This window comes from Pseudonaja textilis, chromosome 5 (genome assembly GCF_049901715.1).
Source record: "Pseudonaja textilis isolate UNSWEBS1 chromosome 5, rPseTex1.2, whole genome shotgun sequence".
Lineage (NCBI taxonomy): Eukaryota > Metazoa > Chordata > Lepidosauria > Squamata > Elapidae > Pseudonaja > Pseudonaja textilis.
Window position 1 is genome coordinate 40423528 of NC_141994.1, and position 144179 is coordinate 40567706.

Sequence of the window (144179 nt, forward strand, 5' to 3'; positions counted from 1 at the left end):
CATTGAATAATAAGAATTACTGCCAAGCAGATGTACTTTGCAACTGCTCAGATTTCAAACCCAGATTCTTTATAATCCATACAAATAAAAATCCCCATTTAGGAAGGCTGGTAGGTATCAAATTGATGTTCCATTTTAACATGGGTGTACATTTGCATAACAATCACACTAATTCTATACACATGTTATACAAAATTGAAAAAGGTCACAAAGATGAGATTGAATTTGAATGAATGAATGAATAACTAAATAAATCTGGGCTGGTTTAATGCAAAATCCAGGACTGCATACAAATAACCATTTCAATTATTTTCTCTGAGTTTAAGAGTTTAAAAATGAAGAGGTGGAATTTCACAGGCTTCTGCAAGAGTGGGAAATTGTCTGACTGCTTATTCTTGGAAGTAGGGCTCTCTCTTAAAGGCAGGGACAGCACAATTGGTTTTCTTTTTCAGAAACATTCTTGGCTATTTGGCCAAATCCGGTTTGCATTATGCACCATGTCAAGAATCTGTTTTCCAAAAATAATGGTGGATATTTGGGCCCAAAATAATTCTGTTAAGGTGATATCAATATTCAGGGCAGGGGGAATAAGGGGAAACATTTTAGACATATTAGGTCTTCATTAGTTGAAATGTTTCAGGTCAACTTGAAACACATTCTAAACATTTTAATGTTTTGGAATGTAACTTTTTTTTTTTACAGAGTGAGATTCAGGTTAGCACTGTTTATTTCAGAGTTTGAGAGGCAAACTCAGAAAACAGAAAAGAGCAGGATCAGAAAGCAGAAAGAACCAAATAAATAATCACTAATGAGGCATCTGCCATTTAATCAAAACATCATTGCATTGTCATTGTGCAATGCCTTACTAAATTAGTTTTCCCATATGGCATCAGGCTTATCTCACTCTATTATCACTGTTGCTTAGTGACTGGAAAGCAAAACTATGAAAAGCTGATTATCTGTAAGGATAATCAATGCATATAAAGCAGCACTCTTTTTTTGTGAGAATATGACAGCACTCTTCAAATACTAGAAAAGATGTTATACAGATGAAGGTCAAGACCTGTTACCCCTGTTCCAGAGTGCAAGGTACAGAACAACAGGCTTGCTGTTTTTGTTCTTGATTTCATTTTATGTTTTGTCAGCCATTTTGTAAACTGTTGAAAGTTGAATCTGATATCAGTGGTATATAATGCTCTAAATAAATATATAAAAATAAACTTACACAAAGACAAATTTCAAATGAATAATAGAAGTAACTACATAGCATTTAGAACACAACTGCTATGGAATCAATTCCTAGAAAGATGAGAGGCTTTCCTTTATATACAGACAGACATCTGTCAGGGTTTTGGGGTTTTTAAATCTTGATTCCTGCATTAAGCATGACTTTGATAGCCTAAATGGCTACTTTCTCCTTTTTAATTCCAGGCATCTGTGATTGTTAACATCCTCCCTAACCCATTTAATTATGTTGTTAATAACGTTTGCAATCTCACTAATTGAAGGACATGGACAAAACTTCTACTTCTAATATCTTGCCAAATCTAGAAACTCAGAGAGGTTGAAAGAGGCTTGTACAGATAGTTGAGTTCCTTCTTTGTCTGGAATCATAGGTCAAGAAGGCAGAGATTATTGCCTCATTCTTTTACCCAATTAACTCTTTAATGCCAGAAGTATTGGAAAGTGATTGTGGCATATGTTGACTTTTCTTTTTCTTTGAATAGTCCAACTACTTTTAAGTTTTATTGTTTCAATAAAACAACAACTTTTATTCCTGAATATTAGTAGATTTTTTTTTTTAAAGGGGGAAACAATGGGAGAGTACACCCAAAGGATAATTCCTCCACAACATATTCTGAATATATTTAAAATCATCCACTTTCTCTTGTTTTCTTCCTTGTGTTCTTGCTAGGCTGAACTAGATGCATTAATTGCTTCTTTTATCAATTAACTGTCCAGATAACCTAATTCAGCCATCTGCCAGGATTTTAAATCTCAATTTCCTAAATGATATAAATCTCTTAATGGGTCATCTTTCTTTGTAACCAGAAAACAGCCTCAAGATGAGCTTCAAAAGGCTGAACGCTTATGATTAAGGTTGGGCTGCAGTTTACAAATACTGATATTATTCTGATTATTTCAAAATTTATATTATAGTAGTGTTTAGGCATTAAACTTAGCATATCTTAAACAAATTCTATCTCAGATTTTTTTTGTTCCCATGTATATATTTAAAATGTGTGATTTTTTTCAAAATGTTGACTTCCAATTTATTTGCCTGTACAGTTAACTATATATAAAAAATTGAAGTTTAGAGAAGATTTTTTTCACAAAATTCTAGTCCATTGCTAACAACTTTGCTGCTGCTTCTTCTATCAGACAATACTGTAATCAAAAAATATTCTCTATTCTTGGAATAGAGAATTCCTCTTTGAGCTTCTTTGGCGACAGACCGAAACCTCGTCTCGCCAAGGCTTTGATCCGTGCTCACCGCTGGAGCGCCCCGAGCTGACTGGTTTCGGGGCTAAGCCACCCCGTAGAGGTGGTGAAGAAGGGGGAGACTGCCTGCAGGGTTGAGGAGAGCCGCATCTCTCCTTCCCAGCTGGCCATTACTCCCTTTCCTGAAGGCGATTGTAGTGGTGGTCAGAAATGGCAACAACAAAAAAGAACTCAACTGGAAAAGAATGTACAGGAGGAAGATAAGAAAAGAAAGTTTTGGTTGACCGGGTCAAACAGCAAAAACAACAAACAAGGTACCCTGGAATTTAAACTTTACAACATTGTTCCCAAAGAAGATTTTGAAGCCACGAAGGAGAGAGAGAGAAGGGAAAGGATTAGGTTTTTTTTCTTCCCTTCCTTATACTGACAGCTAAGAGACTTAAGCAAGAAACTGAAAAAAAATTCACTTTGACATTAATAGGCATCTAAGCTGAAAATAAAAGTCAAAGGGATAAATAAAGATTTCTGATCATTTAAAAGTTTTTAAAAGCTGGAAAGGAGAAAAAAAAGAATAGAAGGGCAGGATCTGGAAAAATGGAGGAGACTGCCTGGAATTAAGGAATGGAACTGTAATAAAAAGGAACTTACAGTGAAATTTTAACAAGATTCCTCAAAGATACATTTTAATGGAAACTTGGTAACAAAATAATAGAACCCCAGGAAGAGAAAGTGGAAAAAAGAAGCAAGTAGAAACAGCCTTGGATTATTTGGATTACTTGGTGATTTTTGGTTTTTGCATCTAGATGACTAAAATTAACTGGGTGGTTGTTTAAAAGTTTTTAAAATGGTATGACTCTTAGCAGAACTGAAAACAGAACTTTAAAAATGGAAAGAAGACGCACAAGAAGGTAGAAGTTCTTTTGGCTTCATGTTTCAATTCTTAGAAATGGAGAACTGGAACTATGAGAAGCAACAAGAAACGCTTGCAGAACAAGAAGATTGGGACAAAGAAGAAGCCATCTTTAATGATCAAATAATTTTAAGTGGGGGGAAAAAAGAAAAGGGGGGAAAGAGAGTGAAAGGTTTAAAATTAGAAAAAAACAACCAAAAAGAACAATTTGAACGATTAGTATAATATTAGAAAGCAACAGAAGAGGGGATTACAGATGAGAGAGTTAGAAGTACAGAGATGAGGAGGTAAAAAGGGGAGGGAGAAGAAGAGGGGGAAGAAGGCAAGGAAAAGAAGTTGTAAAAGACAGAAACAAGAAATGGAGAAACAGGGAAAAGATATAAGGATTGTAACCATGAGTTTGTTTAGAGATAATGGTGAAAATTTAATTGTAAAAGGGATTCTGCAAAAGTACATAAGATAGCTTTGTTATATTACAAATAGAAATAACTTTAGAAAATATGATGATGGATAAAATATTTATTGTAATGCAGTAGGGTGTTTGTTAATAAATAAATGAATTAAAATGATTGAGAGAATTAAAAGGGAACATTTTTAATTATTAGTAATGATTTATAAAAATGTAAGTGAGAAATATGGGGAAAAAAAGAATTAACTATGGAAAGTTTATAAGTGTTCCCAAGGAAGTATGATATTCAATTGAAAAGAAATGTTAAAGATGTTAAGATTTTAATGCATATTAATGATAGAATTGAATTGGAATGGAATGTGTTTTATTTACATATATATATAATTTTTTCTTTTTAAGAATACAGTGTCTATTTTAAGAATGTACCAAGCAGAATTCGATTGGAAGTTATGTATTATATTGAATGCTATAATCTTAAAGCTATACATTGAAGCTTAAATAAGAGCTTGAATAGATAAAATTAAAGGATATAAAGGTGTCATACTCTAATTGGTAACTACAGGGAAAAAGTGTTTAATAAGAAAAGATAATGTGAAATTGTAACAGGACAGACAAAAGTATAAATATAATGATTTGAATTGAGATCATCAAAACAAAGTTGAGAAAATTAGAAGAGGGGAACAACTATGTAGAAAATATAAAATGGTAATAAGATATGGAATAGAATATAAAAATGAGCATGAAATTGAGTTTTGTGTCTGTATGAAGAAGTGATAACCTGAGACCATGCTATTTTCAAAAAAGATGTTTTATTTGTATTTTGTTTTTGTGAAAACCCAAATAAAATTTTCAAAAAAAAAATATATTCTCTATTCTTATTGGGCTTGTTGATTTTGTTCTTACAAAATCTGGGGAAGAGGGTTTGCTGAAATTGCTGATATCTCCTACTTGTGCATACAAGTTGTTGTTTTAGTTTCCTGTAAGAAGGTAGAGCAGGTGAATAAGTCCATTATCCACATGATTTCAAATGCTACCGTGTTTCTCACAAAATAAGGCTGGGCCTTATTTTTTTTTTGACCCCTGAAAAAACGGCTAGGCCCTCTTTTCAGGGCTGACTTAATTTCCTCCCCCACCTAGAACGGCCCATATGCATGTACCTCTCCGGGAGCCGCTTCTATCGGCCGATGAAAGCTCCCCAAAGGCAGAGTCTCCAGCTGCTTCAGGGCATGGCGTGGCTGCCTGTTTCCCCTCGCCTTTAGGCAGTCTCTTTTGGGCGATGGAAGCTCCCCAAATGCAGTCACCAGCCACTTCGATCGGCCGGTAGAAGCGGCCTCAGGGCGAGCATGCACGCACACACACACTGCCCTAAAGGCAAGGGGACATGGGTAGCCATGCCATGCCCTGAAGCGGCTGGGGACTTTGCCTTCAAGGAAGCTTTTGTCTGCCAATAGAAGTGGTCTCGTGGCGAGGGGGTGTGTGTGTGTGTGTGTGTGTGTGCTCACCTTGAAGCTGCTTCTACCGGCTGATCGAAGTGGCTGGTGACTGCACTTGGGTATCTTCCATCGCCTGAAAGAGACTGCCCTAAAGGCGAGGGGGCACGAGTAGCCATGCCACGCCCTGAAGCGGCTGGGGACTCTGCCTTCAGGGAGCTTCTATCAGCTATCAGGGTATTCTAGCCTAGGCTACCTGCAGGGCACTCCTAAAGGCAAGTTTTCCCCCCATTCCCCCTGCCCTTCCCCGGGCTATTTCTCTTCACCTTATGTAGTTCTAACGAACGATGTGAGAAATGGCGGGGAAACGCATGATTTAAATAGGCCTAAATTTTGGGGGCGGGGCTTAATTTTACCTCATGCCTAGAAATCATGCTGGGCCTTCCTATTGGTGGAGGCCATATTGTTGGAGAAACATGGTATATTGAGAACAAAGTCAGTGTGGTGTAATGGTTAAGTTATGGGAGTGAGACTAAAAAGGATTGCATAAGTTTATCCACTGAATATGCCAGAACCAAGCCAAGCTTTTATACTTTTGAGTATAAAATAAAGGCTGTTCACAAGTTCAGCTCCGAGAGAAAAATGGGATGAAATTATAGCAATAGAGACAATTAAGTAAACCAATTTGCAAACTTCAGCAAGAATCTGCAAGAATATTGGGGCAGCATGCCTCCAAATAGGGCAATAACAACAAGACCCATGGCTCCACAGCAAACTATAACTATGCCAAATTTAAAACATGCACATGTTTACTTCAGCCCACAAATGCTACCATTAAACACACATGATGCCACTTTTTGAGTGCTGACATTCCCATGATGTCATTGCACATTTTGTCTTCCCCCATCTTGTCTTCCACTCTAGACAGAAGATAAAGAGAGAAAAGTTGTCAGAATGGATCAGATCACAGATTTTTACTTTTTAAATATTTTATTTGGTTTTCCCTCCCCGCACCATATGTATATTTTCTCATAATCCATACACAGCAATACAAATTCATCACATTATTCCATGTTAAATTGAACAACATCATGCATACCATAGGAAGGGAGCAAGCAATAGTAAACCAAGGAAACTGAAGAGATGGGATAGAAAGGGAAGGGAAGGGAAGGAAAGGAAAGGAAAGGAAAGGAAAGGAAAGGAAAGGAAAGGAAAGGAAAGGAAAGGAAAGGAAAGGAAAGGAAGGGAAATTATAATGCATGACTTTGAGAGGCTCAAAATATAATCTATCTAACATACGACTGCAAATCATTTGGGTTTGAATTAGGTCAGTCTACAGCATAACATTGCCATATTTCCAGTCAACATACCTCTCTAGCATAAACATAGCATTCCTTACACATGTATCCATAAATACATTAAAACACCAAGGAGATATCATTCATCTTTATTTTATTTCCTGTTCGGTGACGGTTCAAACACAATGCATTTTTCCTTCGATTTTATTCCATTCTTATGCCATTCAACAACCACCTTTCAGCTCCATACAAAACATTCCATAGTTCAACCCTTCAACCCATCCACTTTATTGTGTGCTTTCATTACATTAACAAACACACAAGAAAGGACCTACTGGAGAGCACTCCTGTACACTCCTGACTAACATACTGTACTTTACAAATTGTGTTCTTTTTGTATCCTTTCAATGATGGGCATCTATTTTAGTGTTATGAAGCTATCTGCAGATCCTGTGCTTTCAATGAGAGCTCTGCTAAAACATCAGACACACTAAACAAACAAATTTATCATAACTTTTGGTATTTTTCTTTTTCAATATGGGAACAAAAATGACAAGTGTCAGATCAGATGCAGTCTTCGTACACATACAGTATTAAACAAGCAAACCTTATCCAAATGATGAAAAATGGAAAGATTTCTCCAGTTATCCCATTACACCAGCAATCTTTCCATTTTTCATCATTCTTACAACATTTATGACTTATTTTTCCCCATCATATTTTATTGCATACTGACATTTATTGGATTCATTTCAACTCTACTCCTTAACAATTTACAATAATTTGCATATATATTTCTAAAATAGCTCTCCCAGTAGTCTCTCCTTTATCATTCTTAGTTCATTTTGTTGGAAGTGTTTTGTTTAGCCCTCTTTGTCCACTTTCAAAATAATTCCAATTTCCATGTTTTAAAGGACTGAAATGTATAATAACTGTGGACAAAGGTGGGATCACATAGGATAAAGAGAAAGATATATAGAATTATTGTATGGAGCCAGAAACAGAATTAGGTGATAATAAAAGTATGTTTTTATGCCTACACTGAACTGTTCTACTACAGGAAATAGTAAATATTATTTTGATAATAGACTGGATATGCCTTAATGCCAATTGCTGGGGAGCAAAATAAAAAGATTGATTGATTGATTGATTGATTGATTGATGTGCCCGCAGCTTTCTTCTGGATTTTCTGGAGACCTCTGGTTGATCACTTTGAGAACATAATGCTTGAGCAGATAATCCTTTGACCTAATCCAGTGATCTGTATGTTCTGTATGCTCATATATTCATATGAAAAAGAGAAAATATATCTCCTAAAATTAAAACTATATGGTGAAATATATCCTTCAGTTTTTTTATAAGGTTTCTTGTTCTCCTCTTTTCTCTTCTGTTCTCATGGTTCTTTTAATTTCTGTTTGTGCTGTGTTCATTCTTACATTATTATACTTCTGGAAGCTATAACTATTTTCACTTTGTATTACAGTGTTCTCATTGTGATGCAGATTCCTAGTTGTTTACTGGTACAATCGGCAAAGGTCCCATGGGGTGTCTGATGATGCCTCTTCTTGGAGTTTCATTAAATTGCATAATCCACAGCAGCCTCATATTACTGAAGAGATCACACACACACACACACAAAACACACACACACACACACACAAACCACTTTGCAACTGGATAAGAACTATGAATAGTTCAGGAACATCCCACCTATGAAAATTGTAATAGCTTATAAGGAGAAAAAGAAAGAAATCTAAGAAGAAATATTGGAGTCAACACTCCCTGGAGTTTAAGATATCCTAGCTATGTAGATGTGTACAAGAAACTGTATTTAGACTTGAAAAACCTTGCTTTTCAAAAAAATTGACCAGCATATTAGCTTGCATTGCTGAATGGCAGTATCAACAGGGATGAGACAATGTCAGCCTTTCCTGAGAACACTTTCTAACCTCCGGAACAAAAAAAATATGGCTGCACTTTTCTCATGCCCACAAGGACAAAGCCTCATCAATCTTAAATAAGGAGCATTATTCAGATGCATCTCTCAGTCCCATCTCCTTTGCTGCTGCTGAATGGAATTTCGATAATAATATTTCTCCTGCTCTAAAATAAATTATGTGAATGTGTGTTTTTGCATCTTCAATTTGTGCCTAATTCATCATTCTGGGACTGTAAGTTCTAGGAGCAGCAACATCAACTAAAAGCAAAGCACATTTCTTATGCTTAACCACTTAAATTATAAAAGGGGCACGTTTACAGCTCAGTGGGAATTTGTGTGTGCTATGTTTGCAAGTTAAGTGCATTCCTGATTGACTGAGAAAGAGTCTTATGTTCTTTAAAGGGAAACAGGTTTTTGCTGCTGAATCATCCACATAAAAAAGAAGCTAATTAAGCTTTTGACCTGATGTACCATTGTGTACTTGGAATAAGCAAGTTGCTTCATTCTTGCTGGAAACATTAAAGTGCAGCTTCTGTTTTAAATCAGATAGACTTTTTAAAATAGAGTAATGAAACACATTTAGAGTAAAATAAAACAACCCTTGGTTACCCCAAGTTGTATGAATTAAAGAGACAGGCTCTAACTTATAGAACAAAATGGTGGCCAAATAGTTATTGAATAAAAATGAATATCAAGGAATGTGCAGGAAATGGTGAAAAAAATGGACATATTTAAGAACAGGTCACTTTTTTTTCTCACTATCATGGCTGTCATCTTGACATATTTTAACCTGCAAATATTCCTTTTCCATATAAGCAAACTCATGCCCGTAAATTTTTAAAAATCAAGTTTTCTATACAAGAATGACATAAAAATGGTTGTACTGTCTTGTAACTGAAAGATCAGCCAACTCTGTGTCTCCTGAATACACCTACATATATAGTTGAAAATCCAGTCCACACAGTACTGCTGATATGTACATACCATCAGTCATCATTTTAACTCTTGTCTACAAAGGCCTCTTCTGCATGTTTCTAACCAATACAAGTCCAATTGAGACTTAATTATGTCATCAGTCCACCTTGTTTTAGGTCCCTTTCATGGATGCTTCTTACCAAGTGGGATCCATTCTATGACTGCCTTGGTCCCCCAGCCATCAATTTTTCTTGCTATGTGACCAGCCCATTTCCATTTCAAGTCTTTTACTGTCTTGATGATATCCTTCGCTTCCATTTGTTCTCTAATCCATGTGCAGGTCTTTTTATCTTGTCTCATAATGTTGAGCATGTATCTTTCCATGGATCTTTGTGTGTGTGTGTGTGTGTGTGTGTGTGTGTGTGTGTGCATCGTGTGTGCATCGTGTGTGTGTGTATTTTTTATTTTTTTCCAATAGACATTCATATTGTGTGTGAACAGAATTGATTCTAGGTATAATTAATCCAATTCATCATAACAATATTAGTAGTCTCTATCACATTTGTCGAATTTAAGTAACCCTCATTATATTAAGCATACATTAGCTAAAAACAAAAACCTGATTACTCATCTTTATCTCTATCTTCATCTATGTCTTTCTTGTTCAATCTAAACATTTCTTTATATGTATAAACAAAATTAATTCTAAGTATCATTCATATTGATCCAATTCACACTAACAATATTAGTAATTTTCCATGGCTCTTTGTGCCATTCTTAGCTTTTGTATTGATTGTGAGGTTAGTGTCCATATGTTAGAGCAGGTAGCACATACTGATCAAAAACTTTTCTCTTCAGCCATAGGGGAGGTTACATATACCTTGACCAACAGATCTCAATGGAAGGTGATACAATAAAGGAAATTGAATGGTGTGTTAAATGTGGTTAGCAGGCATTCAGCAAGCTAAGCATAATTTTCAAGAATATGAACATACCATTCTGTATTTTATATATATATTTCTTTTAGCTACGGGTAGGTGTTAAAAAAACTGCCTGGAGATGATATATGATTTTCTTCTCAACTTTACCTTTTATGGATATTTTGTACTGTATATAATTATCCCCAATTTATACTATGAAAATAGTTTGCCCAGAAAAGGTTTTTGAAAAACGTTTTCCATTTCCAAATATGTCCTGTGTTTCACCAAAAAATATGACCCACCCTGAAAAGAAGCCCTATCATGTTTTTGAACATATGCATTAAAATTAAGCCCTAACCCCCAAATTAGCCCTAATTGAGACACCATCCACCCCAGGGTGCAGGGGGTGGAGCAAGGTGCAAAGGTAAAAATTAAGCTAGGATGGGGATGGGGAGGTGGAGCTACCCTACTTACCAGGCCTCACACACCCCAACATCTGCCTCGCATTGCAGGACAACTTCTCCTGTAATTGCTCATTTATCATCTACAGAGGGCTTTCTGGAAGGCATCTGAAAGTGAAATGGAGGCTAGGAGGTGATGTGTGCATCAGTCTGGACCATCAGTTTCTTGGCTGCAGAGACTTTTCCAGAAGGCTCTGATGGAGAAATGGAGGCTGGGGGCAACATATGCAAGCAGCAGCAAGTGGCTGCAGAAGTGGGCCAGCAGTGGGTTTCTTCTGGGTGGGGCTGTTGGCACTGCCACCACAAGGTGAGTCAATAATTACACCCACCCAAAAAGAAGCCCTAGCCGTTTTTGGGGGGGTCAAAAGAAAATAAGGCCTGGTCATATTTTCAGGGAAACACAGGTATATATGTATATATACAGTATAGATATATAAATTGATCACAACTTTTAACACATGCCTTTCTGTGGAAATTATTAAGCAGATGCTAACAGATTTTGGCAGAAGTTACATAAGCAGTTATTCATTATGTACTTCCCTAGAAATCCAAATAGATATTTATGTTTCTATTCCTGAATGTGTATGTATTTAATCAAAGCCTTTATTAAAAATCTGCATTTTAATTGAAAAGATAAAGCCTTAGTGCACTTAAGTGCTCTGCTGATGTATAGTCCATGTTAAATTTTATTTTCAATGAAGATATACTAATTCAGATATCTACATGACACCATGATCTTCTTGGTGAGCATAAAAACAGAAACAAATTTACACATCTTGTAAGTAAACCTGGCATTGAATCTGGTAAAAAGAAAATAACATAAAATGAGTCAAATACACCTGGGAATTTACTAAAAAGATGTGTCAATACCAGCAATCCTTATAAAAAGAGCAATATAATAAAACATGTGACACTGACTTGACAAACCTTGGGAGTCAAAGACATAGTCCTTCTGAAGAGGAGGCATCTGAAAATGCAGTAGGTAGAATCTTTACTCTGGCTACTAAGAATACATGGCAATGCCTTGGAATGAAGATATCAAAAAGGTAAAGGAACAGAGCAGTGATAGAGTTTTGATAGAGTTTTCAGTTGCACAGCTTTGGCCATTACTAATACTATTTTTTTCATGTCCCAAATTTGCTGTTTCGTGGCTTCTTTGACCCAAATGCCACAGGAGATAGTTAGAAGCCATATTCCCTTGGATTCCTTCCAGAGGGCTTATCCAGTGTGATGTTGATCATATAATGTTAAACCTGCTGGGCACAATAAAAACCTCAAAAGTGCAGAAGTCAATTTTGCCAAAACCAGGTTTCTAGAGAAATAAACTTTAACAGATAGAACAATGTCTCAACCTGAGCAAGTTTAAAATATGTGGACATCAACTTCCCTTGAGGAATTCTGACTGTTGAAGTTCACATATCATAAAGTTGCTGAGATTGACAACCGCTGGCACTGAGTAATGTTTAGGGCATAATGAAGAGTTTGCAATCCCCCCTCTCCCTGTTTGGATTTTGTTTTCCTAAAATAATATAAATATTCAAATAGAAAGTCTGTAAAAAAATTGTGTGTTATTTTGCCTTGAAATACTTCAGAGGCTGAGGGTATAAACTGATCTCCCATTCATTATTTTTTTAAAAAAGCTTAGTATGGCATATCATGATCCCTGGATAATTTAAGTAGCTCAAGCAGTTGGGCTTCCCATAAGTTTGTATATAGTTTAATGAACAGAAGCTTAATGAAAAGAAGTACAAAGAGTGACATGATAACAGTATTCCAATATCTAAGGCACAGTGGTTAGAGTGCAGTGTTGCAGACTAATTCTGCCAACTACCATTCTCACCAGCTCAAGGTTAACACAGCCTTCCATTCTTCCCAGGTCAATAAAATGAGGACTGTTTATTATTATTACACTTATTAATAAATCCCAATTTATTTGGAACAATGGCTCCTGGAAGACACAATAATAGAGAGTGTTTGTTCTGGCCCAGAATGAAATGGTAAATAAATAGTGGAATCTTTTACACAGAGAGATTACCTATCTGTATTCAATTCCTTGAGTGCTGAGGAAGACAATGTGTGCACAGCAGCAGTGGCCTCTGGATTGCAACAACAATCTGACCTCATTAAAGCTGATATTGTTTAGTGGCAATGATGACAGAAGCTGCCTTCCAGATGAATGAATTTTTGTCGGTCAGTTCTATTCAAATTAGGTTTCTTCCTTGAGGATTATTATCCTAATTTGCAGCTGATACCACCACCATCGCCAACTCCTAAACCATATTTCTAATCCATTACTAATATACTTATTGTAAAAGGTGAAGTATTCCAGAAATTACAATCTGAGACAGAAAATACATTAAATATTATATCTTTTCCTGCTCAGATGTTCTCATATAAATGCTTTTAATATTTATACTATTCTTTTATTTGTAAGAGCAATCCCTTCACTTTTCAGTGTAATGGTAAATGGCTTTGTTTAGGTTACAAAATATATTTGATAAAACTGTGTTCGGTTATAGTGACTTGTCTTTGGAAATACAGGAGTGATTTACTAAAGCCATCACAGAAATACTAGTCCTTCAATTGGCCCAAGATTGCTATAACAAATTGTTTAAACCTAGTGCCTAGTTGTGTGTGTGTGTACACATGTGTGTGCACACTGAATCAGCACACTAGTAAAATCTTATGTTGAAAATCATAATGCCATTCACACCATTTCATGCCATTTGAAACTGGGATTTTATTCTCTAATGTAGGCCACATCCAATATTCAATATCTTTGGAACAAAAGGTCCTATTGGGTGAGTAAATGATAATTCTTTGCTAGAATAATTATTAGTAATTTTTGAAATTTGAACATTTTGAAAAAGTTATAGTCATAATTTTCACTTTTGCATAGACAGAACATTTTTATTCTAATTTCTAGTATTTAGGCACTTCTCGCTACAATGGAAATTCATATTATCAAATAACAGACTTAGAAACACAAAGTAAGGTTCTCCAAAAATGGCATTTTGAGCCACAGGCAGTCTTTTTCTCCTGCCAACAAACAGCTGTTTTTGCCACCAAAGCCAGTTTGGCAGTGTACGTTGAACAGGAACAACTAGGAATGATCCAGATGACTCAATAAAAGGGATTATAGGGTCATTAAAAATAGAAATACATTTATACATATACATATTTGTAATATAATATAACCCTGCCTCATATATGGCAATATACAATATCTATTCCCAATTGCTATAATTTTTTATGTTTGTGCTGGGCTGCTAAGTGACACTTTTTACACTAACACATTTGATTCAAACGTATTTTCAAAAATATAAAAAAAGTGAAACAATGCTCATACATCTTGTAGTACATTGTGCGTAACAACTGTATAATATTTAAAAGCAGATCTTTACAAAAGCCTAGCACTTTGCATATGTTTGAAATGCTCTATAGACAAGTTATAAACATCAAAAGACTTCTTCAGTCACTCAATCATCGAGAAAAAGTTCAAACATACACAGCAATGAGATCAGGCATTTTCTCCTAATAATTATCTCAGTACAAATGATCAAATGTGGCAAATGTATACATTTACATTCCTTTTCATTTTAAATTTGAATCAATGTCTGATCTCCATCCACAATAATAAAAGCATCCTACTTTCCAACAAAAGGAAAGTACAGTGCTCTAATACATGCATGTATAGGGACAAAGATGAAATTCAATAAGTGTTTTTTTCAGACTGGTCTTGAAAAACATTCTGTTAAAGGCCTCAAACTGAATTTGGGAGAATGCTCCACTCGAACCCTACTCTTTATGCTTTACATAAATTGCTTCAGTATAATTCTGCCCTAGATCTGGCAATTCTATTTTGGAAATGGGTGAGTTATTTTTTTCAGTTCTGAATTGCTTAGGAAAGAATTTGTTTTGGGCCAGAATCTGCGGCTGAGGCAGAATGCTCATGTGTTTCATGTCATTACTTCAAAAGCAGGCAGTCCTGTATTGAAGAATCCCTTAGAAAATTTGTACAGCCCTACTCACCTCTTCATTGACCTAACCATACTCAGTGGTAAGAACGATAAAATGGAAACACTACATTGGGTTCCTTGAAAGGAAAACATACATTACATAATATAAATTTAAAATGTTCCTTCTCCCTTGTAAAGAGCTGATAAAAATAATTTATTTTCCATTATATAGAATGGGCAAATTGTAGCTCTAGGATTTCATAAGATCCGAGTCTACTTTTTTATATTTTTGTTGAAGTTCAAAAACAAATCAATTTATTTATACCCACACCCACAGATTATGTTGTGATTGTCTATGCACACACACACTTTGCTAGGATTGTCTATACCTGTTTCATGGCATTTGTATGGGAGTTGGAGAGATTCAGCTAACCAAATACTCAGTTAAATATTCTTTGACTCAAGAAAATCAGAGAAGAGAGAACTGACAATATTATTTATTTTCATGTTAAAGTTCTCATTTGTTTATTCTACTAATATAGTTCTTTTATAGTTCTTATAGCTGAACATAGTTTCAAATTGTATCCTAAATGGCACTGAGGGGGAAAATAGTATTATTCCCCTCCCCTTTTTTTCAGACAGCTTTTCAAGACAGGTTTGTGTCTGCACATAAATGCATAGACATGCAATGGCATTTCAACACTTTTGAGACACCCAGAAAGAAACTTCATGTATAATTCAGCATTCTGATTTTTGCATATATTATGTAGCAATTCCAAGTTAAGGGAATAGGAGAAAAATCCAATTATGGTACTGTAGGGCTTCAATACGTCTTGGTATCCTGATGTCCTACAGTTGCTCATTTCCTGCAGCAAATCAACAATTCCTAGTCTCACATACTATTTCTTAGTTTCACACACTATTTAGCACAGAGCTGTTCTTCTGTTACCATGATATTAGATTGCAGCTATCATCCCAAAGCAACATATTCAATCACTTTGGTAATGATTAGAATTTTCAACCACAATATCTGTAAGGCAACAGATTGAACAAAGTTGTCATATATATCATTTGATGCAGGGGTGCAGTTAGTATTCTTTGGCAACATATGCATAGTGTGCCATATGCCCACTATGTCAATCCAGCACAATTTCCCTACCAGGTGAGCCTTAAACCTATGCCACTGAACTATAACTACAAGCATACATATATTTCTATACCAACAGTTCTTGAATATGGTTTCCTAACAAGAGGATAAACATATTCTTTATGGTATTATCCTTTTCAATCAGTGGTACAATTTAAGTTTTAAAAGAGCAAGGATTATAGAATCTGGTAAAAAAAAAATGATTCAATGACATTGGAAACAAAGTCTTCGGGGCTTCCTTGCCTACCGACACATTTCCACATTCCTTAAGCCCCACCTCTGTTACTGCCATGTGGCAACCAACATAAGCTGATCAAAGAGTATGAAGGAAGCACTTTTCCAAGACTCCAATAAAGTCTTGGAAGAGAGGATGTTGTCTGTGAGTCTTATGCTGCCTAAGAAGCTTCTACTGTAATTTTTCCTGAACACTTTTTCATAAGTAAGGAAAGTTGCCTACCAGATGTGACTGCTATGTTTTGAATTTTCCATCATGGTTCATGAAAAATCTTTAAAACATAGGTTGCAATATAAATAAGATATGTATAAAGAGGATATAGCCAGTGGTGGTATTCAACCAATTCGCAACAGTTCAGACAAACAGTTAGCTAACTTTCTGAGCAGTTCAGCAAACTGGCTGTTTGAAGAAACAGCCTTTCCCCCCCATCTTATATAGTTAATCCTGTTGGGAAGGTAGCGAGGAGACATTCTGGTGTGCCTGTGTATGTTGTTTTTAGTCTAATCCTTATCTTTATTGCCCTGCTTAAGTGTTTTCAGAAACTGTCTCTGTAGTTAAGCCTTGTTACATTGTAACAGCTAATGATTCTTGGCAGTATACCCAGACTTTCTGTAGCCTGAGTTTCTCCTGAGTTTATTTTTTTAATAGGGGCTTGACTTTCTTAAAGGGGAAGGTTTGTTTTTTACACTGCTTTACTGGTTCCTGGAACTGTCCTTTCGGGTGTACTTCCAAGAGGCAGGATGCAAGCCTGGTACCAATTCTTTTACTGCCTTTCTGGGGGCATTTGATCTTTCCTTAAATCTGGATGGTTTCCTTAGGATATCTTGTAAGGTGAGTGAAACCAACTGGTATCTTTAAGTGGTGCAAATGGATCTAAGGATTGCTTCTCTTGGATGGGAAAGGGTGCTTTGTCAGTTCACTGAGCACTGGATTCTCTTGTGTATGGGGATTCTTCAGTCATCCAGATCATGGTTGTCCCAAAGGTGCTTTTTTCAAGAGGAAACTGGATTTTCTTAGTTTCCAGAAAGTCCAGTTTCCTCTTGAAAAAAACCCCTTTGGGACAGGAGTCTCTTGCATTGCTTCAGAGTAGCCATGTTACATGATTGCTCACTGATAGTAAGATTTTTAAAAAATAGGATGTAGGGGTATGGATCCTCCCTCCCCCCCAATTCATTTCCATTTTCTCCCATGATAATAAGGCTTAGTAACATGGCTTTAAGTTTATTTAGATATCTGTGGCATGTCCTAATTTTATTGTGATTCTGACAAGCTTGGGAGGTCAGAGTTTTGAACCTGGGTCCCCTATATACTTCATTCGTTTCTTTAGATTGGCATTTTGTAGCCTATGTATGCCCACCCACTTTCTAGAGAGTTTAAATGAACTCTCTGCTAAAGGGTTTCATTTTATGAGCAAGAGTTGGCTGCTGATAGTTATCATTGCATTTTAACTATTTTAATACCTCAAGGTGCTCTGTCACTCTGCCTGATTTGTAACTCTGGGTTGCAAGCATTGCTGATGAAAAGGAAGGTATTCAGACAGAAAGGTTTAGGTTTCCATGATGGCTGTGACTCATTGATCTTCAGTATGTATTCCCCCATTTCTAATCTAATGATTAGTATTTAAGACAGCTTTTTGCAAGCAAAGAAGCTTTTTGTTTTTTATACAGGTAATCCTTGACTTACAATAGTTCATTTAGTGACCATTCAAAGTTACAACGGCACAGAAAAAAGTGACTTATGACTGTTTTTCACCCTTATGACCGTTGCAGCATCCCCATGGCCATGGCAGGCTGGGCAAGGCAAAGCATCCCTCGATGTGAGTGACATTGAATTGGCCATGCCTACTCAGTCACATGACCACTCAACCATGCCTACCCAGCCAGTCATTAGGGCAGAGAAAGAGTTGTTAAATTATTTGAATCCCATCACTGGATATAGCCATCTATGTTTGAATTCACACCCAACACAACTGATGGCAATGATGGCCTGGAAGCCTTTTGGTTGTATTTATTCTCAATGTTCCTTAACAGAAACAGAAACAAACTGTACATCTACTTGCTTTTTTTTGTCCTAAACCATTGGATAAGTGAGTTCATTAAAAGCCATCACTTTTACTAGGCAAGGAAACAACTCTGTAGGATTTTATAGTCCTGCTCTTTGAATCAATATAGTTTGCTTTATTAAGAGACTATAAAAGATAAACTTTGTAAACTAGTCCCTATCCATGACATGAAGAATACATTTGTACTCCTTATCTTCTAGATTAAAATGATTTATGGTTTACCATAAAATGAAATTCTATTTCATACAGGATTCTCTAATTTAATTTACTCCACTGGTTGCACATAACCTCATTGTTAAAGCAAATATAAATCTATCAAAGTGGTTTTTTTTTATTTCCATTTTAAAAATGTCAACCTGGACTTCTTGCCCACTTGTATTTGAACCATCGTTCCCAATTTGAAAATAATATGAATCACAATTAACTTAATAGAAACAACTCTTTGCAAAATGCATATTAGTATGATTTTGGATTGATGACAAAGTTGTTAATAGAACTTAGTTGTCTCCTGAAAGTAACCCAGAGTTTGTATTTGTGTTATCTTTCTGCTCTACAAATTGTCACTATTACTTACAGAATACATTTTTAAGTAGGAGATTAAAACTCAGTTTGCAAACTATTTTGGTTTAATGTTTAAGACACCTGGACAGAAACTGGGAGACTGTGAATTGTAGTCTTGCCTTTAGCCTGAAGTCAGCTGGGTGATTTTGGGCCAGTCACTTTTTTCTCTCAGGCCTATGGAAAACCACTTTTGGAAAGCCCCTTCTAAAATCTTTCCTGGAAAAGTGCAAGGACTTCTTCAGGTATTTGCCAGAAGTTAACACTGACTCAAGAAATTGTCACAGATTCACAAAAGGCAGTAAATGAAACAAATCTATAAATATGGTGAGTATTCTGGATATAAAATCAATATTCAGAAAACAAGTATAATTACAAGATTTTTAACACAAGAAAAACCTGTTTCTCAGCCCTTTCAGGAAAAATATCCTAATTTGTACCTAATTAGGAAATAATCAAGAAGTACAGCATATCAAAATAGCTGTGTCAAATAATGTTAGAGGCCTTAAAAGGTGGAAGAACTTCAAGTTATCTGGTTTTGGATCAATTGTATTTATTAAAACAAATGTGTTATCCAAGATAAATTATTTATTTCAAATAGCACTAATCAAAATTTCAGAGACAGCCTTACAAGAATGGGAAAAAGCTGTCAGTAAAATGTGAACAGAACAAAAAATTCTACAAGGTTCCAAAGATAGAAATGACCCCACCCTTAATTTTTATAAAATTTTAAACTATTTTATAAAACAAACTGCCTGTCAGGGATAACAGAGTAGATCAAATCATTGAACAGAAGACTGGCAATTCTGGAAGGAGTGGCTTAGGCAATGGACTTCAAAGATTTTTATGGTGCAGAGATACAAAGGAGGATAAAAACTTAAAAGGACACATTATCAAAGTTTGATAAAAGTATAGAATACTACAAAGGGAATAATAAATCCAACAATTTCATCTCTAGCTTCTTTCTCAATTGCTTTTCATATTGGAGATCATTATAGCAAGAAAAATGTAATAACATATGCTGATCTGGTTTATTCACAGATTCTGTGAATGCACTAGAACAGAGCTCAGCAGTGGAGGCTGAAATATACCATGGTTACTATGTTTACAAATAGCCTGAAGACTGTCAAGAAAGAAGAAGGTCCTTAGGATGAAGGGATCAAGCAAAGAGTTAACCTGGAGTTAGGAACAATTCCCCTTCCCAATTTCATCCCTAGCTTATCTAATTGTTATCTGATCGGAGACTTATCTAATTGTTCCCAGGAGTGGCTACCAGACTGGAGAGATTCCTGTATTATAGGCAGAACATAATAAAGTAGTAAGCTTGAATTCTGCAATGTGAGTCTTGTTGTTCATACCTAACAAATGCACACGATGGCAGACACAAACACATACTAGTTGGTTTTTAAGGCTCCTGAATGTCCATAAATATAGCAAATAAGCAAATGCATGAAAAGGGAGGAATTAGGAAAAAATAATTCTTATAGTTGTCATTATTTTCATCATTCCTTTTCCTTTTTTTCAGATATTTAACTTTTATCAAATTTGCTTCATTTATCTTTTTTTCTTTTATTAACATATAAACATATAGTACAGTGAAAATTATTAAGTAATTTGCTTAATATCAAAACCATTATATAATCAATATTTTGATATTGTAGTGTTGAAATCTTAATTTGCAATTAATATTGGTTGAATGTTTTTTCCTTTCTATGTTGTCAATATTTTATCTAAATGCTATCTAAATAATACATAATAATGTGAATAATATCTAATCATATCATATAAACATCACTGTATTGAAGCAATAAAATGTACTATAATAAAAGGAAACTAAACAAAAAAAACAAAATAAAAAACCCCACTTCAATTGAGATCTATACTCACTTCCACAATTGAAAACTAAATAAATGAACCCCAATAGCTTGTTTTAGTAGTTAAAATTGGAGAAATTAAATTAGTAAATTCTGAATTAGTTCTGATTTCTGGATTAATTCTGAATTCTATTTGCAATCCATTTCTTTAATCTATACCTCATTGAAGTCCAAAAGTAATTTGTCCGGGGTCTTAAAGGTTACACTTTGTAAGTGCTCAAAATCTTAGGAAAGCTGCCTGATAAGAACTAAATATATATTAAAGAAAACATTCAAACTTTCAGCAAGAAAATGGCTTCTATTACAAGCTGGATCTGTCTAATCACCTGGCAAAGATAAATGAGGGTAGGGAATATCTACAAGAGCATTTGCAGGGAGGTCGACAGTGTCAAAATGATGGGTATGATCAGGCAATTGAAGTCCCAGCCCTACTTTACATGTATTACAAGCACAATAAAAAGATTGTGCAACTTTGACCTCCTGATAGCACCTGCCATTCTGACATTGTTTTCTCTCTCTGGATGCCCCTGAATATAGAAAACTGGGTGGCACATTGTCTCTTTTACTTGTGCTATAGTATTCTTTGTCTGCATGATCTCTTTTTTGCTTAAAAATCTGGCACAAAAATTTGCTCTATTACTATAAGACCCCCTACTCTGAATTTTGATTCCTAGGCATATAAGGATCTTAGAGTCTAGACAACTTCTTCAGACCTATGTGTCTGTTTTGTGCACCCCAGTAGGTTGAGTGGCAAAATGTGAAGCTTCTTGTTTCTCATTCATGCAGAATGAATGCTAACATCCCTCTCGTTCTGGTTTTCAGCTTTTCACAGTAATGACTAAAGCAAACTTGTGTGGCATGTTGAGAAATACACAATGTACTTGCAGATGTGGCTATAAACAGACAGAAAGGCCATTGCTCAAATTAACATTTTTCCATCCTTGATGTTATTTCCTCAGGTTTTGCAGTTGTTCATATGGTTATTTGGAGGTAGATTTCTGTTATTTACAGCTTTACGGAACTGTCTGGCCTATTATGTTTTTCTTGCTTGATATCTGCTGCTTAATAGCAAACTCAGATACCTGAAAATAATCCACCTACTGTAAGGATCTGTACTACAAAAATCCAGAGTTTTTGTAGTAACTTTCTATACATCTCTGCTTCCACCTCATGGTCATCCAGAATTTTGCAATACAGACAGAGTAACCCTAACATACAGAAGAGTCTAAAAAACCATTTGCACCCATAGAAATAATGATGTCATATTTACCAAGACATCAGAAACAAATGGTGCCCACACAGCTCATTGCACCCTCCTGACTTTTGTTCCCAAACCTGTCAATTAAAATATAAACAAGAAGTTGGCATGCTGTAAAGCAAAGCTGTGGTCTGTTTAGAAAAATGTTTCTGACCTTTGCTTTCTTTTAATATTTTCAGCATAGTACTTTATTTAGAAGTATGTTCACCTCCTCTGAAAAATAAACATCCTAAGCTAAGCAAGGGCAGCAGAGCATAAAGTGAGTGTTTCAAAGTCAGTTTCTGACACATTCTTCAAAATGTTATTGCTTTAGACCTGGAACTACAGGAACTGTTCAAATTAATATGAAATGATTGGCCATCATATGCCTGTAGATTGTATCTTTAGGGTACATATAGTTTGTGGTATCTGGAGCGCACAAGAAAGGTTGTCTTATAGTCTCAAAGTCATTAATTCCAAATCATAGCAGCTTTACTATACAAGGAGATTTTCTGGGAAAAATAACCACAAAGGCCATTTAGTCTACATATGATCTACATTTAGTAATGTTTTATCTGATTAATGGTCTCTCTTGAATCAAAGCTCTAAAATATCAATAGCAGGCTGTGATTTTTGCCAGAAAAATTCCAGTGAACTAGAAGAGACCCAGAGCTCTTATTTGTGTATTTTAAATTGTAAATATTTAATCTTAGAGAAGAGTTTTTTTCCATCTATCTAAAGATTGCAACCATGCTGATCTTACTAAAATGATTTCCATTAATTGCTTAAAAGTAAAATGGCTACATTTATACATACACTTAGGAAATGTATGCACCCATTATAATTAAGCAAATTACTCTGTGTGGCTCACAATATGGAACAATAGAAACAACATCAGTACAAATGCACACAAGATAATATATGTAAAGTGGAAAAAAATTAAAAATGAACATCTGGTGCATCATGTTCAGTCACAAATTCACCAATGTCAGGCTCCACTAGCCACTCAGTCCTAATGCCTGCAGGAAAAGTCAAGTTTTTATAGCCTTTTGGAAGGTTAAAAGGGTTTGGGAAATGCCCGCTCCAGGGCAGGCACCCCAACATATCTCCTGGGATTTCGGAGATCCTGATGAACTCATAATATTCATTAATCACGCTGAGCGATTTACATTTTTCCAGAGGAATTTAGTTTTACCCATATTCCAATGAATCCTCACTACTGATTATCAATTGAAAAAGAAAAAGAGAAGTCAATTTTTGAAAGATAAATTCTTAGTTTCAGTAAACTGTAGAGCATTACCAATTTGTACCAGAAGGCATAGTTCAGCAGAATTCATCATGCATCTTACTAAAAATCTCAGTTCTACGCTGGAAACAAACTTCACTGACCTGAATCTTAAGATATCTTTTTTAAAAACCTCTAAATTTTACTTTATAACCATCATGATATATTTGCCAATATTGAATAATGATTTCCAAGTGTGCTTATCAGAACTAGCACTGAAATACTTTGATACTATATTGTTAACAGCAATAAAGTCATAATCAGGTGGAACAGATGATGGTGGTAGCTACTTTCAGAAAAGCAATAATCATAATATAAAGGAAATTCAGAAACAGGGTCAAATAAGGAAAGTTTGTCAACAGACCTGAGACTAAACTGCTACATCTAAACATTAGAACATGAAATCCCATTTGTGTTCCTCATCATGAAGCCTATGGTTTCTACAGGGATCCAAAAGCCTACATAAGATGAAAGGAAATTTGTATAAGTAGAGATAGTTATTGAGCCAGACTATTTCCCAAGTAAGTGTTAATCTTCAATTTCATAATGCTGTGATGGGCATTTTAATGTAAAATTTAAACAATATTTAAGGTTTATTTAATGTCTTGTTTATTTTTAAAGTATGTTAAAATAAAGAAACTGAGAAAAATATATTGCTGCATGAGAAATGACGGGGACAATAACTTATCTAACTAGGTAAACTCCAGAAAGAAATAAGAAATAGAAAATGGTACTATACGTGTACCAGGTTATATATTTAGTTATTGCAAATAAACCAAGTTATTGAAACTTGCTGGATAATTTAGGAAAAACAATGTCCACCAAAGAAATTGATTTATATTTGAGATTTGAGCAAATAATCCCAATTCACAGGAAATTCAGTAATAGGGTCAAGCACATGTTTAATGAGGGTGCCCACAATATTGTCAAAAAGTTCCAAATGTGCTTACTAATCTCCAAATGATTGCCTATCCATATAATGGATTCCCCATATTTCTTATTGTTATGACTCTTGAGAATACAAAAAATGTGTTACACAGCAAGCATAAGAATTAATTCTTGTTTCTACTCATGGCCTACTTTACATTCTCAGACCCTAGTTGTGTTATAACATGAAAGCATTACATACATTATGTAAATACCATAAACATATTCATGTCAAAGTAGCCTAAAATGAATTTTGAGGGAAATAATAAATACATCTTATATACTGCTTTCTACTTATAGGGAGGGAAGGAAGGAAGGAAAAGAAAGAAAAAGAAAGGAAAGGAGAGTGAAGGAGAAAGAAAGAAAGAAAGAAAGAAAGAAAGAAAGAAAGAAAGAAAGAAAGAAAGAAAGAAAGAAAGAAAGAAAGAAAGAAAGAAAGAAAGAAAGAAAGAAAGAAAGAAAGAACCAACCCACCCTAGGAGATAAGCTATCATTTCTTTTATAGCCTCCCAGGTCTCCATATAGCAGCTGCTCTAGAGCAGGGGTTGCCAATCTTTTGGACCTCAGGGACCACCAAACTCATAATTTTAGATCCCAGGGACCACTAACAGGTTCTGTGGGCATAGCCTAATTTGTGAGTGTGGCTTAGTGGTCATGTGACTGGCTGGGAATGGCTTGTATGTAAATATTATAAATATTTATATAAATATTGATTTTTTTTATTAAAAAAGAGCAACTTTTACCCAAAATCAGACAAAGCAGGCAGATTGAGTTGCTCACAGAATCACAGATTCATTCTGAGATCTATCTATCTGCCATTGGCTAGCTCAGTCTGTCACATAAAATTTGCTTGCAAGCAAACTCACAAAATTAACTCACAACACACCATGCATGTAAATATTGAATTTTTTATTTAAAAAAGAGCAACTTTTACCCAAAATCAGGCAAAGCAGGCAGGCAGATTGAGTTGCTCCCACAATCATTCAATGATCTATCTGCCATTGGCTAGCTCAGTCTCTCAAATCTGCTTGCTGTGAGTCTGCACTGAATTTGCTTGCAAGCAAAACTTCAGTCCTAAGGGAGGTTCAGCTGTGTTTAAAACCAGAGCTGAAGATCTAAAGACTAGCTAGAAAGCAAGAAATCCAACCATTTCCTGCTTCCTAGCTAATCTAAATCTCCCAGCGCAGCAGAACAGATGATGGTTGGAAAAGGGAAAAATAGAAATTTAGCAGGCAAGTTTACCAGGTAAGGAGTAAGTGGGCAGGGAGGGTTCATGCGGGCCATGTGGGCAGCACAGACTTGTGTTTCTGCGCAGCCTGGATTAATTGCTTTGGAGGTGTGCTCTGAGGTGAGATTTCTCTGTGGCCCACCAAAATTTTCTCACGGCCCACTGGTTGGTGACCACTGCTCTAGAGTACTTAGGGAACTATCTGGAATAGTAAAACAGGTGATATTGGAGGCTTCAGGGAAAGCTTATATGGAACTGTCACTTTTTGTGAGCCAAAATTTTGAAGCAATCCTCTATAAAAACAGTTTTATAATGAATGATTCAAAGTCCACAGTCACTGAAAAAGTGATAACAAATAGCTTTCTGGAATATGAAAAGTTTGTTCATTTTTCATTATAAATGGAAATCTTCACACAATTACTAAGCATACTCTTTTGTTTCCAGTTATTGTACAACACATTTGCATGCAACTGTTCCAATGCATTATGTGACTTGAATGAGATCCAAATGTAAGTTTCTCTGATTTCCTTGACAAATTTGATTGTTTTTATAGTCATCAAATCCTTTGTAATTATTAACCCAAACCTGACAGCTATATTGAATTAAGTCCAAAGTAACGTTCAGCAATTCAGTCTTTTCCCCCAAGATTTCTCCACATAGGGATTAATGGGAACTGTCTACTAACATACTGAGCAGGCTCAATAGATTCCACTACTACAACCACCACAACTGTTCCTTGTTTAGGAGAAGCTTGAGAGAAAAAAGTCTGCTAGTATTAGGAAACCACTGATTAGATCAATCAACACAGTTTGCAACTAAGGATGTGCAAGCTTAGTGAAGCGATATAAGACTGATTTTTCTCTTTTTTCTTTCGACTACATTTTCTCTTTTATTTTGGCCTGAATTCTATAGATAATTTCTGATTAGAGCAGTGGTGTCAAACTCAAGGCCCCGTGGGCCAGAACTGACCCATGGGGTGCTTAGACCTGGCCCACAGAGCTGCCCCAGAATTAGCAAAGGACCTGCCCGTGGTGCCTCTGCCAGCAAAAATGGAGCTCATGAGGGTTGCACGTGGCCCTCCTGAGCTCTATTTTCACTGGCAGAGGTGTTGTGACTGGAAGGATCGATCCTGCTGGGAGTTTTGACTCTGATGACTCTGAAGATGGAAGGTTGGAGCCTGCTGTGAATGTGGAGTCTGAATTATCAGAGGACACAGATGTGAGCCAGGAGGATGAGAGATTGTTGCAGAGACAATCCTCCCCAGAAGCTTCGACTTCGTTCATGCCAGCAAATAATCCACAAAATGAGACAGAAGTTTCCAGCGAGGAAACTGACAGATCTTGGATTGATGCCAGAACTAGGAGAACCAGGAAACGTCAATCTGAAGGGAGGCGTCAGGCCAGACATTGATTGGAGAGACTGACACGCCCATCCAGGTGATTTAAGGAGGCATGCTGACTCTCAAACTTTGCTTGGAAGCAAAGTGTTTGATGAGTCGAAAGAATACATTTGAAGTGGCCTTTGTGATTTATGGACAATTCTGAATAGCCTGACAGATTCTGGGAAGTCTGCCAAGGACTGGGAAACAGTGCTATTAACCCTTTTGAATCTGGTTTTGTTCTTGTTTGAATATTTTGAATTCTGAAACCTTGTCTTCTCATCTATGAATATAGGTGAGACATAACACGTGGCCCTCCTGAGCTCTATTTTCACTGGCAGAGGGCTGCAGGATGCTTTCTCAGCTGAAAAGGGAGCTTGCAAAGGCCGCATGTGGCCACCCCAAGCTCCAATTTTTGCTGGCAGAGGGTTGCAGGAGGCCGTCACAGCTGAAAACGGAGCTTGGGAGCCCATTTTCTCTGGCAGAGAATGCAGGCCACCACAAGTGCTCTCCAATACAAGTGATATCATACTGGCCATGCCCACCCTGGCAATGCCCACTCCAGCCCCTCGAGGTCAAACCCAACCTTGATGTGGCCCTCAATGAAATTGAGTTTGACACCCCTGGATTACAGCATAAACTAGATAAGCTAGATAGGACGTTAAATGTGAGGCAGAACTAGGCGTTAGATCAGGGGTGTCAAGCTCATTGCATCGCGGTGTCAACACGTGACATATCGGGACTTTTTTCCCCTTCACTAAACCGAGCATGGCATGGCCAGCACCACGACACATTTGGCCTGCGGGCCAGGAGTTTGACGGCCCTATGTTAGAGGGAAAGAATTAATACCTCTTTGCATCTTTATTTCTTTTGCTCCAAACTGCATTCTCCAGCAGCTGCTTTTCATTTTAAAAAATGTCAAGAGAAAATTAAACTGAACCCTCTGTAATATTCAGTTTAGCCTTTAGATTTGCCACACTGAAGCTTCTTAATTGCAAGTTCTTCATGAAGTGAAATACATATTCGTGTTAATACATATTCTAACATATTTATATGGCAGTTACTTAGTTGACATTTTTAAAAGGCAGCTAGACACAATAGACAAAGCTGCACATAAAACTTATTGATAAAGGGATTTGTTCTATTTCCAATAATGAGAAATGATTAGCACTACAGAGGAAAATCTTTTATAATGAACACATTGTTAAATTGGTTAAAGATCACTTTGATTTCAAAGAGTTGAACTGAACATCACCTGGTTATGCAGATACATGTTGAATTATTTTCAATTATTTTTTTCTGTTGCTGTGAGTGAGTAACAATATTCTTCTTTTATATATAATCTCTAAGTGACTATAACCTTTGTATATTTAACTGTACTTTTGAACATCTACTTTCAGTAACCTTTACTCTTCCAAGCAGTTTTTTCAGAAGTAGTGATATCAATTCTGGGCTTATATGAATTATAAGAATAAGAAAGAATAGTTTGTAAAGCACTAATAGGTCATTTTCCCCATTCATGAGGAGATACATAGATATATTAGTATGCATTACAGTTTTAGTTCTGTGATGGTTCTGAGCTGACCCAAAACATTTAGCATAACCAAGTTAATTACTGGGTAATAAATATACAGTTATTCCTTGATTTACAACAGTTTACTTAGTGACCATTTGAAGTTAAAACAGCAGTGAAAAAAATGACTTATGACCATTCTTCACACTTATGACTGTTGTAGCATCCTTATGGTCACATGATTTACATTCAGATGCTTGATAATCGACTCATATTTAGGACAGTTGCAGTGTCCCAGGGTCACATGATCTCCTTTTGTGACCTCTAACAAGCAAAGTCAGTGGAGAAACCAAATTCACTTAACAATCGTGTTACTAATTTAACAACTGCCATGATTCACTTAACAAATTTGGCAAGAAAAGTCGTAAAATGGGGCAAAATTCATTAAACAAATTTCTCATTTAGCAACCTAAATTTTGGGCTCAATTGTGGTCGAGGACTACCTGTAGCTATGCTGACTAATCTAAAATGTGTTGGTTATTTTTATTTCGAATCAAGACAGAATTGGGAAAAGAAAAGGGGTGGGGGGAGGAAAAGTTTGCAGCTTTCTGAAGTTAAAGGTAACTTCCTTAAATCTTTTGTAAATAAGGCAATTTGTTAGTTTACAGCAGGTAAAAAAGGGAAAAGTCCTTTTGGTACTTGAAATAACAGCACATTTATTGTTATTTATTATTATCCATTTTCCTGGACTAGAATACAATCAGTTGCGCAAAACATTATTCTTAGTATGTAAATGGGAAAAAGATCAGCAATGAAATGACTAGAAATGAAATGCATAACTAAAACATCTAATAATTAAAAAGACACTATGGTAAAGTATAAATGTATGCAAAGCAAGGGCTAAACTGAAAAAGAAGACACAAAAAAACTATTAAGAGCTAAATTGCATGATAATGGTATATAAATAATACATTTTCCTGTTCACGTTTCCTATTCTACTTTAAAATAGAGTATCTAGAACTGAAATCAGTGCACTATGATGGGATGAGGGAAGATCGCTTTCAACTTTTGAAAAACTACTTCCTTATTTATATGAGCTTTTTAATCTCCACTGGAACAAATGAAGTTGATTTTTTTAAAAACAAAATCTAGATATACTTTTTTGTCTTTGAATCTAAGCACTGCATATCCTTCATTGAATAAACTATTTTATGAGTGTTCATGATGAATCCATAGGATTTCTAATGAATTGCAATCCTTAACATCATGTGCTGACTAAATATATGTATTCATTGTTTTAATTTTGTTAACAGGTATTGTCACATTTTAACATCATTTACTATTATCAATAAATGATGGATCTACAGCTGCAGCAACAGGAAATGCCAGAGAACATTGTGTTCCTGCAGCTGCTTCAATGTAATATGTTCTTGCTAAAGTCTCAGTATACTTATAGTTTATAAAGAAATTGAAAGTTGCCCTCTTCATACCAACATTTAAGCCAGGAGAATCTAGAAAGTCTACCACTTAAAAAGCTATCACAACCGTAATTTTCTTACACGTAGTAAGGTAAAACAAGTATCTACTGTACAGTACTCCGTGACGCAGATTATTGTTGTGTTTTTTAAATAAGGTGATTGATATTATTCATGAAAACACAGTAGATGGCACTGTAGATAGCATTAAGGCTATCTGTTCCTTGATGTTCCTCTTATTCTCTGCCATTCTTTCCTGTGGAAAAAAGATGCAATCCATTGGCCTGGCCTGGTCTGGCCTTTTGTCATTTGCCCTTTCCTTTCCTTTCTTTATTTGCTTGTATGAAACCAGTTTTCACCTCTGACTGATCACCATTTTGGAGATGCTGTGGTGCCTTCTATTCACCTACTTCATCAGCTTTGAAAGTCATGAAAACAGAAATCCTTGAAGATAGCATCTACTTTTAAAATCTGCTAAACCTTACCTCTTTCTATATCTTGTGTTATATACTATTTCAATTTATCTTTGAGTAGCCATTGAGTAACATACATAGAAGTCCCTTTCATTCTTCATTTCAGTTCTTGATGTCCATATTATGTTTTTCCAGTCTTAAATCCCCTCATTCAAATATGCATTTATTCAACGGTCAGAATTCCTAGTTTTCCTCCCAAATTAATTGGCTTGATATGATAACTATATTTTTATATATTTCTTAAACTTTCTTAAATCTCAAGTTCTCATATTTGTGCCTACTTTCTTCATAGTGTTTTACTGAGATAAACTGAGACGTTCATATCATTATCATGCCACAAATGAGTTTTTGTACATATGGAGATTATTAGAGACAAAGTGCTTTTTAAATGAGGTCCAGGGGACTACATATGGGGGAGGGAATGGAGTTCTAATGTTGCCATTTTGATGTTGCTGTCCATTATTGCAGATGTCTTTGCCTATAAATTATCCATTACAATCACTAGGTAAATAAAGCATATAACACTTCTGCACCTTTGCTAAATAGATGGAGTGCAGAAAATATTTTATGGGATCATTACAATTTCCTTGTTAATTTAGAGGAATATGGAGATAGTCTTGAAGAAAGTCAACAGCAGCTATTATAAAAATGCATCTAAACCTATGTGGGAAGCCACCCACCCACCCACCCAAGAATGGAAAAATTTGGGGAATATTTAAAGAGGCGGAATATTATATTTCCCCAAAGGAAAAATGGAGAAAAATCTTAACAAAGGCAGAAAGCAGTCCCAACAGCCTCCAGTAGATGCCTGAAATCTTTAGAGATGGATATTTTGTGCCCATTAAGAAATCCAGGCCAATCTATTCATACACAAAATATCTTCAGCTCCAGTTGATGAGATTAAGAAGAACAGGACATGATCTTTAGGACACAATAGGATTAACCCCCCACCACCACCAATCAAATAATAAAAGCACTCAAAGCAACCCTCAAAATTACAAAATACCGTAAAATGTATAAAAATCCTTGCACTCATCAAGCCAATTTGTCAGCTGTCCCAGAACTGCATGCTGTTGTTGGTTCTGTTCATCAATAAACAAAGTCCTTCTTTCCAATCAGCCTCCATTTTATTTCCAGCACCTTTCTCCTGGCTTGGAACTGGACCAGATTTTTCTTCCAATGGAAAAACAAGAAGGACTGAAGAAAAAACTCAATCCTCCTATAAAACTCTGCCTCATGCCTAAGAAAGTTTATCAGGCTGTAAAGATTCTGTTATTATAATTTATTTATTACAATTGAGTTTTAGTAATTCTTGAGAAGTTTGATGTATCTCAAAGGATTAACACAGTTTCTTAAGCAATATATTTCTTGCTAACATTATTAGAGACATACCATTGTATGGTTATTTTTCTTTGTTATTGTTTATTTTTGTTATACACTGTCCAGAGTCACAGTGTTGAATTGGGTAGCTCTATGAATCCATGGAATAATCTTATATAATCATCATATACAGCAGAATTATATTTATTTATTTTATTTTGTCAAGCGATTATAAGATAACAGTTATAAGTATAAACATAGTTATGATTACATGAAATGGATACATATAAGAAAAATAAAAAGAAACAGTAGAACATTATATATAATTATATATAATTATATTATATAATTATATTATATAATTATATATAATTAAGACATTATATATATTGAAATTGGATAAAGTAAAAAACATTGATTTGTAAAGAGCCATTTAAGCATGTAAATAGAGAGTAAATAGAATGATTAAAAGGAGCAAGACTAAAAAAAAAGATAAAAATATACAAAAACAACAGATGTGCACAACAGCAGAACTAAGTTAATGGATGGACAGAGATAGGGCAAGATGATCATGGCCAGACAAATATCGTCAACAAAACTAGAAAAGTAATTGGAAGAAATGTCAACAATATATTTTCTCAGCACATTCAGCAGTTGTAGCTTGTGTTACTGTGACAAAACAATGACAAAGAGTATTCTCATCAAAAAGTAAGGATTTTTAACAAGAAAAAGACAGTAAGCTCAAATTAACTAAGATAAAAAGAGATGCTACGCAAGGATAGTGAAATAAATACTATAACAACTTCCTGGAAATATACTAAATAGTTCAGCAATCCCACCAACAAACATAATTTGGTTTGCTTGACAGAGCATAAATATTGTCATATTCACAAAGGGAGGCAACTTCAAAAAATGATTCTAGAAGGTAACGAACCTCCAGCCTCATAAACAAGTGTGAGAGATGACTCATTTGTAGGTTATGCACAAACTTAATTTCTATGCCTTGTCTCATACTCACTTTAGACTAAGTGTAATTGTGTGAATATAAATTCATTGATTGATAAGTATTAAAGAATATAAGAAACTTTTAAAATGTTCCCTATTTTGTGCCATCTGTTTTATTTGTGCTTCTGAATACAATTTATATGTCATGCAACAAAAAATGCATAATAGATCAGTGGCTTGGTGTCCAAATTTTCACAATAATACATCATGTTCCTCAATTCAGACTTGCTGTGTGTTTTGATATAAGTAAAATAAGGTGAAATTATATGTAACAGTTTTGTCAAACTCAGCATAGGGAAGAACTGCTTCTCCTTTCTAGTTTAATCAAAGAAAAACCATGGACCAATATCTGAATCAGAAGTACAGATAGTGCTGGACTTAAAACAGTTCATTTAGTGACCTTTCAAAGTTAGAACAGCACTGAAAAAAGTGATTTGTGGCCATTTTTCACACTTACAACCTTTGCAGTATCCCCATGATCAGGTGATCAAAATTCAGATGCTTGGCAACTGACTCATACTTATGACCTTTGCTTTGTCCCAAGGTCACATGACCAACTTTTGCAACCTTTTGACAAAGAAAATCAATGGGGAAGCAGATTCACCTAACAACCGTGTTACTAACTTATCAACTGTGGTGATTCATTTAAACAACTCTGGCAAGAAAGGTCATAAAATGGGGCAAAATTCACTTAACAAATGTCTCGTTTAACAACAGAAATGTGCTCAATTATGGTCATAAGTTGAGAACTACCTCTAACCCTCTAAAGAAAATAGTTCAATGAAATTTTATTTCCAGGAAAAGAAAGAAGTGTCTATGTTCCTAATGTTTTGCCTAAACAATGCAGTTGGCTTGGTGTACTCGGCAATTTCATTTTGTGAGGTAGGTGCCATTTTATTTTAGCTTTAGCAGGGAACAACATATATCCAGTTTTGCTTAATCAAGACACCAGTACTAGTAAGCAGAGATAGGAATCTCTAGTATTTGAACACAAGAACACTTAGGAATTCCAGGGCTGCTGACTTGATTGGAAAGTTGAAAAAAATGCTTCAGAACATGTAATGCAAAAGATTTTTATAATACGGCCAAGGAGGCTGTGGATACAGTTAATAAGAACTGAGCTGTGTTCTAATTTAGATTCTAATGCTAATATTAATGCTGATGTTAATCTTTACCCTAACCCTTTTCACCTTCAGGCAATAAAATGACTGGGTCTCTGGTAGGACTACTACATGCAATAATAAGACTGTTAGATGTAGTTGCATGTATTCCAATGTCCAGTCCTTTCTCACTTTTGATTCCTAAAATGTATGTTCCTGGATTTTTTGCTATTATCACTTTACAAACAATAGTCTTAATCTTGAATATTTGTTATTTTACCTGTTTAGGGTTCATTCATGTTACCAGACCCTGCACTGAAATTATACTTGAAGAATTAATAATCTACTTGAAGGAGTTAACTATGTTTACATGCTCTTTAGCATATTCTGTTAGCATACAATATCATTCTAATTTTAGCAAGTAAAATACATATATCTATATCCAGGCTAGAAATTGAAAATGAATTGAACATGAATAAAGGCTGCATCTTTCTCTTATTAGCAGTCACTGTTTACATCATAGGTTTAAAAAAAAGAGGAATATTGTGTTCTGTTGACATCCCTACATAATTTAAAAGCTGGAGGAAATGTTTCATCCCAAATGTTAACAAAGCAAAAGGGAGGGGGGAGACAGAGAAACACAAAGAACATCTCTTGAAAATAATTTTAGAGGTTTTAAACGTTAGACACTAATTATGCAGAACAGGCAAGCTCTGGCGGTGGTGATAATTATAAGATGCAAGCAGTTTAAAATGCTGAATCCTGAAGGATGTAGTTTTGTGATACAGCATAATTATACTTCTTCCTTCACATGAAAATGTAGTGTTCATTTCCCAGAGCACTCAGCCAAACATAAATATCTGTACAAGATTTAATGTAGCATAGAGAGAAATACGCAGATTTATATCTATAAGACCTAGAATAAGCTGCAAAATTACTCCCACCTCTTCCATTCTGCAAAGAAAGTTAAAGATATAAGTTAAGAACATATAGGTTTAAATAACTTAATCATAGCATTGTGCAAAATATTATGCAATTTCATAAGAACTTCAGCTAAATGTCTCAGGAGCAAGCAAGCTAAGCAAGAAAATCATAGGCCCTACAGCAAGGTACTGTAGTCCAGGGGTGGGATTCAAATTTCTTAACAACCAGTTCTGTGAGTGTGGCCTAATTTGTAGGTGTGGCTTGGTGGTCATGTGAGTGGGTGGGCATGGCTTGTATGTAAATATTATAAATATTTATGTAAATATTGATTTTTTTATTTAAAAAGAGCAACTTTTACCCAAAAGCAGGCAAAGCAGGCAAAGCAGGCAAGCAGATTGAGTTGCTCACAGAATCACAGATTAACTTACAGATCTATCTATCTTTAGTTGGCTACCTGAGTCTGTCACATAAAATTAGAATGTATCTTCAAGATTTTCATTGTGCCCATCTACAGCAAGGCATGGCAAGAGCCACTTTAACCATCAAGAGCTCTGCAAAGAATGTGAGACTGTGTCAGTTATATTTTATTCTTTTAAAGATATTTATTTGTTAGGATTTAATGCTGGAAGCCACCCAGAATCTCTTGTTACAAGATAAATAAAATAATAAAATAAAATAATATAATCAAATCAAAATTTGATAGGATTATAGGTGGTAAATGCTATAGGATTTAGGTATTTTAAAGTGTTTCTTGGATTTTTAACAATTGTGATACCATTTACTATAAAACATTTATTATGTGTTTCCCATCTAAGAATGGCAAGGAATTCTTGACAAACATGATAAAGATAGGCTCATTGGGCTATAATAAAAGGAATTGAGGCATATCTCTCTAGGGATGCAGGATGCTTATTCCTGATCTAATTATATCATTGTTTTCACACTTTTAACTATAATGATAAAATATCATTTTATTTTCCTAAAGAGTACATTAAAATATGCCTTACTTCATCCTGCGACAGTTTCCCTACAAAATTATGACCTTATTATAAGTGCACATACTGCACACAAGAAGAATATTATAAGGTATCAACCCCATGACTGTTCCCTTCCTCAGTAAGCAGTGGCCAAAACAAAGTCTGAAATAAGACCTTGTTACAAAGAAAGATCATTTCAGATTCCTAGCTGGTTCATATTTATCTGGAGGTAAGCCCCACTGAATAAACATAGATAGACTATCCATTAATCATTTGTAGAACTATGTACAACAGCCCATGATGGTGAAAACAGGAAAAAGAATTGAAAAATTGAATGAACTAGATTTTCCAAAACTGGTTCTACCAGAAGTGTTGACCCTACAACTTTTAGAATGCCAAGATAGCATGATCAGTGCAACATAATTGGACAGCAATTTGGCAATTAAGAGAAGAAAAACATTTAGCTTGACCAGTATGGCTTAGATACTGTTATGTGGAAAAGGCTGTGCAGAAGTAGAACACAAACAGCTTGGGTGCTGCCATTTTTTAAAAAAGTTTTGAGTTAAGAACAAGCAGAACTTTTACTAACTTCTGTTTGTGATTCAGAAAGAGCATATGGTATAATTAGTCTGCTCTAAATTTCTGAAAGAAATTATTTTCTAAATACCAGTGGTTAGACACTAACATTTTCAATTAACTGTCTTTAAGGATTCTAAAATGATTATTAGAGTGAGTGATCTGATAAACTCATATTCAACTTCAAGATTTTCTCCTTTCTTTAAGTTCTTCTTGGAAACTATCACATCAATATTTTCAAGATGAATTGAAATATAATTTTCTTTTGCCTTATTATTTATAATTTTGGTCCTAAAAAACATATTGAAATACTCAGTGCTGACAAATGCGTAATGCAAAATATAAACATATAAGACAAAGATTACAATTCAATGCTGAAATTAGCAACTATTTAAAAATAGAGCCCTAGAAAAAGATATGTGTTTTATTGCTCTTTGAAAGAAAGTAAGGCTGAACACCATTCCTAGACAAACCTTCTCTCACCTGCTTGATAAATTAGACTTTGAAAGTAGAAGTTTTATCAGATGGACCTCACTTACAAATCTAAAAACAGGCAAGTGAAGTGGTTATGGTACTACGGTTGAAAAACGTAGGTTCTAAGCCTTCTTTAAGCTTCGAAGTTAGCTGGGTGATTTTGATCAATCACTTTCTCTCAGTTCAATCTAGATCACAGAATTGTTGCTCATGGGAAAATAGAAGGCAGGTATTAACTCATAAAGCATTCCTGTCCTGCTTTGTACAACTGCTCTGAGTTATAAAATAAAATATCAAAAGCGATTGATGACACTACAAAACCATAAAGATTACTGAAATAATTTATCAAAGTTCTCAGACAGCAATCTTTGTGCCAAATAAATTTCACATCACCACAAACATTATACAATTATCGACAATTTTAATCTAATCTCAAGGAATGCTAATTTCGGTCCAATATACTGTACACACAAATGTCATGCTTGTATGTACAGTGGGATGAAAGATAACTTTGTAAATATGGTTCATTTGTCATAAGTGGGAATGGCACAAAGTTCACATTTAACCATAATAATATTTTATTGGATTTATTGATACTACATTTCGATATTTCTTTTTTATTGCCCACTCCTAACATCAAGTAAAATAAAGCTATAATGAAAAAATAGGTGGAGGAAATTTTTAAGGAGAAATAAGAAAAACACTAACTGAAGACTCAAATAGGTTGGTTTTGGTGTGATTGCTTTATTTTGGCTAGGAATCCAGATTCCCAACTGAACAAAGTATATGCAAACAGGGTGTTCCTGGCAATCTGCCATTTTTATCTAAATACATCTATTTTCAGAACTGGAAAAGCCATTGTTCTGATGCTATAATCAGCAGTTCAGCTTAAACAATGCACCTCACAAGTAGGATAGAAAACAGAGTCAAATACTAATTACTGTCATTTTCAATTTCACAGTGAGTTGGTAACATTTTCTTTTCTGATTTTACTGCAAACCGACATTTAGGGGAAAAAAATAGAAATGTTCATTTTTTAACATCATGAACCTTCCTTTTACCCATTTTACATTTTGGATTTGGCATTATGCATACAATCTCTATTTCTGAAATGTTTATATGTGGTGAAGAACCCCTAAAGAGCAATCTGCTGAATTCCGCCTCCATTGTTCAGTGAAGCTGCTGACTCATGATAGAGAAGCCAAAGAATTCTAGGACATCCCTATGTAGCAAAGTTATGCCACGCACTTGAGAGTAATGGGGGAGAAAGTAAGGTTTACAGTAAAAGTCTGGTTTTGTCACTATCTATGTCTTTTATGCAACTAACATTATATGGAACATTTATAGGACTGTGGATGCCAGCTTGGCTCCATGGTATCCATAGGCTGCCAGCATTTTTAGAATTATATCCTGGAGGCATAGAAAACAGGTGAGAGGTGAGTGATGGGTAGCTCACCAATTATATCGTCCAAACAACCATCTGATGAATAGGCAATTTTCCTCTATGGCAACAACTCCTTGCAATTCCAAATAAATCCACCTGTCCACAAATGTTGACTGTTTACCTCTAGATACTATGGTCAGCATTGAATTTAAAAATAGGAAAGGAAGGAAGATGTGACAGTAAGGAAGAGTAATAAGTGTGTGGCCTGCTTTAGTGTGTTCCACAATTAATTATGTAAACAAATTCAGATGTCAATGGATTCAATTCAACCACAAATTGAGAAAAATATAACTTACTTCAGAACTCAAATTTTTATTTTTTACAGGCCATAATACTATAATGTTTATAGCTTAACTATATAAAAATATTTTTGTTGGCTGTGTCATTAAAATGATGAATGTGTAAAATAAATAAATCCAATTCACATGCTTTTCTAAGAGTTTAATGAAATGTTAATGTAATATTTATAAATACATGGGATTATATATGACATACCTCAGATAATAGTTTCCAAATGCTACACACTGTCACATAAGCTTTGATGAAGCACCTTAATAATGAGACTGCCAGACTATTAGATTATAAAGACCCCTTTATGCCTTATGTCCTTTCTTTTCTTTCCTTACCTACCAATGCAAACAGATGCATTTTACAAATTTACAAATACAATGCATTTGAGACCCACTGGCACATGGATATTATTGAATTAAAAGAAAATACAGCATATCTTAATAAGTTAAATGTACATAATATAATCTCTCCCAAAATAGTCTGAGTATTTCATTTATCAGATATTCATCTCAAGAAATATCTACCTGAGCAAACTCTATGTTGGCCTTGGTCACCTTATGCTATCAAAAAACCAGTAAACGAAAGCCTCATTGTTTAGGTTATTTGTTTAATTCCCCTGTTTAAACTTCAACTCAAATGCAAATCCACAAGCAGGCAGAACAGAAGAAAATGGTGGAACAGATAATCTTTAATGGTCAAGAGCTATTATCAAAATGTTGATTAGAAAAAGAGAGTCACTGCAAGCAGACAATGACTATAAAGCATAAAGGGCTATTTTACATGTCAGCTGTGCCAATTCCCCCATTTTTCCTTGTTTTATAGGGAGATTTTTAATTGGGTTGGGGTTTTTTTGCCTTTATGTTATGTCTCTTTAATTATTTTTGGGTGTGTCCTGACCAAAGACAGTGTGAAACTGTTGTCAATTTTTAACAGAGACAGGAGGGCTCCTTCACGGCAAAAAGGTGGCTTAGGGCCAGATCATGTCCTAAGCCTGCAAATGTTCTTTTTGTTGAGTGAATCATGTACAGTATTATCTATATTTTTAGCTCTTTTAGCTCTAAAATACAATCCAACTGACCTCATAAGGAGACCCGTTTCTTCATTTGCACCTAAAGGCTGCTACTTTACCTGCCCTCTGACACTAAGAAAAAATAGACAGCAAGAGACCATTGTCCTTTCACTGAAAAGATGAAATTTAATGGTGAGATTTATTATTTAAAAAGGAGGCTTCAGGCCATCCTTTTTTAGAGTATAATACAGAAGGGACTCCATGTTAATGCCCTTGTTAAGACCAAACCCAACAACTATAAAAGGATATCTCTTCCTTGCAGGAAGCCATATGTTTGGTGCAAATGCTTACAAGAGAAAAGTTTTGGAGAGAACTAGGATTCTGACTGTACAAGATTTATTTATTTATTTATTTGGTTTGTCAATTGCAAGACAATAGGTATAATAGGTGTTGTGATTGGAAGGATCGGGACCTGTTAGGAGTTTTGAATCTGATGACTGTTAAATCGTGGATTGACGTCAGAACCAGGAAACGTTAATCTGAAGGGCAAGCCAGTTAATTAGCACGTTGCCTTAATGGGTATAAAAGGACACAGCTGAGCTGGTGCCTTTTGCCAGAAACAAAATGTCTATTTTGAATGAGGACATTACTGCAAAGAGATCTCTGTTTGTTTGAATTTTGAATGGGAGTCCTAACAGTTTTTTGCCAGCCGTTATCTTGTTATTTTCCTTCAGTTTGATTTGATTGTGAAACGGCTGCTTTGAGTTTGTTCATTTGAATTTCCAGGAGGAGACATAACATTATTGTTTCTGGCCTAAACAAACCATCTTTCAAGCAAGATGGATTTAAATCAACTGCAGCGTTTGGTCGAGCAGCAGCAACAGCAAATAAATCAGCTACTGCAAAGCAATGTGATGCTTCAGAATCAGGTAACACAATTGCTGAATTATGTTTCCAGCTTACCAAGCCCTGCTGCTGTTCCCCCTGCCCCTCCTGTGAGGAAAAGCCCAGTATCCATGCCGGAGAAATTTTCTGGGCAGATGGACATGTTTCCGGCATTTCTGGGGCAGTGTCAATTATTTATGTCCTTGAGGCCTGAAAACTTTCCAAATGATCGGGCCAAGACAGGATTCATTCTTAGCCTTTTATCTGGGCAGGCTGCTAATTGGGCTACTCCTTTGTTAGTTCAAGATAGCCCGTTGTTGAATGATTTCCAGGGTTTTCTTCAGCAAATGAAAGTGATGTTTGAGAACCCAATTAAGATACAAACTGTGGACAGACGTTTGTGGGATATAAATCAGGGAAACGTTCCTCCAAGATTGCGTTGCAGAATTTTGTTTGCTGTGTTTGGACTCCAATTGGAATGAACGGCTCATATGGCTGCATTCCAGGAAGGTTTGTCTGATGCCATCAAAGATGAGCTGGTCCATGCAGAGAGGGCTTTAACTTTGGATGCATTGATAGTTCAGTGCTTACGAATTGAAGCTCGTTTACAGCAACGTGGACGCAAACGGCTCGGTATGGAATCATCTTCATTTTCTCATGCACATCCCACGCCACCGAGAGTTTTCCAACCCACGGTTAATGTTGAGGAGCCGATGGAGTTAGGCGCACTCCGCCCTCACTTAACGGCACGAGAACGATCAAGAAGGTTCCAGGAAGGCTTGTGCCTTTATTGCGGGGGTCTGGGACATTTTGTTAATTCCTGCAAACGGAGAGGGACCCGCAGATCCGTACCTGAAACCACTCTTGTCTCGTCAAGAAAACAGGGTAGACCTGATCTCAAGGAAACCCTAGGTCGGACACATTTCACATCCCCACCTCAAATTGCTGAAGTAAATCCTGGCCCTCCTCGGCATTTACTTTTGGACACTCGAATTTTTCTACAGTCACAGAAGGAGGGAATTCCTGCTGTTGCGTTGGTGGACTCAGGGGCTACAACCAGCTTTATGGACCGAGCTTTTGCTACGCACTTTGGGATCCCATTGGTTGCTGTACATCCACCCATTAAGGTGGAAACCGTGGATGGGCGTGAGCTCAAGTCTGGGCCCATTCGTTTCGCCACGCAGCCAGTGCGTATGATCATTGGGGATCATGAGGAGGCGATAAGTTTTTACATCACCTCGAACCTTCATCTCCCTTTGGTGCTCGGAATGTCCTGGTTGCGGTTGCACAATCCGTTGGTGGCTTGGTCGCAGAACAGTATTTCTTTTCCAAGTCTCCAATGTGTAGACCACCTGAGACAATTGGAACGAGCTATGCCTCCATTGGCTGTGGGAGACAGAGTGGGGTTGTCAATGAAACATCGTCAAGTTAATCATCAGACTTGGGGGAAGGGCCCTGCGGTGGGGGATAGTGTTGTGATTGGAAGGATCGGGACCTGTTAGGAGTTTTGAATCTGATGACTGTTAAATCGTGGATTGACGTCAGAACCAGGAAACGTTAATCTGAAGGGCAAGCCAGTTAATTAGCACATTGCCTTAATGGGTATAAAAGGACACAGCTGAGCTGGTGCCTTTTGCCAGAAACAAAAGGCAATGTCTATTTTGAATGAGGACGTTACTGCAAAGAGATCTCTGTTTGTTTGAATTTTGAATGGGAGTCCTAACAGTTTTTTGCCAGCCGTTATCTTGTTATTTTCCTTCAGTTTGATTTGATTGTGAAACGGCTGCTTTGAGTTTGTTCGTTTGAATTTCCAGGAGGAGACATAACAAATAGGTATAAGCAAAAACATAGTTATGAATACATGGATATATATAAGAAAAAGAAAGACAGAAACAATAGAACAGGGAGAGTAAGCACGTTGGTGCACTTATGCATGCCCCCTACAGACCTCTTAGGAAAGGGGTGAGGTCAATAGTAGACAGTCTAAGGTTAAAGTTTTGGGGGTTTGGGGAAGAAACCACAGAGTCAGGTAGAGTATTCCAGACATTGACCACTCTGTTGCTGAAGTGGTATTTCCTGCAATCCAGTTTGGTGCGATTAACCTTGAGTTTGTATCTATTGTTTGCTCTTGTATTGTTATGGTTGAAGCTGAAGTATTCATTGACAGGTAGGACATTGCAATGTATGATTTTATATACCATACTTAGATCAGACTGAAGGCAGCATAGTTCTAGGTCTAGAATTTCAAGTCTGGTGGCATAAGGTATTCTACAACAAGTAGAGGAGTGGAGAACTCTTCTTGTGAAATATTTCTGGACTTTCTCAACTGTGTTAATATCAGATACGTAATGTGGGTTCCAGACTGATGAGTTGTATTCGAGTATTGGTCTAGCAAATGTTTTGTATGCTCTAGTTAGTAGTGTAATATTAACAGAGAAAAAGCTACATAAGATTAGGTTAACAACTCTTAACGCCTTTTTGGCTATGTAGTTACAGTGGCCTCTAGCACTTACATCATTAGAAATGAGTACTCCAAGATCCTTGACAGAGTTTGGATCATCAACAAGGTCTTGACTATTCAACCTGTATTTTATTTTCTGATTATTATTATTTTTGCCAATATGTAAGACAAAGCAATATGTAAGACAGAACAACAAAGATGTTGTTGCATGTAGAAGTGAGAAAGCTTATAGCTTCATATACTGTGTTTAAGCTTTCTAGTTACTGAATTTGCATTTATTTATAGTAGCCCAATGACATTTTATTGACAACAATGGAGAGATAAGGTTTTCTAGTGCATCAAGGCAGTTGCAATATGAGTCACCAATTTCTCCTTTCAGCTCCCTGGGTTTTTACAACATAGTAACCTTTCAGGTTTATGATTCCCATTTTCCTGTAGTGATAAAGTCTTCCTAAATTCACTTTGGAAGGCTGTCCCTTTTAGCAAGGTCAAAAATAAAATCTCAATTTAAAAATTGAATAAAACAATGGTATTAAAAAAAAACACAAGGAAATAGATTACCTTCCCACTTCTTCCTCGTATGAAAAAAGTAAGTTGTAATGTGGTATAAGGTTATCCTGAATAACCTCTGTCACAAACTAAAATAGATTAAAATTGTTTTCCAAATATATTTTTGCACATCTTTCTCTGTGTCTGTGTCTTTGTTTGAGTAGTATACTACCCTTTATTAAAATATTAATTATAAACAAAATAATGGATTAAAATTTTAAATACATATTTATTTTGCAAATTTTAATAAGAAAAGATGGACTAAATAATCAAAATATAATTTAAATTACTGAAAGAAATATTAACACTGTAGATATGCTGATGACAGTGAAAGACCAGAGTTCAGATCCTTGTTTAATACTTGATTTTTTAAAAAAATGCAATACAATGTAAAAGAGAAATATGATCAGATTTTATCTTCCTATCTTCAAAAAACAATAAGAATGACTAATGTAACCATCAGGGTAGTGTGGCTTATGAGGTTAGCACATTGGGCTGACAATCGGCAGGCTCCCGTTCGAGACCTGGTTGCTGCTAAGGGATGGAGTGAGCTCCCATCACATGCTCCAGCTCCTGCCCACCCAGAAGTTCAAAAGCAGGTGGCCATGACTGGATAGAAGGGTATCACTCATTAAGCAATTTAATAGGGACTTGAAAGGAGCCTCCAGCTGAGTCCCATCTGAGCAGTGGTGATGTCATCCACCCTTGCAATCTGGAAATACATTTTACTCACTGTTTTCGTGCTGTCCATTTGTTTTTTGTGGGGGATATTTCTTTTTATGGACATAAAGAAATCTTTTCATTTCAGACTTGGGCCCATTGCAGGAAGTCAGAAGGTATCCAATCCTTTCAAAAAAAAATTAAGGCTGCAACTCTATAGGAAATAGCCAGCCATTCTCAGTCCATTCATTCTGCACACAACTTTCATCTGTGTAAGACATCAGAACTTGGAACTCAAGGGTCACTAGTTATAGTAGTCAGTAAAAACAAAAACAAAACTGTTATGTCTGTGGAACTGGTTGGAGCTCCCAACCAGGTCCACTGTTTGAGCGGGAGCATCAGCAGCTCCCATTGGTTGGCTCCGTTTGACAGCCGGCTATGTAAGCCGGCTGTCGAGCAGAGCCAGCCCGTTGTCGCCCGCTGGTCTGCGAGTTAGCTAGCAGACGCGACAACCCTTTATTCATAGCAATAAAGCCTGTTACTTGTACGCTCTGGTCTCATGCCTCGTCCTTACCATCGCTCTACAACACTGGCGACGAGGATGGGATGGTCGAAGGCTAGCCAGACACGTTTTTACAAAGAGCTGTAGTCACAGAGAGAGAAAGCAAGGGCGCTGTAACCGCAGCCGCCCCACGCTCGCAAAGAGCACGAAATTCAAACCTGATACGGTGAGAGCTGATTCGCTGAAACGAGCCACAGGCACAGCAGCCGAGGCCACCCACGCTCACCAAGAGCACGTTTTTCAAAAAGAGCTAAGCAGCCCAGAGAGACAACCGGCACATGTTCTTTTAAGAGCGCGATTTCGAATAACATTTTGAAACAGACGAACCTGTTCCTTCTCCACGATGAGCGCGAATCAAGCATTCCCTCCATTCAAACCTAACGAGGAGACGTGGGACTCCTACAGAAATCGATTCAGCCATTTTCTTGACGCCATCGGTCTAGCCAACGCTGCGGAGCATAGGAAGAAGTCCTATTTTCTGAGTTACTGCGGAGCCACCGTCTTCGACACAGCCACAGCACTAGTCGCGCCCCGCGCCATCAGAAGCGTCCCATGGGACGAGCTACAGGAAATACTTTCAAATCACTATTCACCCAAACCGTCTCAAATAGCCAGAAGGTACGCCTTCAGGGTCAGGAAGCAAACAGAGGGGGAGTCGATTAACGAATACATGGCCGCCCTGAGAACAGCCGCCTTGCATTGCGGATTCAAAGAATATTTGGAAGACATGCTGCTGGATCAGATCGTCTGTGGGGTAAGAGATCTGAAACTCCAAAGGCGTTTGCTGGCGAAGAAAGACCTGACTCTAGCCATAGCTATGGAGGAGGCCCTGGCTGCTGAGCTCTCAGCTCAGTCAGCAGCTGAAATCCAGGGAAGTCAACCCAAACCCAGCACGCAAACTGTCCATTCCGAAGAGGTAATCAGTGAAGATGACCCCACAGACGCATCTGACGTTAACCGCCTAATTCATCAGAAGCCTTCACAGGTAGGAGCGGGGCAGAGAAACAACTTCACCCCCAAGCAACCTCCCATGTGCCTAACCTGTGGAGGCTCCCACCCTAGGGCATCCTGCAGGTTCAGAAACGCCATCTGCCTGAACTGCCAAAAGAAGGGTCACATCGCTAGAGTCTGCCAAGCAGGGCGAACCTTACCTCAAAGACCTCTACCACCTTCTAGCTCCCAAAGGCAAGTGGTGGACTGCTATACCTGCTACCACGCTAACCATACTTCCCTAACCCCTGATAAAATTAAAATTTCTGTCTTCCTAGAAGGTAAGCCCTGCAGGATGGAGGTGGACACGGGATCCGCGCTCTCAATCATCTCCTGGGATACCCTGAAAAGACTCCAGCCCAGGCTGTCAAGGAAACAGCTACAAAGATGCCACCTGACGCTACGAGACTACCAGGGAAAGAACATTCCTGTCCTCGGGAAAGGCAAGTTCCTTGTGCAATTCCAAACCTTTAAGGGCCACCTGCCCCTAGTGGTAGTTAACGGTGCCTTCCCTAGTCTGTTGGGACTTGATTGGTTTCCTTCTCTCGGCCTTAGCGTAACCGGGGTCCATGCTGTCTCAACTTCTGATGTAGATACCCTATTTTCAGAATTTTCCGATGTATTCAGCAATGAGCTGGGTTGCTACTCGGGCACCCCCATATCATTTTCAGTAGACCCCCAGGCAGTCCCTCTTCGTTTAAAACCCCGTAGGGTGCCTTTTGCCATCCGTCCAAAGTTGGACGCAGAACTAGACAAACTACTTAAACAAGGGGTGCTAGAACCCACTGATTTCGCGAAATGGGAGACCCCCATAGTCACCCCACTAAAAAAAGATGGCAGTTTGAGAATTTGTGCGGATTACAAAACCACGCTCAACCGCTATCTACAGGTCAGCGCCTACCCTGTGCCCATTATCCAGCATCTTTTACATACTTTCGAACCCGGCACCATTTTCGCTAAGTTAGATATGTCCCAGGCATACCAACAGTTCCCTGTCGATGAACAGACAGCGGAATTACAAACTATAGTCACACACAGGGGAGCGTTCAAATGTAAGCGCCTCCAATTTGGGGTCAGCGTAGCCCCAGGCATTTTTCAGTCACTCATGGAGAGGATTCTCCAGGGTCTCCCAGGACTGGTCCCCTACTTCGATGACATTTTAGTTTCAGCCACAAACCGGCCCCAGCTCATTCAGAGAGTCAGGACAGTGCTAGAGAGGTTCAGGCAGCATGGCCTCAAACTCAAAAGGGAGAAGTGTGCCATCGCCACTAGGCAGGTGGACTTTCTGGGTTATAGGATTGACGCCTCGGGCATCCATCCCATTGAATCCAAGGTGAAGGCCATCCATGACGCACCCACACCTACCAACAAGACTGAACTACAAGCTTTTCTGGGACTTTTGAATTTCTACGCCTCATTCCTCCCACACAAGGCATCTGTCGCTGAACCATTACATAGGCCACTTGATAAAGACTCACCCTGGCACTGGGGACCCAAGGAGGCCCATGCATTCAAATCAGTTAAAGCCTTGCTCACTTCAGAAGCGGTCCTGGTTCAGTTCGATCAACGTCTTCCCCTAGTCCTGGCCGCTGACGCATCCCCTTTTGGCATCGGGGCTGTCCTGAGCCACAGGCTCCCCAACGGTTCCGAGGCACCAATTGCTTTCTTTTCCAGGACTCTTTCTCCTACCAAGATGAACTATAGCCAGATTGATAAAGAGGCCCTGGGCGCAGTGGCTGCAGTTAAGAAGTTCCACGAATTCGTGTTTGGCCACCACTTTGAGTTAGTGACTGATCACAAACCCCTTTTAGGACTTCTGTCTGGTGACAAGCAAACTCCGCAGGTACTTTCGCCCAGAATGACCAGATGGACCTTGTTTCTGGCTGCTTACTCATTTAAGCTAGTGCATCGTCCAGGCAAGACTCTGAGCCACGCCGATGCCCTTAGCCGCTGCCCCCTGCCAGTCCCAGTCGAAGACCCAGCACCTATCCATGCCATTTTCGAGGTCAACGAACTCAAGCTTCCAGTGACAGCCGAAGACATCGCGGCGCACTCGAAAAAGGACAAAATCATCGCCCAGGTTCTGGACTGGGTGGGGAGGGGTGGCCGGAAACTCAATGTACAACTGATTTTGTCCCCTTTAAAACCCGCCAGCAGGAACTGTCAAAATTACAAGGTTGTCTTCTGTGGGGAACAAGAGTGGTCATCCCTACATCACTGCGAGTGCCCATCCTGAAGGTGCTTCACGAGGGACATCCAGGCATCGTGAGAATGAAGGCCCTGGCCCGCAGCTACGTCTGGTGGCCCGGTATGGACGCTCAAATCGCCAGCTGGGTAAGCTCTTGCCAACCCTGCCAACAAACCCGGGCCGCCCCTCCAGCGGCTACGCCCACCAGATGGGAGAGCGCAAACGCCCCCTGGTCCCGCCTGCACATTGACCTAGCGGGGCCTGTGCATGGCAAGACCTTCTTGGTGGTCGTGGATTCATACTCCAAGTGGATTGATGTAGCCTTACTTCCCACGACCACTACCCAGTCAATAGTGAAAGCCCTAACCCGACTGTTTGTCACCCACGGGCTCCCGGACACCCTGGTTTCAGACAATGGCCCGCAGTTCACATCATGTGAGTTCAGCATGTATACTGCCAACTTGGGCATCAGGCACGTCCTTACAGCACCATTCCATCCCGCTAGCAACGGGATGGCAGAGAGAGCAGTTAGATCAGCTAAAGAAGCACTTGCCAGGTTTGGTCAGGAGGACTGGCACTCTAAATTGTCTCGTTTCCTACTCAGCCAGCACACAACCCCCTGCACCACCACCAACAAGTCTCCGGCTGAACTTTTAATGGGGAGACGCCTTAGAACCACTCTAGACAGGCTACACCCCCACTATTGCCCAGACACCCCTTTAGGGTCTGATAGCCTGGTCAGAGACTTCACCCCACAAGACCTGGTATACGCCAGGAACTACGCAGGGGAACCGTTGTGGGTGCCAGGACAGATCGTATCGGTTACCGGCCCCAGATCCTATCGGGTCCTTCTTGAGGATGGACGTCTGTGGCGGAGACACGTGGATCAACTCAGAAGGCGACGGATGGGCGCGACAAATACCAACCCGTGCCAACCAGCCAACTCCAACAACGCCTCACCCGCACCTGATGGAGATCCCCTGCGGAACCAGGTTTTCCCAGACGGGCGAGAGGGCTGGATGGAGAACCCGAGTCTCCAACCAGAGTCACCGATCCAGCCGCCGAGCGACCCAACCGACCAGCCGGACCTCGAGACTCGATCGGGCCAACCTGAGCAGGGGGTTTCACCAGCACCGTCAGGCACCACACCGGGGCAAGCCCCAGTACCAACAACCGCTGACGCGCGCTCCGAGAGCCAGGACTTGACACAGACTGGCAGTTCACCCGAACTGCAACGCTCTGGGCGCCAGCGAAGACAGCCCACGTACCTACAAGACTATGCATGTTCGCAGCTGGGGGGAAGGGGTGTTATGTCTGTGGAACTGGTTGGAGCTCCCAACCAGGTCCGCTGTTTGAGCGGGAGCATCAGCAGCTCCCATTGGTTGGCTCCGTTTGACAGCCAGCTATATAAGCCAGCTGTCGAGCAGAGCCAGCCCGTTGTCGCCCGCTGGTCTGCGAGTTAGCTAGCAGATGCGACAACCCTTTATTCATAGCAATAAAGCCTGTTACTTGTACGCTCTGGTCTCATGCCTCGTCCTTACCATCGCTCTACAACAAAAACTATTTTCCCAGAATTCAATATTTTGATTTAGTCAATATCTAGTTAATATTTTAATGTAAACATGATATTGAGACTGTTACTAAAATAGGAATTAAATGTACTGCCTGACAATTTTATAAATATGAAAGAAAAAACACAAAAAGGGAAAAGTATACTGTTCTAGTCTATTAGCATTTTTTATCCCATTTCTGGAAATGTCAACACAATCTATACCACCCTCATCCCCCAAAAATCCATTTTCCTGCCATTCTCAGATCTAATATTTTGGCTCATGGACTAGTTAAGAAAAGATTTGTGACATTGCTAGAATATGTGAATGAAAGCAGATGTATATTAAAATAGAACATGTTTGGCAATAAAATAAAATAACATTTTTATGTATGAAAACAAGGACAAAATCCAGTAAATGTTTCCAGTCTGAATTGTGCTGGGATGGCTGCCAGGGGTTACATTAGTAGATGAAGAAACACTAGACTGGACAAATGTATAGCTCGAAAACAACAAATATTTCTCTCTCTCTCTCTCTCTCTCTCTCTCTCTCTCTCTCTCTCTCTCTCTCTCCCCCCTTCCCTCCCTCCCTCCCTCTCTCTCTCACTCACTCACACACACACACACAAATCATAGCTTGTATTCAAGAGGTTCTGACCAGCTCTGGAGAACCGGTAGCAGAAATTTTGAGTAGTTCATAAAACCGGCAAATACCACCTCTGACTGGAGATTTTACAGTATCCTTCTCCTGCCATGCCCACCAAGCCATGCCCACAGAACCGGTAGTAAAAAAAAAATTGAATCCCACAATAATAACATGCGAGAGTTTTCTGATGTCTTGACTGAGAGTTAAAAGCTCGGTGGAATGAACTTTGCAATGGAATAAACACTAGCAAAAAAAAAACCCCACATCTTCATTCTATCCAATTTTTACAAACACCAATTTCTGAGAGAAAGAAATACACTGGTGAATAGAAAACACAGTTGCATTTCTCAAAAAATGCTTTCATTGAAAAAGTTCGTTTTAAAAGCCTGTACCAAGACAGGAAGAAAGGAAGAAAAGAAGAAAGGGTGGATTGCACCTGCATAAAAAAGGACTTGGAGAATGTATACTTACAACTATGGATTTTAAAAGCAAAGGCATATAAAGCCTTCATATCTTACAAATGGTGGTAGTTTGCATTACAAAAATGAAGACATCAGGATTAATGCATACAAGAAACTGCAAAATGTTGTGCATTGCTTTTGAAAATGGCAGATTGCTAAAAGAATGGGATGAAACAAACTTGAGGCTGGAAAAACCGACTGCTTGAGTGACATCAAATTCTATAGATTTGCCCAGATCTATTTCAATTAGATCAATTACCAGCCATATGCTTGCTTCACACTTCTTCAACAATAGACTCCAGGAGGGATTATTTTTGGCAGAAGTCAATTGGTTTATAATACGTAGCAATGCAATTATTATGGCCAGAAAATAATTTAAAAGATTAAACATAATTCCTGCTGTGGTTTGAGTCCATAATTATAAACAGACTTGCACTATAGAGAACTCCACTTCTAACAATATACATATAGTTGTAGAATTTCACAGACAGAAGCCAGAGAGGTCTCAGGTCACAATATGAGGTGGTGATTCTATGCCTAGAAAACAGCATCCACTTGAGTTTTAAAGTGAGGCCTCATAAAATGTAATACTCCTCCTAGACTATAACCAGACTATATGTTAGATTAGATTAGAGTCTTTAATATTAAAAACAAAATAAAACAGTAACTTCAGAGCAAACAGAAAAGAAAACCCAAATCTGATATGCAAAGTGGAGGTATGGATCATTTCATCCTGCATCATTATGAGGGTCTAATCTAAAACTTAACCACAAGGAAATGAGAAACAGCATATGGAATTCCATTTCCCCAGAGGGAGCTAATATTAGATTTGGGCAGGAGAATGATAGAACAGAGTAATAGCACAATAAAATTTCAAATTCCAGGGGCTTATTAAAAAAAAGTACAGCCAACTTGGCTACTTGTCCCTTATAAGTTCCATTATAAAATGCCAGATTTATAGGCTGACTCTGATGCAGTTTCTTTTATACATATGTGAAATCAGATGTTACTGAAGACAATTTTTTTGTGTCCAATCACACCTGGCCAATAAATAATTCTATCTAGAATATAGCTACTACTCTTCCATGTATCTCATATGGGGCTAAAAAAATCTGTGCACCCACAAATGTACATATATTCCCTAACCCAGAGGCCTGTAATCTTAAACACTCAAAGAGCCATTTGGACCTGTTTCCCACAGAAAAGAAAACATTGGGAGCCACAAAACCTGAGTGGGCATGGCCAACTCAACATCACGCCTTCCCAGGTTTTGTGGTTCCTGGTGTTTTCTGTGGGAAAGAGCGAGCTCTCTCTCTCTCTCTCTCTCCCTCTCTCTCTTTCCCCTCCCTCCCTCTTATTTCTATTTTTCTTTTTCCTCTCCCTCTTTTTCTTTCTTTCTTTTTCTTTTCTTTCTTTCTCTCCCTTCTCTTTCTCATTCGTTTTCCTCTTTTTGCCCTCTCTCATTCTCTCTTCCTCCAGCTCTCTTTATCTTCCTTCTCTCTCTCTCATTTGCTTCTCTCTCTTTTTCCTCTCTCTCATTCTCTCCCTCCATCATTTTCACATTTCTTTCTTTCTCTTTCTCTCTTTTGCTCCCCTTTTCTTTTTCTCTCATTTCTCTCTCTCCCCCGCTCTCTTTCTCTCCCTCTCATTTCTGTTTTTCTCTCTTTTTCATCTCCCTCTTTCTTTCTTTTTCTCTCCCCCTTCTCTCTTGCATTTGTTTCCCCTTCTTTTCCCTCTGTCTCATTCTCTCCCTCCATCATTTTTTTCATTTCTCTCCCTCTTTTTTCTCTCCCCTTTTCTCTCCCTTATCTCTCATCCCTCATCTCTCCCTCATCACAAAGGTGCACAGAGTGTGCAGATTGACTGGCTGATGGGTGAGCATCTTTGGCAATGGTACTCTGGCTTTCTTTGATCCTGAGGTTTGGCTGAGCCAGCTCCCTTTTCTCACTGCCCTGAGCTTCTTTATTTTAAAGAGGATGGCCCCACTTAAACTCACATGTCCATCCCGGGGATCAGGCTGCACTTTGGCCAAGCCAACCACCCACTTGAGGATGGTATCTCTGTTCTTACGTGCCTCCCCAGCCCTGCAGCAGCCTGATCCCCGGGGGCAGCCCCCTTTTCCTGCTGCCCTGAGCTTCTTTATTCCAAGGAGGCTGGCCCCACTGAACCTCTCACACCATCCCAGGGATCAGGCTGTGCTTTGGGCAAGCCCATCTGCTCTCTTGAGGAGGGTATCTCCACTTGTGCATGCCCCCTGGCCCTGCAACAGATGGCCAGGAGGTCATGTGAGAAGGAGGAGGAGGGTCAACTTCCACTGTGGCTCGTGCTCACTCCTCAGCTATGGGCCTATCTCCCTTTCTGTCATATTCTCCTCCCAGATCCCATTCCCACCCCACCAGCCTTCATGTTATCAAGGTTGGGCCAGTGTATCAGAGCAGAAAGCAGGTCGCATGACCGGGTCAGCAGAGAGCCACAGGAAAGACGTCGAAGAGCCACATGTGGCTCTGGAGCCGTGGTTGCTGACACCCACCCTAACCTCAGAGCATAGGTTCTTAGAAAGACAAGAGTACAGCAGCAGCTACTGTAAGCAGATGTATCAGTCTATTTCTTTTTTATATTCATATTTGACTAAACTATAAATAGGATTAAATTTTTTCCAAATTGGTTTTCTTTCTGGTCCCTTCATGTCAGTCTGGACTACTGAAGTCCCTGAAGTTTTCTTGACAAGTTTTCAAAAGTGTTTGCTTTCCAGGACTACACAGAATGTCTGACCCATGGTCATCCAGTTGGCTTTGTGCAGAACTAACATTCACCCAGAACTAGAGGCAGAACTAGCGCTCACATTCACCCAGTTTCCAAACAGGTATTTTAAACACTATCCTAAACTGGCTCTCTTTTTCCAATCTAGGTCACAACTATTCTTAAGAATTTTATTTTAATAATGGATTATCTAGTTCATTTTATATATTCATAAGATTTCTATACAACTTCAATCTGATAGCCTTTAAGCTTATTATAAAGGGTCAAAATGACTAAACGAATAAAGATCCTGAAAATATTTGTTGGCGGTGAACCAGAGGTGGTATTCAGCAGGTTCTGACCACTTCTGGAGAACTGGTAGTGGAAATTTTGAGTAGTTCAGAGAACCAGCAAATACCACCTCTGACTGGAGATTTTACAGTATCCTTCCCCTCCAACACCCACCAAGTCATACCCACAGAACTGCCAGTAAAAAAATTTGAATCCTACCACTGCAATGAACAATATAATTTTTAATACTTTGAAAGCAAGCCTTTTTGTAAAAACAACTAGATTTGGGACCCTACATCAAAATTATGACAGATTTGCCAGGGTATGAAAAAATTGGCAAAAAACTTTGACTTATTTAACAACAATACTATAAAACAAATAGAAGATTAGTGTTTTTACCCCATCAAACATGGCATTCCACATGTTCAAATTGTCCTGTTGCTTAAAAAGTATTATGTTATCAGATATTCACTGCTGAAGTGAAGTGGTAAAAAGAGGAATAAAACCAGCATCAGATTAAATATTTGGGAAGAAGTTAAACAAAGAACTCGGGACAACAACCCAGCCAAAGAGAAGACCATTTTTGTTAATAAAATTGCCAAAGATATGTTAGCAAATATAGAATCTGACTTGAAACACATTACTGAAACACAAAAGTCATTCCAGAAAGTTAGATAGAGTCCAAGTTCAAAACTTTATAATATTATTTTATCTCTAAATCATATGACTTGATTGTTGCTTTATTCAGAAAGGTTATACTCATAATACAAAATTATCAATTGCCTAGCATATTTTAGAATTCAATTTACAAAGGTACAGTAGTGTGATGCTACTACATTTTAGTCAGTACTATGTGTTAGGTAATCATTTTTAAAAGCCCTTTATTTGTGCACAAATGTAGGTAGTCTCTGTGGACCTTTTGGCAAGTGTATGCCATAAAAATGAATAATAATTAACATGTTGCCCCCAAAATTATAAAACATACATGAGATCAGAAGAAAACTAAATGTGAAAAGATTCAGTCCTGAATCTTGAAGCAAAAGTAATTTTGGCACTAGGTAATTTTCATGCAGTGGCTTTCCAATGACATTAAAAATATTTTCAGATTATGCTTTTGCTTCTTTTAAATTCTTTTCAGGCTAATATAATGTTGGAAAGAAATTATGAAGAGAGAATATCAGGGGTCTGTCCACCTGCCTACCATTGCATAATGACTTTCCAAAATCCTGAATATGATAAAAAATTGGTATGGGGAAGAGAAGCTAACAAAATAACATTTGAACAGTGTGCCAAATGCTGCTGTATCTTCCATTCTAATACCCTAGTTGGATCTATTATTAAGGAATTGAAAAGACTTCCAGGAGCCATTCTCCACAGGGCTTTCCTGTCTTGCTGTTATAAAAGAGTGAACTAACTGTGATGGTAAGTATGCTGTGGAGTACCATTCTATCCAAGCTAAAGTCTTAAATGAAAGTCTTCTTCATCACTTTCTTTTGTAGAGTAATTACTTAGCATGCTCTCTCTTCATCATAATAATACTTATAAGATATTTCTTGAAAATGTCCTGTTCAAACAGAAGAAATAAGTACTATCTTTTTTGCTGAAGTAGAAAGTACAGATAACATGTACACATATGCTCAGTCCAAGCATTCCTGTAGGTACACAAAATTATACACTTGTATTTTATTTCTGTATGTTATTTTATTTATCCTATGGCAATGTTACATTAATCAGGAGACTACAATGCTAACACAGAATAGTTATTTGACTGCCTTAAGACTGCTAACTCATTTGATTCATGCTTGTGCACTATCCATGGTGCACTACTGCGGGGGGGAATACTAGAAAGAAAGATGAGCGGCTTTCCTGCAGTAGTATCCAGGGCTTTGTCTTTCCATCAAAGTCACCTCACAAACAAGTGTTGCATCTGGGAAGGTCCAGCACCAACAGGAATCTGACCATCCACATGAAGCACCAGCTCCTGTTGCCATCAAACTTGTACCTATTTATCTACTCTCATATAACATACTTTCAAACTGCTGGATGGGCAGAAGTTGGGGGAAGTAATGGGAGCTCACACTACCACATGGTGTTAGGACTCAAACTGCTGGATCAAAGACCATCTCCAGCATTATTAAGCCATTGAGCCATTGAGCATCTCCTGTTTCAGTTAATAAACATTACAATTAGTCCCAGTTATTAGACAGTTAATAATTGTGAACTATCTTCTTGTAAGAATAAGACATTCTTAACAACAAAGACTTAACAGTATCACGCCTGCCATATAAGCAAAAGATTCCAAGTTTAATTCAGATGGAGGTAGGAAATATCTCCATTTGAAATAGCATCAGTCAATATATGCCAAGGCACTGTATTTCTCCAAAAAGTTGCAATCTTTAATAAAGAATTAACTGTAAGAGATACTGGGGGGAAATGGAGGTAGGAAATAAAATAACTTTGTTCTGAACTTAATGCAAATTTAGTCATTTTAGATTTCTCAAATCTAATTAGGTATAGAAGACTATCTCCTGAGTTTTCTGGGATATGAAAATGGCCATGCTAGTTTTAGGAATTTTGAAGTCCATCACATCTTGAGATCTTAGATGGGGAAGGATATGTGAATATACCCTGAAGTGCTACATAATCTGTTTTAAAAAAAACTGACATTCAGGTTATAGAAAATATATTTTCCATCTCAAACTCTATGGAAAGCGATAGGTTGCATAGCTTTAGAGGTTTGGTGCACATCTTAATGTTTCTAAATAAATAAAACAGCGGGATTAACGCCTTTTCCATTTGCTATATAATTATTAACTATCCACAGCTCAATCACATGAATTTTGACAGCTGAAACTGAAATCTTATGGACGTATTTCATGACATTGCAAAAATATCAGGATACAATAATATTGAAACAACAATAGTGTCCAAATAATGTTCCTCAGACATATGCTTTGCAATGCTGTGTTAATAACAGGGTTGGGTTACTTTCTTCTTGTGCTTTGAAAAGATACTAGTAAGAAACAGGCCTAGCTGCTCTTGTGTTCTTCCAACATTTTGACTCAAATTTAGTAAAGCTGTTCTGAAGTTGAAGACCAAACAGCAAGAAGTCAATTATCAGCACTTTCTGATGTCACTGATATATATTTACTTTTAATGTATAAGGCAGGCTTCACAGCCACTTGAAAAAATATTTTCTTTTCCCCTTATAAAACACATGTTATAGGAATTCTTTAACATATGACTATCTACCCTACCTCCTGTGAGGCTCCAGATTGTAGAACTGTCATGTGTTAAAGGATTCCTATAACATACCGTATGTTTGTTCAAATATGAGTCAATGCAGAGGTGATGAGTAGCCAGAGTGAAGTTTCCTTCTACAATTAAGCCATAAACTTGTTTGGCTTCTCACATTATCTCAAAGCTCAGGAAAGAGCTTGCTACTGTGACTCTCACACTTCTAAAGCTCTCACTAAAATTCAGAAGTCCTTGCTAGGCATCTGATAAAAACAAAAATGATGTCATGCAAGTCATCATAATGCAAAATTATATATATTTCATGTTGATGTCACTATGTGCTTAATGTCCCTTGCTCTCTTGTAAACATCTATGGATCTTTGATATTAAAAAATATAAATCTTAACAAGTCAATGATCATTTTGAGTAATAAATATCAATACTATAGTATAGTATGAGCATTGCAAAAGGAATATGAGAAACACAAAGTTTCAATATAATTCATCTATTGTAATGTTTCTGTAGGGTATATAGAAATCATGCTTTTTATATCATTACTGCAAAACTTTGAGTCTCATGCTGAATCCAGAAATGGGGATCTTGGATAATATTTCTAATAAGGATACTAAACTTTAAAGCTCAGCAAGTTGAAAACAAAAGCCCAAGCATCTATTATGCTTACTTACTGTTTATCTCTAAATTATTCATCTAATTGTGCGCAGTTTATTTTTTTAAAATAAACTTTATTAATTTTACAATTAAAACAGACAAACAACACATACATAAATATGAAAAAAAGAAATAAAGAAGAAAAGGTGAAAAAGAAAATTCAGAAAACAATTAAAAACCATTTTGTCCTCAACAATTTCTGGGACCTTGTTTATACCCTTTATACAATTACTCCTTGTGCGAATACATGTATATATCTAGTCACTCCTACAATTATAGCCTGTGCTATAACTGTGCAGAGATGGACAGATTAATTCTGGCATTAAAAGGAAAAGATACATCAATGTATTACGACAGCTGGACCTGCTGGTACGAAAGGATGGAACAAAGATGGAGTAAACAATAAAGGGTAAAAGAGAATAGGCTATAATTGTGTGTAGTTTAAACAGGATATTCAGTAAAACTCTGAAAGAGAAAGGGTGTTTTTTTCACAGTTCAAAGGCTGGTTGTCATGATTAATAGAAATAAAAGATATGATTGCAAAACCTTCCTGTAATGCAATTTTCCTCTTTCTTTCTTGAACTGGAAGTTTGTGTTTTGGAACAAATCTGAACAATTACAAGAACCACCTGTTACTGACCAACAGATGAGCACTGATTAGCTGATGTGTTTCTTTGCTGGCCTTTTGGCCAAGAATAGCAAACTCTACTTAGCTGTTGCTTCACTGCAAGCTCTGTGGCCTAACAAAGAATTAAACATGCCAGAGTCTACAGTATCATGGTAACCTTAAAAAGAATTTTCATAGCCATTCAATTCTACTCTGAAATGTTTAGCAGAGTTGCTTCATACACTTTAGATTTTCACTGATGAGCCATCTTTCATTATTTAGATAAGCAGAATTAAATGAAAACTTTACATATTAACTAACTACTCTAGATTACAACACAAATATGCAAACATATTTGCAAACTGTTAAACATATTGTGCAAGCTTACCAATGACATGCATTTTCAGGGTCCCCTGCACAAAGCAACACTGGAGGTTGCCTGTTATCAGGCTACTGCCGCCCACACTCCCATAGAGGTTTTGTATATAATTACATGGATAGCAAGGATATCATATGCTAAATAAATAAAGAATAACACAAATACATATTAATATCATATTTCCCCCAAAATAAGACCTATCCCGAAAATAAGCTATAGCTTGATTTTTACACATGTGCCCAATATAAGCCCTACCCCCCAAAATCAGCCCTAGTTAAGACACCACCCACTCCAGGATGCACAGGGTGGGGGAAGAAGCATGGATAAAAATTAAGGTAGGGTGGGGAAGGGGTAGTGGAGCTGCCCTACTACTTATCTTCAGACAGTTGCAGCCATGCCTTGCACACCCAGACACCTGCCTCACCTTGCCAGCCCACTTTTTCTGCGGCCGCTTGCAGCCACTTGCATGCATCACCCCAGGCCTCCATTTCATCATCAGACACCTTTCCTCCAATACTAGAGGTCTGGGTTGATGCACACTTTGTTTGATTTAAACAAAGGAACAAAATGCTTCTAAACAATCAGCTAATTTCTTCAATCACAGTGTTGATGTTAGATAATCAAGAAATAAACCTGGATATTGACAAGCAGAAGGGGGTTTTTTTCTACTTTTCTCTTGGTATGCCTTTGGCACTCCTGCTTACATTCAAGAAAATCCTTTGACACATCATTACATTCCCACTGGATTGCACACTTTAAATCAAGTTTGCTGGACTGTGTTGAATGGGACAGGTCTGGAACAATGATCATTATATGATTCCTACTGGAAGAAATAGAATCTGCAAGAGGATATAAACAAGGAATGAGGAAGTGCTAACCTGGATTCAATTTGAGTGGTTTCCCTCCAAGCTACCTTCCCTTTGAGGCCTCCCTACCCACTTCCTTTAAGGTTTTCTATTTCTAGTAGTTGCTTCATGGCAAGGACAACCTTAGGGAAGCATTGCTAAGAAGAAAGAGCTAACTCTAGACAGATTACCTCAACATAAATGTCTTCAATATTTCTGCAATAAGAAGCAGTAGATAGATATTTTTATTTCATGCAACCTTAATCTAAGAACAAACCATTTTCTGCTTTCATGTTTTATAGCAGACTGGTTTAATGAGCTGCATATTATGAAAGCAGGAATATGACTGCATATTTCCTTTGGAAGGTTGATCTGGTAGCAAGTTGATAGTTATACCAATAAGAATCTGACTAAAACCTTTAGTGAGATCTCAATGGACCATGAATTAGGATTTATGGATCCAAGCCAGTAAAATCAATATAAACTAGTTTATTCTTTTTTTAAAAAAAAATTATCTTCAGAATCATGCTGTAAGAATTCAATTCTAATTTAAAATCCTTTTTACAACTATGGCATTTGGAATCCATTTTACTTTAAAAATGATCATATGTAACAGAATCAAACTAATAATTATTTTCAGAATTCTCCAAATATATTTCTAGAAGTTATATCAACAGCAAATTTTTAAATAAATTGTTCCCTATTTTTGCATTATACTGAAACATTTTATGGAAGTAAAACACACACCTTATGTTTGCATACTATTTTTTTTTAAAAAAATTACTCACTAGAAATGTATAATTTTTGAATGATACATATCCTTCAAAAACAGATTGGTTTTTTCTCTAACTTTAGAGTTAGCCAGAAAACTAATAGTTTCTTTGAATGACAATTTGTTTAAACAATATAGCTATATTAGGATTTTGAGAAAGTATTTAATTTCTATGTAGGTGGGGGGAAATTATCAGGGTAAATATGATCTTGACCCTGAGTCTATTGGAACTTTTTGTTGTTGTTGTTCCAAAGAAATATAAACAGCTCTGTGTGGGTGAAGTTTTCCTTGTTTCACTAAAAGTTGTTTTTCAGACATCCTAATGAGCTTTTTGTGCTGGTCAGCTCCAGTTAAATGGCAGATCTTACATCACAAGGGAAAGAATTATATGGCTTCAGGGTCAGAAGGACTATGAATACATTGCTAAAACTGGGAAAAGTTGATTCCGGCTTGTTTGGCTCTGATTTTTTACCAAGTTCTAATGGGAAAGGGGTAGTTTCATATGTTATTTATTTGCCAAACTAAAATTCTTGTAAAGCAATATTATTTTCAGGTTTCATCTCTAAACTGAGGCAGTTTTTCTTTTTCTACAAGTAATGGAAGGATAAGCATCTAGAAAACATGCTTAGGTACCTAATTGAAACCACAATGACATAATGTATTCTACATTCTGAATTCTATATTTATAGGCTAATATCATGGCACACATAATAACATTTGCCTCACCTAGACCATTTTGTAGTCATTCATCAAAATCTCTGTGAGGAGGTAGCTGATTTTCTAGTACAGCAAAAGCATAAATCCCTGTTCATTCTGAATTTCATGGAAGAGTAGAACCAACTTTGATTTGGTCCATTGTGTGATTGTAGTAATTGAGATTTTTAAATTGAGGCTTATGTATAAGACAAAGAATAAACTGGCATAGTCTGTTCAATAAACTAGTTTAGCACTGGAATTTCCAGGGTAGTATGGAAAACTGAAGGCAGTTTTGTGCTCCTTGTGAGGAACCACAAGACAGCAGTTTTCCATGGGTTTGAGTGCTGGGAAATGACAAGATCAGCCATTTTGCTCACAATTGCAGTAAGGCATTTTAAAGGATGCTAAGTTCACAGGTCTCACTTTCTAATCACTTTTGGAAATCATTTATTAAGCATCTTTTTTTAAAAAAACAAAGTTTTTATTTTTTACAACAAACATATGAACAAAACATAAAAACATAAAACCCTCTTTCAATTATATACATACAGTGTGTCAATTGGTTACAATCTTTTGTGCTATCCTTTTTTAACCATTACTCACAAGTTATATAAATTCTCACCTTATTGGTCTAGCTTGTGCTTATATAATATCAATTATTAAACATTCATTTAACTATTTTTCCATCATTTTATACAAGATATTCTAATTTTCATTATGATTTAATCTTATACATTCATCCAATGGTTATATATTTCATATTGTATTTTTAATCAATCTATTAACTTTTATTGTAAGGCTTACTAATCTATTTCTTTACCATGTCTTTTTATCTAACCATTGATAAAATAAATCCCATATCATATAAAATTGTTTATCCTATTGTTCTCTAATTTCAAATGTCAATTTATTCATTTTGGCACAATCCATGATTTTCTTAATAATTTCCTCCTGAATAGGTATTTTTTTCATTTTTCCAATTCTTAGCAAATACAATTATAGCCACAGTTAAAATATTTACAGTCAAATATTTCAATTCTTTACAACATATTTCTGGTATAATTCCCAATAAAAAATATCTAAGGTTTAAAGTCTATGTGTTGCTTTGTCATTTTTTCCAACCATGTGTGGATTATAGTCCAATATCTTTTTGCATCCGAGGATGTCTACCACATGTGGTAATATGAACCAGGTATCTGATGACATTTCCAACATTTATCCAATTTATACTTGAACATCCTCGCAATTCTCATCAGGGGTGAGTGCTACCTGTAAAACATCTTATACAAATTTTCTTTATATGCAGTTGACATTGTCATTTTATAATTCTGAGACCACAATTTTTGCCATTTAAGTCAATCCCATATCTGAATTTTTTCCCCCATGCAATCATTGTTTCTTTTACTTGTTCTTCCTCTAATTTAAACTCTAGCAAATGTCCATAAAGTTTTTTTATTACTTTTTCATCAGTACCTGTCAAAATTTTATCTAAATCAGTCAACTTATCATAGATACCTTCTGTTTTAATGTCTTTATCAAATCTAGATTGTATTTGCAAATATGAAAACCAGTTCATTTTTACACCTTGTTCTTCCAATGCTTGCATAGATTTAAGTTCACCCTTTTCATTCAATATCTCACCACATCTAACTGTTTGTTCCTTTTTATATATTATTGGATAGGAAAAAGCTTCAATAATAGATAAACATAGTGGAATTTTTAAATAATATTACTTTTTTATCTTCTCCCTGTTTAGAAACAATGCTTCTTGAATATAATGTCTTCTAAAATACCCCTGCATTTTAGTTCCCTTCTACCAGAGGAAGGCATGCCACCCTAAGAGAATGTCATGTCCTTCTAAATTCAAAAGTCTAGTATTCCTTAGTGTTATCCACTCCTTTACCCACAACAGACTTGTCTCTTGGTAGTATAATTATTTATTAAGCACCTTAAAGTTATTACAGATCTTCAGAATGACAAATTTGAAAAGCTGTTATCGAGTGACTTTTACAAGACTTTTATTTTCAAAGAAAAATTAATTACAAGCTTAAGAACTTAAAGAATTTGAAATAAACAACATAATGCTGAAGAAGATTTAGATCTATGCCTAAAAGTTGTCAATGAAAGAATGTCCAATGTGAAACGCATTCAGTTTGATAAAACAATGAAAGTGATGAAAATAGAACTACAAATAAAATAAAAATAAAAAAGAAATACAATAAACCAATTGGATATTCAAAAGAGGTTTGTTAAAGCTTTGAAGAAATAGGTGATGGTATATACAAGAACTGAAAACAAATCCTATAGCAATATTTGATTGAATTAAAGATTAAACCTGCTAGAAGTAAAAGAATATAAAGTTGGTCTATTTCATCAAGATTAAAATGGTTAAAATGCAACATGGCTGCTTTCAATGGACTTCTCTCTGATACCAGGACTGTAAAGTTGATGTCTTGTATGTTTATGTATCAATAAAGAATAGGATATGTCATTTCAGTTTGCAGATTTGTAGGAAAAATGTTCACCAAAAAGTATCTTTTTGTCCAGATTTTTCTTAAAAGGCATTATTTTGTATAGTAATATAAAAATATACAGTAATATACATACTTTCCTAATACATTTATGAGAACTTTCCAAAATTACTCTTCATGTGCATTTTTCTGAGCTAAAAATGATATTGAAATATATGGAAAAAAGTGAATTTGATATAGCCATTCTTTCTTTTTTTTATATAAAAAATTTATCTGGGTTTTCACAAAACATAATACAAATAAAATTTCTTTTTTTGAGAATAGCATGGTCCCGAGTTATCACTTCTCCATACAGACACAAATTCAATTTCATATTCATCTTTGTGTTCTATTCCATCTCTTATTACTATTTTAACATTTTCTCAATAATTTTTCCTTCCTTTAGTTTTCTCAATCTTACTTTTAATTATCTCATTCCTTTCTAAATTCAATTTTATATATATATATATATATATATATATATATATATATATATATATATATATATCTTTTTCTAAGTTTCAATATCTTTCTAATCATTATATTTATACTTTTGTCTGTCGTCCTGTTTCAATTTCATATTTTCTTTTCTCATTAAACAAAAATTTCCCTGTAGTTACTGACTGGAGTATGACATCTTTACATCTTTTAATTTTTATCCCTTCAACCCTTATTTAAACTTCAGTTTGTACCTTTACAATTATAACATTCAATATAACACACAACTTCCAGTCAAATTCTGCTTGGTACATTCTTAAAATACATACTAAGTACTTAAAGAAAAAGTATATATATAACAATAATAAATAAAATAGTTATTCTATTCCAATTCAGCTCTAACATTAATGTTAGTTATAATCTTTAACATCTTTAACATTTCTTTTCAATAGGATATCATACTTCTTGGAACACATAATATTTCCATAATTTTTTCATATTTCTTTCATATTCCACTTCACTTACATTTTTAAAACACATTAATGATGATTAAAATGTTCCCCTCCTTTTCTCATTCCATTCTCTCATTCTCTTTATTTCATTTATTTATTAAACATTCCATTGCATTACAATGAGTATTTTATCTATCATTTTAATCACACTTGTTTCATATTTTCAAGGTTCATTTCTATTTCTAACATAACAATACTATCTTATGTACCCTTGCAGATCCCCCTTTCAATTAAATTTTCACCCATTATCTCTGTGTCTTCTAAATAGGCTTATACCCTTAATCTTTGTACGTTTTCCCTGTTTCTCTATGTCCTATTTCTGTCCTTTATAATTTCTTTTCCTTCCCCTCTTCCCCTCTTCTTCTCACTTCCCTTTTTGACCCCTTCTCTCTCTAATTCTGATTCTCTCTTCTGTAATCCTCTCTTCTGTTTCTTCCTAATATTGTAATTACTTTTCAAACTATTCTTTTTGGGGGGTATTTTTTAAATCTTAAATTTTTCACTCCCTTTCCCCCCTTTCCTTTCTTTTCCCCGCATAGAAATACTTGGTCATTGAAGATGGCTTCTTCTTTGTCCCACCCTTCTTGTTCTACAGGCATTTCTTGTTGTTTCTCATAGTTCAGGATCTCCATTTCTAAAAATTGAAATACGAAGCCAAAAGAACCTCTTCCTTCTTGTGCATCTTCTTTCTGCTTTTAAAGTTCCATTCTCAATTCTTCCAAGAGTGATACCATTTTAAAAACTTTTAAACAACCACACGATTAATTTTAGTCCTTTAGATTCAAAAGCCAAAAATCCAAAAATCACCAAGTAATCCAAATAATCCAAAGCTGTTTCTTCTTGCTTCTTTTTTCTACTTTCTCTTCCTGGGGTTCTAATATCTTGCTACAAAGTTTCAGTTAAAATGTATCTTTTAGGAATCTTGTTAAAGTTTCGCTATTAATTCCTTTCACTTCCAGGTGGTCTCCTCCATTTTTCCAGATCCCACCCTTTTGTTTTTTTACTTCTTTTAAAAGTTTTTGAGAATCCAGAAATCTTTATTATCCCTTTGACATTTTATTTTCAGCTTAAATACCTGTTAATGTCAAAGTAGATTTTTGCTGATTTCTTGCTTAAATCTCTTAGTTGTCAATATAGGGAAGAAAAGAAAAAAACCAAATCCTTTCCCTTCCCTCTCTCATTTGCCACTTCAAAGTCTTCTTTGGGAGCAATGTTATTCTTTATCATTCAAATTCCAGGGTACCTTATATTGTTGCTTTTTCAGTTCGACCCAGTCAGCCAAAACTTTCTCTTTTTATCTTCCTCCTGCACATTCTTTTCTGGTCAAGTTCTTCTTTGAGGTGGCCATTTCTGACCACTGCTGCAAACGCCTTTGGGAAAGGGAGTAATGGCCAGCTGGGGAGGAGAGATGTGACTCTCCTCGACCCTGCTGGCAGTCTCCCCCCTCTTCACCACCTCTACGGGGTGGCTTATCCCCAAAACCAGCCAGCTTGGGGCGCTCCAGTGGCGAGCACAGATCAAAACCATGCAAGATTGCGGATTTCAGTCTATTGCCAAAGAAGCTCAAACCAGAAGCACCCGATATAGCCATTCTTTCAAGACTGTCTAGCCTAGGTTCAAAGTCTGAAGACTTATATTCACATCCTATGTCTAAAGTAAAATAGTGCTGTCCAGAACCCTTCCCAAAGAAGAAATCAGCATATAATTCTTAATGTGTTAGAAAGGGAGAGTGATCAGGTGTTAGCTAACAATATGCATACATTTTGCATATTCCTCATACCCAGAATTAGGATTGTTTGTACAGAAATGCAAAATGTTTTTCCTCAGTTTCCAGTTGTTACTAATTTTGGCCCTCCCTCACTATTTTTTTTTTTTGTTTCTTTGGTTTGGTTTATGAATAAAGAATTACTATTGTTAACAATGGATGAAAATGAGGAAAAGATGAAAATCTCATAAAATCCAGAAAGAATATTGTCTTAGTTATACAATCATGACATTTTCCTACATTTTTGCCTTTCCTGTCCAAGATACTGTATCTTTTCAAATGCAGTATTAATATAATTTTGCTTTTAATGTTCTTAAGACAAACATATTCAACAATAAAAATTCCTCAGAAAACCCTACCTGGAAAAAAATAAATAGAACCTTGTCTTTTCTCTGGATAACTAGTAAACTTAGTCTTACAAATATGATAACAAATAATGTATTTATCCTCTAGGAACCTGGAAAATGTATCTACATTTACACAAACCTTTTGTTCATTTCCCTGTATTTTAGCTGGTTTATCTACTATGCTAGAACTCATTTCTATGCCCAAATTTGCTTTTATAGCAACAGGCTTATCAAAGGCTGCTTTAAAAAAATTAAGCTTATGATCTTTGTCTCTCAGGGTCTCTCAATTTCAATATTAAAAAAAAAAAACCCTTCCTAAAACCAGACTTTTTCTCCAGCTATGCTTGCTGAGATATCAATGTAATTTGATTTGTATTTATCCAGGCAATTCAATACTATTTAAGGTACTTCAGCAGCTGCTGCTATGCTGTTACTTTTGTTGACCTAGGTAAACAGCTTAGCAAGGAGAGCAATTATTTACTATGAAGAAAAATAATGCTTTCTCTTCCCTCTTTTTTCCAGAAAAACCTGATGTGTCTTAGCATCACTTAGCATCACTTAGCATGTCTGAATAATTCAAACACTTTGATATTGATGGCTGCTTCTTCCATAAGCTACTTTAGCTGAATGGGAAGACATGCATCTATGTTATTGTGCTTAATCTTAAAAAGTTGAAGCTCTTTACCACTTCAATATCTTCATGGTCAATAAAGGAGGTGCAGAACTTTGAATTTTAAACTGTCAGAATAATATCATTAGCATTCCAAATTGGATACAACCATGTTTTTCAGTCTTTAAGATGTGTCGACTACAACCATAAAACTCTTCAGTCAGCATGGTCTTAAGATAGACACTCATATTTTCAAACAGTTTTCTAAATTGTTTTTATTTTAGTATGTTTTTTCCCATTGAAGGAACAACATATGTTGCCTCCCATCATCTTGTGGCTTTGCTGAGCACACAAGAAGGAAGTACAGTTTTTAAAATGCTCTTTTATTCACCTGCCCACTACTCCAGAGAGAAAAATACCAATCTAATTTGGTATTGCCATTATCTTCTCCTTTTCCTTCTCCTTTTTCCTTCTTCCACTACTGCTTCTCCAGTGATGACAGCTGACCTCCAAACCCCTGACAAATTCAGCAGTTGCAACAGTCACAGGAGCCCTTAAGGAAAGATGTGAGGTAAGGATGACCAGTTTAGGAGAAGGTACAGGTACAGGTGATGGGACAGACTTAAGGTCAGGAGCAGTGCGTGCACACTTCAACAGGCATTCTCTTCAGTATTTGTATGACTGGTGGGTACTTTTGCATTTCCCCAGAGCAAATGACCATGCAAACACTGGCTCATAAAATCTCAGCAAATGTCCTTCCATACACACCTCTTGCCATTTGTTGTATTTGGAAATATGCAGAAAGGGAATACTTCAAATGCCATTATTGTGAAATGACTTGTTGGACTTCATAATGTGGTCATACAGTACTTGAGTAGTTATTTATTTATATTTTCATTTGGATTGTGAGCTAGATTTTTGTCCTCTGTCACCTTGAATCAGGGCAAGAAAAACTTGTTCACAGCTAGTCTGAGCCTGCTCAACTGTTGATTCATAAGTAAAAGCTTTAAACACTAAAGGTTAATGAAGCTTGTTCCTACCAAATAAACAAGTCTTTGAGGTCCAAAGGTGAAAAAAATTAATCTCTCCTGTAGTGAATTCTGAAAAACACTTTTTTACACCTATAACACATTATAATAGTAATGGTATAATATAATAGTGATGCAAGTTCCAATACTTTTAAATAAATGTAATTTCTAGTGGAAGGACCTGTCTTTTTGATAAGCTGAACTTTGAAATGGAAGGGTCATTTAGGCCACTGAGTACAATCCTCTGCTCAGGGTACAAATCAAATCAAAGTATCCGAGTCAGAAGTTTGCTTAGAATCTGCTTCAACCTGTCCAGTGAAGGGAACTTACCACTCCTCTGGATAATGGTTTCACTGTCAAAGAGAAATGTCTTCCTGTAACTGCAGTCCATTATTCCATATCCTGCACTCTGATATGACAAAAAACAGACCTTGACCTTTCTTTCCATCTAGTTTTTTAAAGAATGCTTCTATAACTCCCTTTTGCCATCCCTTTTCCAGTATCCAGTTCATTCTTTCTGTCTCTCATCTTATTCCAATGTTTCAATCTTGCTGCCCAGAATTGGGCAGTTTCCGTTTGGTATATGAGAAATGCAAAATATAGTGAAAGTATTAACTATCATAATTTCAAAATTATATTGCATTTGTGTTTCCAAAAGCATAATACTCTGCTGAGTTATATTCCTCTTCTACAATTCTTCTACAATTGCAAGATCCTTTTCACACATTGTAGGAGATAGACACGTACACTATAATCAAGCCATGCATTATTTGTGGATTTCTTTATTTAAAAAAAGAGCTTTATATTTGTGTCTCTTAAAATTCTTTTGATTATTTTCAGCCCTTTTCTCTAGCTTATAAAGCATTTTTCTAGCACATTAATTTAAATTTTGTTTATGTCATGTAAATTATTTCACTTAGTATTTCACTTGGATTTTTGGCAATTGCAAGCATTATTTCTCTATCCAAGTCTTTAATGAAAATGCTAAGCATTTCAGACCAAGAGCAAATGCTACAGCTCCTAGTCCAATTTGATGATAAATCACTGATGAAAACTTTTAGGATGTAACTTTCAAGATAGCTGCTGCTATAACTAAGAGGTATCTCTATTGTAACATAATTAATTAGCTTTGTGATCAAACTGTCATGGGATACTTTGTCCAAAACTTTCTTGAATTCAAAATATGTGCCAATCAACCAAGATCTAATTTGAATCTGAAATCTGAATATGAAGGCATCAAATTTCAATTCAAAAACTGATTTGAGATCTGATTTGATAAAAGATTGCACAATATATTTTTACAAAGGGGAAACATCAAAATGCCTGCAGCTGCTTATTTTGCTAGCAGAATGGAATAAAAAAAAACCTGCCCTGGTATTTTTATCAGGTGCTGACAAAAATGAAGCATTATCGCAAATTGTGATGCTTCTCTTTTATAGCTGATTTATAACATCAAATATATTTTAACCTAACTGTATTGCCTTTGAACCTCAAACTTTAATTTCTAATTGATTTGTGTCACGCTCTTCTCTTGAATTCAAATAAAGCGTTGGCTATTTCATACTGGAATATAAATTACAAGTGTGTGTATTGATTGATGATATTACAATACATATTAAACTAGTGACAACCAGCAAAAAGAAACGGGCAAAAAAATAGTAGTATTGTAGTGTTAATATATTTATGTAGTATTAATGTACTATTAATACTATATGTAGCATTAATAGCTGGCAGGTGAGCAAATAGCTATTAACAGCATTATCCATATGAAAATATTAAAATGCAACAAAAACGGTCTTGATGAAGTTAATATAATGAAAACATATGAGATTACAGTCTTGGGGCATAGATTTCTCTTATTGTGAATGTAAGAGTGGAATATTAATCTGTTTATTTGGAGAAGAATTCCCAAGACATTTTCTGTACAGAGAATTCATAGAGTAGCTGCAACCAGAGTTAACAGACTAGAAAAAACCAGCCTTGTATTGGAACCTTGTAGTTTCAACCAAAAGTAGTCAGTTTGCTTACAACTGTAGCTTCTTTGAGGCCAGGGGCAGGAAAAAATATACTACATTTGAGAGAACTGTAGATTTTAAATTCTGGGTCATGGATGATGAAATAAGTAATTTCCAGTTATTTATATTAATATTTTATAAGGGTTTTTAACTACCTTTGAATTCTTTATTAGATTGGATTGAAAAATGGTTTAATCTGAAATAAATATGAGCATAAAAGTATAACTAATAATAATAACAAAACCAGGAGATCATCAGTTCTAGTCCTGCCTTAGGTATGAGAGCTGTCTGGATGAGTTAAGTGAGTCTCTCTCTTCTCAGCCCGTGACATCAGATTCTGGAGAAAAGCTGCTCAGTCAACCACTGTCACAACCAATGGATTAATAGTTGATCTGAAAAAGGTGAATCCCCATAATAGCGGGGATATACAAGTAAGAAAAAAATAAGCTTTCTATTAAACTTCTCAATGTACAACACTTGTTCCCTTTAGTGCCATATTTCCTTTTATTCTATTACAGCAGACAATAGTAATGTGATAACATTCTCATTAGAACAGGGGTGTCGAACTCAATTTCATTGAGAGATGCGTAAGGGTTATGTTTGACCTTGTGGGGCTCAGGTGGGTGTGGCCAGAGTGGTCATGGCCAGCTCAACATCATACATGTTGGTGGCTACTGTGGTGGCCCAAGCACTCGAAGCCAGCGAAAATGGGCTCCTGAGCTCCGTTTTTGGCTGTGATGGCCTCCTGCAATCCTCTGCCAATGAAAACTGAGGGACTGCACATGGGCCTCCCAAGCTCCATTTTCAGCTATGACAGGCTCCTGCGACCCTGTCAGTGAAAACAGAACTTGGGAGGGCTGCATGACGCCCTCCCAAGCACCATTTTAGCTGGCAGGGGCACTGTGGGCTGGTCCTTCACTGTTTCCAGGACAGCCCCACAGGCCACATCTAAGCACCCCGTGGGCTGGATCTCACCCCCAGGCCTTGAGTTTCATACCCCTGAATTAGAACATTCATAGAACCATGTACATTTTATGTCATTCTTTCATGTTCTAGGATACATGAGAATCACATTGCAGATTGAATATATCATGCATGTATTTATTGAATCCTCTGTATCCATACCATAATCCTGCTCCTGGAGTTCATCTGAAACATGCAAATAATATTCAGCATTTAGAAGTTCAGGACTGCATTGCCTATGAAAATTAGAATGGCCAATTTATTCATTTATTTATTCAACCTCTATATCTACCCATTTCAACCAAGTAAATCTAGGCGGCTTAAAATTCAAAAATTATAAAACAATTAGAACAATTTAAAAATATTAGAACAATTAAAACTTCCACAAAATTAACAAATAAAAACTACAGCTATAATGATTAATCAACTAATAATAAAGCCAAGTAACAGGGTCCTTCACCCATTCCAAGCCTAAGTATTTTCAGATTACTACTGTGGATGGATGATATTGATATTATATGATCAAATTTCATGATAATAAAATTATCATCAGAACCTGACTTCTGGTTGGGCACTGTGTCGGTGCAGAGTTGAAGAGTGGATCGCTGCTCTGAAAGATTCCAATTTTCGCTAGTTGGTGGCTTTTGGGAGTGTGCCGGACCCTGGAAGGGTAGGCAAAAGAAAGGGGAATATGCGGAGGTCTTGGGGAGGTGCTGTGATCCTGGAGACTGGAAGAAGAACCCCCTGAAAACCAACGGCAGAAGAGGGAGATCATGATAACTGTGACTATCTATAATAGAAAACTCTTATTTAACAATATATGTATAAATACGTATACTGTATTTAAAGGAGAAGACAATATAACTCTACCAGGAATAGTTGATGGTGGATTGGAGAGAGCTTCTACAAATAGTTAAAATGGCAACAATAACTACAAATGTAAAATCATGGAAGAAACCTACAACAGTGACATCTTCACATTTGGGACAGAGATCGATTGACGCAATGTTACTGGCAGAAAAGACAAGTTGCTATGATGCAGGAAATGATGGTAAAAACCCATGAACTGATAGCAAGGAATCACAAAGACATGAAATTAGAAATGAGAATTGAAATAGGAGGAGTGAAGAATGAGATACAAAATTTGGACAGCAAAATCAGAAAGATGCAGGAAACAATGACAAAAAATAAACAAAAATTAAACACAGTAGAGGCAAGAACTGACGTGGTGGAAAAGAGATTAGAAGAATCGGAACAAAATTGGAAAGTCTTATATTGTGAACTTCCGTGGTGCATATAGAATTAGAAAAAGCATCATTTTATTTGAGATTCCAGAATGTGGTTGAAGATAAAAAGGAAGATCTACATGAAATAATGACAAATTTGATAGCAACAGCCCTGCAGGAAGACAAACAGGAAATTGAGAATGACATCAATGAGGTCTACAGAGTATATACCCATTACACCCGAAGATACAGACTACCCCGAGAAATCCACATCAGATTTGCGAGAAAGACGATATGAGACATATTATACGGCAAGACCAGAGACGAGCCACTGATATATAAAGATCATGAAGTGGTAACATTGAAGCAAATACCTAGTTAGGGAGCAAAGAAGGGGCTACCAGTTTTTGTCATCTCAGTTAATTAAGAATGGTATATCGTTCAGATGGGTTACCCCAGAAGGGTTCCTAGTAACATGGCAGGATAAAAAATATAAAATTGATACAATAGAGAAAGTGCATCCATTTTATGAACAATATCTGGGACCTGAGGGAGAATGTGAAAGTGGAGAAGATTTAAATACAAGAACTCAGGAAGAACAACTCTCCAAAGAGAAAGAACTTGCACCACAATCAGAATCTCAGAAACTTAGAGAAGATGAGGACAACAGACCAAGTACAAGAGAACCCAGAACAAGAAAAGAAACAAACGCTCTACACAGACAGTAACACAAACAGAGAAATCACCTTATTTTCAGTTAATATCAATGGTTTAAACTCAACATTAAAAAGAAAACAGTCATGTGAAAAACTTAAAAAACAAAATGCAGACATAACTTGCATACAAGAAGTACACATCATAGGTAAACAGGCAGACCTCCTAAAGGATATCAATTTGGGAAAAATGTATTGGGCTCTTTCAAATCAAAGAAAAAGGGGTATCGTAGTATATATTAAAGATTGGCTGCAACACAAACAAGTATATAAGGATGATGAAGGAAGAATGTTATTTATAGAAATAACATTAAACCAGAAAGAGATTCTGTTAGTTACAGTATATGCCCCGAATGTAAGTCAAAAAGAATTCTATAATAAACTCAATCACAAGATAGTAGAAACTGAATATACAAGTGTATGTATTGTAGGAGAATTAAATGCTGTTTCAGACAAGGACAAAGACTATAGAAGTTCCCCCCCAAAAAAAACCCAAAATAAAAGGAGACTATTCCCATTGTCTTTTAATAAATGGTAAGGAAATTAAACTTGAAGCAAGTGTGGAGAGAACTATATCCAACCAAAAAGCAATATATTTTCTTTTCCAATCCCCATCATTCTTGGTCTAGAATAGATCAGATTTGAATGGACCCAGGCTTAATGGAAAACATTGAAAATATAGAGATTTTGCCAAATGTATGGGCTGATCATAACCCTATTCAAATTAAGTGGAAAGGAAAGAGAATGACTGGAAGATGGACATTTAATAATAGTATATTAAAAGATAACAAATATATTGAAATGGTGAGAAAAGAATTGAAAATATTTTTTGAAATAAACAAGAAAGAGCATACGTCTCTTCAAAATCTTTGGGATACAACAAAAGCCTATGTGAGAGGTTTAACTATTGGCTATAGTATTAAAAAGAAAAAAGAAAAAAGACAACAAAAAATGTGTGGAGAGAGAAGCTTAAAGATTAAAGTAGACAAGTTGATCCGAATAATCAAAATACTAGTAAAGAAATAGATTTGGTAAAACATAAGATAAATTTAAGTATGCAGGAAGACCTAGCCTGAAAAGTTAAATTAGCAAAACAAAACTATTTTGAAAATGCAAACAAGCCAGGGAGATGGTTAGCCCATAAAATAAAAAAGGACAAGAAAAAAGAACGATTGTAGCTCTCCAAGACCAAGAAGGGAAAGTATGTACCCAAGCTAAGGAAAAGAAAGATATTGCCAAGGACTTTTTTACAAATCTATACAATCAAGAAGAAGTACCAGGACAACTTATTAACCAATATTTGAAGGAAAAAAAATTACCAGAAATTACGGATGAAGAGAAATGTATTTTAAATAATAAAATATCCACAGAAGAAATTGGAAAGGCAATTGGAAACTTTCTTGCTGGGTATGATAGATTCAAAAATGAAAAAAAAAAACCAGTATTTAAGTTTACACATTATAATGGCAGCTAGAATAAGTTATGCACAAAATTGGAAACTGTCTACCATCACTTCAGAGGAGATGGTCATCAAAAAAATTCATGAGTGCACAGAGATGGATAGCCTAACTAAACTACTAAAAAATAACCAAGATAGTGATTACTATAAAACATGGAATTGCTGGTATGAATGGTTAAAGAAACGGCAATATTTGTCAACTGGATAAGTTATAAAGTTATTGAAGACATGCGTTTAATTATATAGTATTTTGTGAAACTAAAACATTGAAAAACAAAGAAGGTATTGTAACAAGGCAGATCACGTCATTGGTAAAAATTGTTAAAAAATGGTTTAAAATGTGTAACCATTGCTCAACTTTCGCTGCAAAATGTATATATGTATATATATCTGTTTATATGCTCGTTTGTTTTTTTAATGTTTTAAATGTATGATTCTGAAATAACCTTTTTTTAATTTGAAAAAAAAATTATCATCAGAACCTAATAATAGAATTATACATATGAGTATGCAGTCATAAGTATGCATATTCATGAAAGCAGAATATATTTATCTATGAAAAGCAGACTGAGCTTTCTTTAAATAGTTTGATCTGCATAAAAGTAGAATTATATAGTTCAGTATAGTTGTTGATGTACTAGTGCAGAACTTGAAAAATATAAGACAAAGAAGAACTGGAGAAATCCTCTATGTCTATTTAATATAATATTTACAATAAACCTGCCTTTTTCTGGTGGTTTTCTTACAAATTTACTGCATAATTTATTAATAAATTCTACTTGTACCTTGCTTTTTGCTCAAATGTTCAAAGAATTTCACAAAGCAAAATACAAAAGATTCTACTACATTACTATAATAAAATCAACTGATAGCTAAAAATAATTTTTACAGAGTTTCTAAATGCTAGCAAAGACAACCAAATGCACCTTCAAAGAAATGTATCATTAGCCCAGTCAAAATTATGCAAAAGTCACTTTCCCGTATATCAGGAGCAAAGTCAGTATTCTTAAAAGAGCATTTTATGCATATTTCAATGGCAAAATAAGTTTATAATCAGAGTGGCAGTCCTTCAGATAGTCAGGTTCGAAGCTCTGACAGCTGGGCAATAGCAACATCTTAAATTGTGCCCAATAAACATTTGATAGGCAATGCAATTCTTCTGTATTGTAGGTATCATGGGATTCCTATAGCTTGGCCAGTTGATTAGTTATCATGCTACAGTATATCTTTTTCAGGAGTAATCCATATAGAACACATTCCAATAAGTAAGCGAAGCTGGCTCAATACTAATCTTAATTATGCAAAAGTACTCCTCGTCAAAGCCTAAACCTGAAGATTCAGTGACAATTGACAGTCAAGGTGCATTCCCAGAATATGGACCCACTCCCTCAGAAGGAAATGAAACATCCTCCAAATTTCTAATCCAGCTTTCTACTTTTCCATGGCATTTCAACTCAGTTTGGATTTAATGCCAGACGGTTATTAATAAAGTTAATCAGTGGTTCAAGTACTTTCTTGGAAATAACAAGAAGCAGTATAAGTAGAAATCTCCAGTATTCAAGTGGAATCCACCCCAAAATCTTTGATGGTTTCTTCAATCAGTGCCATATAGATGTTGCGCAGCACAAATTGGAAACCTGTAAAACAGAATAAACCAAGTGTTAACCAGTAATCCCATAAAACTATATTCTGGACACAAATTTATTAAAAAAAAATCACGGAACTAAATCTCACTAGGCAATGAAAAACAATACTATGGCATGGTTTAAGAGCTACAGTGAGATCATCATTTTTCCTTTTCCAGGCTTTTGCTCCAAGTAATTTCAAGATAAAGATTCAGCACAGCCTGATTGGAATGTGTGGCGAAGACCTTATTCCCTCTGGGAAATGCAGCTGTGTGGCATGTCTTATTCATCCACTCTCTAATCTCAGCCTTGGGTGAACTAATTAGAGATTACGTTAAAAAATCAGATATAGTAAACTAGAAATTAGAAATAGTAAAATTATATTGGGATAAGGAGCTACCATTCCAAACAGTATTTCTAGGAAACATTATGTATTTATTTTTTTAAATTTATTGGCCACTCAATTCTAGTATACAGAAAGTTTCAGAAAGAATACTTTACATTAACCTGAAGAATAACTTAGCCAGTTTTTGGGTTTGTGGATGTGTACATGTACACCTTTGCATCAGTATTGACTGATTGGCAACTACATGGACAAGTCCCTGCAAATTTTCAGAAGTGGTTTGCCATTGCCTCCTTCCTAGGGCTGAGTGAGAGTAACTGACTCAAAGTCACTATGCTGGACTTTGTGCTCAAGGCAGACTAGAACTCATAGTCTTTCTATTTTTAATCTGGTGTGTTAACCACTATACCAAAACATGGGGTTTTTATAGAGAATCAACAACATTGGATAAGATATTAGTGGGGACAGATGACAAACTGATAGAGATATTATACAATTACTTATTAAATTATGAAATGGAAGAACAAATTAAAGAGATGATAATAGCATGGGCCAAAAATTGGACATAGTATAAAATGGCAAAAGCTTTGGGAGACAAATCAGAATCTGGCAATGGCCACATCCTATAAGGAAAATCTCTATAAAATGTTCTATATGTGGAATCTGTCCCCAGTGAGATTATCTAAAATGTTTCAAACTATATCCCCAACCTGCTGAAAATGTAAACAATCACCGGGTATATATTACCACATGTGGTGGACCTGTATAAAGGCAAGGAATTTCTAACTCATTGTATACACTCAGCAATGGAAGAACAAAAACACCCCATCAGAGGATGAGACAATAAGGAAGATACTTGATTGTGTAGAAATGGACAGACTAATGCTAAAAATAAAAGATAAAGGAGATACACAATACTATTTAACATGGAATAGGTTTTATCAATGGTTAGAAACATGAGGTAGAAGTTGGAAGGTGAAAGAATCAGATGAAGACGACTTGGAAAGAGACAGTATTTGTATTATTGACAGAAGAATGTAAGTATTAGACTGATAGATGAGTTGACATATTAGAATATGATGGTCAGAAACAATTGTACAACACTAGCACTGTTTAAAACAGTATATACATTATTCTGTTTTTACTTCTGTTTTATGGCAATTGGAATGCCATGGCCAATTACACTGTATGCAATATGTAAACAATAAAAATATATTCAAAAAAGGAAGAAAGAAATGTTCACACTAGGTATGTCAATGTGGTAACAAAATAATTCTATATTTATATTATGTACTGGTTGGAATCCTCTAAAACAGTTTCCCATCCTGAAATCTTCAGTGTTATTGGTTTGCAATTCCCATAATTCTTAACAAATAGGTTGGAGATTCTGAAAATTATAGTTCTCCATATTAGCCAGGAACCATGTTCAGAAAGATTGAGCTATGCAATTGCTTAGTTTTTCTAACTTGAAAAAAGATTTCACAATAATTTTGAAGAGCCTTTTGTTATTCAGGATATGCACACCATGTTATTATCCAGACAATCTGTGACTAAAATAGCTACCCACCAACTAAAGCATGGTTTGAGTTCAATATGTGGTTTACTTGTTCTATCCAAATTCAGCAAATATAGCATTGTATGCTTTTCCTTCCCCTTCTTCTTTAGTTTGACAAATGAAAAAGAACAATGCTCAGATCAATGCTCAGATCAGATATCTTATCCAACTTCGGTGCTTTCATGGTAATTCTGTTTTATAGCTAGTGTTGACATTCAGTCTTTCCAATAGAGATGCAAAAAGTTGTTTGCATTACTTTCCTTTCAGTCAGTAACTTCTACAGTGTTATTTTGTGAGCTGAACAGAACAACAGAATGGGAATTGGAGAATTCCAAGTGACGACAACTAACTTAGAATAAAACAGGCTTGTAAACTTCAGGATATGTGAAGCAGGTACTGTGTATTCAGAAGTGTATTATTTCCCATGAATACGATGACAATGGAATAGATTATTTCCTACCAATTTGCTATAAAACAACTACTAGCAGAAATGTATTTTATTTAACAAAGTTTTTAAAATAGATTATTTGGTTTGTAAAACTCTGGACATCAACAATGTTTAATTTTTATATTTTTAAGACTTTTCTTAAAAAGTACTTAAGTATTAAATGGCAGATAAGGATAGTTTGTAACTGTATGGAGAATGGGTGTAGCTTGGGACCTCTGGCTGGACTATGTCTTACAGTAGAAGTGGGCATTTGTTCCCTCCCTTTACATAGCCATTGTCATTCTTCCTTCAGTGAAACCTACAAGGAGATGAGTCAGTACTTCCCACACAAGTCTTCTCACGCTTCAAGCACAAATACCCTATGTTTACAGGCCTGGAGAGGAGCTGGGTTGCTGAAATTACAAACAGATGGGAAAAATATCTCTCCCACTGGATCTAACTGTTGGTTGGGTTATTGATCACATCTGATCAATGGCTGCTGGGAAAATGAACTAATGTGAACTAACTTACAACTAATGTGTCACTAAACTTACAATGGAATTTATATATCTAGAGAACAAAAAAAGGCATGACATAATGTGTGAGAAATCCAGAAAATCAAGATGGGCTTCACTGGAGGAATTTTACTTTATGTGAAGCCTCAGTTCAAGGAAACCAAATGTTTAAAAAAAGGAAGTTACTTCTTGGTTCTTGTAGTTTAAATTTATTTATTTTATTTCACATAGCATTTGTTAATTTCATTTTATAATAGTTTTACTATAATCAAACTTTTTTGTTCATTAACTAGGCTTGTAGTGTTTCATATTTCTGTGGTGAAGGGAACTTGAAATTTATGGTTCAATTTCTAGTCCTTTACGAATATTCTATTTTTCCTAGTGTTTGTTCTCTATTTTTTTCTACTTTACTTGGAATAGGTTTGGATTTGCAATGGACAAAGAAATGCACATTTTTCATATAATGTCAGAAATGTGGCACTTTCTGAGACCTGTTTGGAAGTATGATATTCACTTTACTTCTCTGCTGAGAATGCAGGAAAAAATTAGCATCAGGATTATACTTAACAAAACCCTCCCTAGACAAATATAATTGCTACTCCTGGCCCATGAAAGGATTATGTCTCCAACAGTCCTTCCCCATCCTCCCACCATCCAGTTTAAGTCTTTATGTTTTGTGGTAGCCTCTGAATCTCAGCTCATTCAATCTACTTTATCTCTACATCTTTGTTCTCTTTGGTTGCCTACTCAAAGGCATTTTCATAAAGAAACCTTCTTTGAGCAGCACTGCTGAAAATCATTGAACAGTTCAATTTCAGTCCGTAACACAATGCCAGTAACATCCTTTCCTCCAGTTTCAATCCCAATATCCTGGTATAGGAAGAATAGCAACTGCCCAAGCAGAACAATAGAATTATTTCCCGTTCCAGCTGATCAGCTGTCTCAGTATACAGTTATGAATAACAATAATCCCTGGTAGGTCTCAAGGGTGACATTTGTCAATCCTTATCAGCACTGCTGCATACACTAGAGCTTGATAATGCTTTAGGAATAAAAAATGACTCTTACCAAGCTGCCAGTGGAGAAGTAATAAATACCCATTTTCTGAAAAGAGGATCATCTGTGTGCTTTCTATATATATTTTAAAGCCACCTTACAAAGTATATTTGCCTACTGCAATCCTAATAACCAACACTAAGGGCTACTGTGCGGACTGCTGCTGGTATAGAACCTCACCAGTAAGAGAAGGCATTTTGCTTCTGGACTGTATCGAGTAAAGATAAAACTGTTCAGAGTGGAAGAAGAACAGAACACTCCGTCCTTTCTATTTGCAGCATTATAAGGCACTCAGTGTTTTGCAGAAGCCACACACACTATCATTTCTGTATCTTATCTATAGTGTATGTTTACCAAAACAAACTGTTCTATGTAAATCACAAAAATACATTTTCCTATATTCCCTGTTAAAATTTTCCCAGAATGGAACCAAATCTACTATTGTGGTGGTAGAAGTCAGATTTGGCATTCAGATTTAGTTCCTGACATATCAGGTTCAGAGAACTATTATTCAGAACTTACACCTTGAGCTAAATGGGTTTTTTTTGTATGACATTATAGACATTATGCATGCATATACCTTTCTGATTATATCAGGTGATAGGATATAAGATGGTTGGATCATCTCACAAGTCCATATTTGTAATACATGGAATTGAAAATTCTGTGCCATGGTTATCCTTTAGGTGTAGGTTACAATGCAACTGAAATATTAAGTCCATACCATTTTGGTCCCCAGGCAGGCAGAATGGGAAAGTACAATTTCTATGCACCAAAAGAGGAGAACCATTGCTTTAAGTATTCACTTGCATTTAGAATCAAACTACATTAATCAATTGATGTATTAATCAGTCACTGCAATCCTAAGGATATAAAATAATTTTGCTATAAAATTCTTAGCGCAAATATTGTATTTTCACCTAGTGAAATTATGCAAATATTATCATTTTTGGAAGAGGAATTTTGATGGTTCTGAGAATAGACAGTAGAATATTTATGAAATTCTGAAGCTTTAGTTGAATGTTAAAATGGTTTTCAGCATATCTATAATATTTTCTTTCCAGTGTTGAAAGGTGTCAAAATGCCTTTCTTTCGAGGATTTGATTTTCCCGCTGGGAGAGCTCCAGAGCAAGGATATGGACAACTACTTGAAAGCTGGATCTTTTTATTTTTCAGGAAGGCGGAGAACAACGAGAAGTCTGTGTTCCTGGGCTAGCTAGCTTCTTATGGTAAGCCCGTGGTTTTTTATACCCTTTTTTCCCTTTGTAAGTTGATTTTGTGTGAGTGTTTGTATTTGTGCCTAATGTTTCAAATCCTGTTTGAGTTTGTCTTTATTTCCGTCAGAGGGCAAACTCCACGGGGTGACCAGATTGTATTATTGGTTTTCTGTAATCTCTTTTAGCTTTAAGATAGTTTTTCCTATTTGTTCTGTGGCAATCTCCTGTCTGTCCCTTTTGTAATTTATATTTTGTGTCTTTTGTCTGTTTGTTTTGCTTATTTGGTATGTCCTGTGTTTGTAAGGGTTTTCTAAATTATCTTTTGTTTCCTTTTCCTATTTGTCTAGTTTTCTTAATTACTTAGGCTTTTGTCTATAGGGATTCTTTAATACTTTTTATTTGATTCCTTTTCCTATGTAAGTTTGTTTTCTGGCTGACCTGATGCTCCCCTTGGGCTTTTCCTGTTTTTTTGTGACACTACTGCCTTCATGAAATTTCCTTTCCACACCAGTTAAGCATTTTCTGTCCTCTGCAGTGTATGGACTGTGTTGAAATGGCTCTTAAATATATTTAGGTATTACTAATCTTAGATGATAGCTTAGAACATCCCACAGGCCGGATGCGTCACACGCTGGCCACACCCATGCCCAATTTAGTGAAGGGAGGAAAAGTCATGATATGTCATGTGATGATGCTGTGATGATGCAAGTTTGACACCCCTGGCTTAGAATATATGTGAGCTACTTGAAGAAATCAGTCTCCTTAGAAATATTGTAGTATGTCAGCCTAAGTCAGACCTGAAGCAAAGGAGTAGCTCATATTTTCTTGATTGGAAATGAAGAAAAAGAAAGGAAAATAAGGGCATAATTGTACAGATTTCTATTGCATAACCCAATGAACTCAAGTGATGTGAGTTTTTTAATGGTTAGAAATAAGCAATAAAGGAAGCCACCTCAAAGCTTACATTCCACCCTTTCCCAATCTGGTGTGCCTTTCAAATGTGTTCAGATTATAATTCACATAATTCCTAACTGCTTACAGCCCACTTGTGGGGCAATAGATTGAGAAACTATTTCATAGAGTTATAATTGTTTAATTGGACAGGACATTAGATGATGACATTTGAATTAGATAGTCAGTCATAAAATAAAAGTGCTTGAAGGAAGATATTGTAGTAATTTTACTGTAAACTAATGATGTCCTAAGTAAGTAGATCCTTAATTCACCAAATATGGAAGAAACTATTCACATTTGGAAAACAGAAAAGTGAAACTTGATCCAAGCTCTGTAAAGGACCTTGGAATACTCACCTCTAATGATCTAAGTGCTAGTGCCCACTGCAACTACATAGCCAAAAAGGCATTAAGAGTTGTTAACCTAATCTTACGTAGCTTTTTCTCTGGTAATATCACACTACTAACTAGAGCATACAAAACATTTGCTAGACCAATACTCGAATACAGCTCATCAGTCTGGAACCCACATTACGTATCTGATATTAGCACAATTGAGAAAGTCCAGAAATATTTCACAAGAAGAGTTCTCCACTCCTCTACTCGTTGTAGAATACCTTATGCCACCAGACTTGAAATTCTAGAACTAGAAAACCTTGAATTACGCCGTCTTCGGTCCGATTTAAGCATGGTATATAAAATCATACATTGCAATGTCCTACCTGTCAATGAATACTTCAGCTTCAACCATAACAACACAAGAGCACACAACAGATACAAACTCAAGGTTAACTGCACCAAGCTTGATTGCAGGAAATACGACTTCAGCAACAGAGTGGTCAATGTCTGGAATACTCTACCCGACTCTGTAGTTTCTTCCCCAAACCCCAAAAACTTTAACCTTAGACTGTCTACTATTGACCTCACCCCTTTCCTAAGAGGTCTGTAGGGGGCGTGCATAAGCGCACCAACGTGCCTACCATCCCTGTCCTATTGTTTCTTTTATTTTTCTTTTATTTTTCTTATATGTACTCATTTCATGTATTCATAATTATGTATACACTTTTACTTATCTCGTAAACAATTGACAAATAAATAAATAAATAAATAAACTGGTAAGTGACAGGCTTTTGAAACTGTTTGCCCTAAAATGTTTTCTTTCCTCCATTATACCTCATTTTACCTCAGAGCCAAAAAGAATTCTCATGTTTCTAAGATTTTTAAAAAAAAATGTTGTGCAGCTGTTATGAACATATTCTTTCACTTAATTAACTTGCCTTTCTTTTCAGAAATTTTTCTCTTGATGAATCACTTTTAAAAGTGCTTTTCATGGGAAAAAAGTTAAGAGAGGAGATTTCCCCCCCACTTTTTTTTTAAAGAGATGTCTTTTACCCTAAACAGTGTGATAAAATGCAATACAGGTGATCTACCAATCATTCTGTGGAAAACATATAAAGCAAACTTCTTTAAAACTTAAAAAATATGTGCTAAACAGATGGCCGTAGGTTTTTTTCTTCTTTGTTTTTATTCCTCCAAGTTGTACATAAGGTTCTCTGCATATTCAGCCTGAGCTTCAATGTTAGCATGAAAATAGTATAGAACATTGAAAATTTCAAACATTTTCTGTAAGCTACGTTTTGTAATGCATTTCCTTGATTTTTGCTACAAATCCACTCCTGCATAATTTACATTGTTTCCATTTCCTGTTCCTCTAACTTTCAAATAAACAATAGAATGGATACTCATGTTTGTTTATCTAGTGATGACTATTAAGTCTGTTAGTTACTTATGGAAAATATCTCAGTGTAAAGTAATGAGGAAAAATAGAGGAAACATGAAGATAATGGGCCTGTGCAAACTGGAAGCTTACACATTTGTTTGTTTTTTCAGAGATATGCACTGTAAATTTGAAACCAATATTCTGTATATAAGCTCAACATGTGCTCTTTTTTAAACTTTCCTAGTTTTCCAAACACCAATTCTTGACATCACCAAAAATTATTTGTCCTTCCTGACTTTCTTTGTGTGTAACTGATTATAAGAGTTGCAGAAATCATCCTTTATCTAGTTTTATAGGCTATCAGTGATTACAAGGAGAATTGGCCACATCTTCAAGGAAATGATGTGCAAAATTTTTTTACCATAAAATAATTAAGAAATTAGTGCTTTCAAGAACTACTGTATATTAATTTATTTTGTTCATTTTTTCTCATTTTTACCACCCTAACATGGATCTTGGTCTTGGTCTTGTTATCTGTCCTAAAACTCTTGCTATCCCATCTCTTATTTTACTCCTTTTTCTTTTAATTATGTCCAAGTTTATTAACCTAATAGTAAAAGATGTAAAAGAAAACCCATCACAGAGAATAAAATGTTATGATCCATAAAGAGAATAGGTCTGTTATCATATCCTCTCTATACTTAAAAAAAAAATAACTGGGGCTGTGCACGGAAGCAACACAGCCAGAACAAAGGCTCAACTCCCCTTTATTGCTCCAACTTTCCCCCAAAAGTCCCACCATTCACTGCAAGTCCAGGAACAAAGCTCTAAAAATGTGCCTCCAATAGGTCCTGGCTGCTATTAGTCCAGAGGAGCAGCACAGTTCTGAGAGTAGCCACAGTTCAGGGAATTCAAGGAGTCATCATCACAGGAAGAGTTCACTGGGACTGCAACACAACCGGAGCAGAACTTGCACATTGCCAGGCCAGGCAAACAAGGCAAGCAGGGGAAGGCACAACAAAGTACTCAGACATCAGTAACAGCACGTGAGACTGGAAAAAATTCCTGACAAGCACCCCTCCCAGTAGTGTGTCTTTAAATCTCATTCCCCAGATAAATGAGAAGAGAAGATGCTCCTTGTGAAGAGGGGCAAGGCACCTTTCTCCCAAGTTATTGGGTTGCCCTGTACTGATCCCACCTCCTCTTCATTCTCCGTGCTTGGGAACGATGGGGAGATAATTGCTTGTCATCAGACCTCCAACGCTCCTCTGCTCCACTGCCTGCCCTCTCCTCCCTTCTCGCTTGGTTATCCTGCACTCACTCTCCTTCGCTGGCAACCCTTCCCAAGCCTGAGGGACCCAAGACAGCCTTATCCTGCTGCTCTAACCATTCCTCCATTGGCCCTAGCTCTTCCTTGTCCTCCTGCAATCCAGGCTCCAACGGGGCCATGACATTGGGTTTTAGAATGATTCAATGCTAAAACTACATACATTTAGTATACCCGCTTATAAAAGTGAAAATTGTAGAAGTAATTGCATTCTAAAGTATATTGTAGTTGCATGTAAAAAGACTGAATATTTAAGAAAGCGAGATTCAAAACTACATATATGAATGAAAGTTAAGCACAAAAGAGGATTTTGCAGTAGTTATTAAAAATGGGACAGAATAATACATTAAAAGCAATGATAGCACTTTAGCATCTAGACTTATCTTGCATCTTAGAATGGTTCCATAGACTGAGAAGCTCTGAAATATATAGATATAAGTATTATAGACTCATATGTAGGTATTTAGATTATTTTCCAACATATAATTGTTAAAAAAAAGTCTGTACAAGCTAAATAAATCCACATTATTCGTGTTAAATATTACAAGTTCATAGGTTACTTTTTTTTTTACATTTTGAATCCAGACTGTGCAGCATATCAATTTTTTTTCCTGTACAGCATGGAAACTATTCAGGAATCAATAAATGAACTCAAAAGCCACACAGCATCATTGTAATTGCTGTTCTTCTCATTTCTATCCTTACATAATTGACAGAAATTGGATGCCAGAACTAAGCTGTGATTAGAACTGAGAGTCAGTTAATTATACTGTCCAGCAGGGTTTCATGTAGAAGAAGAAGTCTATTAAGAAATTGCTAAAGCTAGGTGAATCTTAGAAAATCTATATGTTAAAGGAGCATGCTTACTGTTATATTTTCAGTCTTTAATGTTATATCTTGCTTTCATTGATTCAGTATGCTTTGGCTCCCCAAACAAGAGTATTTGTTCAATGGAGAAAGTAAAAGTTAGTGATATCACTTTTGGATAAAGTACACATTCCATGCACCTATTTGTAATAAAATTCCAACTCCATTTCTCCTTAAAGTAGAGTGTTAGCAGAACAGCTCCAGGAGAACTGGGAATAAATGTTCTGGACCAAGAAATGTGGTGAGAGAACACGAATATCTTCTCTTGTGTATATTTTTGGCATTCCAGATTTCCCTAAAGTATTATTCCATGGAGATCACAACCACTTCTTTCTGTGGGATGACAGATTTGTGTTTGGTAGAGGAAGCATGTTTCTGAAACATCCCAGGAAAGGATGGTGTTGGGCTGGACAATGACTCCAATTCAGCAGTGGGGCACAACACAATTAAGGAAGCTACAAGGGAACTATAATACCCCCCTAGACTGTATGCAGCATTTCTGGTCCATTCTACCTACAGTAGCTTTTTTCAAGAATTAGATGAATTTTTGCTTTGACCAGTACTTCGGGAAATAATCTGTGTATTTATATATTTCTGTGCTTTCTTATGTATACAGAACAGGAAAGGCACCAGTGGAAAATACTTTATTATGATGGTAGGAAGCATGAGGTAGAAGTTATTTTAATAACAAAGCAAGTGCTTCATGTAAATAATAGAGGCATCAGCTTCACTTTATGGGTAGATGTGATCAAAATAACAGCAGTAATAAGCCCTTCAGAGGACCTTAACCTGCAAGTTTCAGCTGGATGCCTTCAGTAGATTCATGTCAATAACCTTTTCAAATATTCTCCTGTACTTCATCAAAGTAGGGATGAGGCAAGAAATGCTCCACATTGTGGAGCCTAGATTTTGCTGAACCAATGCAAACTGTGCCCTACCACAATTTAAAACTAAAAACTGTAAAAAAAATGATTTAAAGGCTTTTAAAAGTTTATTTATTTCTTAGGAATGACATGTTTGGGCATGATTCAGGGATTACCACTGTTTTGCCCCTTCCTGGTGGTCTGCTTTGCTGCCTCTAATTACTGAATTTTCTGAGATGCTAAGTAGGCTGATATAGTTGTTCAACCAACTGGTCCCCCTTCAGAAGGATCCTCTCATTAGTGGCAGGTCTTGGTTACATCAGGGTTGTGGTTTACTGGTGTAATCTGTGGTAGTTAATTAGTAGAGGCAGCAGAAGCATGCTAGCACAATGTTAAAGCATTAGATGGACTACAGAGAAAGAGACTTGGCATAGAAAATGTGGTATTCACAGACATGTTATCTCCTTGCTTATAAATAATAAAATACATGGGCCACTATTTTGCCCCAACCATGCAGAATATTACAAAAGAATATTTAATCCATATACGATATGTACTCAGTGTGTTTGACTCAGTGTGTGTTCTGCACTGGTCGCCTTAGCCCATATTCAAGTGCTGAATTGAATTCCCAGTTATGCTGGCAAGACCAGTCCAGAGGTGTCACATTCCATTAGCACAAGAGAAAACAAGTTAAGGCTTCTGGCTGCTCAGAAGCTGGAAGCTGAGAAGTGAATGAAGCTAAAAATCAGGTTAGCCTTGTGACCCCTAAAAGAACTCTGATAGGTAGACAGATTAAATGAGGTGATATTGCCTGTTGCCTGCCTGCTCCTGCCAATGTCAGAGAGTCCATCATACCACTCCACAATCTTCAGGATTTTACAAGTTCAGAAATGAAATTACCCTTGAAACAGCCGCAAAAAAAGAGTGAAAAAGCTATAGAAAGTATGGAGCTTTTTGAAAGATTATTCACAGCCACTCAATTCTTATTAAATCTGCTTCAGTTTGTATGGGGTATTTGCGTGAAGTTGCAATAGATGGAGAGCAGCTTCATCTGCACAGGCCTGTAACTTGAATACAATAAAATCGTTATATTTGTTCACAACTATAGAATTCTTCAGTCCTGTTACCCATTATAATAATGGCAGGAGTAGAGAAGTAGAGAGGAAAGTTGTCTGATTTCAAGGTCATAAACTACAGTATATTGCAAAATTATTTTTTTATAAATCCATTTGAAAGTTAGCAATAGGGCTCTTTTCTCTTTTAAGACCTGATTACTTTTTTTTTTTTTTTACTTATTTACATATCCTTATTGCTTGAATGAGTTATCTTACAAGGTTTTAAGGATCTGAGTTTTGGGTCACATAAGCAGCTGTAAATAAAGTGCACCTAAAGCGACACTCAACACCAAATTTAAAGCCTAATGTATATATCAATTTGATCCGACACAGAACTCTCTTTATTTAACATTCTACATGGAGAATACTGAAAGATACAGAAAGGAGATATCTAAATTGTTTGACAGTTTTTTTGACAGTTTAATGAAATATGAATGCATATTTCCTATAAATAGTACAGTCCACAAAATAATTCTTCAGACAGAGTTTTGGCTTTATTGAGCTTTTTAAGGTTTATCACAGTGACCACGGTTTGAAAATAGTGAAGGAATGGACTATGCACCAAAGTTAGTTTAGGTCAGGGGTGTCAAACTCAAGGCCCAGGGACAAGATCCGGCCCACGGGGTGCTTAGATCTGGCCCATGAGGCCACCCCGGAAAGAGTGAAGGACAGGCCTGCGGTGCTTCTGCCAACAAAAACAGAGCTCAGGAGCACCATACGCAGCCCACCCGAGCTCTATTTTCACTGGCAGAGGGTTGCAGGAGGCCTTCGCAACCAAAAATAGAGCTCAGGAGCCACAGGCACCCCTGACACGAGTGACATTGAGCTGGCCATGCCCACCCAGGCCAAACACAACCCTGATGCAGCCCTCAATGAAATTGAGTTTGATACCCTTGGTTTAGGTCATCCCAAAGAGACGGTTCTCTCACCAACACCACATGTTTATACAATGTAGCACCAGTATTTATCTTCTTGGTCTGTTCTAAATAATGTTCCATACAATTTCCATAAGGATACTACAGAAAAATAATCTTAAACTTGTAAGAACCAGGAACCACCCATTAACTCTGCTTGAATATAGGATTTATTTTTAATTTTCTGTTTAACAAATCTATCTATCCCCTCTTCACTCCTTCCAAACTGTCCTGTTGTACCAATGCTAAATTAGGAAAACTTCTTTCAGGTCTATATAAGGTCAGAATCCAGAACAAAAAACTCTTCTAAACAAGAGTTAGGCACAAATGAGTTTTAAACCTCTTTATTAAATTTGTACAAAATAAATTTGTACAAAGTAAACAATTTTCTAAATTTCTCCTTGGAATAATTTATTGAAGGCAGGATAGAACATATTAGTCAGAAAACCACCACCTGGAAAGTAATAATTGGAAATCAGTTATTCCAGAAATGATTCTTAGAAAGTCAGTGTTTTGTTTTTTTAAAAAAAAAAGCCCAACAGTTTTCTAGCAGTTGCAGTTTCAGCAATTTTAGCAATATTATAAAAAGTAGGGTCCTACCCACAAAAAAATATATTTCTCTATGGAGAACTTATACACAGAGGATGAACCCTGAGCATCCTGGTTTCCCATGATCCAATGGCCATCTTTCTCTAAAAAGGCATATAAATTTAATAAATAGTAATAATAAGAGACCATTAGAACAGAGAAAGAGAATTTCTGTTTCTCTGCCAAATGGTTTCTCCCATTTTTTTCTCTGGTAATATTACACTAACAACTAGAGCATACAAAACATTTGCTAGACCAATACTCGAATACAGCTCATCAGTCTGGAACCCACATTACGTATCTGATATTAACACAGTTGAGAAAGTCTGGAAATATTTCACAAGAAGAGTTCTCTACTCCTCTACTCGTTGCAGAATACCGTATGCCACCAGACTTGAAATTCTAGACCTAGAAAACCTAGAACTATGCCACCTTTGGTCCGATCTAAATATGGTATATAAAATCATACATTGCAATGTCCTACCAGTCAATGAATACTTAAGCTTCAACCATAACAACACTAGACCAAACAATAGATACAAACTCAAGGTTAATCACACCAAACTTGATTGCAGGAAATACGACTTCAGCAACAGAGTGGTCAATGTCTGGAATACTCTACCTGACTGTGGTTTTTTTCTCCAAATCCCAAAAACTTTAACCTTAGACTATCTACTATTGACCTCACCCCTTTCCTAAGAGGTCTGTAGGGGACGTGCATAAGCGCACCAACGTGCCTACCGTCCCTGTCCTATTGTTTCTTTTATATTTTATTTTTATTTTTCTTATATGTATCCATGTATTCATAACTATGTTTTTACTTATACCTATTATCTTGTAAACAATTGACAAATAAAAATAAATAAATAAAATAAATTTGCAATTTCACTGTCTGTAATAGCCTGGAGAATTTTGCACAGCCCTCTGCATACAGTTCTAATCTGAACTAGCAAGCTTCTTCTTGCATTTCTAACAATATTTCAAATAAGTGAAAGTTAGCCAAGATACTTTTGCAAAATAAAATATGTGATTTCACAAGGGAGGATTTGAGGAATGAGTATGTTGATGCAAGGCAGTGGTTCCTTATTTTAAAAAGAGAAATGAAGACTTCTAACAGTAAGATTTCAGCATCAAACCTACACCATTTCCTTAAAACTTAACCATAAGTCAATGTTTAGGTGACACTAATTTCCTGATCTTTTAAAAACAAACTGTTGCCCAATCCTTACAAGTACAATTTCTACAATGCAGTTATTATTGCTAACCAGAATTACTTATTTGAATTAAATGAAACCATCCTCACTTGGTGGCTTGGAGAAATGAAAAAATAGGGAGGGAAAATTGTTCTTCGTGTGTGATAAACAATGATATGGATGTATGTACCTATACATTGAAAGCATGCATTCAAATGGCTATTGCTAATGTGTGAAGCTTAGTAATAAAGCCAACATTTCAGAAGCAGTAGAATGCAACTTCCAACATCAGCAAGTGGCCATCACACTGCCTAGAGGCTACCATACGGGAAAAAATGATGCACTGTAAAAATCGTTTGGAGGTGGAAGATACTTTCTAATAAAACTTACCTGACCCCCTAAATGGAGTGCTAACCAGATGTAGGACAAATGGGGAGGAAGTAACCACCAGATTGCAAGAACACAAGTGAGAGGTCAGATGAGGAGACCCGAACTCATTGGTAGCCTGACATTGCAATGAAGAAGGGCACACGTTTAATTTCACAGCTACTAAGATCATTGGTCCTGCAGGTACAAAGAAAGCCAGGAAAATGATTGAAGCCTGGGAAACTGGCTCCTTGTCAGTTAACAGGAGTGCTGATTTACCACCAGCTTATGAAATACTTAGAAGTCAAGGAAATGACGTCCGATCACCAGACACCAACACACCAATCAACCAAAAAGAAAGCACCACATCAATATGACTCACAGAACACCTGATAGCATGTGTTCTAGTAGAGAGAAGTTCCCTGAAGATGGGTTCCAGAATGAATCTGAAAGCTCAGAACAGTAAATCTCTGATCCCAGTGACCGACCCAAATTTGATTTTGTATAAAACTAACTAACATACTAAGTTTGAAATTTAAGTGTCTTAATAATTATTTTTACTGGTAGTATTAGTAAAAGTTTCAGTAACAATATCATTTCCTATTTTTGTCGGGTTCATAAGGATTCATAATTCATAAGGATTCATAATAAGGATTCACATTGGTTCACATTGGATCCAATGGCTTTATTTATTAAGTTGATTATATCACCAACAGCTGAAATCTCTCAGCAGCTTGGAATCATAAAACAAAAGTAAAAACAAGAACAATTAAAATCAAAGTAAAAATCACTAATAGTGAAAAGAAAGTTTTAAAACGCCAGCCAAAAGATTCAATTCCTCACCTCAGTAAACAAAGCATTCTGGAACCCAGGGCATGGAGCAACAAGAATCTTGAGGGCTGACTTACACCAGCTGTAAAGGAACCTCCTCAGACAATATGCAGATTTAATGCAGATTTAAGTTTAAGAGAGAAAGTGGCTCTTCGAGCTCTTGGATGAAGTCAAAATCGACAATGTGAAATGTGAAATGTCCAAATCGACAATGTGAAATAGATTCTCTCTATTATAAACACACTGAACTTATCGTGTATCCATGTTAAAAATCTCACCGCAAGATCAGGACAATTCCTAAAATATTTTTAAAGAGAGTCCACTAAAAATTGCATTAGAGATGTCCAATTTAGACGTGTTAAATAAAACACAAAAAACTCCCCCTTCTCCCCACCCAAATCAAGCTGTTACTGACACAGAAAAAGTGTGTGAAAGCTCACCATCTCATAACCGCAGAGGTAAAGGATGTTTTGAGAACATGATGAACCTTTACCCAGCTGTCATAAAGCTACACTTTGTGTTCTCTGTCAAGTTATTTATATAACTTTAACGGAACTCAACATCTTGGCTGTGCATATGTAAAGACTTTTCACCTACCAAATTGATAATATCCATTCATGTTTATTATTTTAGAGCCAACTACCCTATGCTCTTTAGTTCCACTCAATTCCATCTTTTGCAGTAAAAACATTGAATGTATAGACTTCCAGATATTGCAAACTATAACTTTCAGAATTCTTCACAACTATGTTTAAGGCTTTTATGACCTGCTTTACAATCAGAATTTTGTACCACTTTCTCTTTATTATAAATCTAAAAAAACCTGGAAAATATTTTATGCAAGTGCTTTTCCATCAATGAAACATAGGGGAAATAAGAATTTAGAACAGAAAAATCCACTGATATATATAATTAATTTCATTTTACTTTCTGACATTATATATTATCACATCTCTCTTGCTTCTAATAAGCATTAAAACTATAACACATAAATTGTTAAGTCCACTTTTTCTCTTTTACACAAAAAGTCTGTAAGGGATTTCCACTCAGTAGTAAATGTAGATATTGTCTTTTCTCTGATCAAATAAGTTGATTTAACCATCTAGCAAATTCTATCATTTCACCATTTCATTCCAACTTCACCATCCATTCCTCCATTGTGGATAGTGCAGAATGTTTTAAAAGGTTAGTGTATTTTCTATCAGATGAAATTTCTGTGTTATCTTCAAAGATCACACAGAACAAATTGCCATAACTTAACAGACATACATCATGGACATGAGTTGTGGCTACAGAAGGTCACAACTCACCTGCCAGCCAAAGCAGGCATTGGACTACACTTTCTTGTCCCAGGAGCCATGAATCTATGAGAAGCTACAGATTATAAACCTGCAGTCTCTTAGGAAGCACAACCATATCAAGAATCAAGATTACGTAGTCCTGAAAGCAATAGGTATATGAATTAACACCTACCCTGCCTTGCTTGAGTTGAATCTGAGCCGGTTTCTATCATCTAGACCCTGGCTCTCCCCTCCCCAGGTCAAAACTTCTACCATAATTTCTTGTGGAAGCATACAACTGTGCATTATTCAGCATTTTAATGATACCTCAACCTGAATCAATGTATGATTTCTCTCCTTATCGATCAGGAAAGCTTAAACAATTTCAGCATCTAAGAAACAGAATAATAAACTAAGGGCAAATAAGTCTTAGCTCATTTTCACATTGGATGCCAACAGTTTAGCATTTTTTTACACTTCAGGTGGCATAGCCAACTCTCATAAAGTTATCATGTCAAGTATGGCTGCTATATGCTCATCATCTATTTAAGGAAAGTAACCATTAGAGCTTCAGATGTTCTGATACAAACTTCTAAGCAGTTTTAGGAACTATTTCCAACAGCAAAGGATGCAAAGAAGTGTAGCTCTGTATCATCTGGATATATTGCCTATGGCTGCCAGTAGCACTGATCCATTATGGTACTGTTCTTCAAAGTGATCTTGTTTATGTGTCTGAATGATCAAACAATTGACAACTCCAAATCTCAACCAACAAATGCTCTATAATACACATTGGTAAAAAAAAAAAATCAGTACACCAAATACAAGCTAGGCGGATATGATCTCGTTGATGACCCTCACTCTGTCAAGGACCTTGGAGTACTCATATCTAATGACCTAAGCACCAGGGCTCACTGTAACAGCATTGCCAAGAAGGCATTAAGAGTTGTAAATCTAATATTATGAAGCTTCTCCTCTGGAAATATAGAATTGCTAACTAAGGCACACAAAACCTTTGCTAGACCAATATTTGAATACAGCTCATCTGTCTGGAATTCACACTGTATATCGGACATTAATACAATTGAATGAGTTCAGAAGTATTTCATGAGAAGAGTACTACACTCCTCTGCTCGCAACAAAATACCCTATATCACCAGGCTTGAAATTTTGGGCTTGGACAATCTTGAACTGTGCCGTCTACGGTTGTATTTAAGCGTACTACACAAAATTATTTGCTACAATGTCCTACCAGTCAATGACTACTTCACCTTCAATCACAACAATACAAGAGCACACAACAGATACAAACTCAATGTTAACCACTCCAAACTTGATTGCAGAAAGTATGACTTCAGCAACAGAGTGGTCAATGCCTGGAATGCACTACCTGACTCTGTTGTTACATCCTCTAACCCCCACTCCTTTAACCTCAAACTATCCACTATTGACCTCACCCCATTCCTAAGGTCTGTAAGGGGCGTGCATAAGTGTCCCTTCATGCCTACCATCCCTATCCTATTGTCCCCATTTATTTGTACCTATTTCCTGCATTCTTACTCATGTTTATACTTATACTTATTATCTTGTAAGAGGTTGACAAATCAAATAAATAATAATAATTATGTTCTTGTGTGAAATAAGAGGGGCATGATGGTTAAAGATGCTAAGCTTCTCAGCTGGCTCCTGCAAAACTAGCAGTTCAAAAGCATACAAATGTGAGTAAATAAATAGGTACCACTTCGGTAGGAAGGTCACAGCATTTCATGCACTTTAGTGTATAGTCATGCTGGACAATGACCATGGAAATGTATTGGACAATGTTGGCTCTCTCAGCTAAGAAATGAAGACGAATACTGCCGCCTAGAGTTAGATCCTTTATTTTTGTGTGAAATAGCCATTTCAAGTAATTAACCAAAGACATCATTTTAATCTTGAAGGGAGAGAGAATATGGCACTGATGAATTGACTGGACAACCTACTTGCTTTGTGTCTCACTTTATTCTATCTTATTTGTTATTATTTTAATCTCTAATTGAAAACAAGGTAATTCATTTTTATGGTTATTTTAATTATACATTATAATTAAAAAGATAATCAATGCAAACTAAAAATAAGAGGAAAATAGAAAAAATGCAGAAAAGAACAAAAAACAGAAAGAAAAAAAATAAGAATGTCTATTTTTATATGACTTCCCCTTCAGAATTCTTTATCACCTTCTTTATCATTTATCTTTATCACCTTCTCTTAAAATGCAACTGTCTTTTATCTACAACAAATATTTAAAGCCTAGTTCTTGTCAGCTAAAATCCATTAAGGGTTACCACTGAGATAATGATATATCTATTGTAACTCTGATAAAGTAAACTAACTTTGCTGTGCTTCCTTTTATTTTTAAAATTCTTCATGTTTAAACCTTTAAAAATTTAACAAGTCTCTTTTGTAAATCCAGTATAGAAAAACTACCTAGGTCACTCTTTTTATTTGTAATTTATATATACCTTTTACTTATTAAAACATTAATTTCATTTGTATATCCAATGTTGCAACTTTTAAATTCACTTTTAAATCAATCTCAGTCTTTCCAGAAGAATTTGTTTCATACCATACAACTTGCATACATATTTTACACACACATTTTCAGTAATGCAAGTTTTAAAATTAACTTCTTGGTCCGTTGTTCACAAATATCCTTCAATGCATTCATTGTTAACATGTTTTGCTCTATTCCATATTAATAAATTCAATTTAAGTATTCTTATCCTGTAATTATAATTTGATTTCTTATAGTAACCAACTTTCAAAGACCCATCCTTTCATGTACTTTTTTAAGAATTCAAAACAAGAACATTTCCCATGGGAAAAATTCTTATAATCAGTTTCAAAATCTTATTTCAAATCCTGTTTGCAACTTTTTAAACATTTGTAACCAGTCTGTTTGTAACTTTGTAAACATTCTAATCATCTTTTTGCTCTTCTTCCAAATTTAGGTCCTTACCCGGTGCTCTAAAACTGACCATTGTGAAGATTCCTAATAGTTAAAAACTGTTAAGAAGCAATGATAATACATGGATGATTAAGTGATAAATGGAGCTCAGCTAATATTTTGTCATACAAGCTACATTATGGCTGTGAGCTTGGTTGAAATCTCTTGACTCCTAGCCATTCAAATCACAAGTCAACAGAAAAACCTCTGTTCCTGAGTCTATTTATGAGATATAGCTGTCCAGATTACATGTGGTTGATTTCATTATCTCTCCTTTTTCTGGAAAGACTTCACCAGCCAGAAAATACAGTGTGACCACAATATTTGCCACAATGTTCTTCAGAAACATCTAGTTTGCTATAAATTCTCATCAGAATGAATTTCTTTAACTGAAGTAAATATAGACTAATGAAGAGGAGAAAGGGAATTGCACTTGATCACTAGAAGCTTGCAATCTAATGGGCAGCTCTGTGTTTTAAATTAAGAGTATTTCATATAAGAAAAGATGAGTGATGATCAAATGTATATTGTACAAGTAATGAAGGGGTGTGGTAGGCTCAGTGGCTAAGATGCTGAGCTTGTCGATCAGAAAGGTCGGCAGTTCAAATCCCTAGCACCGCGTAACGGAGTGAGCTCCTGTTACTTGTCCCAGCTTCTGCCAACAGTTTAAAAGCATGTAAAAATGCAAATAGAAAAATAGGAACCACTTTGGTGGGAAGGTAACAGCATTCCATGCACCTTCTGCGTTTAGTCATATTGGCCACATGACCACGAAGATGTCTTCAGACGGTGCTGACTCTTTGGCTTTGTAACAGAGATGAGCACCACCCCCTAGAGACAGAAACGACTAGCACGTATGTGTAAGGGGAACCTTTAACTTAATGGTGGGAACGAAGGAAAAACAATAAACCCTGTAAACATCTTGAAACACAAATAGAGTGGCTGCCTTGTGCTGTCTATCAGAGTATCTTTTCATGGAAGATAGAAATGCATTTGTTCGGGGGGTGTTATCACTAATATTGTGTAAAATGAAACCAATAGTAGGTGAAAGTCTGCCTGAGCTTACTGGGCCTAGCTGTCATCTCACATGAACTGAAGTGCCTTGGGCCTTGACCCTACTAATATAGTAAATAAGCAAAAACAATATTTAGCTGCCTCCACCATCACTAATCCTCCCATCACTGAAGTCATAGATGTAATGGTTTCTGAAATGATTTCCTTATGCAGACTGACTGAAATGGTTAAACACTACACCAAACACAACTTGCTAATTTAGCTATGATTTGAAAAATGAAAATTCTTAACTACCTCCTTTTGACCCTGAAAAACAAAAGGCTTGCCAAGCACTTGATGGTCAGTCTTGCTTTTGTTTAAGGACTCACAAGAGGGACAAGAAGCCGGGTGGGCAGAAGTAGATGTGGGTGACTGAGAACCAAATGTGGCTGGCATTATTTCACTTTATTTCTGATTGTCCTTGCTGCCTGCCTTCCAGCAATCTACTCAAAAAAGGAAAGCTTTGTCTTCTGCAGAGGGCTTTTGATATCAAGCTAAGGATTACATGAAATCAGGAAGTTTCTTCTTCCTTCACAGAAATAGATCTCACTCTTTCTCTCCAGCTATCTTTTAATGTTCTGACACTCACGTAGGGTAAAATTTTTACAAGGCAATTGCCTCATGTAAGCCAGGCCAATTGGCAGGAAAGCCTCATCTCTTGCTTAAAAGATAAATGACTAATCAAAAATATCCTTCATGCTCAGTTTCACACAGCTTTGTTTATCATGTATTATTTATTGGAGCATTAGGAAGATAGAATCCTTGGATGATTAACCTTTACTTAACAAATGGATATTTGGGGGTCTCTGCAAAATTAAAAGTGGCTTGCAGAATTGTTTGTGAAAACCTAGAGGCTTGGCAATGGGTGAGTTGGAGTAAGAGGGAGTTTAAAAACTGAAACTTTTCAGTAAATATCACATTATATTGCATTAATGCATTTTGTACAAAATGGACAATATACTTCACCAGAAAATACTAACACGTTTAAGTTATTAAAATAAAAGATGTGAATTCCATCAATATTCTGAACATTATACAACTTCAACCTAAGTAATTTGACAAATATATTGAATGTGTGTGTGTGTGTGTGTGTTCAACATAGAGTTGATTTTAGTACATGGTGAAATCTTGCTACTGTATCATTGGAAGCATTATGTGGACTGACTCTGATTTTTAGGCAGTTAATTTCAGCATTTTATACACAAGCAATGGAGAACATGACAGAAAAAACTGAAATATCAAACTGAAGCAGACTGATTGAAGAAACAAATGAAAAACAGACTGTATGCATGTAAAAGTTTCCCCTGTAAATATTTCTATACTATGCAAAATTTGAAAAATCAAGTTGAAAACAGAAAATAAAGGCTTCCATTTAAATTTATGTGAAAAGGAAAGTAAGAGAGATTAAACAAGACAGTGAGACAACAAATGAGAAAAAAATAGTTCATAATACTCTATAGTAACTAAAAACATAGCACCAGATACTTAAACATTATGTTCTAAGGCTACAATCCTTTCCATACTTTCTAAAATATACTTGGAATTTCAGAAATTAGGAATAGAATAACACCATATATTAGTATATACATGTGAAGAACCTAAATATATGCAATTAGGACTATGATATTGCACCACTGTGTGCCATGTTATGTATCTTGTTGAACCATATTGTGTTATCCCAGAGCACTGCTGCTTCAGCAACATTTGTATTTTTGTCTTTCTAGAGATAATTATGAAGCAATAACACGAGGATCCTAGCCAAGTCAGGGTCATAGCCAATGGGATAACTTGTAGTCAAATTTATCTAATCCATCCTTAGGAAACATTGTCCATTTTTTATATGTCTGTTTCCATTGTTCTCATGGCAATAAATCATAGGAAATTACATATTTTAGTTACAAGCATTTCTATTCATCGTGAGCAATTAATGGAAGAATGCATCATATTATTTTCACATGGGCAAAGGGTTTCATGAATGAGTTAATATCTTCTCTTGCTTTGATTTTCTTAATTACCTGACAGGAGAAATAAGCAATCTGACAGGAGAAATAAGTGACACATTTTCATTAATCAATAGATTTTTCATAAATCTATAGTTTATAGATAACAAGAGACCTTCTAATTCGTATGTGCGGCTTTAGAATCCTCATCAAGATCATGCTAATAAAAGCAGAATATCAGTTTTCAGAGTCTTGCTTTACCGCAATTATTTTCACTGAAATGGCAAAGTATGTATATTATAAAGTATGTATATTAGTTACATGCTTGAATCAACAACAACACTTATTATCCAATGATGATGAAGATGATGAAAATGGTCCACCGAAACAACTGTAAAAATATCATATAACAGTAATTAAAAATTGGTGGGAGCATCTGGTTGAAAAAATAGTCTAAAATGTTAAAATATTGTGGGATTTCCAGGTACAAACTTATAAAATCTTGGCTCATAATACAACAGATTTAACTGTAGTTGAAAAGAAGAAAACATGAATAATTGACATGGCAATAACAAGACAGTATAATAGAAGACAAATAATTGAAGATTAAAAAATATCAAATCTGAAAATTGAAAATGAAAGATTATGGCATAAACTAGCCATAACGAATCCAGTGATAATTGGCACACCAGGTGCCTTACTAAAAGATCTTGGACAGAATTTAGAAAATCTGCATATTGACAAAATTTCCCTCATTGACTGCTTGGATGTACACATATATTAAGTTAATGTATTACAACATTCCAGGGGTGTAAGAAGAATTCTGTGAGTATGGAGGCCAACCTGAATTAAAGAACTGACAATTGTGATTTAATATTGTTGTAAATAGATAATAATAATCCAAATACTGCTGCAAATAATATCTCCTATTCTTTGCTTAAAAGGTATATGAACACAAGCTGTAATTTATTTATTTAAAGTACTGCCAAACCAGTTACTTGACGCAACATGCAGGAAAATAATTTACTGTAATTAATTAAAGTAATTTAATAATTTACTTCTATGTCACAATTAGTTTACATAATATTAAAAAAAAACAAATTTGTTCCTAGAAATAGATCATTTGAATCTTTAGTGTTCCAACAGGCAATATTTCTAAAGTGTTTAGAGTCTTGGCATTCTGGTTCTGGGGTTCTTTGGAGAAATTATTTTTTGATGTTATTTGTTACATGAAGTAATTTGTTGATAGTAGTTCACAGATGGTTCAAAAATAGCTCAAAATTAGATTTCAGATTTAGGTAAGTACTATGATCACACAAGTTGAGAGCTGATCTTGGTTAAATTATACCACCAACAAGTTAGCATTATCACTGTTATTCAAGAGGCAAAGCCAATGGAAAAACTGGTCTCAAATTGCTATTTATGCACTGCATAATCATATCTTTTCTAAATCTGTCCTAACTTGGTTTCTGTTCATGCAGTGGTAAGGAAATTTAATAACCACCTGTTGATGACTATCTAACTGTGATGGTAATACCTGCTTCATTTCTTCTTCTCAGGGATAAGGGCTATTGCTGAAGTGGAAGACAGCAAGACTTGTACAGAGATTTGATACCATAATCTTTATTTCAAAGAAGATCAATTTCAAGAAGGTTTTTTTTTTCCTTTGTATATTATCAGTCTGGTTCTTCTAGGTCCAAGGAATCACTCACTTCTTAATCACTCAATCATAATAATTCAATATGGATCATGATAGTGGGGAAATTCAGCTTTCTACAAGTTGTATTGAAATATTGTAGAATCACTACAACCAGCTCTGGTACCCAGATCAAGAATGTGCAGATTGAACAACATACCAAGAAGCAAGAAACACATCCTTGCATGTAGAGAGTGTTCAAGTTGAGTTAGAAGAAAATGCAATTGTGGAATGCTTGAAAAGAGCTACAGAAAAACTAAGAAATACATATGTCCAGCTTTCCCCCTTATATATTATGTGTTATGCAAGGTAAAATAAGCGATGTCAACCAAGAACCTCTATATAAAAAAAAAATGGAAAATGATTTTGTTACATATCTAACCAATATAAACAAACTTATTATTAATCAATTGGGATAATAATATACATAATAATATAATATGGTGATCCCAACTTATGGCAATAATCAGTTTGTTTAAATTGGTATATAGTGTGTGGGTGTGGGTGTGTGTTTCCATCTTAGGCACAGTACTCTTCAATATTTTTATAAATGATTATAAAAAGGGAACTCATCAAATTTGCAGATAACACTAAGTTAGCAGGGATAGCCAACATTCCAAAAGACAAGCTCAGGATCCAAAAAGATCTTGACAGACTTGAACAATGGGCCATATCCAACAAAATGAAATGCAATGTGGAAAAAAGCAAGGTTTTATACTTACTGTAAGTAGGAAAAACCAAAGCTTACCAGTATAAATTAGATAAACTCCGGCTTAAAAACATTAACTGTGAGAGGGACTTGAAGTGCTTGTGGACAATCACTTAAATATAAGCCAGCAGTGTGTGACAGCAACCAAAAAGCTAATACAATCCTTGGTTGTATAAACCAAATCATGTGAAGTTTTAGTACTGCTTTATAAAACCTTAGTGAAACCACACCTGGAATACTGCAGCCAATTTTGGTCACCACATTACAAAAAAAAATGTTGAGACTTTGGAAAAAAATGCAGAGAAGAGCAATTAGGATGGTTAAAGTCCTCAAAACCAAAACATATGAAGAATGGCTGCAGGAACTAGGTATGGCTACTCTAGAGAAAAGGAGGACTGGGGTGTCATGATAATAGTATTCCACTATTTGAGGGGCTGTCACAAAGAAGAAGGGGTAAAATTATTTTCCAAAGCACCAAAAGGCAACATGAAACAATGGATGGAAACTAATCCATCAAGGTGAAACTTCTTAGTTTCTTAACCAGTGGAACAGCTTCCCTTCAGAAGTTGTGGGTAATTTATCATTGGAAGTTTTCAACGAGAGATTGGACAGCTACTTATATGAAATTATATAAGGTCTTCTGCTTAAACAGGAGGTTGGACTAAACCTCCTTCCAGCTCGATTCTGATTGTGAGATTAGATGGATAGATGATGGATAGATAGGTAGGTAGGTAGGTAGATCACAATCACAATCACACACACACAAGTAGAACTTTTTAAAAACTGTTTGCATTATGCTAGTTTAAATCAGATTTTTAAATGGGAGGTTTAGAAGCAGATTGTTATTTAATTTGCATTCTTTTTATGCCAAGGCATTATTAAAACTTTTTTTCAAACAGTTATAATTTTTAGTGAAATCAACTCTTCTGGTTGGTTTTTACAGTATTTTTCATTAACATGCTCACTTTTTATAAGATGAAAGATTAAACACAGGGTTCTTTCATGTATTATCAGAAGGAAATATGAACAACAATTTCATTAGAATCCCACAGAGTTTGAATTCTCTGTCAGTATTGGGGTGGTTGATCTCTTTGGAGATAGAAAAGAAAAGAAAGAAAATGAAAGGGGATAGCAGAAGTTATGACCCACTTGTATTTCTTCCTTTAATGCAATTAATAATGTTCATGTCTTGACTTCATAATTTAAATAAATATTTAATATAAGACTGTTAAATATTCAAATTTAATGCTCAAAGGCAATAGACTGTATTGGAACTGAGTTAAGATCTGAATCTGTAAAAACTTCAGCCATAGCCATAACCACTAGCTACGATGGGAAGCATTGAAATGTTTCACCTTTGGCCAGACAGGACAAAAATACTAAGTATTCTGTCATAGATTCTCATGAGGACATAAGTCTGCCAGGTTTCAGTTGGATAACTTTTGAAACATACCTGTAGGTAATACAGATAGTGAGGATGATGTTTATAAGCAAACAGCTTATAGAGAGGTTGCTGTAGAAATTATCCTGCCCAAATTTAAAAACTTTCAACAATCACTTAAAAAAAATTCCTAGAAAATGAAGGATCTATGACCTTGTGACCATTTACTTTTCTGGCCCAGAAGAATTTGTGAGTAATGATCATTCATAATATTAATTTCTTAGAAACCATATGCTATGTTATTTGTTTGTTTATTTGTTTGTTTATTAAATTTCTATGTCATCCAACTCACCGAGGTGGTTCTAGGCAGCTTACAGTCATTCATATCACATATAACATTAAAACAATAAATAGACCATAAATTTAAAATTCAATTAACCAAAATGGAGAGGAAGTGAAAAGTGCATTAGGAAGAAGTGAGATCTGTCTAATCCATTAACCACCTCCAAGATGCCACTCCCCCATTAGGGCATCAAGCCAACTGGTAGAACCAGGTCTTCAAGCATTTTTGGAAGGCCACAAAGGTGGGTGAGGATATCACTTTGAAGGACAAGATATTCCAGAGTGTGGACACCCTGGCAGAAAAGCTCTTCTTCTGGACCCTGCCAGCTGAAATTCCTTAATGGATGGGTCTGCAGCATACATTTTCTGTGGCTAAGGTGGGCTAGTCCCATAGGGGTGAGACTATTCCTCAGATAACCTGGCCCATACATACCATGAAGGGCTTTAAAGGTGATAAACAACACTTTGAATTGGACCTGTAAACAAACTGGAAACCCTTGCAGCTCATGGAACAACATTGTAATGTAGGTCACCCTAGTGGCACAACTAATTCCCTCGGCAGCTGTATTCTGCACTGGCTGAAACTTCCAGATACTCCAGCATAGCCCTGTGTAGGGCAGGGGTCACCAACCTTTTGGACCTCAGGGACCACTAACTGGTTCTGTGGGCATGGCCTAATTTGTAGATGTGGCTTGGTGGTCATGTGACTGACTGGGCATGGCCTGTATGTAAATATTATAAATATTTATATAAATATTGAATTTTTTATTAAAAAAAGAGCAACTTTTACCCAAAATCAGACAAAGCAGGCAGGCAGATTGAGTTGCTCACAGAATCACAGATTCATTCAGAAATCTATCTATCTGCCATTGGCTAGCTCAGTCTGTCACATAAAATTTGCTTGCAAGCAAACTCACAAAATTAACTCATAACACACCATGTATGTAAATATTGAATTTTTTATTTAAAAAAAGAGCAACTTTTACCCAAAATCAGGGAAAGCAGGCAGGCAGATTGAGTTGCTCACAGAAACATTCAGCGATCTATCTATCTGCCATTGGCTTGCTCAGTCTCTCAAATTTGCTTGCCGTGAGTCTGCACTATTTCCTGTTTTCTAGCTAATCTAAATCTCCCGGCACAGCAGAACAGATGATGGTCAGAAAAGGGAAAAATAACAATTTAGCAGGCAAGTTTGCTGGGTAAGGAGTGAGTGGGCGGGGAGGGTTCCTACAGGCCATGTGGGCCACACAGCCTTGTGTTTCTGAGCAGCCTGGATAATTGCTTTGGGAGTGGGTGCTCTGGGGGTGAGATTTCTCTGCAGCCCACCAAAATTTTCTCATGGCCCACCAGTGGTTGGTGGCTGCTGGTGTAGAGCACATTGCAATCATCCAACTGTGAAATGATCAGGGCTTGACTAACTTAGCACAAGGATCCCAATCCAGGAAAGGGCAAACTTTCCCACAACATGAGGTTACACAAAGTCTCCCCTAGTCATGACTGCCACCTGTTCATCAAGCAAGGATCATGAGTCCAAGAAAAACCCAGATTGTGCACCGGGTCTTCTGGAGTAGTGTAATCCCATCCAGAACTAAAGAGGTTAAAGTCCCAGAACTTCAAAATCCATGCATCCAAAGCCACTCAATCTTACCAGGGTTCAGTCAAAGTCCATTGTTTCTTTGTTTCTTTTATGATGACATTTTAAAAAACAAACTGGGAAAAGTTGGCTAATGAACACATTATCAATTAAATTGATATAAATGTATGTATTCATTACTGTATGTACGATATAATGTTTTGTGTTATATACATAATGATCAAAGCAGCATGCATACCACATTAGACTTACTCACACCCTGAAGAATACCTAAATAAGTAAGAACAAAACAATCAGCAGAAATGGGACTAAGGGAATCAGTTTTTCTGGGTGTTAGTGAGAATATGGAAAAAGAGACTGAAATATATGAGAAGTTTGGACTGGACACAAAGATTAACAAAGACTATATACTACATGTCAATAAATTTAAAAGTTAACAAAATAAATATAAAAGACTTTGATATATAAAAGGTAGGGGATCACTCAGAAAAGAAGATTTTTTTTTCAAATGTGCAGTAGAATAAATATAAATTCTTTCTTTCACACCAGGCAAATCTGCCTGTATAAATTCTAACATAAAAATGAGACAGAAATAAAAAAAATTATCATTCTACCGCAAGCAGTTCAAGAAGCTAAGTTAATAAAAGTCATGTCAATGTCAAGAAGTATGTAATCTATATCACAATCTGCTGTCAACTTTGCCCCAAAATATATGGGAAGAGGGCAGTGCTAGAAAAGTCAGTCAATTGAGTCTTCAAATAGATCTTCTCAGAAGTAATTCAAAGACACAATTCAATATCTGAAATGTCAATATCTTCATTTCAATTTTCAGTTGAAGAGGATAATTCAACTACATTTCCTTCAGATATTGCCTAATTCATCACTTAATTCATATTGAAGAAAGATGTGTCACATGTATTTTTCACTGATTATGTTAAGTAAAAAATACATATGCCAGTCAAGAGTGGCTTATTCAACAAACCATGATTAATTATTTTTTTTAGCATGAAGTATGAATTAGAACAATTTAATTTAACAAAAAGAAAAGTTGCTATATTATATATCATGGCCCATCAGTATGTTTTGCAACCTAACTAGGGTTTGACAGAAAAAGAAACAGGCTAATCCCAAATTCCTAAATATACTTAACAGTGAATGACATGGCCTTAAATTCCACAGACTCCTTTACATGCCAGCAAGATAACAGTGAATTTGAGTAGCTTTCTTCTACTGGGGTCAGAGTCTACAAAGCTTCTGTTTGCATCAAGTGCCTTCTTCTATGATGAGTTCCTTTCCCTTGCTATCTTTTAGCTCTCCACATGTGGCCACCAACATTCTCAAGGGTTGGCTGAAAATTATCTTTATCAGAACTGGAAACAGTCGAGGCTACATGTCTTCATTCTTCAATACCCTGGAGCTTGTATTCTGGTTTCTAATTGACAGGTTAATCAGAGGATCTGTTTTTCAAGAAATAGGATGTATGCATTGAGCCCTGACATGAGGTAAATGAAGGAGGATGCGTATGTTGTACTCACTACCAAATCTCCAGTAACTGCTTTAACCAGATGCAGGAACTTGAATACACATTCTCCCTTTCCAGCTACCCAAACATTTAGATCCAAGTTTCAGAATCTGAGGCCCACAAATATTCAAAGCCTTGGCTATAGGTGCCAGCTCTCCTCCAAATAGTAATTTAAATATGACAGAAATGAGACTACTAGGGCACAATCACATTAGTTGTACTTCAACTAACTACTGTCTTGTCCTTGCCATGCCAACCTCTTTGTCCCAACCCTACTTTCTTTTTGAAGTACACTTGGGTCTAGTGCTGCATTTGGTTTGAAAAAAACTTTATATCCGTGAGTTACACAGATACTGGACACTCCTGCATCCAGAGCAGAAATGGAAGAGGACTGCCATTTGGTCCTCAGATTAAGAAGCCACATTTTATTCAAATTCTCAGAGCAGCCTAACAGACCTTCCCAAAGGCTATCTACCATCAGTAAATAATGCTGACAGGAAAGAGGAACAGTAGTCGAACATTGGGAGATGGCCACAAAGAGATTCATTTACAGGGAAAATATTCAGTTTCCATTATTATGTATTACTTATTATTAAGCCTCTTCAATTTTCTGTGGCAAAAAGAAAGGTAAAAACAGTCAAAATTAATAAATAAGCCCAAGCATAAAATTAAATTAAAAACATGCTGTTTTATTTTTGTGACTTTTCTGACAGAAATATGCCTTTAACAATATATTTGATCCAAAAAGACAACAAAAATTCTGACAGAGGGAGAAAACATCAACAAAGAAAACAAAAGGGAAGACAATAAAATATATGTCTGAGGCACTTTGGCTACTTAGGTTTGAAACTGTTGGTGCAATAGAGCCTTGTAGCACCTTAAAGACTGGTGTTTTATTATTGCATAAGCATTTAGTGAAATGGATTGGGATCTCTGAAAGCTTGAAATGTTTAGATCTTGAAGTGTCACAAGACTATTGTATGTACTGTGAAAGAGAATAATGCCAATTAGGGGACTGACAATATTGAATTTATGCCCTCATGATGGTAAATAGAAAAATGGAATAACTGAATTACTAAACTTGAGTTGCTAATGTCTGGACAATCTCCAGGTTCCAGTAAAGATTTTGGTGTCTACGTGGATGTTTGCTTCCCTGATCTGGCAGCCTTAGGTAAACACAAGAAGCAGACTGCTTGTACCTGATGATAAAGTGGCTTTCCTGGTCCTTTTTCTATATCCTGTCTTACTGTGTCTCGTTGAGGCAATCCTGTTGGTATTCTTGGCTGAAATAGATAAATCTAGCATACAGAATTATTCATATTTATTGAAATAATACAGTTCTATTAACTGTAGTTGTAGAATAGGTTTAAATAGGTTGAGTTCACATAACAAACTATTCCACATGCAAGAAAATTATGATATCTTAGTTTGATCAGTCAACATCTTCTAGTCTGAACACAAATTCACTTTAACATGTCCATTGGATGAGACTATCAAAGTATACAGCCAATTGCTTATTCAGTCAAAACTATACCAGGCTAGTCAATAACTATTTGCAATTTCCAAAATATAACCGAAAACAGATGCAATTCTAAATTGTTTATGTTAAAAGTAAGGAGGAAATAACTGCTCTGGGCAAAATCCTCCTTTGCAACCAACATAACAGGTTAAAACTTTTTAAGTTCTTTCTTTTCACTTAATACATATGGTTAAGCATCTCTTGGTATTCTGCCATGGAACAACAAGAGAACTTTTGTTGCCAGCAGATTTCCACAGAAACTACAAATCTCCAGCTTAAGCTAAACCAAATGTCTTAACAGATGTACGTGAAACAGAAAGGAAAGCCGGTGGGCTGAGAGCTGTAGACATTCTATACTGATGTGAAAAGGCTTTAAAAAAAATACCATCAATGTTAACACAAAAAGAGTAGTGCAGATACTTTCTAATGGTGTTGGTCAGCAAATAAGAGCTTTTTTTAAGCCCAACATGTGGCCATAAATACGTTCACTTGTTTCACTGATGGTGAACTACATCATTATATATGTACTCTAGGGCAGTGGTCCCCAACCTTTTTTGTACCAGGGACCAGTTTCACGCAGAAACACTTTTTCAAGGACCGGCGGGGTGGGGTGGGGTGGGGAGACACTTTTTCAAGGGGGGGGAAGGGAAGGACTCCGAGTTTGGTGGTTTGCTTGCAGACGCTTCATTACCTGACTAGACAACATCTGATGTTGTTACCTAGTCAGGTAATAAAACGTCTGCCAGCAAACCACCAAGTTCAGGGAGGGTCAGGACAAGTCCCTGCAGGATGGCTGAGAAGCCCCGCCTCTCAGCCCTGCCTCCCTCAGCCTCATCCCTCAGGTGTCTCCCTCCCTCCCTCAGCCTTATCCCTCAGGTGTCTGCCTCATTCCTCTCTCAGTTGCTCTCTCGCTCCTCCACCAGCCCAAGAAGAAACTGCTTCAAAGAAGCCGGCAGGGTGGCTTTTCCTGTCGGCGCAGCTCCTCCAAAGCGCCCGTTCACCCCCACCCCGCCGCCCGCAGTTCAATCCAGTGCTCCGTTCTGCCTGCCTGCCTGCCTGCCTGCCTTCGTTTCTGGTTGTTTCGGAGCAGCTTCGGCTGAGTAAAAGAGGCGAATAGTTATTATTCTCAGCCAAAGCTGCTCCGAAACAACCAGAAACGAAGGCAGGAAGGCAGGCAAAACGGAGCACTGGATTGAACAGCGGGCGGCGGGGTGGGGGTGAATGGGAGCTTTGGAGGAGCTGCGCCGACAGGAAAAGCCACCCTTCCAGCTTCTTTGAAGCAGTTTCTTCCTGGGCTGGTGGAGGAGCGAGAGAGTGACTGAGAGAGGAACGAGGTGGGAGGAAACCGAAGCCGCTGAGCCAGACAGCAGGACAGGCTTTGGTTGCTTCCTCCCTCCCCTTCTTTCATTTGTGTCCTTGATCCCTGATCCCAGCAGCATTCACCGAAGGGGAAGAAAGCCGCCATTTTTATTTTATTTTTATTTTTATTTTCTTTGCGGCCCAGTACCAAATGATCCACGGACCGGTACCGGTCCGCGGCCCGGTGGTTGGGGACCCCTGCTCCAGGGAATCTTTTTCTGCCTGAGGTTTATGCTCCCCTAAAAAAAAAAAAAACTATTGCTTCAATAATAGAGTTCTAACACCAACAAAGCTGATTATTTTGGTCTGTTATATTTATTTAAAAACAAACAAATGATTTGGATAAAGTCTTACAGAGACGAGAAAACCTCTGCCTTTTCCTGAAAAAAAGCAAAATAAATCAAGATTAAATTTTAGTACTGTTATACTGGCGGTTCTGGCAGCTGAGAAAATTTGGTGTTTGGGGATGAGAGAGAGGGGAACCAACCAGTGCCCTTGTAGCTACTAAAAAGCAGTAAGATGATGTCAATACAACTGAAAAAATACAACTCTTCCAAGCCAGCAAAACCATGTTTTTCAACTTAAGGGTCAACTTAAGGGGTGTTCTTTCATTCCACCATTATCCTTCCATGGATACACAATATGAGGGCCAGATGCAACTTTTATATTCATCAGAAAGACATATTTTATAGACCTCAGAAATATGAATTTTTAATATGTTTTATAGACCTCAGAAATATGAATTCTGGCACATGAATTCTGATTCTATACCATTTACTTGGATAACACCATGTCATCATAAAGAAAGAGAGTGGGAGGGAGAGGGAGAGGAAGAGATATTTAATAAAACAGAACAAAAAAGGAATAAATCAGTAATTAAAAAAAAGAAAAAGGAAAAATTAAGAAAAATAAAAAGAAAGCAGCGTATCAACAAAATTATACATGTATGGGTTTCCATACAAAGATAGGCAGATTTACATAATGCTTTCAGTAAATGGTGGTTATATTTCTTTGTAATTGTCCATAAATAATATATGACTATAAGCATATTCATAAATTGCAAGTAGTATCAAATCTTCATTCCACTTAATAATTTCTTTTTCTTATCCTGAAGTCTTTTTTAACAGTAGGAATAGCATATAAAATCCATTTTCCCTGTCCATCTGTCAATTTCCATGTACAAATAATAATAGAGTCATCTGAAAATATTAATTTTGTGGTTCATGAAAGCTTTTTTTAGAGTGCTGTACAATTTACTTATTTATTTTTATTTGTCAATTGCTTACAAGATAATAGGTATAAGTAAAAACATAGTTATGAATACATGGATACATATAAGAAAAATACAAGAAACGATAGGATAGGGACAGTAGGCATGTTGGTGCGCTTATGTACACCCCCTAGGAAAGGGGTGAGGTCAATAGTAGACAGTCTAAGGTTAAAGTTTTTGGGGTTTGGGGAAAAAAAACCACAGAGTCAGGTAGAGGATTCCAGACATTGACCACTCTGTTGTTGAAGTCGTATTTCCTACAATCAAGTTTGGTGCAATTAACCTTGAGTTTGTATCTATTTTTTGCTCTGGTGTTGTTATGGTTGAAACTGAAGTATTCATTGACAGGTAGGACATTGCAATGTATGATTTTATATACTATACTTAGATTGGACCAAAGGCGGCATAGTTCTAGGCTTTCTAGGAGTAGAAGTTCAAGTCTGGTGGCATAAGGTATTCTGCAACGAGTAGAGAAGTAGAGAACTCTTCTTGTGAAATATTTCTGGACTTTCTCAGCTGTGTTAATATCAGATACGCAATGTGGGTTCCAGACTGATGAGCTGTGTTTGAGTATTGGTCTAGCAAATGTTTTGTATGCTCTAGTTAGTAGTGTAATATTACCAGAGAAAAAGCTATGTAAGATTAGGTTAACAACTCTTAACGCCTTTTTGGCTATGTAGTTACAGTGGGCTCTAGCACTTAGGTCATTTGAGATGCGTACTCCAAGATCCTTGACAGAGTTTGGATCATCAACAAGGTCTTGACTATTCAGCCTGTATTTTATTTTCTGATTTTTTTTTGCCAATATGTAGGACAGAGCATTTATTTGTTGAGATTTGAAGTTGCCATTTGTTTGACCATTCTGATACATAGTCAAGGTCTTTTTGAAGGGTAGCAGTATTGTCTGTGGTGTTGAATAACTTTATATCATCAGCGAAAAGAACGCAGTTGCTCTTGATATGATCACAGAGGTCATTTATGTAGAGTATGAAAAGAGTTGGTCCTAGAACACTGCCTTGGGGGACACCACTGTTGACAGGTACAGAATTTGATAGGACGCTCCCAATTTTGACCATTCGTTGTCTGTTTGACAGAAATGCTTCTATCCAGTTATGCAGTTGTCCAGAACTACCATAAGATTTTAGTTTTAGGAGTAGTTTGTCATGTACCACTGAATCAAAGGCTTTACAGAAGTCTATGTAGATTGCGTCTATTGCTTTGCCCTGATTGAGTTGTATAGTCCATATGTTTTTGCAGTGTAAGAATTGTTTTTGCAAAAAGTAGATAATTAAAAAAAATATTTGTGGATTGCACACTATTGGTGCTCCATAAGGTCTTGAAGACCTGATTGTTCTCCCAGATACACAGGGGCTTAGTGGATGTGCCTATATTTTATATAGAAGGATTAGATCCCATCTCATTTTTATTTGTTGTATTGGATCAACACAATCAGTAAAGTCAGTTTGGAATTGATAGATTGATGTGTCAACAAATCATTTTCAACTCCTAGTGATAAATACATTTTGTCCAAGAATCATCTGTCATTTTATATTCTCTAACTATGTGGTTTTCTTGGTAAAAATATAAGACTGGCTTATCATTGCCTTCTCCTGTCACTATAGTGATGATCTGCTGCCAGAAACTTCCTATACTGCTGCTGCCTGTTCTCCATTCCTGTTTGCTTTAACTTGCAGCTGGTGGATGAGGAAGCACAGCAGGACTTGTTAGAAGAGTTTTGAGCACCTACATTGAATTAAATAAGTTTTTTAAATGATATTAAGATATTAGTTTTATATCTGTCTTTCCTCTTAGAACTCAAAGCAGCAAGCTGAAGAGGAAAAATAAGATTGTATTTCTTATGCCCATATCCTCTTAAACAGATATTATGGGCCTAAAGTGAACAACTCTTAAGTCTCATTTATTTCAAATGGGAACTAGAACCAAAGATCAAGTCTTTCCCATTTTAGCAATGGGGGAAAAATCATGTTTGATGTTCTCTCTAATGCTGAATATTTATAGATCTAAGAACAATGTTGGAAGTCATTACACAATAGCTACTCTGATCTATCGGATTATATTAATTGTGCAAAAAGATCAATAAATGAACAATGTAAATCTAATTATAATCAAACTTACCAAAACTAATAAAAGAAAAAAGTTTATATTCTAAACAGGTTTAAAAGGTCTTAATTTGATCTCTACATTCTAAATAGAGCATGTGAGCCTTTGGAGTATATTTGGAAAACCAGCTCTATAGATAAAATGCCAATGCTACCACCAAGAAACCATTGTCCTGAGTCTTTCAAGCTAATTGAAAACTAAAAGCAATTTTCAGTAGATAGCTACATAGATCATGGATTTTTTTATGTCAATAAAATGATACTGATCAATATGAGAAAATGCCGTACCTGTGAGGACAATGTTTTTTTACACTGTTTTGTTACATACATTGCTTTTACTTTAAGCCATGTTGTGGTTACATTGGCCACAATGGAAAATGTATATATCAGCAAGATAGGAAATTTCAACATTTATAAAGTTACATCTATAGACACATCCATATTTGAGGCAGTCAGAAAAATTAGTACATCCATTATTGTGCTGCAAAATATCCTGACTTTTCCTTGCATTCAGTTAATGGGCAGTTGTACCTCAGTATCTAAAAAAAGAAGTTCAACTCAGTGACTTCATCTATTGGCCAAGGAACCAAGGCTAATAATAAGAGGAACATCATGCAGGGGGAGACTAACCATGACCAGAGAAGATACAGTTACAGAAGGTTCTTCTGGTTTTTCCTGCTAAAGAGACCACTCAGTTTCTACTTGTCTTTATCTGCAGAGTCAAAGGGCAGAAAGACCAATATGCTATTCAACAGCCATGGAAAGTTTGGCTCATTCCATCAACTAAAAAAGTACAAACCAATTTTTTTCCTTCCTCAGGAAGGACTAAACTGGGATATTTTTGCACACTTATATAATGGAAATCTCTTCTTCTTCTTTTAGCCTCTTGTGTGTCTTGGCTTTTAGACTGTAAAGCTAATAGTAAACTATTGGGTAATATTACAAAAGGCCTGGTTACTTGAGGGCCATCTGTCTTGTCATGGCCAAGATATTTTGGAAGGGACTGTCTTAAAAACATTATCATAAATTGTACCGTGATAAGACAATGTATCATACAATATCACTTCTCTACACTAATGAACCCTTGATATTGATATTAATAACCCTTGATATTCAACCCTCTGTTGAATTCTACTGTATAGTGCAATATTAATGCAATATCAGGGGTTTTCAATTCAGTGTATAGAATGTGAAGGATGTGTGTTATTTTCAATCATAATGTACACTGAAGATAGTATTTAATTTCATTGTACGAGGTGCAATGATAATAAAGTAAACTAAACTCATATGAATTCTTTCAATCTAAGTTAACTAAATACAATTAATCTGATTAATTAAAATTCTGAAATATCCAATACTTAATCTAATATTTCTTCAGAGCAAACAACTAAAACATGATAGACTATTACATAGATGAAGCCTCTGCACAAATAAATATCTGGCCTTTTAATCTCTAGCTATTGCTTTCCCCATTGTTTATAAAGTTCCTTTAGGTCATTGAATGGGATTATAAAAGCAGAACTTATTCTTATAGCTAGATCAACAATTGTGGTAAGTAGGACAACACAGCAGTGTTGTAACCATAACACAGTTGCTCACAGCACCTGCCAGTGCAATTACTTTGACATGAAATGAGTTTTTTCACATTTTCCATGGGGAAACTCAATGTAGGTTTTTACTCCAGTTCCAGCTGGTAACAACATTTCTTACCTTCTCTTGGGTCCATATAACATAACAGCAATGAATATTAACTGAATCCCAACAATAAAGCTTATACTTTAACTTACTTTGACTACAAATCAAGCTTAGCAACAAGATAACTGTGAAGAACAAGTAATTTTATACAGCCAGTTATACTGTACTCTGGAGATGAAGAAATATAGGTTGGTTATTCTTCTACCCTTCCATTTTTTTTAAAACCAGTCAGTCTGAGAACTGCCCATTTCTTTAGGAGTGAAAAAAGGCTGTGTGTAATTAAATCAATAGCCCTGGAAATCTCTGGATCATTCAACTAATTCAGACAAAATATAGGATAATTTAAATGTAATACTTGTTATGAGTCTCTCATGGTAAAGAAATACAATGTAATATTTGCTTTCATAGATACTGAAATAACTTAAATTCTGTTATTGTTTCACGTGTCTCAACAGAGAAGTTTGAAACAAAATTTTCTTTTATTCGTATTTATAATTTCTCAGTAAGAAAATTTCAGTATTTTAGTAGCAGGCCTGCCTTTTATTTCTTGGCATGCCCAAATGAAAAACAGAATAGCAGTTAATCCAGCTTTTTGGTCTTTACCATTTGTTATATGGTATGCATCATGCCAAATCTTTCAAATGCACTGTATCATTTTTAATTGGGCTAGTTTCCCCTTATCTTGAAAGAGTCCAAGTACAATGACATTTACTCACATTCTTCCTACTCCATCCAAATCTGATCCTTCTTGTCTTGCTATGTTTTCTCCTCATAATCTACACTAGTTTGGAAAACAATTAGTAAACATAAACTAACTAAATAAAATAAGTAGTGTCATATTAGATACTGGCTAATCCTGGGAAAATCAATCAATGACATGAAATGATTCTGCTTCTCTGAATAAATGACTGAGAATTCTTCTTCACTTATCAACAAAAGTCATTGCTCTTAGCAATCCATATAATAATCAATTACTGAGGCATATCTAGATATTTCCATATTGTAACCTTGCAAACAAAGCAAAAGTAGTTTAGTACTTAATTTCCTGGACTGTTTTAAAGTTCCCAGGATAGTTCAGAACTCCAAAATTTTCAAATGAACTCCCATACAAGTACTAACAAAATCTGACCGTATATAGCTTTTTTGAGATCAGCCAGATTGGCTACTTACCACTACTTATCTAGATACCAATCAGCGTTCTACTTATAAAATGGCCAGAAAATATATGAAAAATCTATGCAAATTTAAAAGGCGCTTTCCCCCCTTAACATTGTTATACATCTGACATCATTCATGCCTATTCATGTTGGAGGGAGCATATTTGAAATATCTTTCCTAATCTGTGTACACTAAATATGCAGACCAACTCCTAGAATTCCAAGCAACTGCTGAGGGAGACAATTAGGAAGAGCTTCTATTTTATTGGAAATTCAACTTTGAAATACACGTAGTAAACTGAACAATGTCAGAAGTAAATATGTGCATTATTTATTTATTTATTTATTTTTGTCAATTGCTTACAAGATAATAGGTATAAGTAAAAATATAGTTATGAATACATGGATACATATAAGAAAAAGAAAAGAAAAGAAAAGAAACAATAGGACAGGGAGGGTTGGCACATTGGTGTGCTTATGCACACCCCGTACAGACCTCTTAGGAAAGGGGTGAGGTCAATAGTAGACAGTCTAAGGTTAAAGTGTTTGGGGAAGAAACCACAGAGTCAGGTACAGTATTCCAGACATTGACCACTCTGTTGCTGAAGTCGTATTTCCTACAATCAAGTTTGGTGCGGTTAACTTTGAGTTTGTATCTATTGTTTGCTCTAATGTTGTTATGGTTGAAGCTGAAGTAATCATTGACAGGTAGGACATTGCAATGTATGATTTTATATACCATACTTAGATCAGACTGAAGATGGCGTAATTCAAGGTTTTCTAGGTCTAGAATTTCAAGTCTGGTGGCACAAGTTATTCTGCAACGAGTAGAGGAGTGGAGAACACTTCTTGTGAAATATTTCTGGGCTTTCTCAACTGTGTTAATATCAGATATGTTATGTGGGTTCCAGACTGATGAGCTGTATTCGAGTATTGGTCTAGCAAATATTTTGTATGTATACATAATTATATTTTGTCTGATATGTGCATGATCAGGCTGCATGCCTATAAGTTTTAGTCATCTTTATTTAGGTTTAGAACCAACTAAACTTGATAGAATTAAGTTCAACATAAGCATGTCTAGAATTGTGGTGTAAATTTAATTCTTGTATTATGTCAGCTTTATAACTAGTACAGAAAACAGCATGGTTTCCGGTTTGGGTCTCTTCAGCGACAGACTGAAATCCGCGATCGTGTGTGGTTTCGATCTGTGCTCGCCGCTGGAGCGCCCAGATCCTTTTGATTCAGTTTGAAGCCACCCCATAGAGGTGGTGAAGAGCGGGGAGATTGCTAGCCGAGTGGAGGGGAGCTGCATCTCTCCTCCCTGGCTGGTCTAAACTCCCTTCCCTGAAGGCGGTTGCAGCGGTGGTCAGAAATGGCCACCTCAAAGAAGAACCCAACTGGATAAGATTGTGCAGGAGGAAAACAAAGAGGACATGACAGACCGGGCTAAGCAACAGAGAACATCTAAGCAAGGTACCCTGAATCTAAAAGTACCTAGAGGGATACTTCTGTAAAAAGATCTTTAAGCGGTGAAGGAGAGAGAGAAGGAGGTTAAAAACCCCTTTTTTATATTGACAATTTCAAATGGTATGGAAAGAAATGTATATTAATCTATTTTGACACGAATAGGCAACCTTAAGCTGAAATCTAAGTGTCAAAAGGAGAATAAAGATTTTTTTTTCTTGGTCATTTTAAAGCCCTAAAAAGGAGAAGAGTGGAGGCAAAAGGGTGGGACTTGGAATAATGGAAAAATGGAGTGCCACCTGGAAAAATAAAGACGATTAACAGCAAAACTTTGAAAAGACTCCAGAGGATACATTGTAACTGAAATCTTATTAAAAGATACAGTAACCCACGGAAAGGAAAAGTAAAGGAAAGAAACAAGAAGGAATAGTCTGGGATCATTTGGTGATTTTAAAAAAAAAGTTTTTGGCATTGGTTTTTTCTTTCTTTTTCTGTTTTTACTTAAAGTCAATCAGGTGGTTGTTCAAAAGTGTTTAAAATGCCATCAATCCTGAAGGAATTGAAGATGAGTCTTAAAAAACAGAAAGAAGATGCAGAAAGGGGAAGAAGATCCTTCAGCTTCCTATTTGAATTTTTTGAAATGGAGATCCTGAACTATGAAAAGCAAAAGGAAAAGCTTCAAGAGCAAGAAGAAGGGCGGGTCAAAGAAGAAGCCATTTTCAATTATCAAATAATGCAAAGTGTTTGAGATCAAAGGGAACAGCCAAAAACAAAAAAAAGTCTGAAAAAAAAGTATAACAGCAAGGAGAAGCAGAAAAGAAAACTACAGAAGAGAAAATTAGAGAGAGAAGGGTATAAAAAAGGGATGAGAAAAAGGGGGGAAAGATAGAAAGGGAAAGAACTTATGAGGGACAAAAAGAGAAATAAAGAAAAAGGGGAAATGTACCAGGGTTAAAGGTATTTGCTCAGCTAGAAAACACAGAGACAATGGTTAAATTAAGTTAAAAGTGAGGATTCTGCAAAGGTACAAAAGATAGTGTTGTGACAGTAGAATACTGTAATCAGTTAGAAATGAAATAAGTAAATAATCTATGAGATAAAACTATATTGTTATGTCATGGTGTGTTTATTTATAATTAATGTAATAATAAAGAAGAGAAGGAAACATTTCAATTTTTCTCAAAGATTGATAGATATTGAAAAGAAACGTGAAAGATTTACAAGGTTCATACCGGTACTAGAATGATTTTGAATAACTATTTTGTTTACTAATGTGTGTGTGTGTGTGTGTGTGTGTGTGTATATGGTTATATATATATATATATATATATATATATATATATATATATATATATATATATATATGGCATTCGGCTTTGCTCGGGTATTTTCCCACGTCATAGTAGCTGTGCTTTTAAAGTTGTAGCGACGTTTCAGCAGAATCTCATCTGCCATCATCAGGCTTCTGTATAGGAACCTACTATGACGTGGGAAAATACCGAGCAAAGCCGAATGCCATGCATGTAAGTACCCACGAAAACTTAAGAAAACAAATATATATATATATATATATATATATATATATATATATATATATATATATATATATATATATATATATATTTTGCTATGTTTTTAGATTTTTTTACATTTTCAAGGGGAAGTACCAAGCAGAGTCTGAATGATGAGATCTACATGATATAAAATAGGTATTAGAAATTTGAATGTTATAATTTTAGAATGCACAAATTCAATGTTTAATGAGATTTCATATGATAATAACAATAAGATTTAAAGGTGTTGCACTTCGATTGGCAATCACAGTGGGAATTTTGCTTCTTAAGAATGTTGGAAGAGAACATATGAAATTGTAAACAAGACAGATGAAAGTATAAGTACAATGAATAAAAAGATATAGAAATTTAGGTAAAAGAAATACAATTGAATAAGAAGAAAATGAGATAACCATAAAAGAAAATTAAGAGAAGTAAAGGGAGAAATAGTGAGAAGTTGGAAAAAGAGTAATAAGATATGAAGTTGAATACATAAGGTGAATATGCATATGAAATTGTGTCTCTATGGAAATGTCTGTATGGAAATGAACCCGGAACCATGCTGTACTCAAATAAGATGTTTTATTTGTTTTGTTAAAACTCAATAAAACTTTATTTAAAAAAAAAGAAAACAGCATGGCTAAGCATAACCAGGCTGAATAATCCTTTAATAAGGCTGTATTTAAAATGATACATGTTATGTGTTAAAACAGCAATGGTTTCATTACAGCTCATGGCAATTTTGGAGATGGCACCACTTTGTAATTGGAATCACAGTCAAATATGATCTTGTGAACACCCAATGTTCACATTTTTAAAACAATTCTAGGAATAAAACACAATCCATATGGGAGATAGCTACCAGTTGCTCTATTTTTATAAGATGAACTCTTGTATTTCAGATAGAGGTGTTCATTTAGAGAATTGGGGGGGAAAAATCCTAGCCATTGTCATATGTAATTTCACACTATTAGTCTTTCAAGTGCCTTTTCTCAAAACCCCTCTTCACAGAAGCTGCAACATTTTTAAAAAAATGTTTTAAGAGCATTTTATGTGGCAAATCTATTATCCAGCCAGCAACCTTTTAGAGGCAGGTTTCAAAAGAAATGCACATTATAAAGGTGAAAAAACCTGAGATAGAATTAGTTTTTAATTAAAATAGAATCATTCATCACATCTTAAGGGTAGAAAATACATGTTAAAGTAGGTAGGTGTCAAAAAGATACTCCTATAAATAGGTTATTCTTACAAATTAATTTCCAGTATGAAGACCACAGATTGCTACAATATAGACCCTTCCAGAAATGTTAGCAATGTTAGCAACTAAGTGGAAATTTAAACCCACCACATCTGGATAATGCCGGACTACAATAACTGAAGAAATGAATATAAAGAAAATGTAATATAGTTATGACAATAAACACTCTCTTTTAAAGGATAAAAGATATCTTTAAAGGGGAATTATAAAGAGGGAATGAGGGTTAGGTAGTTGTCTGAGGTCTGCAAAGGAAAATGCGTTTAGGAGAGCTAATTTGATTGCTAAAGAGGAAATGACTTTTTATGACCAAAATAACTGAAGACCTAACAATACTTGAAGGGAAACTAGCAAAGTCATTTTGTGGGAAGGAATAAAAAAATAATCAGTTTGTACATAATTTTTATTATTTTTTTATCTGCTTCCTCTTATTTTGGCTGCCTTCTTCATTGTGTACAAAATCCTGGATTCTGAAAATCTGACTAGGACTTTGCAGCACTGACAGAGAATTACCAATCCAAAAATCACCAAGCTGGCTTCAAGCCAAAGACAGAACAAGAATGTATAGACTTCTGATTTTTAGTTTGGTACCTTAACCACTACACAAAGTAGCTCTCTAAACCAGGAGTGTAAAAGTCACGTCATCATAGTGGTGTCACATGATGTATCGGAACGCTTTCCCTTTTGCTAAACCGGGCAAGGGCGTGGCCAGCACATGACACATCCAACCTGCAGGCCAGGAGTTTGACAGCCCTACTCTAAACAATACATTCAGATCCACAAAAATCATTATAATTTGAATGCAGATTTAATAATCACACAGACCAATACATCAAATTGAAAAGACCACAATCTTAAAATATGTCAGCACTTATGACCATTTCCCACATTTGGGGTTATCGACTTTACAATAAGTTCCATCCAAGAGAATAAATGCTATTCCCTATGTAGGTTAATTGTATCCAAAACATGCATAAAATAGAAATCATAGGATCTAATAATTTATATCCCAGCATAATTGTCACATGCAGCTATTATCTACACAAAAGAATACAGTTTGTTTACATTTTTTTTCTGAATGGTATTAAAGCAACCTTCAGTCCTGTAATGCATTTTTCCTTTCACATACAGTTTTATTGCTAAAAACTAGTTATTCCAAAATAGCAGTACTATAACTATTTCTCAAAGAAGGTTAAAGGGGTTAGAAAAACCTCTAAATGCTATGTTTCATGAGTGGACTTCTTGAAGACTATCCAAGGTAGGATATAGAATTCCATACTGTATACAGCATATTTATATCTCACAATGAATCCCTATTAAGATGCCTCGATGCATATTCCTTGCATATGTGGCTTGAGAGGGCCCACCCACATAACATTCCCTTGTATGCTTTCCCAGCCACAGTCAATGCACTTTTGCTCAAGCTGATGATGGTGTGTGGAAAGCGAAGTGTTGGTGAAACAACAAAAATTCAGAAAAGAAAATATAACTATTTTTTCTAGGAAACATGTTCTATAATTGTTTCAATTATAGAATTCAGATGTCCAAGTATAGATTATAATTAACCAGGCCCAATATTTCTATTATTTGTCTCTGAAAGCCACAGCCAGTCATTCTCTTAGAGAGAAATTTTAAAAATGTCCTTTATCAGTTGTGAACAGAAATCTATGGTGTCTTTGGTAGTCTGATGTTATTACCTAGTTTGGTAATGAAATGCCTTCAAGAAAACAACCAAGCTCAGAAAGCACCAAGGACCCCACAATTCAACCCTGAACAACATATATTCTCTTCTAAAGGTAACTCAAATATTATTCAATTTTGATATCATAGAGATATCTTTTTATTTGTGTTCATTCATCCAGTCAGTCAGTCTCTTTTCCATTTACTCCACTTACAATTACCCCCTTCCATTTACCTCAACTATTCATCTTGTATTTTCAACCTCAAGGAGATTTCACTACCTATTTCCCAAGTTACCTTTAAATTTTTCTGACAAAGTTTCAAGTGACATTGCACTTTCCAGCAGCCAATCAAATGTGACAAAAAGCTTGTTACAAAGGTTCCTTTGTCCCAAGAGCTGCTTCTAGTGCTATTGTCCAGGATGTAATAGTCACTCAGCAATGTGTACAGTATACATATACACATATCTGTCAACTTTTCCTAATCTGATACCTTTCATATGCTGACTCCCATCATTACCAATACAGCACAAAAATACTGGGGTGTGGGCGTGTGGGTCTATACAGATATACACACAAATTTCTGACCCAGCTTAAAATCTCCTGTACCACAGGTATCTTATGGATAAAAAAATCACCAGAATTCTTGAAATACACATTTCTCTTTGATTTGTATATTAAAGCATATTGAGTTTTGCATCTTACCAAACAATAGCAATAACACTTAGACTTATATACTGCTTCACAGTGCTTTATAGACAGTCTTCTCTAAGCAGTTTAGAGAGTCAGCATATTGGGTCCTCATTTTACTGACCTCTGAAGGATAGAAGGCTGAGTCAACCTTGAGCCCATGAGAATTGAACTCCTGGAGTGAGCACTGAGTTAGTCATGCAGTCCTGCATTCTAACCACTAAGCCACCATGGCTCTTGATAGCTTATTATATGAGTAAAATGAGTTATTTAATAGATTAACTGCAACCAACCTTATTCCACGACCATCAATTCCTAGCAGGAGTGTTGACCACTCACATAATAAGACCATCCAAGTTACCACTGTAAAACAGGGATATAAAATTCATAATAACAATTTTCATGCACCAGCAGTAGACAACAACTACTCTTGCTTCTCATCTCTATATGCACATCAGAAGAGTGGAAGGAAAAAAATCTTTAGAAGAACTGAAAAATCAATGAGCTGATATCTATCATTTATTTTCCCTCATAAAAGTTAGAAATGTCTTCTAATAATTGTACATATTTTTCATTGAGGGTCTCCTGGCTTAAAGAGATAGATATAGAAGTAAAGATCCCAATTTTGTGTGTTTCACCACACTTTTCAGCAAGGCTTCTCCAGTGCAATAGTTCAGAAATGGGGATCACTGTGCAGTAAGTAAAATACAATATGCAAAAGTCTGTACCACAAACCTGGACTACTATTATATATCCATTATACTATCATCCCAAGAAATCAATAATAATTATATTGGAAACATCCTAAAAATAAAGGTAAAGGTAAAAGGTTTTTCCTTTCAGTCATGTCCGACTCTAGAGGGTGGTGCTCAAACCTTAAGCTTACAAATATATTATTTAAAGAATAAGTATCCTTCTCTGACATGTTTAGTTTTTTTAAAAATCCCTTGGAATGGTATATTATAATGGGTTTCCTATCAGTATAGTATTATCAGTGAAAATTGCCTCTGAATAATAGCTTGTGACGGTAAGAAAGTGAGGTAATTGTCATCCAAAGAGGTGAGTCATCCAAAGCAAGGAGACAGTAGCAAGGTAGCCCTGTGTAACAAGTACAAATTTGAGTCAGACACACACACACACACACACACACACCATGGCTAGATGAATTTTGGCTTTGCCAGCTGCAGTTCTTTTGTGAAGGATGTTTCCTGTTGAAGTCATGCTTTCCGTCTATTTAATGCATATACATACTGTATATGTATTTTTAAAAAGTTCAAAAATACAACAAATACTCTATGATTTATTTCCCCGCGGAGCCAAATTGGGAAGCATTGTGACATTGTATCGAAGAGTGGGGTAAGTGAAGCAATATATTCAGTAGGCGTAAAGCAATAATCTTTCATTTCTGAGATCCCGTCCCATCCAGAAATTGAGTGAACTGATTATCACAGTGAACTGATAATCAAAGAACAGATGTCATGGTGATGATGCAGGAAGAGTTTAGACCCACAATTAAAGCTCAATTTAAGATAATAGTGATCTCACTGCCTCAAAATGGCAAGATATATTTAAGTGACGGCTAAATGTCAGGAGGCTTTAGGAGACTAAACATCTACCTCAACATGCTGACTGCAAACATTCACATCACTCTACCTGCAAAATACATCTGAAATACAATGGGTTAGGGTTGTGGTCCCACCAGTGGTGGGATTCAAATTTTTTTACTACTGATTCTATGGGTGTGGCTTGGTGGGCGTGGCAGGGGAAGGATACTGTAAAATCTCCAGTCAGAGGTGGGATTTGCCGGTTCTCTGACCTACTCAAAATTTTCATGACCGGTTCCCCAGAACTGGTCAGAACCTGCTGAATACCACTTCTGGGTCCCACATTGAATAACCATCTGCTACTGGAGCAAAGATGTTTTAGCTCAGACTACCAAATCCATTTTAATTAATTAATTAAATTTCTCTTTGATGCAGGCTTACTCCTACACTAATATAAAGGCCTATGGTGAAATATTTCAGACCAGTTTTCCCTATCTTGACATTGTTCAAGCTATTGGATGCATGCAATTCCTACTAACACCCAACAGAAGAATTACAGGAGTTGCAGTCAACATTTTGTACCTTGAGAGCACCAATTCTGAAAAAGTTAATTTATACAAACTCTGACCAGGAATTCATTTTATGTACCTAAGGAATTGGGGGTTTTTTGCCCTTACTTAGGCTAAAATGCAGGTGTGTGTGTGTGTGTGTGTGTGTGTGTGTGTGTGTGTGTGTGTGAAATAATCTACAGTATGAATGTATTTGTTTTTCTCTTGTAAAACTTCTCATGTCTATAAAAGCAAGGGGAGGGGGAATGTCCATTCAGAAGTCTGGAAGGAGAGAGCTGCACAAACCTTACCAAAGTTAGCTTAATGCATTCCCTGGCTCTGGTAAACAGAAGCTTTGACAGAACAAAAGACTACAAAATTATAGTTAAATGCTCACTCTTGTGACAAAGTGCAAGCTATTAAGTAAGTGCAAGGACTTTTCATCTGCTTCTCATCTAGTTGAAAGTAGATGGCCTGGAAATTATAGCGGAGAAAATTACATAAATTCAATGCATTTTAGAAAAGGTTATATTTCAGCTTCTTTTGTGTGCAGGACATTTAATGTGAAAGAGTTTTAAAGAATCCCCAGAGCTTAAATTCCTCTAGCTCTTATGCCACTAGATCAAAAACTAAATCAAAGAGCTATTGCCTAGTGCTATTAATAGGTGTATGTCTAGAAAACCTAGATTCACACAATTGTATCATTGTTTCTTCTTCTATTGTTTGCACTATGTGGTACAATATAATATTTAGGTAACCAATTACAAATAAAAATATAGTAATATTAATTCATATTATTTACAAATTATTTGTTACAAAAAATATTATTTTTAATCATTTTCATCTTAACAAAGAAGAAGAGGGTCATAAGTTTACAACTTTTATGTGGCAGATAGATTCAATACAAAAAACTAAACTGGTTGAATTGACAGAGTTAAATGATGCTCAGTGGCTTACAAAGTATAAAACACCATAACAATTACAACATCCTCAGTTGCATTACAGCATAGATAATAGTAAAAATAAAGATAATGGAAATAAAAATGAGGCAATTGTAGGAAAAGGAGTGGCCGAACCTAGGTCGGAATCAAAAGAGGAATCAGCCTAGAGTTTCTCCATAGGCACAAATGGGTTAAATTCAATCCTTCTTAAACTTCCTAAAATTTTATCTAGCATTGAAATAGTGCTAACCATTACTTGAGTAGGTTCTTATGCATAGGCATAAACAACGAATCTGTTTAATTACAACTTCATGTGTGGTCCTGATTTTTACCTAACGGAAATCTATGAAATCAAGAAAAATCAAGATATGATAATTATGATTGTAATAATATGCTAAAGAGAAGCAGAAAGATGACAGATCTGATCCCAAAGGAGAGACTATTCCAGAGTGACAGCATCTCCATCAAGAATCAGAGCAATCTAATATCAGTTCCCCATATCTGCTGCTTTGAGACTAACAGTATTTCCTATATGATCATGACAATTCTGGTTGGAAAAGACAGTCCTGCGGTACAGAGATAAATGCCATATATAAACTAGAAGCTGGACCACTTGGGGACACAGTTGACACAATAGCTATAATTGGGCAATTTCTCTAGCTATGGCCTCCACCAGCAGGAATGGTGAACCTATAAGGATTCCCAAATTGAAGCTCTCCTTTTTCATGAGTAGTGCCTACCCATCCAGTGCCTACTTACCCAGAGATAACACTGGCATTGACAGAAAACCTCAATGCATAAACAATAATCAGTCTTACTTGGGTTCATCCTCAGTCTGTTAATCTTTACATCCTTCAAACACCAGGACAGGATGTCAGTAGTATCTGCCCAACAGCCTACAATGGCTACTCATTGCCATATTTATGAAAGTGCATCCAAAGCCATTGAATGATCTCATCCAGCAACCCTATATCCTTATCAATCATTTGTAAAATTAGGGAGAAGTAGGCTCAAGCATTTTTGACACTAAATAAATAAATCAAACATAAGAATGCTACTGAAAATATGAACTATTACACTTCATTTGTAATTGTAATACAATGTACTTAATTATACACAGATTCACCAGATTTTTTTTCAGCCAAACAGACTACCAGGAGTTGGTCCCCTTTTTTATATACTTACTTGAGCCTATTATTATATTAAAGAATCTACAGAATGATAAGGAAATGGGTGTTAAAGACCAATGGATTTTAAACACCTGAATACTACCTATGGATGATGTTAAGAGATAAAATACTATTTTAACTCCAGATAAGGGTAACTTAGGCCTGCTTTATTCATGGACTGGAATATGACAAGGAGTCATGAAAAATGGAACATAAAGAAGTATTATCAAGACACATTGGGCTGTGGATAGATATAAGCAGGAAATCCTGGGCATAGAAGAGGGACTTCTGAGAAAGCCAATTGAGTACAGAAAAGGAACAACTCTCTCCACCAACTTATCTCCTTGCAATGTCTTGTTGCCTAGGGCAACTAGGCAAGTCATTACATACAAATGAAGATTTGTCAAGATTTCTTTTACCCAAGGGTTGAATGAAAATGTGTCACCTCCATAATTTTAAATTTAAATAGGTATTTTAATAAATAAAATAGGAAAATAATACTAGAAATGAGTTCTTTCACTACCTGTATTTATTTCTCCATATAAACACCATCATTCACTACATACTTTTACCAACAATGAACAAACTTCTTAAAGCTACTATTAAAGAACGCCACCTCTTTAACTCTTCAGCTAGGTCCTGAAAATATCAGATTAAAGCAAATCCCCTATCTATATCCCCAAAAACAGGACCCATGAATTTTTTGGTCAAAATCTGGGATCTTATTTTTCTTAATTTTCATATGGAAGTTTTGTGATAATAGTCCACAAACTGATGCCTCATTTCTGCATATAATGATGACTTCATGTTTTGTCAGCTATACTATGAAGAAATTCCTTGTTTTCATTATTATAGCAGGCCAACACTGACAAATTTCAACTCTTGAAGCTTTTACTACTGCTATTAGCATACAAGGAGCCCATCTTGCACGAATATTCCAATATTGAAAAGTATCAGTAATATGAACCACTCGTTCCTGTGAAATGCTAGGCTTGACAACAAGTTCTGTTTGAGTGATCTTCCAGTTGTCATTATTCAGTTCATCAGTCTTTCTTGTTTGCAATTCATTGTTTGCTGTCACAGGTCATCCATTTATTCTTGATCATATAAATCAGCTCTTTTCTTTGTATTTTTTGGCTTAGTTACATACACCAGTAATTTCAACATAGATATCACCATAAATAACCTACATTTAAAGATGTATTTCAATTGAAGGGACTGCCACAGTTATAAATTGAATCTTGACATGTTATTTAAGGCATATTGACAAAGAGTCACTGCAGGATTCTATTTCACAACCAACAGCAACATACTCTTTTTCATGGCAAATTCCCACCAATTGAAATGAAAGATCAAATGTTAAAGAACACATCAGAGTTTCCTGCACATCAGTACTGCCATCTATTGGTGACTTACAATAATGGAGGCATTACCTTTCATTCATCCCTCATATATTTTTATGTAAAATAATTTTACTCTTTAAACAGATGAAAATAGCTTTTAGTAATAGATACTTGGGCATGAAATTGTTCTTACTGTGGCAGATTATGTCTATGTGGTGGTAGTTCAAAATATCTGCTTTCTGGCTAATGTCCCCTGAAAGACAATAAAAAGTCCTTCACTTTTACAGCAAACTAACCATTTGAAGTCTGTCCATTTTCATAAAGTATCTCATTTTACTGCTTGCCTAGGATGACTCCATTTTCATGTTGCTTCTTCCCTTCACCTCCAGCCAGCCCAGAAAGAAAACCCCACCTATAAGACCTTTGTCCAAACATTATGTGGCAACCAGTTTTTTTCCCCCTCTGCCTCCTCCTTTGAAATTGCCTTGGTGCTGAATAGTCTAATGGGAGAGTTCAGTGCTAGGTCTGCACTTTCCCAGCCATTAGCCAGCTGCCACTGCATTTTATTATCTTGAGAGGGGGGAACTGTGCATCAAAGCAATTTCCAAACAGTGTGAATGGGTGGAAGTAGCCCAGCCAGGACAACGTTCAAACATGTATTTTTGGCACACATACACAGTGCCATCTGGAATCCGGAACCACAAAGGCCAGCAGGCCTGCTTACACACCCTTTACACACCCTGTTTTGTTCGCTGGTGTAACAGTTAATCTTGATAACAAGGCAAACTTGTAGCAAGTAGCTGTTTTCATGCATAGCCATTGTTTTGTATAAGCAGAACTGCACAGAGCCAGGATGAAAAACAAAGGTAGAAGGTGGGGCTTTGTGTGAAAACAAAGGAGGCAGACCATGGAAAATAACCTTTGATTTGCTTCTGTACTTGGGTAGAAGAGAAACAGATTTTCCCTCCTCCCTCCACTTAAAACACACAGTAAAGCTGCCTGTGAAACAGTCAGGTACTTGGCATAACTGCCTCCAGAGCTCAGATCAAGTATTTTTGGCTCTGTTTCTCCTCTGATCAGTATAGTTCAATCGTTGTGCGCTCTCTCTCTCTCTCTCTCTCTCCCTCCCTCCTCTCTCTCTCTCTTTCTCTCTCTCTCTCTGTCTCTCACACACACACAAATACAGGCAGAGAGAGAACAAGGGGGAGAGGAGGAGAGAGGGGGGAGGGAAAGATCAAAGTCTTTGCTTGTGGTACATGGTCATACAGATGTTATAGTTTAATATAATAGGGGTAGTGTTTCAAAACTGTTTAATAATTACCAAGCACCAGGTGATAGATATGAAATTTCCTAAAACACATTAAAACAGATCCATAGTCTTAAATTATGCACTTTTACTAGGAAAGAAAATAGGGAGAAAAAAGTCATTGTGGTTAGACATATGTATTGTTTTTCAACTTTTCCTCCGAAGTACCTATAGTTTATTTGATTAATGGGTATATTATCATGCTCTCACTGTTCATGTTTTGTCACTTGATAGTTTATCTTATGATTTAGTCTGTCACACTTCTATTTTTTACGGAAAAAAATCCTAATTCAATGAAATACTGAAGAATGTATACATCAAATAATACAGTGCCACACTGAGACAGAAGCTCATTATCTAATCTCTGTCATTTAGGCAGCTGATGGGTAAAGAAACATTCTCTCCATATTACAGATGAGGGCCAGAAATACTACAGCTAAGGGATGGGGATTTGTGTAAAAATTCTTAATTAAGCCAACATCTAAAATGGTGATCCTTTGGCTTATGACTCTTCCTCTTAAACATAGAGCAACATTTAATTATATATAGTATTTATTTTACATACATTATACTGCATATTTATATTAATAGCAAGAATGGAAACACATTATGATTATTAAATCAGAACATAAGCCTGCTAATTTATCTGTACAAGGCGGCCTTGGTGACAATAAAATCACATGGCTGGTCTACTGTAACACGTTCTGCATGGGTCTCCCTGACAAGTGATTTAGAAACTGCAGCTGGTACAGAATACAGCTGCCAGATTGCTGATCAATAGACTCACCACTACAGAATAACACATATTTTATTATCACTGCACTCATTGCCAGGTTTACAAGCCCAGTTCAAAGTTCTAGTTATCATGAAAAAATTTATACTAAAAAAGTTTATACTAAGATTTGTCAGCATACCATCCATCCAGAATTAGTTTGAATAATAAGAATTTTCTGAATAAATAAAATTTAAAAATACATTTAGTATTCATAGCAATAGCAAACTATTAGAACCTTATTTATAGAACCTATAAATAAGGCATACAGGGAAACTGTATCTGACAAATTCAGAAGTACAGTAGTTTTACCATCATAAATGTTAGCTGTCAATAACTGCACCATTAATATAATTGCTGCCCAAATTTCAGAGTAACATACAATCATTGGAAAGATACCTTAACCATTGTCAACAGCAAAGAATTTAGAAAATTTAGAAAGTAGGAAATTTCAAAATGCATGTTCTGTGGAGATCTACAATCATGGCTACCAGTGATTTTATACATATTCAAAAAAACAGCCTGGACAGCTGCAAATCAGGTCAGGGACGCAGTTCTTAGATTGCTGGAATTAGTCTTTTTCCCTGCACCTTTTTTTTCTGGGTGAAATCTCTACCCTTCAAAGCCATTATTCATTCTATGGCTCTTGTTAGCTCCATGCAAAAAAATAAAACTGATCAGGTATCAGAAACAATATACTGTTGTTGTCATTTTTAGCAGGCCTCTAAAAAGTGATTATTAAAGAACAGGAACATGTGGGTCACTGTGCTCTTGTCTTGCTTTGGCAGATATCTGGTGGGCCACTGTGGGAATAGAATGCTGACTAGATAAACACTGGCTTTCATCCAACGCAGCTCTTATGCGCTTATGTTCCCAAAGCTGATCAAAGAAAAACAGGGATGAAATTTTATTACAGGCTTCTGAGCAGGAGGGATCCCACTTTTTCTTATGAACAAATGCTCGCAAGTAACATTTGCTAGTCACAAGAATATACAATTCATGTGAGTGAGTGAGTGTGTGTGTGTATGTATGATGTACAACAGTCCTTCAAGAACTCTATAAAGAACAACATATAATTTCTAGACTATTCTGTTTCTTCAGCTTTTACTATGGACTTCCATCTTTTATGCTGTGGTCTTATTACCACTAGGCTTCTGATCCAATTGAAAGAGATAGTTATTACCTTAAAGTCTACCAGATATGGCACTGAGATACATTAGGGAATACCTTGTCAGAATTGGATCTGCCTCTTAGTCAGCTATAAATCATCTGTTAAGAATTTCAACTCCTCACAAGGTAATAATAATAATACTTTATTTGCGGTCACAGACCAAAACACAAGTACAACAAAAGAAGAACATGGGAAAATTAATCATGAACAATTGGTCACCAAAAACTTGACTAAGGGGAATTACAGCATTTTCCTCTGATGGTTACAACTCTTAAAAAAAAATGGAAACCAAAGAAGTGATATATGAGAAGCCATCCCCTAGGCAATATAAGAACAAATTATTAACATTGGGTCTAGAAGGATCTCTTTCAAGGAGAGACAGTAACTTAGATCTACCTGTGTTATACATAGGACAATATAAAAGGACATGCTCCACACTTTCAACCTCAGCTCTGTCACAGGGGCATAGCCACTTGTTAATCGGGAGCCTCTTAAATCGCCCATCCAGTAGTGCTGAGGGCAGAACATTAACGCAAGCTAGGGAGAAAGCTCTTCTATACTTGGGAATGGTTAGAGTGTAAAAATAGGAAGCCATCCTCCAGCCATAATTATTAAATTGGCTGAAGATCAGAGGGGAGCAAGTTTTGTTAGCTCTGGCTCATAGATATTGCAAGTCAATGTCCACAAGCCGTTGGACTACCCTAAATTGGGCATCCTTAAGGCCATAATCTCCCAGGGCATCCCCCTTAAAACCTAGCAGGTATAATTTCTTCATCAGCTCCCTCTCCCAACGATAAATATGAGAGTCAGCAAAACCAGGGAGAGGTAGCTACCAGGAACTGTGGGAAAGAGCACCCGAAACTACCATTTAAAGGTGTTAATCCACGCCATACATTCGACTGATTGAGTGCCCAGTTCCAGGTACATCAGAGCATCTGTTAAGAATGTCAACTCCTCACAAGATACATGGTGTGGATGAGATTGCTGACCTTTTCTGTGGTCTACCCCAATCTATAGATTCTTTGCCTTCTTCGATATATATGTCTCACTCTCCTTGCATTTGAAAACAAGTTAAAGCAGACCTATTTGCACCTTTGGCCTGAGCTAATTGGACTATTTTCATATGATATCATACAAAATTAGTCACACAAAATTTACTCATTTTGCTGTTTGACTGCCAGAGTCCATCAGGACTAGGAATGGATTAGAGAAGTTTTTATAAAGAATTACAAACTGGAGCTTGGTTCGTGCTTAATATTTCTTTATTAAAGTGGCTATTGTCACAACTATTGTGACTAAAGAAAAAATGGTGAAATTATGATCTCACTAGGCTATTTCATTAACCTAATGTTAAATAGTATCAATGCCTGTTTCAAAAATGACTTGGTTCTTTTTATAATAAAGTCAGATTATTTTAAAGTATCTTGGATAATTGCTTAAAGCAAAGCTTAGGTTACTCCTCCTACCTTCCGATTTTTGTTAATTTTAAAGGAGAAAAGGGGGAAGAGAAAAAGTGTAGGGTATGGGGGGAAAGAGAAAAAAGCATTGACTTCTGACTCCTTTTGGTGCAGTAAAATAGGGTAATAACATAAAAACTCAACTTTTTACTTTATAAGATACACTAGCCATTTCTATAACAACAAACATTTCTAATCTGAAAACTCAAAATTAGTTTCATTTTATTCCACCTCAAGCTTAAACTCCAAAAGCAGTTTCCAAGTAGAAACAAAATAATTTGTATTCTTTTCTTTAATCAAAGCAATCAATTTAGTCATCTCTGCTAACTCCATCAACTATTGCAGTCAGTCTTCCATTGTGAGAATTACGCCGTCCTTCCATTTTTTGTGAATAAAGTAATCCTGCTGTTGTCAACATATAAAACATCCAAGTTCCATTTTTTTTTTCAAGTTCTTTATCCATCAGGCCTAAAAGAAAAGTTTCTGGTTTTATCTTTATGTTCACCTTAAGAATCTTCTGTATTAAGATGTGGATCCTACTCCATTTTTTTTGTTTCGTCACATGTCCAGCATAAATGGTAAAAAGTTCCATTTACATTTATTTCCAACATTAGTTTGAAATACCTTTTATACAAAACTAAAGCTTGGCTTCTATAGTATGCTCAGGAGGGGCCCATAAATCGAGAGTCATATTACAAGAATTAACAACATTCCACTGAAAAACTTTGTAAATTATGATTGACCTCATCCATACCAATTGAAGATACTGGGAGTGCCAGCATATTGGGGTGGGGTGGGGGGGTACAGTGTCTGGAAAGGACATCTTAAGACACTTCATACTTGCATTAAGTAATTCATACAATATTTTCAGGGTTGGATTAGAAATTCCCACAAATTGGTTTGTTTGGATTATTTTGAGAGGAAAAGAAAGCAGTTTTGGTTTTAATTGGCCCTGCTAAATAATTATTTGTTTGGGAAACTTGGATTGAACCTATAAAAGTCACATTATCACCATATAAACAAAACCATATCCATGGCAGAACCCCAATAAGAAGAGAAGATGGAGATGGCTAGAGATGGCTTCTTGGTATTCAGTCTCATCTTAACTCTTTAAAAAAAATACTAAACATTGTTTGGACTGATCTTGGATATTATCCATTAAAACAAAATATATGTTGGCCTCTACATGTTTTTCTATTAAAAGATAACCTTGATACTCCTTTTTTAAAATTGAAGCTGGCATCAAAATACAGTACATACAGAAACAAACTTTCTTCCCTAATCATTTATTTCACAAAATAAATACTGGAATGTAATTAAAATATGCATAATTAGGCAAGCATTAGGGCACTTAAATGGAGAAATAATTCAGATAACTGTTAAACTGGAAAAGTCTAGAATATAAACACATGCAGCCTGCAAATATATTCTACAGTCTGACACTTAGCAAATTATGCACAACAGTATAATAAATTGGATAATATAGCTTCTTATGGCTCTAATAGATTCATCCTTCAAGTACCATATAGTATACTGAATACAGAGAACTATTTATCCAATATCAACATCAATTATCTTTGCCATGTTCCTTTAGTGACAATGTGACTATGAAGAAAGTGGCATTCCATATACTTCTCTCATGGATATGTTTATTACTTTAGCTAAGATGATTGGCTAAGATGGTCAGTTAAATTTGTGAGCTTCAAAATGTTGTTACATTGAAAAAAAAAGTTGCAAGAGAGAAAAGATCCATAAAAATGCATTGGGTGAGGTAGTTATTTGATCTGAGTCAATATGACAACACTTTTTTCATTTACTTTTCTGAGAAAATTGAATAAGAAAAACTGGCCTCAATCAATTAATTAAACTTTTTATTTTGATCAGGGATCAGCGTAAAAACAAGAGCAGAAACAAATCAAAATAGAAATTATCCAACAACAGCAGCATAAAGAATATTTCAATTTTGATTATTTTATATATGTAAGTATATCATAATATTGTTAACACTAAACTATTCAGTCCCATCATAATTTTATTGAGATGATTCCAACAACCAGGGGTGGGATTCAATTTTTTTAACAAACAGTTCTGGGGGTGTGGCTTAGTTGGTAGCCGTGGCTTGGTAATCATGCGACTGGCTGGGTGTGGCCAACTCAATCTCACATTGAGGCACACATCTCCTCGCCTGGCCTCTCATGACTGTGGGAATGCTGCAACAGTTGTAAGTGTGAAAAATGGCCATAAGTCACTTTTTCAGTGCCATTGTAACTTTGAATGGTCACTCCACACAAGCAAAGTACCAGCAAAAGAGGGAAAAAAACCTCCAGAGACGTTCCTGAGACAGGAAGTCTAGTCCTGCCAAGAATATAATAAGGGTTAATGGAGAGGCAGTTTCTGTAAGCAACACCAGAATGTTTCCTTCCAGCCTTCCTTATAGGATTAGGCCAGTAATTTCTTCTAACAACCGGTTCTCCAAACTGCTTAGAATATTAACAACCAGTTCTAGAGAATAGGTGCGAAATGGTAGAATCCAACCCCTGCCGACAACAGGCCAAACTATAACTTGTCATGAAAGCTAGAGCACCATTATCCAATCATTTTGAATGCCACCAAATATATTTCTTTACTAAATAGTTCCCAAAGAAGCATATTTGGGATATTAATACCCAAATATGAAACTACTGATTTCAAATAACAAAGCTAGATGTTTATCTCCATTTTGGAATTACAAGTTATTATTTGGAATCTAAATCACGGCTTGACATATCAATTCTGTCCATGGACAAGTTTTACTTCATTATTGAAAACCAAATCAAAATATCTACACTTTCATTTAATATGCTCATTTTTCCTAGTACAGTCTATTAGAGATAATATCCTGCCTAGCAACTGGTCTTCACAAAAAAAATTGTTTATATGTCGTACTACCAAGTTGTTGTTTTGACCTGATGGTTTTGCTTATCATCAGTTGCTTTTCTTGTTACAACATTATTAGTATAGCAGCTGATTAGGAAAATAAAGGAGAATATTTGTAGCTCAGGATTGAAATGGGGGCTCTTTGGTACTCCCTAAGCTTGCTTTAGGTAGGACTAGCACAGATAATGTTACCTAGTTAGGGTAATGAGACATCTGAAAGAAAACAAGCAAGGTCAGACAGCACCAAGGACTTCCCTGAATGGGAAAAGTTGTAGAAGCATGCCACTTCCATTTTTCTCACTATGGGTTTAAGGAATGGTCTTGAGGTGTAAAACACTTTTTTTAAATGCAGGTGGCCTTTCCAAATATTGACTATAGCTCAATATTGATATATTAGAAGAGGACAAAAAAGTAGTAATAACACCAAAAATGTTAGTACCTATGGTGGCAACAATATCCACTGTCCACCAACAAATGTCTATGGAGATTCTCAGTTTTCCAGGTCATGGCTGTCATGGACAAACAATCCTTCCATTCTCCACCATTCAGTCAGAACTAAAGAAGCTTTTTGGATGAGAAGCAAAATGTCTTCAGGAAAAACAAGAAAGTCCAGTTGACTTTTGAAAGAAAGCAGCTTTGGGACAACTACCAACAAATGAAGAACATATGTCATTATTCTGTTAGGGACAATTGTAATTTAACAAAGCTGCTTCTGTTTTCAGCTGATCATATATTCAGTGTATAATTGATTTTGTACTAGAAAGTAAATATAAAAGTTAAGATCCTGGACTAGTTTTATATTCCTTCCTCACCACATACTTACTGGATAAGGTAGAATACTGTTATCTAGTTGGGTAATTAAATGTTTGCCAGCAAACAACCAAGTTTAGAAAGCATCAAGGATTGCATAGGTTCACTCCTGAGTTCCAAAGATTATCTCCTATATTATTGTTATAATACCTGAATGATAGCTTGAATTCCAGAATACACACAACTTTGGATAAATAAAGCATTATAACAACAAAAAGGAAAAGCATGCAACAACACAACAGTTCCCATTTGATGCCTTATACCTGGAGGGCTGGGGGTTAATCAGCCTTCTATTCCATTCCCAAGGTCCTTTGAAAGAGGCAAGGAATGCAAATGCAACCCATGTATATTGATATTTCAGTGATTATATCTAACTGTAAAATGCTTTGATAATGCAGTTATCAAAGACAGAACGATATAAGTTGACAGTAAACATGCAATATATTTGCTCCTTGCCCTATTTGAACATAAAAAAAAACCCCAACTAAATAAATTTCGACAAATGCATGCCTTTTCTTGAGAATTAAATAGATGCACAACTGAAAACAGAATTTCCTGCTTGCATTGACTTAGGTGAAGGCTGCTGCAACAGGGGGGGGAAAAAAGCAAGAACATTTCATTCTAGCCTCTTTCCACTTCATTGGATGCCATTGAACATTCCTAACCTTGAGGGGCTGGGGAAGAACCAACAGTGATAAAGGCAAGGTCACTGTTAGAATAACACTTTTAATGTTAATAGTTAATGAGTGAAGACATAGACCTGGGATAGCACAATTCAAGGAAACAAACATAAAATGAAAGGATGTGAATTTTTGACAAACACACCAGCTGAGAGCGGGATACACCAATTTCCTCAAACAAAGTTTTAGTCATATGTAGAATGCAATCAGGACAAGAGTTTTTTTTTTGTTTTTTTGTTTTTTTTCTCTGGGCCAAATTCTATTTTCAGAGATTCCAGTAACTTGTGAGCTTCATCTGTCAAATAAAACAGTTTTCCTCTATAATAGGCCAGACCCTTCCAAGCTATTCGAGTGGTTTCTTTAACAGAATTAGATTATGCATATGGACATATTGAGCATACATTCGTCTCAAAACTGAGCAGCACCATCAAAGTACTGCTAGAAAGATAACTTCATTGGGTAGAAGAGGCTCATGTGGTGAGTAAGTCCAAAAAGGGACTGAATGGAAAGATGAGAAGTGGAATGATATGGCACAGAGGATGGGTGGATCATCGTTTATTTTGTAGATGTGGGCAGCCTGTTTTAACTGCAGGGTGTAACATTTATTTATTTTGACTTGCCAGAATGGCAATCACAATAGGCCCAATAGTAAAGAAATCCATGCATATTAAAATTAATTTTAACATCATTATTTACAAAAAACAAAACTGATAAGTTAAAGCACAGAAAGGTTTCTATTCACTTTTTATGTTCAACTTTTTATGTTCAACAATATAACTCTGAAAAAATAAAACAATCCTGACACAAATAGAATGGTTCGGAATCCTTGGATCCATTAGCCAGATATATCTGCTGAAGTATAGTCTACTCTTATCACAACATTTGAAGCCTATAGCCTTATTTTTAAGTCAATTATCTTTTAGCCTTTCCCTGATTCCCTATTCTAGTCCAAACTGCCAGAAATTTCTAGAATATTTAAACTATTTTGCAATTTTATCTAATATTCCAGAAGAAGGCAAGGGAAAATACCTGTTATCAAGCACAGAGACACTCACAGGCATTTTTTCTAACCACTGGGATGCCAAAATAATGAAACATGTATTGTGTCATCAAATGCAAGATCCACTTATATATTTGCAGATATATAAAGGACCAAGCTTGTGTTAAGTGACACATCTTTCAGTACTTGCCCACCCATGGATGCCTGGATTCTTCTTCCCATCCTTCTCCTCCTTCCTTCCAAACTGTATTGCATTAGTACACAATCCTGCCAAGCCAATGTGCCCTGAAAAAGCAGTTCATATCTCTCTACCCTCCCCAAACATAAATTGAACGATAAGAGAAAAGTGGTATTCTGACACAAGCGTTTTAACAGAAAAGAGCTTCTTTCAGCAGACTTCACATGTCTGACAGCTATTGCTTAGACACTCATACCAAAATACTTGATTGTTGTTGGGTTTCTTCTTTTGTTTCTAACAGTATCACAGAATTCTTTGTTGCTTTGCTACTGGTAAAGCATCCTAGAAATGATACTCTCTGTAATCGGGGGCGTGCATAAGCGCCCCAATGTGCCTACCGTCCCTGTCCTGAGCGCCCCAATGTGCCTACCGTCCCTGTCCTAAGCGCCCCAACATGCCTACCGTCCCTGTCCTAGTTTTCACACATATAATTGTAGTAAATGTTGAAACAACCTTTTTGGTAGAAAGATTTGTATGTAACTAGCCTCTCAAAATTATTTATGTCATTTGTGTGCAGTCGAATTGGACATACTGTTTTGCCCTTTTGTTCTAGACAGAGCAGAAATTCTTGAATCCTTTTTAAGAAGTGGGACTTCCCCTTAATAGAAGCCAGGGCACAGTTACTTTCTTTGTTTCCCAACAGATTTTGCTGTGAAAAACTCTATTGGCAGTTAGATTGTCATTTGGCATTTTCCACAATGTGTTACTGAGGTGAGAGATGGAAGCTATTTCAAGAATTAAAAAAACTGGTGGAGAAAATTTCCCTCTTTTTCAGAAGAGTGAAAAAAAAAAAGAAATATTTCAGAAATATTCTCATAAAATAGAACTCTTTGGTGAATTTTCGGATGATTTGGAATTATCTGAAAGCTATTCATGGAGAAATGGGCATGAAATATTTTTAATTAGCATTTCTGGATTTATAAGACCACCCAGTTAAAACAATGTGATTCTGGGCAGGAGAGAATCTGTGGCAAGATTGACTAACCTACCAACAGTTCACACATAAAAATAGGGAGATTTCCTTGTCATTTTCTTGCAGTGAATACAAATAAACATATAGTGATTAGGAGGTTCTGGAGGAAATGGTATCTTAAAACTTGTTTTTAAATAAATACTGCACCAACAGGTAGTTAATTCGGGAAAAAACAATTCATTATGTTCATTTAGCCCTCTAATATTATCTATTACTCAACAATACTGTCAACTGCCTCCTTACACTTGCTTGTGCTTCACTGCAATGCAGTGACAGACTATCATGAACTGTGGGGAGGGGGAATGAAGGAAAGGATGCTTGGGGAAATGAAAATAAGGGCTGTACCTCCTGGAGACCCTGCCTCAAGGTCACCCAGCTGGAAGGAGGAAGCCACATACCAAACAGGTGCTTGGACTGATCGTTATGAAAACATCTTGACTGATTCTGATTGGTTACAATGGGGTGGGCAATGAGAGACAGTTAAGGGAAGGGAAAAATAGAAGTTAGGGATTTTGGCCCACGATTCTCAGTTCCAACTATGCAATATTGCAATAGAATTGATCTTTAATGAAACCATATCTATCTAAGTAAATGGAGCCAAGGACCATTTCTTTTTAGAGATTCAAGTTGTGGCAGGTCTGATAAATATGCTTTTATTGAAAATTGTAGTGATTAGATTTAAGGGAACTTTTGCATTATCTTCATAGAGGAAATAAATATTTTTTTTCTGTTCTGCTATACTGTTAGTGATTCCATGTACTCTGCATTATTAGTATTATTCTCTCAAATATGGTAAGCCCACCACTCATTTTTTTAAAAAATAACTCCTGATTTACCCAGACAAACTGTTGCAAGATAACCACTGCCGCAGAATGAAAGTGCCTTTCAGATTGCCTAAGTGAACTCTGAGTTATTGTTCTGCTCCCACTGTTTCATTTTATGGAAATTTTACCATTTATTGTTTTGATCTTTTTGTTTGTTTATACTCTGTATCAGTTCAGGCTCCTTTGAGAGAAAGAGCAATATAGAAACATAAACATAATGATAATGACACCAGTAACATGTCTGAAACTGCAAGCAACATTTTTAAAAGACATTTCTAAAAACTTGGGACAATGAGGGAGAGAAAGAGGCATCAAAGAATTGAAATACATGTGTCCAATGAGCTTGGCCATTTCACTGTACAACACTGTCTAATTTTAGAGGAAAGGCTGGATAATGGCAACTTACTGCTCTTTCAATAGCACCTTTCTCTTACTTTTGATTGACTTGTAAAGTTCATCTCATGCTGTATGCTTTTAGAAGCTCATGTCATCCTGTATGCTAAAAAGACAGCAGTAACAATGTTTTCATGTCACTTTTTCTTGGTTGCACAAAGGCAATTTAAAGTACTTGATGCTGACACATTTTCTGCAATGTGTTCTCTCCCACCATGTGAATACTCACCATGTGACTGTTTGCTCATCTCTGTTGTGCAAGAAACTCTTTAAACATTTGCTCAAGAACTGTGCTACATTTGTCACATGAATGTTTGCCTTCAGACACAAAGCAGAGAACACAAGGAGGTGTTATACTTATTCAGTTAATGCCGCATGCTTATCTCAGATGTTGAGAGAGAACAGAAATAATCATGCCTAAAAGCTTTTGATATCCGCCTAGAATATGAATAGTGAGGTCAGGAACAACAAGGGAAAGGCTAGAAATGGAGCATCATTACTTATTTAGGAAGACTTACATATTTAAAGCATTTAGGCTTAAGAATTGTTAATGAATATGAACAGAAAAAATGACCGAACTTTATCAGATGATTATTTTTGTGGGGAAAGCAAAAAATCTTTCTCCCCCTTCCATATAACACAGTACTTGGATTTACACTTCAGCAGAGAAAAATATGACTTTACTCAGTGCAGAAAGTGTTGAAGGTCACAGATGTACCCCACTGTCAATGGTTACTAAGAAGAATGGTTCAAAATACAGTTGTCCAGTTTAAAAGAGAGAATATATAAGTTTCCTCATACTGAATTTTCTCATTTCTGGAAATGTCAAGGGTTCAGCCTAGGACCTTCTACATAAAAAACAGCATTCTACCATTTAATCTTACCATTTGTTTGGGGTTTTTTTTTTCAAATTCTGGTAGATAGAACAATTATAACATACAAAGATTTCTTCCTGTATTTAGGATTAAAACTTTCAGTTTAACATAGAAACATATGCTATTTGAAAAATTAGATCAGGAGAAAGGGAACAGGGAGTAAAAGTGAAGGAGGTATGATGTGTATTTTAAAATTCAATTATTAAAGTAGTAGTAATGCCATGAGCGGACATATTCTCCCTCACTTTAATACTATATCATTGAATGCTTGAGAGTATTATTGAAACAAGAGCTGTCAGGTTTTATACCATGGCTGAGCAGTATAACACAGGTCTCCAGATACTTAACCTTCAATTTAGCTTTCAACCACACCTGGCAGAAGATTCCCAGATAAGGGGGAAGAAGGCGGAGCCTCCTTGCTGATGGACTGTAGATCGCAACTCTCTGTGGCTATGGTCCATGCTCTTTCATTGGAGAGCCCAATTATTACAATTAGGGGCAGAAGCTGCCTTGGAGGGGCGGCGGACTAAGGGGAAGCCGCAAGCCAGGTTGAGGGGAGCCACATCTCCCCCCTGGGCTTGGTCTATTTCCCCCTGAACATGACTGCAGTGGTGGTTTAAAATGGCCACCCTGAAAAGGAGGACTCAGCTAGATTAAGATTTGTGCAGGAGGGAAGAAAGAGGTGGATAACATCTGAACCGGGACAATTGGGCGATACAACTAAACAAAAGTACCCCGGGATTAAGGTAACATGGAATTTTTAAGAAAAGAAAAGTGAGTGGCGAAATTACAAAGGGACAGAAAAAAAAAATAAGAAAATATTTCTGACAGCTGAGCAGGGCTTCGAACTGGGAAAGGAAGAAGCCAGAACTAAAGATTTAACTAAATTGGACTAAAATATTTTGGGAATAAACAGGCATAAAATAAAGCTGGACTTAAGATTGTCAAATAATAATAATAATAAAGTTTACAAATTGGAGACTGGACTGTGCTGGAATATTGAGGTTCGAAAAACCTTAAATAAAAAAATAGGGGGAAAAGGTGAAGACTTTGTATAATGGAGAGTGCCACCTTTTGACAAAAACTTGAGCTCAAACAAAAGGGAAAGCATCCTGTTTCTGAATGAACTTGTGTGGATATAACATTAAAGAAATATTGAAACAAAGTAAGAATCTTAGAAAGTGAAAGCAGACCCAGAATAAAGAAAAAAGCAAGGAAAGACTGACTGTGGGATTGATTGATGTTTTTGGTATAGACCATGGGCTGGAATAATTGAGAACTTTAGAAATTTGAAAGAACGAAGGAAAGTAAAAGTGGTTTGGGGGGGGGGATTTTAACGATCATAAAATATAAGAGTGTGTAATGATATCTCTTCGGGAATTAAAAATGGAACTTAAAAATATGAGAGAATTACTACAGGAAAAGGGTGAATCACTTTTCTTTGTGTTAGAAAAAAATGGAAATGGCAATTGAAGAACAAGAAGAAAGAGCTTCAGAGGAGGAGGAGTCGATTCAAGGAGAAGACATTTTAAATAGACAATTAACACAAAGAACACTACAAAGAAGTGGGGGAAGAAGGAAGGCTAAAAAGTTGAGATTTAAGAAGGCAATTAAAAGGGGGAATACCTGTGAAGTCAGGAAAGGCAGAAAGACCCAGCAGAAAGGGGGAAAGGAAGATACTAAGAAAGAGAGGGATATAAACTGGAATGAGAAAAGATATGGGGAAAAGAAGGGGAGGAGAAGCAGTAAGAAACAGGTGCATGAAATAAAGAAATATGGAAATAGTAAAATGTTGAAAAGAAATGGTTTTTTCGGAGATAATGGTTGAGGAATTAAAAAGGAGATTCTGCAAGGTGACAAGGGGTAATAAGAATATTTCTGCAATTAAAAATATTTAGAAAATAGGGTAATATAGATACTGATCACTCTTATTAAAAATCAAGGGTGGGGGAAATATGCTGCGAAATCCAAATGAAAAGATGTAATGATTATTATTATAACTTCTTAAAAATAATGGTTTATTGGGAATCAAGATGAGGGAATAAAGGTATATTTTAATCATTGAGGTGTCACACTCAAAACAGTAAAAAGGGGGAAACCTATACTTGTTTTTTTTTAGTGTTAAAATTTGTATTAATCTAGAATTTATAAAAATAATGTGTAATGGAAAGGGAATACGACAGATTAAAGAACCAACTAAATTAATAAGTTAATTTAGACTATTAAAAGCAAGGAGACACAATGGTAACTTATTATTATTATTATTAGGCAAACACATATTGTTTGTCTTTATTTTTAAAATAAATATTAAAGGATTATATTTGAAATAATTGAAATGAAACAAAAAGATGTTTCGATTGAGATTAATGAAAGAGGCTAGAATTAATGTGTTTGTTTCTCTCCTTACTGAAAATTTGGAATGGAAAAAGTAATAATAGAATTAAGTATGCATATATGAATGTATAATTGCTGTCATATTTGTATGTAAAGGTGATGACCCAGAAATATGTTGTCCACTAAAAAGAGATTTTTGTTTTTAATGTGAAAAACTGAATAAAATTTGTTTTAAAAAAAAAAGAAGATTCCCAGATAAGACTGTTTCATTACTCTTATTATAAACAAGAGTGAAACATCAGGTGCAATTGTTGCTTGTCCACTACATGTAAAGACCTCAGAAACATATATATTTATACTTCAGATTTTCAACTCTAGATTATTTCCTCCCATCTTTCTAAATAAATTGCTGGATCCTTGATGACCTTGGGTTATCGAATTATCTTTACATAAAAGCTATCTCTACACTAGGAATCGCTGGTCTCCTTTTTATCACCCTTATTCCTAGTAGCCTCCTCTAATGTAGGAAATGACTGATTCTTCTCATATATGATGTCCCCAAACAGATAGTATCCTGTGCCTGGTAATTCTGGAAATTATGCTGCCAAAGTAAGAGTAAATTGTCAGCCAGTGGCAAAAGTTATCACACAGTTCCTTTCCTTTCATTGGAGGTTTTCAAAGAGACTCGATAATATATGGGAAATTATATAAGGAATCCTGTAGTGTGTAGGGAATTGGACTCAATGTCCCCCTAGGACCCTTCCAATTCTATGAAATACAAGATGACATCAGAAATGCTGGCTTAACATGCAAGTAGTCCCTGCATCTTTAAGACTACTAGAATTCCTGGTGGAAATCAATGCTGTGTACCAGTTTCACTTTGGACAATATCACCTCCAGTTGTAGTTTCGATTCCATTCTTGACTTAAAATAGGGGTATCCTAGCTAAGCTGTTTTGCTTTACTTTATATTTTCATATTCATGTGTAGCCAACAAGGGACATTTTTAAACAGAGATGCATTTAAAGATCATTGTAACTATGAAAAATAATGCAAATTATGCAGCTTTCTGTTTTCTCCTATTACTTGGAAATTATTATCAGGGGCAGTGTGGTTTAAACACCATTGTGTATTCCTGGACTTAGTTCCAATTGTATAAAATTGGAAATTCTTCATT

General features: G+C 36.1%; 1 long non-coding RNA gene across 1 annotated transcript; it reads left to right on the forward strand.

Moving 5' to 3' along the window:
* The first annotated feature begins 967 nt into the window (after nt 1-967).
* LOC148125607 (uncharacterized) lies at nt 968-101286 on the forward strand. Its single transcript, XR_015743840.1, has 3 exons — nt 968-1089; nt 80553-80717; nt 100261-101286. It is a non-coding gene; the product is annotated as an uncharacterized LOC148125607 (long non-coding RNA).
* Nucleotides 101287-144179: the final 42893 nt, after the last annotated feature.